Below are 121,896 nucleotides of genomic sequence, written 5' to 3'. Positions count from 1 at the left end.
ACCAAGTCATGTATACCAAATGGAGAGAGTAAAACCATTTTGAAATATTTTCTTCAAATACAATATCCGTATTGTGGATAAGAAGTATTCAGATTGAGCTCAGCATCTGTTCATACCAAATTGAGAGAATAAAATCACTTTGAAATATTTCTTCATCTTGAACTCAGCATCTGTTTAACCAATGCTCAAAGCTTCAAAAAGTTACCCATAGAAGTCAAACAACAAGGGCATCCTTTGTCAGCCTCCGCACCATCAGAACTTTTCCCCGTATGACCATACGGGACATAACCAAAGATGCATATGCTTACAAAATCAAATGCATTTTCATCATAAATAACGATTTTCTTTCCTAATAGGTGCGCTACAACAGGGGACTAAATACTACCTGCTCAACAAGTCTGGTCATATTACATTGCATTTGTATGTGATCCAATTGAATTCTTAAATGGCAATGACTACACAAAAACTTATTACAAAGAGCACTACATCAAAATATAGCATTGCTCAACAATATGCTACAGCCTGAAGGGGCAGCAGAGTGGAACATCATCTGTGGAATTGTACACCTAATTGCTGTTGACAACACTAGCGGATAGCTGATGCAAGGAACTCAGTACAATGTTTTGACCTCTCCTTCGCTAGCTCACACCCCCTTCTATGTACACACTGGCAATATAATTGTTTACAGGAATATACATGCACGAGCCTTCTTTGTTCTTGTCAATGAGAGAAGGAGCTTGCTTCAGTGCTATAAAATGAGTACTCACTCAAACTGAAGTTGGGTCTCTCATCGTCCCACTTCAGAATCTCCCTTGCATACTTAAGAGCGTCGTTAACACTGCTAAGCTCCAGACCTTTTACCGGAGCAACATACAACTTCCTATCAGTGAGGGATGAATAGAACCTCTTGAACTTAACTGCAACATAATGGAAAGCTAGTTGTCCAAGGGAGGGGCTACTGTTGATACTGTTGCTGTTGCTACTGGAACGGTGACGGCTCACCACTGGATGAAAGTCATCAAACCAGTCACACGCACTCAGAGGAACTCGTTCTACCTTTTCCTCAAACAGATCAAATTTGTTAAGAATAAGAAGGAAGTCCATCTGCTCAAAAGTTGGATGAGTAACCATGTTCTCAAAAAACTTCTTGCTCAACAACATCTTGTTCACCTGAGCGCCATCTCCATCAATAACATATTGGTCATAGTCACTCAAAGCGACACAAAAAATGACAATTCGAACATCATCAAACATATCCAACCACTTGCAATTTTCTCCAAAACCTCTTGCTTGTACTCTGATTAATTGGTACCTGAGAACCATGAAAGATAAAACTAAAGTCAGGAACCTACATCACATCTACCAAAATCTGACAGCAGAGAGAAACAGGGAGGGGCAACTAATAATCTGGGAATTAAGGGTCCTACAATGTCCAAAACAATAATGAAGAACATATAAAAAAGGCAATCCCAGTACTTCAAATCTGAGGCCTAATCTGAAGGTCTTTTAGGCTTAACCATAGAGCAGGAAAAGTTTATGCTTGAGCCTATAGTTCCAGGATGATCAGATCAAAATACCTAGCCAACTGCAGACAGAAAAAAGAAAAAAAGGGAAACTAGCAATCGCATGCAACAGGGATTAATAAATAGTGCAATTGTATTAAAAGGGTGTCCTTACTGCACAACGCTCCCACTTTGTAAAACTATCTTATTTGTTACAGCCTTGCCTTCCCTTTTTTTTTTTTTTTTTGCAAAGAGGCTGTTCTTTTCTGTGAATAATTTATTTTACTATTTGGAACTCCTATAGTAATTAAATTGTAAAATTTGAAATTAAAGTTGTAGCAATAGGCCAAGATAGTTTTAACATTTATGATCGTATTTTATACAATTTTAAGTAAAAACTAGTTTTTTTTTTTCTTGCCTACAAGCTAAAAGATAGTGCATATCTTATGTAGTATTGACCAATTTATAAGCTCAAATACTTATTTACAGTTAATAGGACACAACAAAAACGTAGGCTGTACCCCACATGCTGATGAGCCAAACAGTTTAACGTTGCAACATCACAGGATCAATCATCAGATGATACCATATATCATGGTTACTTCCTCACGCCAAATTGGGGTTCAAATTAATGTGGCATAGCAGTAAACACAGTATATTCAAGAACAACTCTCATCAAGCACAATTTCACAAGGTAATGACTGCAAAACAGAAGGCCTTGAGCGCTGGGGATGGACCCCAATGACAGAAAAAGCAGAAGGATGAGAAAGAAAGGGTACTTCAATTGCACCATTCTCTAACAAAAGCAGTTTGAAATTCTTATAACCAAACAGAAAATTTAGTAGCAAACTATGGGGGCCTGCAGCTTCGTCAATGTTTAAACCAGCATAGCCCAGAAGCCAGCGCAAGTATATTCATACTAAAGTTTGATTGATGCTGAAAAGCACTCCTAAGTACTTTCTCTAGACCATAAATCATTAATCATCTCTAGGTATCGAAAGATGAATGAAAAAATCTCAACCAATCAAAGACATTTGGCCATGCAACGTAAATTGAGGAAATCTTTCTTTTCCCTTCCTTGCATTTGTTCTTTATTTATTTATTTTGGGGCAAGGTGTTGGAGGACACTAACACAAGCATTTCTTGCTTTCTTCTTCTGGTTATTATTTATTTATTTAGTTATTTTTTGGGTGAGGAGGATAAACAGATTAGCACTTCTTCCTTGAAACTATTTGTGTGGAAACCAACAGTTCCCTGGTCATTTATTACAGCACCACTGCCTGTCTCCACATGTTTCCTCTTGTTTGGACATACCCCATTCTACTCTACTAGGTTGCAAACATCATCAGTTTTATGTATCTCATGTAAGCCCAGAAAGAAAATAATGTTTTCGTTCAAGCAAGAGCTCACCCAAGCTTGTCAGGCAAAAGAAATTATTAAAGAACACTACTCCAGAAACTCAGATAATTGAAGATGATTGATGCTTGCTATGATCTTTGCCATAATGGCACTGAAAGTATAATGCCTGGAGCCATGCCAACACGATACATAATACATATAGAATGTAACTGAAAGGCCTGCTTTAAAACAGCTAAACATGGCCAAGCAACCAAAAAAAAAAAAAAAATGCAGAGTCCTGTCTCATAATCTCTTATTAAAAGGGGAATTCAACAAGATCATCTTACCACTTCAACAGCAATTTTCGACAATAACATCATTTTACCAAATTAAAAAGATCAAGGATGGTATGACAATTCATTAGGTCAGTCTACATATGTCAATCTCAGGTGATTAGACAAGACACTTGGAGATGTACCTCCACATGACATATATGCCAAAGTCCTTGAAATGCAATTAAATAGCACCCAAAAGTGCAAGCCAATATACTTGAGACAATGAAATTAAATAAACAATAGGATCGAGTAGCTACCTGAGCAGAGAGTCATGTTGGTCAGCAGTATCAATGTCAGTGTCAATGCCCGCAGCTGGCTGGGGAAATGAAAAGTCCAAACAAGCGAGCCCATTGGATGAAGTAACACCCTCAGCATATAGGATGTCTACATCTGACGGTACATAATCTGGTCTCAACATATCAACTGCCTGAAAACCAAAGGGCACAACTGAACATTAACACTTGACTTCAAGAAATTCACTCATTGTACCCACAAGTTCCCAAGGAAAACAAAGATTGAAAAAGGTAGAAAACATAAATACCATCAATCAATATATTTGGCAAATATACAAACATTGATAAATTGGCAAGCAACTCATAGCACATTAAATTTGTCCCCTCAAAAATTGTTCAAGCAACCTGATCAACTAATCAAACTAGCAGAAAAATTTAAGGTGTGATCTTACCCGCTCTAAGAAATAACTGGCAACACTAGGAAGATGTTCTAGTTCACTTCTTCGTTTGTATGTTGCATGAATGGCAGCATCATTCCACAGCTCCTCAACTAATGGTGCATACTCCCTGGTGGAAGCTGGGAAAATGGCTTCCAAATTGCCCGATACCATAATTTTGAGAAGCCAATCAGAGAATGCTTTCAACCTTGGACAAATGGAATACATGGCTCTGCCATCATTGATATCAATATTTCCTCCTGTCAACCAGAAACAATTTTCTGATTTACAAATATGATGGGTAGACATAATATTTTACTCGATAAGAGATATGACATTATAGTTCACTTCAAATATGCACCCACTTGTGACTTTAAACTGATCTGAGCATATCTTAGTCTAATTGGGGGAACTCAAACTTGAACGTAAAAAGCTTACAGTTCAAGAAAGTTAAACAAGCAACAATTCTTACTTGTTACTGGACTAACCAATTCCTTAAAATTAAAAAAAAGTCCCATCATAGGCGAACTTTGACCACAAAAAGAAGATTTCTAGTTCTCGCATTTACTTAAATTGAAACCAATTTAACTTGTTGAATTCACATTTCAGTGAATCTTTAGTTTCTAGCCAGAAGCTAATAATGGAGAAAATATACTATTTTTATGAATTTTACATTGAATGGGACATTGTTTTATATTAACAAGCAACAAGGAAAGCCATACTAATTCTCTCAATATTGATTGATTGAAATTGCTTTGTTGTGTCAGAAGGATAGCCATACTAATTCAATAGATCTAAAGACACACAATATTGACGATCTCTCAATATTCAGTGGCCCCCTTCCCTTGAAGCAGGAATAATATCACAACTCATTTCTCAAGTTCCTCCACAAATGCCAGTAATAAAAGGAAATAATATATCTATGCATGTCGTCGGTACATGAAATCACAAAAAACAAATTGAATAAAATTAGATTCATACCTGAGGGACCAGCTTCATCAGCAGACTGATTTCTGATCATCTTATTCAAGCTTTCATCTTCAAAGCGCTCACGGCCCTCAAGAAGTACACCAAGGTAGTGATACACATTACTCTGGATCACTAATTTGATATTTTCACGTTCATCTTCTGAGAAGGGGACATCTTTATAAAGGATCTTAGCCTAACAATGAATTTTAATTAATATACATGCCTTTTTTTCAGTTTTAATAAAAATTAGGACACAGGCCATAAATTAAAGATAATGTCAACTCAACATAAAATATGTTATTGCCAGCATGGCCTCATTGAATGTAAAGACAAAAAATAAATAAATAAACGTGCTCTTTTACAAAGTACAGTCACAACCTATCCCACATATGCAATCTTCTGGAGAGGTTTTGGATTATATTATGTGGCTGTAAAAACTTAAAAGTTTACTTTGGCTAGCATTCTTATGTGAGAATTATGGTGTTAGATTACAAGTCTTAAATGGCATTGCTCAAAGCAAGCTGATAATCACCTTCTACAAGGCCTCCCTCCCTCCCTCTCTTTTTGTAGCAATAATAATAGCTAATGAAAATTCAACCTTTTTCTCTTTTCCTTTCGTAAGGCTTTTTTTTTTTTGGTGACAAGTAGCCCTTCTCTTTTCTTCCTTCTAAAAAGGTAAAACAAGCCAGTATTCCCATCAAAAATAGGCTTGGATCTCCATCGCATCTCACAACAGCATTAAAAGATGAATAAACTGCCTCCGGAGAAGAAAGAGTTTGTCTTGTAGCTGATGCAGGAGAATAAATGTTCTTGATATCACATTCAGCTCTTTTACATTTTCTGAGGAAAATATCAATAGCAATTCTAAAGTTTCTTTCTTTTTAATAAGTAAATATCAAAGAAAAAGGGCCAGGAGCAGGCAAACCTTTTACAAAGAAAAAATGGGAAAATGTACAAGCCTATCCATCTACAGGGGAACATTCATCTCTGAATAATGGATAACATACAGAAAGGAAAATCCTTTTTTCAGTAATAAAAAAGAAAAGGAAAATGAAAAGCATTCTCTTAAAAGAAAATGCAATGAACTCTCAGCATATTCATAAACTCTTTTTGTTGCTTTTTTGCCATATGCTCTGCACATCATACAAAAAGAAGTGATATTCTAAATCAACCACCAACTCCCCCATGGCAACTCCTCACATGAGGGGAAAAGATCCACAATAGAATTTCACATTACCCATGTAACTCTAATAAATCCAATAATAAGCACCAAAGTAGTCAAGCCACTAGAAAATGTAGGAGTATTGATTTACAGACTCGTCTCCTTTCTGGAACATATTACACCAGTTAACTATGAGGTAACTTCTTTTCCTTAATTTATCAATAGATCCATTTGATGTGGTCTACATATATATATAAAACTCCAGGTGGAAAATAGCCTTCCAGGGAAAGCCTGAGTGTCCTCCAACATTAAGTATATTCAAATGAACGATAAAAGTTCCTGCCCCCTGATGGAAAATATTATTCTTCCTATAATTTTTATTTTTAATTAAACAAACACCATCTAGGGCTAGATCATCAGAATCCTTCACAAGGCCAAACTACAAGTAAGCAAGCAGATTGCCATCAGAGGTCAAATATATCAGTCCAAACCTTGTACAACAATAAAGTTCAAACCAGATTTACAAGGGATGTGTCAAGCCACTTATGCCAAGCCCAAATTTATCTAGGGACGTGTCTAGCCAAAAGATTCTGCATCTTTGACATTATACTTAGCTAAAATGCTAAACCAGTTTACATAAAACATAAGAAAGCATTAGAATTTCAATTAGAGAACAACCGACATTCAATTCTAATGCACCAAAGGAATCTCTACAAGAATCTGCATCAAATCACAAAGCAGATGCAGCAAATTTAATGGTGTAAATTTTCCATTATGTATGATGAGAGATCATTACAGTTTGGTACCTCAGAGATCATAAACAGATAGAAATTCAAGTGTGAGAAACTTAATTGACCCCATTAGGAAAATTACCTGCTTAAATATAGTACTTGTACCAGATCCATTATACCCAATTAAAAGAAGTTTCTGAAGGCTTCTTTGCTCAAGATAGTCAGGCAATGATCGGCTAACCACATTACTCACTTGTTCTCCACAAGGATTTGCAGACTTAGAAGGAACTGGAAGGGATAACACAGCACAAACCAACTTTGTCCCTGCCTGAAGAGAAATTAAAGTTTAACTGAAGAATAATGATAATTTTCTCTTGCTATTTCTGGGAGAGGGAAGCACAACAGAGGAGCACATGGGCATCTAAACACACACCTTTCCCCAGATGTAACCTCTTGTATTCTTCTGTCCCTCTTCCTGGTACGAACCATCCTCATTCACCCAGAAGTGCGGGTTGCCAGCGCATTGGACTCCGGCAAGCTACAATTTTAAACATGGTTAAGTTACATATATGCATGTGAATCTGCCAACACTGAAGATAATCTCAGCACATTTACGAGCACGAACCTGTAACATCCGTAGCTCTACTTTTGTGATCTCCCGGCCATTTATAAAAACTTGAGTGGTTCCATTGCTAGCATCCACCCTGATGGGACCCCCAACATTCAGATGCGGGCTAATAATTTCAGAAGGCTTCTGTCCTTCCTGTTAAAATTAGCAGTGCCCATTAAGTTCCAAGCAATCAAAAAAATGAAGAATAATACACCAACAAGAAAAGCTTTAAGGAAAAGGATACTCATATATAGCAAATCTGAAAACAACTAGGAAAAAGAAAAGAAAAGGAAAGGAAACAGTTTCAAGGATATTGTATTCACCTTTCCCCAAAGACCAGATACTTTATCATACCAATAGCGCCCTGGTTTCAGCTTCTTTGGCGGGTTTAGGCAAGCCTGCAACAAAGAAAGCTCCTCCTGACACAAAGGCTTACAATTCACATAAATATACTCTGGAGGCAGCTGATTAACTTCACACAACTTCTCAGCCTTCATTATTTGTCGAATCTCCAAGTCATTAAGCAGTCTCTTGAGCATTCGCGAGCATTTCCCCAAGTTCCCTCTTTTTGACTCATCAATGGGACTGCCTATGCACGTAACACACTTTCTTCCTTCTGGCATAGACCCCATAGCTCTGAGCACACAGTTACTACAATACTTTGCATCACAAACAACACATACCTCCTTTTCAGTGAACCTGTTTCCTTTAAAGCACCGATAGCATGCTCCTTTCTTTGACTTAACCAAAGGTTCTCTTTTCGATCGGACAACATCAGGTTTGGAATGATTAAATTCCTGCTCAAAACCTCCCTCATCTGACTCAATATCACAGAAAGTTACAACAGGAGTCCGTCTTATGTCATAAGTGGGTTCATTATTGCAATCGGCGATCCTCCGAGAAGAAACCTGAGAAGATGGATAATCAAAGCTCAAGACTGACTCGCCTGATGCCCAATCAGGCTGGCTCAAATCATTGAAATCTAAACTATCTTTGCAACCATTGGAAACCCGCTGTGCAGTATATTGTTCCGATAAATCCCTAGATTTATCGAAACTATCTGAAAATCCTAAAGCACCAGAGCTCCCTTCCTCGTGCGAGTGCTCCTGACTAATGGAGGAAGAGCCTAGCCCAGTTAAGCAAGGAACCACGTCAGAAAACTCTCCAGAGCACTTTGGGAAGTCGAAATTACTGTGGCTGCTGAACCCAACGGACAAAGCAGTTGTCTCCTCAAACGCAACAACAGAGCTCGGAGAGACGGTGGTTTCAGACCCTAAAGCTAATTCTTTAGAGTCATCAGGATCTCCAGTTCCCAGCTCAAAGGCTATCACAGAAGTAGGAGAAACAGTGGACTCAGAAACGGAAACCGATTTCAACTCTTTCGAGAACTGACTATCAGGCGCGACAATAGGTTGGACAACCGGCAAGGACAATTTTTCGGGGACCCGGGCAACCATAGAAGCCACAGGAATGGTTTCCATGTTGATGGGAACGGCTCGGGGAAGATCGTGGGTAATGGGAGGGCCATGGTACTCAATTGCAAACGAATACTCGACTCCATTATCAGCCAAGGTCGGCCCTTCCGGCGGCATATTTTTCCGGATCCAAAACAACGCTGCTTTGTCAACTTTCCAGTCTCACGAGTAAAGACAAAATAATAGGGCGAATAAAGCAGGGCAAATCATTTTCCAAGGAGAGCTCAATCCCTAACCCTAGAAAATGGCATCAGTACACAGGAGGAATCCGAGAGGCAGAGCAGAGGGCATGAAACAGACAAATGAAGAAGTCGAAGTGAAAATGAGAAGAACAAGAGAGAGAGAGAATTGGGGGGGGGGGGTTCACGGAATTCTTACCTTAGCAGAGTGAGAAAGGAATCGGAGGGAGAGACGGAAAGTGGAGAAATCCAAAGCATGAGCAAGCAGCACGAGTAACAGGATTAGAGTGGGGTGGGTGTCTATGTGTCGTTTGGGAAAGTGAGGTGATGGCGTGGGAAAGAAAAAGACGGCAAAAGCAAGGACCCCCACCCCCCACCAGACCCAGTGCGAGTACTAGTAGCAGTGGTGGTGGCCACTGTGCGTGCGTGCGGCGGACACCGGCTCTTGGTCTTGGAGGGGCATCTTCTCTCTTATCTCTTTCTTGTGTTTATTTCATTGCTTTATTTTTTGTTATCTTTTGTGCTAGGCTTGGCTGCTTTTTTGTTGGGAACTAGGAATAGGGTTGGTGGTCACTGGCAATCTCTTCAAACAAAAACAGGACATATATAGTTTGATTCATCAGAAAATTAAAAACGTGTTTGGTGACGATGTTGATTGGGTGGCAGTCGGTCAGACAGCAGATTGCTGCACTCACTGCAGACATTTTATAGTTTAAATGTTATATTAACTGACTACTGTGACTAGGACCAAAATAATTCACATAAAAAAAAAAAAAGAAGTTATTTTGCCATTCCCACCCACTCTTCAGTCTTCAATCGCAAGCCAGCCATTCTTCTAAATTAACCACTACGTTTACTAAACTAACACTAAATTGTACATAAGTTAATATATAGCAAAATAATTTAACTTTCTAAAATATCTTGAATTCCTATTAAACTTTCCTAATATTTTTTATTTTGAAGTATTATTGCCATTATTTATTTATTTATTTTATTAAGATGCTTAAAGAAATAACTAACAAGAACAAAGGGCCAGGCCACCAACCATTTCTATAATAATGTAAAATGAGAGGTACCAAGCAAAACCACCAAACACACAGAACACAGTTTCGGACAACACTACATGGCGAAATCAGGGTTCAACACAGCCAGAGACATGACTGAAATTTCCCTTGATTGGTGGGTTCCTTTGGTTTTCCCCTCTCTCTTATCCAAAACAAAGTTAGTGATCTAGTAAGTAAATTTCATTCCCATAATATTTAATTGTTGTAAGCAAAGATAGTGTTATATATATATATGTGTGTGTGTGTGTGTGATAGGCAAAATTTATATTTTTGTCCATATATTTTTATATTTTTTTTTCATGTAGTCATTTAAATTTTTTTAATTGTTTTAATTATATTTTTAGATTTATAATTTTAAATTAATTTAACATTTATATTTTGACATTTTTTCTTATGACATCTTGAATTTTTTGTTATTTTGATTACACTTTTATACTTATATTTTTAAATTAATTTAACTTTTTTTTTGCATGTCAAAATATAGAAATTAAATTGATATAATATAAGTGTAATTGAAATAACAAAATTTTTGAGTTGCCAGATGAAAAAAATATTAAAATTTAAGGGTTAAATTGACTTGAAAACATAGATGTGTAAATGAGATAATAAAAAATTTGAGTAAAAAATATAAAAGTACATGAACAAAAATATAAATTTGGCTATATATGATATAGTGTTTATCAAGGTTAAAAATAAATAATAAGTGTTTTGATTAATATATATAATTATTATTATGTATATTTTCTAAAAAGGACATTAGTATTTAAATAAATCATTTACAATATTTAAAATAATAATATTATTATAAAATTATAAACTAAGTGCTGATCATTACGCTAGCATAAAGAGGGGGGGGGTGGTCTGGTGAAGAAACTTCCCCCTCATGCCTAACTAATGCTTTGAATGCAACGCTGAGAAGGCAGTTTTCAACATCCTTCCATCTACCTAAAATGATATCCAACAAGCAACAGACTTATAGAAAGTAAACCTGTTGATGTATGCAGCTTTGAATTTTGGATTATACCTTAGGCTCTACTCATCAAACCATCGATTGTCAAACTGGATAATTATATAGTACGTATATATATATATATATATAATAAAACAAGGCTTTGTGAGCTTTCAAATCCCATAGCCTCTGCCTGCCATACACTTGCGCTTGCCTTGCCTTCGCTTTCACTCTTAGCATTAACTCAAAAATCCTTTGCAAATTAATTAAAAAGCGTAATTTACAATCTATTCATATATATACATGAACGGAGAGAACTACGAACCAACATTGATGGCTTTCCTTTTTACTGTTATATATGTTTTTTTGATCAAAAGGTAAATATGTTACAGTAAATATGTTTTTTACTGTTATATATGTTAATTACGTGCACTCTAGCTATATATATGACTCATCTAAATCTTAGTTATTTCATTTGTCATCATATTTATATATATATGTGTGTGTGTGTGTGTGTGGACATGTACAGAGGTGTCAAAGAGGCACCCAGCGTATAGGAATAGCAGAGGTATCAAACGGGTCGTGCAATTGCATGCAGAGTTCTTAATTTATCTTCAATTCATCCTCCCATTACTTTACTGTTGTTGTTGTGGGTGCATCTCTTTCATTCTTGGTGACACTCGCCATATCTTCACTGACTTATCGAGGCTGCCACTGTACAGGATGCAAGCCCCATTGCTACCCGCTGCTGCTCCTTGATCTTCTTCAACAGCCAAACACTTAACCGGCCCACTGTGCCCTGTGAACACAGACAAGCAGATGTGGCCGCCCTCCGGCTCTCTACTCCACACGCATATTTTCGTATCAGCCGATCCACTGAACACCAAGTTACCAGCCGTAGCCAAGCATAGAACAGCAAGCTTGTGGCCCCTCAAGTGGCCGCCGTGCGAGAGAAATTTCCGACGTTCCCAGAAGTTAACAAGGCCGTCCGACGAGCCACAGTAAAGAAACCTGGCCGACGGGTCAACTGTCAAAGCCGTCACAGCGGAGTCTTGCTTCAACAAATTTTGCGAAAAGAAGTGTTTGGTTCCCTTTCCTTGCCACTCTCTTCGCCATACTTTGACGCTGCCATCCGCAGAGCCTGTAAAGACTAAGCCATCGAAGCCAGCAACAACGGCGTTAACTGCATCGTCGTGAACATAGATCGACTCCAAGCACTTGGAGTTGGGCAAACTCCAAACCTTCATGGTTTTGTCCCAGGAAGCGGAGTAGAGAAGGGTCTCGTCTTCGTTCAAGCTGAGACACGAAATGGCATCGAAATGTTTTATCCACACGGCGTTGCGGTTCCTCCTCACTTCGACGTAATTGTTGGGGTTGATGGAGCTCTTGATGAAGGCCTTCAAGGTGGGTAAAGTCCCGACCCGCTTGTGAAGGCTCGGGTTCTTCGCACAGACCTTCCAGAGTCGGATCTTCCCGTCTTGATGGCCCGTAAAGATCCTCTCGCCTGAAATAACAATGGCTTTAACCAGCCCACTGTTGGATTTGAAGCCCGAAAATTCCTTCTGGTTCTTCCATACCCGGATGTTCTTGCTATCGGATCCTGTGTAGAGCAAATCGCCAGAAGTAGCCAGTGAATAAACGTGGCCTTCTTCGCGGACAAGAGAACCCATTAGGCCTGTGTAAGAACAATCATTGGACTGCACCTGATCAGCTACATGAGAAGACCACGGAGACTTTGACATTGAAGGGCTGTCGCCCTTAAGTAGCCGATCAGGCGATGCATCGAGAATATTACAAGGGATAGGGATGATGGCTTCGGATGAATCGCCAAAAGAAAAGGAGAGTTCTTCGGCGCTATTCTGTTGCTGTGAAGTACTACTCCTGTTGGTTTCTGTAACCATTTTGCCTCTTCTCGAGTTTCTCATCCTCCTAGCTATCTAACTATATACTCGATCCCTTCCCTCGTGCTGTATATAGGTATATATATATAAACAAAAAAGAAAAGCTTGCTGCAAACTAATTAAATTAAGGAATTAGATCGATGTTGCTGTAAAAAGAAACAAGCTTTATACGATCGATATATTGAGATAAAGAAATTAAGAATAAAGAGGAAACCCAGTTCTTAAGAATAAGAAAGCCGATCGATCGAAAGTACATGGATAAATGATAATTAAACCACGTACAATTGGATTTGGAGAGGGACAAGGCATGCAGACGCCATGAGAGAGGCTGATTAAAGAATCAGTTATCTACGGGGAAAGGGAAGAGAACGAGAAAGAGATTGATAAAAGAATCAAAAAGCTTTCGCGTACAAAATAGTATATATATAATTAGCTAGCTAGAGATCTGAAGATAGTGAAAGGGAGAGGGAACAGGGTGTCCAGAGGAGGAGGAGGAGCCTAATTAGCTAGCTAGCTTTTTGGCAAATGTGGTTGGTGTATCCGGCTGGATGAGCGCTATGCGGTCAGCCGTCGGTCTACAAGGAGGCAGCAGCAAGAGGAGAGCTGTACAAATTATTATACAACTATATATATATATTGTAAATAATTTTTGGATCATGGGTCTGGGTCTGTTGTTTACAGTTATTTCATCAATTATTATTACTTTCCTTCATCTAACATTACCTCTTCGTTGTCCCTATTCAATTTAGGGTCATGTTATTTGTACAGAAGGAGAATTATAGAATCATTTACAAGGTAATGAAATATCCATTTTGTCCTTGCAATACCATCTCTCTCTCACTCTCCCTCTTATACCATACGACCCCAACGGCAAGACGAGAGGAGGCGACAACGGTGAGGTGACAGAGACAACGAGACGAGGTGACGACGAGAGCAAGTGAGGCAGCTGAGGCAAAGAACGACGGTGGGTGGACGATTGCAATAGTGATGGAAGGGGGGAAATGGAGAAAGGGATGAACATATATAGCGATAATTTGATGTTAAAATATCGTGATATATTATAATATATCACCCATATAAAGCATTCTGTAATAATATTTTTGTATAAATAACATTTTCTTTCGATTTATATCATCTAAATTTACGACTTCATTGTGATTTTAAATTCGAATTTAGTATTAAAAATTATAAATCACAAATTTAAGTTAAGGGTACAAAGAGCTAAGGACTGCCATGGTTTACAATTTTTTATTTTTTATTTTCATTTTAGTTTTTTGATTAAAATGTAAAAAATAAAAAATTATGAATTTACGTAATGGAAGCAAGTAACTAAATACCAATCTATTTTAAGATAATAAATCAATTTAGCAACTCGTCGGTCGTCACCGTAACTAACCGCCGTTTGGAAAACCCTCTCTTCTTCTACTCTCCTCTCGTTACCCCGTCAATGGAGCAATCCAGCTTACAATCACCGTCGTTTTACTAACCGCCGGCGGTCATGTTCTTCAAAGAATCGATTAAACGGAGGCTAGCGTCTCTGTTGCGTCCATGGCTGCAACAAGAACCGGAATTGGAACTCGAACTTGGGTTAATAACCGCTGTCGGACTCGCCAAGAACCTCCGCTTCGACACTCTGGTTCTCAATCGACACCTATTCGACGAGTCCAGTCGCTGGTCTTTCAACGACGTTACTGTCGAACGCTTGAGTTTTCGAGTATCCTACTGGTCTGCCCCCACCTTCGTACTCGAAATTCACGGCGTCCATGTCACTCTATCACTCGGGTACAGTGTATAGATATTTTTATATGTCAAATTGTGTTATATATACGGTAATTTTATTTAGTTACATACCGTTGGGGTTCATTTTTCATATTTTTTCTTGAAGGGAATTTGAGCAGGAGAGAGGTTTGATAGCGAAGCGGAAATCGGTTGATACGGCTCTGGAGGAAAGGAAGAAGATTCTTGCAGAACTTGATCCCGAGGTACCCGTCCTTGATTGCTGTGTTTTTTAGTGAGAAAACCCGAAGAAGCAAGTCGGTGTTTGACATATGATATATGCGCACTCATGCCTACTCAAGCTCCAAACTTCTATGAAAATTATGAGATAACCATGGTTTCGACATCAGCCAACTAGTTCATCTTGGCTGGCTTTTGGTTTGTTAATCTAGGAACCACTGGAATTGAAATTTAGGCGGAATTAAAGCGTCTCACAGCCACACACACTCTCACGGATTGATTGTAACAAAACAAAATGTAAACAACAGAATATAGAATTGAAATGAATAGGAGCAGAAATGCAAACCGATCAAGAACACCAGATTTATCCTGGTTTAGTTCACTCTTGGAGTGAACCTACATCCAGCCTTAAGACCTCCCACCGAGAGCAGTTTCTTTATTTCAGAATGATCAATACAGCCTTACCCAACAAGTACAAACTTTCCGCTTCACCTGAGATTACAAAGACTAACATAATTTACAGTATCTAGCCTTTCCTCTCAATTGCACAGAATGTACTTACGGTAAGAATCGTGTCTAAGTGTCTATCCCTTGCCCCTTATTTATAGAATAAGTGGTGGACATCTCTATAACTAACCAGGACTGATATTATTGGTTTACCCCTCAACTTAATAACAAATTACAATTGCGACCCAAAACAGCCTATCTGAAGAGGACACTTAACACTTTCTATTTCCACCGAACATTAGACTATCTACTCGAGGCAAACCTTCAACATAGTTCATTTAGGCTTTCTTTGTTTTGGTGGAAGCTGAGTTTGATTAGAAATATTAACAGAGGGAGGGAGGGAGGTGGGGAGGGAAGATTAGGAGAAATGCTACAATGTGAATTTTTTCTTTTTTACCTTTTTTCCATCAACATCAATGGTTGATTCTAACAAATCCAGAGCATACATGCGTTCTACTTGGGTTTCACCAATAGCAATTTTTTGACAAGTAATTTCTCCCATAGCAGTTTATTTCAGTAACTTAGAATTCAGCATATACTTGAATTCAAGCTGCACTCATGAATTCTTGGTTTGGAACTGTGGGTTTAACAGAACTTCTGGATTTGGAAATTGTCTTTTCTTAGAAATAATTTTGATAAAACTGGGCTGTTTTCCAAAACCCTACAATGCGGTTTTGAGCCCTGGCAGTCATGGTGATGTGTCATTAAAACCTGGAAGACTGCTGGAGTCAGAATAATCGCCTATGGCCTTTCAAAAAATAACCATAATTTTTGTTAACACAAGATTTGGAAGTATTGAGACATTCATTCTCTACCAATAATAGTATTGAGTTCACTAGCACTAATCTTGAGCATGCCATCATATGTCCATAAGTTGGAAAAGCAAATCATGGTATCTGTTTTTTGGTCTTATGATATGTTTATATCTGTAGCCTAAGTGATTGACAGATCTTATTACAGCCAGCACTAGGATTCTTGTTTTCAACTTTACTCAGGCTTTTTTTGACATGCTTGGTTTTGCTGGACCATAGAATGTGATGGTAGTCACAGACACTTTCATGGATTTCAGGGTACCGTTTTGCACGAAGTTATGCAAAAGTTATCAGACACCATTTCCTCTAGAAATCAGAAGACTTCTCTCCTTGGTGTTATACTTAATTGTTGTCAGTTGCAGATGCATGGCATTCATCTGCAAGTGCAGTTTCCCAGCTCAAATGATTCCATTGGATGTGCATATGATATAAAGGAGCTTCATGTAGAATCTCTGCGTACTGAGCATGGGAGTCTTTTGAGAGTGCTGATCTGTTCACTTTTTACTCCTTTGCAAGTGAACTATTTCAGTTTTGATATGAAGGGTTTTGAGGTTGGCTTGAGGAGAAGAGATCACATCAGCTGTCCTTTACATTCAACAGATATATTCACTCGCATCAAATTGAAAGATCTTGAGCTTGTGGACTTCAATCTTAATGTCCCAGAATTAAGGTTTTCCATTTCTCCAGCAGAGTTTTCTATTATTTTAGCAATTTATACACTCTCATCCAATCAACCCGATTCTCCTAGAAATGGTAGGCACCTATGGAGCATAGCTTCAAGCAGAATTAGTTCTCTGATTTCTGCTCCTAGATTCTCATTTCTGAAATTGGTTGGTATTGTCTGTCTGTGGCTTCAGTATGTCAATGCTTATGAGAATCTGCTTGTGTTAGTTGGATATCCTGCAGACAATGTTATGAAAAAGTCTGCTGTTAAGATATCTCAGGATGAAAGATTTTCACTGCCTTTTAGAAAGCAATGGAGGAATGTCTCTGAAATTGAGAAGCAGCTGCCTGCTGAAAGTACTGCACGGGCAAGGCGAATAGCCCGTCACAGAGCAGCACGGAGTGATCAACATGCAAAGGATCATCATGAAAAATCACGAGTCAGTATATTCTTCAAATTCCTTAGAAGGCTCCTTGTACTCCTAGAACTTATTTGGAGTGTTATACACAGAATAATAAAATCATCAATTCACTTACTTTTGCAAATATATTGCAATGACCATGGTCAAATTGATGGACGGATTGGAACTGTTTCTGAAAACTCCTGTGTGCAAAGTTGCTTCAGTTTAAGCATAGGAATGATTTCAGTTGTTACTTTCCCAGTGAATAAGGTTCAGTCTCTTGTTGGTGGGGATCCAAGCTCAGCTGTTGGGAGCATATCACAGAATTTACTTTCACTTTGCATTTCAATTGATTGGTTGTTTTTGACATCCTCAGATAACCTTTTCCAACGGTCTTTTTCCTTTTCATGTGGGAACTTGAAGATGACATGCTCATCTCCTAGTAAAGATGGCTCAAAGAAGGGCAGTAATCACCTGGGAAGACACTTGAAAAAGAAACCTAACAGTTTCAGGAACATTATATGGGTTGAGCCTGCAGAAATGTTTTATTTTCCGGAAAGTAATGCAACAGAAACAACTACTACTGAAACTAGAGGAACTTCCATGTTTTTGAGGAGACATTTTGGTGAAATAGGATTAAATTGGAAAAAGTCTTTTTCAAAATTTGAAGGGAGTGGAATAGGGCATTTGGGAAACCCGTGGGTTCTTTGTGAAATTATAAGTTCTGTAACAGATCAAAGCAGCAAAAATTTGAACTCTGGGTTTTGGAAATGCAGTTTGATGGTGGGAAAATTAAACTTTGTCTTGGATTATCAAACAATACGGTTAACTGCTCTACTTCTTAGACAGATTCAAGATGCTCTTTGTTGGACTTCCAACAGTGGAAGAGCAAAGGTTGCTTTGCCTATTCAAGTGACATATCATGAGCCCCCGTCAGCCATCAGTTGGGATAGCAGATGCAATTCATATGTTGGTGAAATGGAGAAGACAATGCTTAAAATACTCCCACAGAAACATATTCAAATTGCAGTCTTCATTGCTGGCCCTCTAATACAGATGCCATTGGGAAAGGAAGGCTTCCATAGTGAGCATACAAATGGAAGTGATATCACTAGGCAGGATGATATTCACCTTGCACTTGATATTCACAACATTGAATTTTCTGTTCTGCCAACTGATTTTGTGGCATCCAGTGAGTGGGAAGGATTGGATGATGCAAGAGAAGAATGGCTTAAGTTTAAGGAGCCACGAGTAATTAACATTCCTGAGTCAAATAAGGAAACATACACATGTCATGGAAAAACTTCACTTGGTACTTACCTAAAGTTTAATGGTTTAAAGGCTTACATTGATGACACAACAGTCAACCAGCAGGATCAAATTATTATGCTACATCCGGTAACTGTCAAGTTTTCATCTTTGAGGTAGGGATTTAGCCTTTTTGCTTTCACTTTTTGATTTAGAAGTTTTAGGGCCTCCAGATGCAGTATTTTTCCTGACTTTGCTATTTCTTGGTTGGTCTGTAAAATTACTTTCAGTTTTCTATCTCCAATTTTCTATAAAATCTCTAGTTTTCATTTTCAATAGAAAAATTGAAAAATGCATTCAAATGTTAGAAGTACAATAAACTAATTTCCAATCTAAAAAATTGGAACATATGTTCAAAAGATAGAAAGATTTGGGAAACATGTGTTAGAGAAAGAGATGAAGATGATTGGTAGACAAATCTGTTCTTAAAATCCCCAAATTTGTAAGGAAAATTTAGAAAACTTATTTTAGGGGTTTTCCAAGTTCAAAATAATTCTTGAGAACTGCGTTTTCCAAATCTTCATTTTCTATTTGCTCAATTTTTGTATTTGTATAAATTTATTAATTTTCCATTTTCTGTTGAGTAGTTTTCCACAAAACTGGGACTGTTGTTCACAACTAAACAGCCGCTGAAAGTTCCAATGAGGCTTTCAAATATTATGAAGCTTTGAAACTGTGAATTGAAGTTTAGTCCTAAGTGATATATGACAGAGATGTGGCCCCAGGATATGGATCCATTTTGTGGTGTTTGATAAAATCTCACAATCTTTTTCACGTTGGGAGATGAAGCCTACAATTTTAAGCTTGCTACTACTCAATCCTTTTTTCTCACTAACTCTTTGCATCATGTTACCTAAGCTTTTACATGTTCTTTTTTCAACTTCTTTAGCACGTAATTGATACATGATTCAAACCTTTATAATGCATTTTCTTGTTAATGTTTTATTCTTTATTCCAGAAATTCATATATCCACACACACACAGAGAAAAGTTCAAAGGCATAGCTTACGTGGGCTTCGCTTGTTATAGACATTCCATATCGTGCTAGACTAGACTCAGATTCATCATGAATTTGCAAGGTCATTATGGATTAGGTATGGTTGGCTGAACTATATGTATCGTATTGATTTCGGAAGTTAAGCTACCATATATACTATACCCTTAGTGCAAGGACTCACTGAAATGTCTTCCTAATTCTCTTTTTTCTTTTTCTTTTTTTTTTATTTTTTTGAATTTTTGATGGTAACTTAGTGTTTTAGTCAAAGTTTAGCCTGTTTAATGCTAACATAGAGTATTTTCCAACGTCCAAGTTCACATTTTCTTGCACCTATGGTTTTGGCCTTCAAGATCATCTAGGTGGAGGACTGGATGGTATCTTCAGCTCTTTTGTTGTTTGAATGAGGACTTTTTTTCCTTTTCAGTATGCTTGTTGAACCTTGTATAGGCATTGCACAATTTACAGATTGTTATGCATATTTCCTTTTATTTCTGTTTTGTACAACTTCTTGTGTATCCCTCTGATATGTGAATACTTTATATATGTGGCAGGGAGGATGTTTGTTCATTTAGCACAGAAATGATGGCATTCTCAGCAGCTTTGCATGGTGCAGCTGCAGGACTTACTGCCTTGTTATGTATGGATGAATTGTTTGTTTACGTTAAGGTGGTTGTGTTATTTTTGTTGCTGTTAGATTTCATTGTTCCAGTGTTTCTTCTAAAAAGCTTGACGAACATCTCTTTCTTCATTGTCTCTCTTCTTTTTCTTTGCTGTTTCCTTTTCACTTGCTTCTTATGAGCTGTTGTGGAGGGGGATGTTACTTCTAAAACTTCCAGGCAGGATGTTTTCACTTTAAATGTTATGAGGTGTTTATGTAATTTTTTCCTTTTTTGTTTTGTTTTTCTTTTTCCCTAAATTTTGTTTTATACGTAAGAGTGACTAATTTTCTTTACACCAGGTGCTTGTTCAGTTGTTCTCTGCCGTGTTGTGTGTTAATTCTGGTTTTGAATCATATGGTGGTGTAAGCTTTCAAGAATTGGTCGCACAAGGAAAGGTGTACGATGATTCTGAGAGCATAGCAACAAGGACAAAAAGGGTACCCTTGACCTCAACAAGGCCTCTTCTTCTTGTTAAGGGCACATTTGAACTTGGTTCAATGGATATGGTCCTCCAGAATTCCAGGAAAAAAAAAAATATGGCTAATCATGTTACAACCTTTGACAGTGTAACTAGCAAAAAGTTGGCCCTGCATGGCCTGCCTGAGTATGGAATTTTGATATACGTACAAGAATCAATTTTGGATTTCTCTTTTGAAGAATGGGAAGTGGAAGTTGTTGTGGATTTATCCACAATTCGGTCTGTTATCTTCAGAGATTCAAGTGATATTTGGGAAACTTCCAATCAATCTCAGTATAGAAGTCTGCTGCATTCTCTGAGTGGCTTGTATGAAATATTTATTTCCCATTGTGCATTTGCTTTGGGGTTAGCGTTCCTTCAAGATGACTTAAATTTAGGAAGTGAGGGTGAATGTTCTACTTCTGTTGGCAATATTTCATACAAGGTGGAGGATTCCTTTCCAGCAAGTGATACTGAACAGTCAAGCACTCAGAGTTCCTATCTTGGTCAGAAATCGGGTCTGCCTCCAAGTAGGGTTACCCTAGCCTCTAATCAATTGTTGGTTATGAACACGACAATCAGTGAGATTTATGTGGCAGGATTATTTGTAAAGAAGTTTTTGCTTGGAGATCAAAAATCAATTAAACATAAGTTCTCACTTTCTATTGGGAGAAAATTTCAGAGGATTTCTTGCCAAACTCAGGTGCTAATTTTGTAATCAGATTGATGTTTAAAATCTTCTTGTTGCTGCAGTTGTATCATTATTCATGTGATTGGTCTTTAACTTCATCTTTTTGTTACTGTAGCACTTAGGTTGGCTATAGTTCTTTAAAATCCCATTTCTAATTATTAATTTCCCAAGATCAAATATGTGATTGGAGTGAAATAAAATGCTTTTTGACAGGGTGGTTATGTATTCTTCGAAACAGCAGCAATGGCTATGTTTGTTGAATGTTTTACTTCATACTTCTCTTTCATCAGAAATCTTTTACATGTTTTAGCATCATATGAACATCACAAGGCTACAGAAACAGGCGAAGACATGGCTGTACAGGATGGTCATCGAAGCCAAGGGGAACAAAATATCCTTCAACAAATGATATGGGGGAAGTTGGAAGTTCTTAGAGTAGATCTCTCTCAATTTTCCCTTTTTATTGTGGCTGCTGATGAATCTGGTAACTATCTCTATTCTCACTATATGTTAGAAATATGCCAAGTTTGATTGAATGTCTCTACTTTTATGCAGGGGGAGTTAAAGAACTTGGATTCGAGACTGAATTTCATTTGAACCTTGAATTGGCAAATACTCATAAAAGACTATCATTCGATCTTTCACGCTTCTCTATTCTTTCACAAACACTTAATGGAATTGTGGAACAACGAATGAATGAAATTCAAATTCCTCATTTTTCTTCTCCCATATTAATCGATTCATCCTCTCATACTGTGCATGGAGATCCCACTGTGGAATTTCAACATAGAGATGGGATTCACTTAGTTTCTGACAACTTAAGTAGCTCAGGTCCTCATCCTTTGCGAAAGGAATCACCTGTGGATAAGTCAGAGTCCAGAGTCCTGCATGTAAGTCGTCAAAACTACATCTTGAAACAGTTAGTTGCATCTGTTGCAGTTGAGAAGCCTCTGCTGGGTGAGCAGGCCAGACCTCAGTTTCTAGATCAGGTTTGGATTGGTGGCTGTTCTATTACAGGCCTTGAGTTAACAATTTCTCTGCCTGAAATTGAGGTGAGCCATTTTTTTATCCTGTTTTTCCATTTCTTGGAGGTTTTTAATGCTTAAACACAATGGACGTGATGCTGACTTTTGCAATATCTGTTCTCATCAGAAGCATTTCCATTTTGGGTTTTCCTTAAATTCTTTTGAAGCAATTGAAGCATAGGTTAATGCATGTTGTCTGATGTCACAAATGCTTGCTGTACTCTATCTAGAAGAAAATGCTCTTGTTTAGCATTTTGATGTTATATCATTCACCTGGATTAACTTGATCTTTTTACATCAGATGCTTTTATCTACTGTTGAATCCTTGTCTGGGGTTTCCAGCCATGAGACTTCTCGCAATGTCAAAAAGAGACGATGGTCCAGTGACCAAGAATCTGATGGAAGTGTAAATGAGACAGTTCCTGATGGTATTTACCCAATAACTTTCTTTTGCAGTATATTCTTCCTAAATGAGGAAAATTAACCTAAGATTATGTTTGGATGAGGTCGTTTGGCCTATTCATTTGGGATTTGAAATCCCAAATCCTTTGTTTGCCAAAAAAGAGAAAATTTCGAATGAACCTAAAAGAATTGTAGACTCAAGATACATAAGCATACAAATATATATGTATTGTACATAGATGTAAAATATTTATATGTACATACATGTACATATGTATAACTGTAAGTTTGTCTACATATATAAACTTATATATATTTACATATATGTGTACATATATTTACAAATGTACGTACACAAGTATAGATAGATGTTTATATGTAAATATGTATGTGTGCATATATCTATATATAATATATGCACATATATTTACATATCTACGTATATATAAATGTACATACATATGTAGAACATAAACTGATGTAATGTATACACATAGATACATATTTGTATGCATACTATATATATGTGTATTTATTTATATCTATATAAATATATATCATATATATATACACTTACATATGTACGTACACAAGTATAGATAGATGTTTATACATAAATATCTATGTGTGCATATATCTATATATAGTACACACACATATATTTACATATACACGTGTGTATGTATATGTTCATATATTTACATATCTATGTATATATAAACGTACGTACATATGTGTAGAATGTATACTTATGTAATGTATACACATAGATCCATAAGTATACACATGTATATTGTAACACCCCCTCTCCTAAAACTAACCGAGAAGAGGTGCTACTGGGGATAATAAAATAACCTAGCTGATAAACTGAAATCTGATACCATGACTAAACATTTCAATCAACTGGAATAAAAACTCTGAATCAATACAGACTGAAAATCATAAACTCTGTCTGAGGGACAATCCCTCAACTGAAATATAAAATAGATCTAAACTGAGAAAACACTATAAAACTTAACAGACTCCCAGACATCTTTTATCTTGAGCGGCTCCACGTGCACACACTACTGAATATTGATGCTAGGCCCCACATCTGATACTCCCCTGCTAGAACTTGGAGGGGTGAAGAGTACAAGGTGAGCTACAAAAGCTTAGCAAGTAATAGCTGGAAAGAATACTGAAGCTGAATCGAAGAATATCGATACTGATAAATAGTTGACTGAACTTGTACTGGATAATCACTGTCTGATTGCATTCATAAAAATGTAATGCACATAAACTGTAAACTAAATGCAGGTATGCAACTTTGGCTCATAGGTCCACATAATCTGATAATACATACCTGTCTGAAGTGAAATCTGCATACATAAAAACTGTAAGCACATACTGTGGGCAAAGCCCCTAGCCCCCTAGTTGCCACCAGGCGAGCAACTCATAAACTGAGCTGAAACTGAAACTGATGGGATCCCCGCGGACAAGCCGCCTGGCGCGCATAATGCAATGCAATGCTCACATAAATGCTAGCACACGATATGTAATGCTCCATATAAAGTCATGCTCAATGCTCATACCAAAATGTATGCACATAATTTCACAAAATAATGCTGATCATGTTATAATAATACTGATCATGTTATAATAATACTGAACATGATATGATCTTCATCTATATATTAGAATACAAAGATTCAATGAACTATGATTTAGGGTATGGGTATGATTAACTTGTCATGTTCTGACTTATGAATTTAATGTTGGAAGGTATTGAATATATTGATTGAATTAAACTTGAATTAGGACTCACTGGAAGCTAAATTGGATTTCTGGAAAAGTCATCGGGATATCAGGGAGGATATCTGGATATGATGAAAGACATCCGGATATGAAGAAGGCTCATTCGGATATATTGACATTCAAAACAAAAGCTATTCGGATATGCTGGGAAGTATTCAGATATGAACTAGGACATCCGGATATGATTCTGGTCATCTGGATATCTCACTGATGCATTCGTATATAACTGGGGACTATTCGAATGGAAAATTTAACTTTTGAGGGAGGCATCCGGATATCAGGCGAGACATCCGGATATTATCTTGACCTTTCCGGATGTATAAACAAACCATCTGGATATCATACTCGAAGAACTTTAGATACATTCGGATATGATACAAGGTATCCGAATATTAGAACTTAGAGTAAAAGAACTTGCAATTCAAAATGGATCAGGATTAATGGAACTTGCAATCCAAAATAGATCAGGATTAATAGAGCTTGCAATCCAAATAGATAAGGATTAATAGAACTTGCAATCCAAAATGGATAAGGATTAATGGAACTTGCAATCCAAAATGGATGAGAACTAATTGAACTTGCAATCCAAAATGAATAAGGATTAATGGAACTTGCAATCCAAAATGGATAAGGATTCATGGAACTTGCAATCCAAAATAGATAAGGATTAATAGAACTTGCAATCCAAAATGGATGAAGATTAATATAACTTCCAATCCAAAATGGATGAAGATTAATAGAACTTGCAATCCAAAATAGATAAGGAGTAATAGAACTTACTCATAACTTCACTGTTATACGCATATATATATATATATATACGCCTCTGCTTACTGATATAAATCTGAAAACTACAACGAAGAACTGGAATAATCTGAAATCAAAACTGATATGAACCTGTAATGGAAGGGATTACGGGAAGAATACTTGCTTGATAGAACTCTCTGATCAAACCCTGGAGCGATCCTGAAGACTCTAGCAAGCCTCTGCTATCTCTTGGCCTTTCTATTCTTTACACGGCGTGAAGAAAAGTTAAGCTAATGGGCTCTATATATAGACATAAAGTCCTAGATCTCTTTCCTTTTATAACTTGGAATCCATCTCCCAATTGAACTTAGAGACTTTTAAAACCTTCTCCTATTGGAACTAGAAGACTCTTAATCTAAATCCATTTCATACATGGATTCTCATTCTCCTTTAAATACATAATCTCAATTAATTAATAATAATACAAAAATTATTATTAAAACTCTCAAATAATAATAAAACTCCAAAATTACCTTCATGCCCTTGCATTTAATTTTCACAAAATAAATGTCATTTAAATGCTATTTAAATACTATTCTCTCCATTAAAAATCTAAATTGCCACCTTGGCAAATTCCTTTAACTCTAATATTAAAAAGAGATAAATGCTATTCTTTTCCTTCAAAATCTCTAAATTGCCACATTAAATAATTAATTGACAAAATCTCTTAATCAATACTTCAATAATTAATTAAATAATTCCTGAATAAATACTGGGCCCTCTAATGGGTCGTTACATATATACTTATGTATATATGTACATATATATATGTATCTTATATGCATATATATACATATAAATACATACATATATGCACATAGACATATATACATATGTATATATTTGTGTATATATATATGCATATGTATGTAAATATATATACATATAGTATTTATAGGTATATATATTTGTATATGTATATATACATATGTATGTATATGTATATGTATATACATATATATGCATAGATGTACATATATGAATATTTGTATATTTAAATGTACATATATGAATATATACCTATATTTATATTTGTACATGCATATATATATGTATTTTATATACATATAGGTATATACATGTAAATAAATTTGTGCATATATCTATATATAATACATGCACATATATATTTACATATATATATATATATATAAACATATGTACATATGCGTAGAACGTATACTTAGGTAATGTATACACATAGATTCATACGTGTATACATACTATATATGTGTATATATGTATATAAATATATATCGTATATATAGATATGTGCACATATATGGGATATATATCCTGTAAGTATATACATGTATATATGATGTATATACATACATATAAATGTATATAATGTACAAATGTGTACATATACATATACATGAATATGCATACATATATGTATGCATATACATATAAATATACACGTATTTGTATATACATATACCTATATATACAGATATATATATGTATATATACATATATCGCTAGTATAAATGCATTCTGCACATTGAGTTAGTGAAGAGGCCAACCTTTTACACAATAGAAAAAATGGAATGAACCAAGGTTTCTATTAAAGTGCAAGTCTCCATCCTAATATGTATATATGTAAATATATATAGATATACAGATATATATACCTATAAATGCATATATGTATATGTATATATGGATGTATATGTGTATTTATATGTATACATGCATTTTATATTTTACATATATGTAAATGTTGTATTTTATATATATTGCGTATCTACTTCTGTATAGGTATTTTATATTGCTTGTACATATTATATATACATATATATAGTGCATATACTTATTATATATGCGTGTTTACATATATATACTTAACATATATGTATATGTAAATATACATACACATATTTATATATATAAACACGATATATATCCAATATATACAACAAATGTTATCTAACAGAATTTTCATGACTGGTCTAGGGGCTATTGTAGCAATCCAAGATGTCAATCAGCACATGTATATGGCAGTTGAAGGTTTGGATTGCAAGTACAGTTTGGTTGGTGCAGTTCATTATTCTCTTGTGAGAGAAAGGGCTCTTTTTAGGGTATGGAATTAAAAACCTCATTCCCACCATATGATAAAACTCTTGAAAAGTGGCCATTGTTATAATATTGCTGATCTCAGATTGAATTTGTGGTTAGGTGAAGTATCAGAAAAGAAAAAGATGGAAGTCCTCAGTTTTATGGTTCTCCTTAATTTCACTGTATGCTAAGAGTGATTCAGGGGAAGCATTGCGATTGAATTATGCTCCGGGATCTGGTTTTGTTGATATCTCTGCCATTGATGAGGGTGGGCATTCACTTTGGAGAATACTTCCTTGTAAGTCTTACAGCTATGATGATGATAAAGAGATGGAGTTCTACAATTTTTCAGCCAGGAATACATTTTACCTTGTGAACAAGAAGGTTGACTGCGGTGTTGCTTTTGTTGATGGGGTTCCCGAGTTTGTCAGCAGAGTTGGAAATCCTTTTAAGTGGAAAGTCTTCCATGATTTTCCTCTAGCTCCTGATGGTTTGTCTCTGGCTAGTTACTCAGAGGAGGTTTCCAGATCTAGCATGCGACAGGAGTCAGATGTGAATGAAGAGAGAGAATCTGGTAAAGCTGGAAATCTTCCTCAAATTAATGTTAAGATTGACAAAGTCATTTTGACCATTGTCCATGAGTTTCAAGATACAAAGGAAATGTTTCCCCTCCTGCAGTCATCTATCAGTACAGTTGAATTTATTGTACAAATTCTATGGTCTAAACTGAGGGTTATAAGCACATTTTGTTTTGTGCTATACTACTTTGATGCCCAATGCAACTTATGGTGAGTTTTTTGCTGTATTGAATAGTAAAAATCCACCACTAGACTTGCTATTTGAAATTTTAGCTACTTTTCAGTTTTCCCCTTGTTTCTCTAATGTTGCAGGAAAGAATTCATTCACCCAGTTGAACTATGTATGTTTTATCGCTCTCGTTTCCAGATTAAGGGCTCAGAAATTGATTTGCGTAGCGTGCCTGTCCATATTTATTCTAGAATAAAAGAGGTCAGGAGTGTTGTAACAGTTTAATTTTATTCAATTACATTGTTATTTGTTAATGTGTTTTTATCAAATCCTCATGGAAAAAATTGGCAGTTTCGGATCTCAGTAACTGATCTTTCATTGGACATATTTCTCTTTGTGATTGGGAAGTTGAATCTGGCTGGGCCGTATGCAATAAAAACTTCCACAATTTTGGTCAACTGCTGCAAGGTTCTATGCTTATTTCTATATCTGGTTTATCTTGAACACTTCCTTCTGTTTGCCTTCTCATGTTCATATACTTGTGTTCTTGTATCTTATGGCTATGGGTCTATCTGCTTGTACTTGCATCTGTACATGCATAAGTTTAACACTGTTTTCCACATTCTCTGTTTCTATTGTAGGAGTGCACAATTAAGTTGCTTCCATTTCATGATAATGCAAGCTTTCAAGTCCTAATCATCCTCCTCTTAAAGAATTTGCAAAACTTCAAACCAAAACTAGTTGGGATAGACTGAAGCTTGAACATCATAAACCATACATAATGAACCATGATTTTAACTTGTAGACAGTGGTAGATAATATGCTGTACCTGTACCTGAATCATACTATTAACCTTTTCTTTGGGTCATTCTTTGTCTGTTCTGCTCTACTTGAAGTCATAGTTTCACTAATTATATTTCCTTTACTGCAGAAAACCACTGTCTAAAGAAAATTATAATGGATATCCTAGTAAGGGATTTATTATCATTCACATTGTTAAGTATATTATTATTAGTTATGTTTTTTTTTTTCTTTCGGGCCCTGGGGGGCGGGGGAGGAGGCTTGGACAGGTTTTTCATGACTTGCAAGAAAGGCATGGTCTAATAACATTAGCTAGATAAATTCATCCTAGTGTTTCAAACATAATGCACCGTAGCAAATGTAGTTCATGTAAAATATCTTCTGAAATCATCTACTTTGATCTTATTTTTCAGATTTGCTATTCACTGCCAGGATTTTTATTTAGTTAAATGGCTTTACTTTAAAAAAAGTCAGGTGGATAAGTCTCTCAACTGAATTTTGGATGAACACTTGGAATCTAAAAGTTTCAAGGTTTCAAGTTGAGTAGGTTGAAAACCGAATATATGGAATGTAAGTTAAAGCAAAAAATACAAGTGTGGATGATGTTATGGTGCGAATGGAAAATCAAGTTATTCCCAAGACTGAACAGTTTAGATATTTCAGCTCAATTGTTCAAGAAAAGGGAAATTATTATGTTACCCCTAGAATTAAGGGAGTCTTTCCTAAAACTCCTTGCCTCCCCCAAAGTATTACAAAAAATATTGCGGAAAGTATTTCAGAAAGTGCTAGTCCTTTGGTCAGATCACACCAAAGACCCACCCAGTGAGGGGGCTGGTCCTTGGTTGACCTGATTTTCAGCATGGCTTGACAGTGAGCTGAGAACCACTCACAGTCCTTGGGCAGGTCTCTTTTGCTAACAAACACTGCATGATTGTGGCTGTAGTCCACCCCACAGCATTCAAAAGTGCAAATAAACAGTGCATAATGGTGGCATGAATGCAATTAGACAGTGCTTTGGTGGCAGTATGTTTCTGAATTTCATAGCATGCTTTTATGACCAGTGAAGCTTTCTAATCTCCAATGTGTCAATCTGTACAAGTTATTTCACGTGACTCGAGAAAAATGCAACAACTATAATATGCCTATAGCTTTGACTGAGCTGGGCTGGTCTTAGGTCAGTGTGTACCTGACCTCTTTTTCAGCACAGCTTGACAATCATTGCTGAAATTGGGTGAGTCCTGCCCACTCACTGGACTAGTCTTTGGTGTGATCTGTCAAAAAGACCAGCACTTTGTGAAATACTTTCATTGCGCAAGTACTTCTTGAAATATTTTGGGGGAGAAGGTAAGGAGTTTTAGGAACAACTTGAATCAAGGCAGGATGGTTAAAGCATAGAAGTACATCTAACATTTTTTGCGATGGTAAAATCCCTCTACCTCACAGGGAAGATGTATCAGATGGCTAATTGACAATAAGACTACCTTCCTTGTATGGGTCAAAATGTTATGCAAGTACCAACATGTGCAAAATATGATCTTGTCGAAGATGAGGATGTGAAGGTAGGTATGTGACCATACAAGAAATGAAATTATACATAATAAGGTTGGAATGGTACTAATGCAGTTTATAGTGTATAGCACTAAAGAAAACTGGATAGAAAACCCTTAACCATGATATGGAGTGTATAGTAAGGCTTGGATTGTTGTTGTTGGATAAGCTTCTCAACATTCAAAATCGACAATTTCTCACTACTCCCTAAACCTTAACCTGTTAACCCATCAATGTATATGAAGTTTTCCAACGAATGTGAATTCTTAATGCTAATTCTTCCTGGGTGGTTCTGTAAATGTGACATGAATTTGTCAGTGTGACAATTTTGTTTTTGTTTTTGTTTCTGCTCATTATTTTACTCATCTGGGGATTTTGAGCTCCTAAGGGTTCTTTTGGATGGGAAATTGTCTATAGTCTTATTATATTGGTTTTTCTCTGATGACCTTTTATGATCTCGATGCTAAATTAACGTGGCATTATCTAGGTGGAAAACCAGTCAGGCTTAAATCTGCTTTGCCATTTTTATGATAATCAAAATGCATCAATAGCTGGAAAACAGTCAAGTACCGTTCTGTTAAGGTACTCCCCTGTAACTACTTTGATGGTTACTTTTTAAAGAATGCAATTCTTGAGTTTGACCTTTCCTGTTACTGATTCCAGATTTCTCTTATTGTCCCCATATCTATGCAGTTACTGAACTCCCGCATCATGAGTATACATTAGTGCATGCTGAAGTTTTGGTTTGATTGAACATTTATTCTAGTGCCTTAGCACTATGGTTTCTGACGTTCAGCTTTGTTTTTGTGTGTGGCTTGTCTCTGCATCTTCAAAAAAAAAAAAAAAAAAAAATGTTTGTGCATGTGTTTTGACCTCTACTGATCTTGTTATTATGTGTTTAGAAGGAACTTGGCTCTTGTGAATCAACCTCCAGAAGCATCATATGTCTCAATCCAGCTTGCTGATCAAGGAGCCTATTTGACTTCTCCTATTAGTCTCTCTCTCTTAGAGGCTAGGTCACTTGCTTGGAGAACGCGTATAGTGTCAGTACAAGGTTTGTTCAACCTTTGTATCCTATGGAAATAAAGAAAATGTGTGGTTTGTATGGAATTTTATGATCGTAATGATCTTATAGGTTATAGGGATGGCCAATGGGACCATTTGCAGCAAGATGCTCCCAGCTGGGCATGACTTCTATATTCATGAATATTACCTGTGATGCCAATTTTAATATGACTCAATTTGTAGAGACCCATAGCATTAAAGATAAAAAAATGTGTAAAGTCAATGAACTAGTCAATTATGTAACGGTACTTGTGTCATTGTTTGATGGAATGACTGAACTTTGAATTCTGAAGTTCTCAATAATAGTTTGTAGTGAGCAAAACTGAGGAGCGGTTCTCTTCGTGTTTTAGTTTTCAGTTTTGAATTTATTTTCAGTTTTGTATTTTGGGTGTTGTTTTGAGATTGCTGAAAATGCGTTTTTTTTGTTTGTAGCGTTTTCCGCATTTTAAAAATTTTGAGCGTGTTTGTGATAAAAACAACCAAAACGACTTTTTATTGTTTTGAGTTCTTTTTACAAAATTTTTCCTTATTTTCGAAAATGTGTTTTTTAAAATACGAAAGTAAACACGTTTTCACTATTTTAGAAAACTGAAAATGGTATGAAAACAACAAAGAGAATAGGCCCTTAATAAACAAGAACTTTATGTTGCTTAATATCTTTGCTGACATGATAAGCCAAGCATCAATTATATGAAATGGATATTTTTGTGAACATTGTTACATAATGTCATGTTGGCTATAGACCTTGGTAAGTTCTTCCTGTTAGAACATTATTTGTACACAATCATAGAGTTTGGATAAACTCTCAAGTGATTATGCTTGGGCTTACTTTGAATGACTAGTTTGTCACATGAATTTTCTTGATTGCACTGAAGAGACATGGTCTTAGATGAGAATTGAAGAGGTATTACAATCCTAAAGAAGCACATCTGGCACAAGTTTAACCAATATGTGGACATGAAAATGCAAGAGCAGGATAATTCCATTTTAAAAGATGAAGGAGAGACACCAGGTTGTGGCTGCTAACTGGAACTTCAGTAGCAGTCAACAGGCTTATGAAGCTTAGTCTATTCCTGGAGTTTGGTAGACTTCTCTAGGAAAACTTAGGGTGGTTTAGTTGTGGAAAACGAGCCTGATTTTCTGGAAAAAATTTCCACGGAGAATAGAAAACTGAAAAATGAGTTAAAAGGAGAAAATTTTCCAAATAGAAAATAGTATCTGTTTTCCAGTTTTCCAAATTTATACTGACAGTTAGAGAACATCTTTAGGATGTCTTTTACTGTTTTCTTCATAAAAATAGTGGGAGTTTCACCCTTGTTTTCCAAATAAAAAACATGACATTTCAGGTCAACCAAAATCAATACTAATTGTATTTACATTAATAGCAATATAAATAGCAAAAACCAAAATTTACTGAAATAATATTATGATATAATAGTAACAATATCAGTAAATAGAAAAATTGATTAATGATAAATAATTTATTGTATTATAATATTGAAATTTTAAAATTGATTAGTGCTCAATAATATTATAATATTACTAGTACCAAAATATTAGTATTATAAATAGTAAAATTGACTAATAATAAATGGTGAAAATATTAATGAATCAACAGTATTGATATTATAAAATTTCTAAAATTAAAAAAATAAAAATAATTGATATCATTGGTGATTAGTAATATTGTAATATCAATAGTATTATCAATATTATACTGATTAAGGATAATGCTTTTATAATGTTATCAATCTAAATTATTTGTAATTTGAATATGATATAATATTACTAACAAATTATTATCATTAAAAGTATAATATTAATCTTGAGATGTGGAGGAACAATTTGGAGCCTAGAGGTGTTAAGTTGGGCAAATTGAAGCTTAGCAATATAAGTGAATGATGTTTTGGTGAAAGTTGAAGATCAAATGATCTTAACAAAGATCAATTCATATATCTTGGATTAATCATCCAAAAAGATGGATAGATTAATGAAGATGTTGCCCATAGAATTAAGGTAGAATGGTTAAAACAGAAAAGTGTGCCTGACGTTTTATGTGACTAGCTTTATTGTATGGCATGCAAAATGCTAGGTAATAAAGTACAAACACTGTGCAAAATATGATGGAGATGGGGATGTTACAATAGATGTGTGATCATAGAACAAAAGATAAAACTAGATTAAGGTTATTCAGCAATAAGGTTGGATGGCTTCTATTGAAGATAAGATGTGTAAGACACGATTAAAATAGTTTATTCATTAAGAAGAATGGATGGAACAAAACAAGTCTTAAGCAAAAAAGTTAAAAGAAAATTGGTGAGAGACCCTAAGGTATGATATGAGTTATTAAGGGTATTGTTAAAATTATTAGTATATATTATATTTATTATATGTGTATGTTTTATTTGTAATTAGATTAAGCCCATAGGTTTAAGACCCATTATGCTTATTATGAATAACAAGCTAAGAGAGACTAGTCTCTTAGGTTTTTTCTCTCCTAATTATTTTCTCACATGGTATCAGAGCCACTGGTGAGACAAGAAACCCTAGTTGTCGCTGTGTATCGTTTTCCAGTGACTTTCACACCCTAACCGTCACTGCCCATACCGAAACCCTACTGTCCGACCATAACCTCCCCACACTGCCACCACTCTAGGGTTTGCCGCCACTAGATCGGCTGACCGCCGAAGAATCGCCGCCACCGGACCAGCCATGTGCCTCCATGCGCCACCGCCACGTGCTGCCTTCGCCTCCACGTGCCAGTGCGTGACAATGCGTCTGTCGGTCTTCTTTCTTCGAATTCTCCAGATCTAACCGCCGACGACCCCTAAAGTTACTTCTGGTGTCAAAGTCCTCGCCATGTCTGACTTCAGTGACGTGGTTTCTGTCGGTGCTACTCTTGCTTCGGTTTCTGCCGTTGCCCCTGCTGCTTCTCAATCCTTTGTTGTCTCTAATCTTGAGTTGTACCAATATTACCACTGTTAAGTTGATAGGGTCTGTCAATTATCTCTCATGGGCAGCCTCTGTCAAAATGTGGTTCAAAGGGCAAGGTTAAGCGGATCATCTTACCACAAAGGTTGAAAGTGTGCCATAAGCTAATCGGGCGAGATGGGAATAAGTTGATGCCCAGTTATATAGCCTCCTATGGCAGTCTATTGATCCATCCATCATGTAGCTCTTTTCGCCCCTTTGAAACTTGTGTTGATATGTGGAAGGAAGCTGAAGAGTGTTATACAAATGACATCTAGCGTTTGTACACCTGTGGTCTCTAATATCAAGAATCTCAAACAAGAGTCGTCCATGGAATCTTATCTGGGGCAGGTTCAGGGCTCTCATGTAAGAATTTGATGCTCTTTTTCCTCTTTCTACGACCCGCACCGAACAGGTTGCTCAACGAGAGAAGTTTTTTATGGTTATTGCTCTCTCTGGTCTGAAACCAGAGTTTGACGCCATTAGACATCAAATCTTGACTAGCTCCATTAGCCCTACCATGAAGGACTCTTTCAAAAGGTTGTTGAATATGACAGGTGCACATAGTATGTCTTCTTCTTCTTATGTTGTTCTTCCAGTCGAATCTTTAGCTCTTGTATCTCAGGGTTCCATCGTTGGAGGAAATAGAGGACGCAATAATAATCGCTCACGTCCATAGTGTACTTTTTGTAAGAAACTAGGTCATCTTGAGGACAAATGTTGGAAGAAACATGGTCGGCCAACTGCTCCACCTGCATCATCTACCAGTGCAGCTCATGTATTTCAAAGCAATCCTAGTCTTGCTCAATCTCCACCAGGTTCACAACTGGTACCTATTTCTGCAGCTGAGTATGATGCCTTCCTGAAGTTCCAGGCCACCCAGCAGTCTCATCCTGGTAATCTCGTTGCTTGTGTTGCTCAAGGCTCATTTGTTAGTTCTTGAATTATAGATTCTGGCGCCACTGACCATATGTGTGGTAATGAATTTTTTTTCTCCTCACTTACATATTCTAATACTTTACCTACTGTTACCTTGGTTGATAGTACCAAAACTGTAGTTAAAGGGATCGGCCAAATCACATCCACCTCTTCTTTCTCATTAAATTTTGTTTTATATGTTCTTGATAGTCTTTTTAATTTGATTTCAGTTAGCCAACTCACCAAAACCCTTAACTGTTTTGTTCTATTTACTCCTACCTCTATTTGTGTTCAGGACCAGGGTACAGGGTAGACGATTGGCGTCAGGTGTGAGTTACAGGGTCACTACCATCTTGTTGTGCCTAGTTCATGGGTAGCTTGCACTAGTGCCGCTTCCCCAGATCTTCTCCATTATCGTCTCAGTCATCCCAGCCTCTCCAAACTAAGAAATTAGTTCCTAGTTTGTTGTCATTGTCCATGTTTAATTGTGAGTCTGTGTTAGTGTGGTAAACATGCTCGTCATTCTTTTTCTTGTCTGGTCAATAATAGGGCTGAGACTCCCTTTTCCCTTGCGCACTCTAATGTATGGGGGCCCAGTCCTGTCAATTCTACTCTTGGTTTTTCATATTTCGTTACTTTCATTTATGACTTTTCTCGTTGCACTTGGTTGTTTCTTATGAAGAGTCTGTCCGAGTTGTTTTCTATTTTTTAGACATTTACTGTTGAAATAAAAACACAGTTTGAAGTTTCTATACGTGCCTTACGTAGTGATAATGCCCCTGAGTATTTTTCTTCTCCATTTACTACCTTTATGACTGCTAATGGCATCCTGCATCAATCCTTTTGTCTTTACACACCTCAACAAAATGGTATTGCTGAGCGTAAGAATCACCATCTTATTGAGACTGCACGGACGCTCCTTTTACATGCCAATCTTCCCACCAAATTTTGGGGCGATGCTATTCTAACTACATGTTATCTAATCAATCGCATTCCATCTTTAGCGTTATAAGAGAAAATTCCTCATTACCTTTTGTTTCCTACACAGCCACTTTATTCTATTCCTCTTCGTGTTTTTGGATGTATCTGTTTTGTGCATTCTTTTTCACCTGGACAGGATAAGCTTGCTGCAAAATCTCTCCAGTGTATCTTCCTCGGCTATTCCCGGTTGCAAAAAGGTTATAAGTGTTAACTCTCTTGAGTTGAATCGTTATTTTTTGTCTATTGATGTCACATTCTTTGAACATTAGTTTTTTTTTTTTTTTTCGGTTGCTCAGCCTGATTCACAGCGTCTTCACCAGGTTTTGCCTGCTTCTTTTTCTTTTCTTCCGCTGTCCTCCTCGAGTCCGTCTGTCTCCTCTGTGGCGCCTACCTTACTGCTTTCCAGTCCACCTACCACGACTCCTCCACTTCTTACATATCACCGTTGTCCTCATCCTATTACCGGCGCCAGCATTCCTCTAGCCCAGGACTCTCCTGATTCACTCTCTTTGTCTGTGGTCCCTCCTACCTCGGATCTTGAACCTGACAATATCCTTATTGCTCTTCGCAAAGGTACACAGGTCTGCTCGTAATCCCCATCTTATTTATAACTTTTTATGCTATGATCGTTTGTCTCCTTTTTATAATGCCTTTGTTTCGAGTCTTTCCTCTATTTCTATTCCTAAAACCACAGGTGAAGCTCTGTCCCATCATGGTTGGCGCCAGGCTATGTTAGATGAGATTGATGTCTTACATTCAAATGGTACTTGGGATTTGTTGTCTTTACCACCAGGAACGACTCTCGTTGGTTGCTGTTGGGTATTCACTCCCAAAGTGGGTCCTGATAGCCAGGTGGAATGTCTTAAGGCCTGCTTGGTTGCTAGAGGCTTTACACAGATCTATGGGTTGGATTATAATGATACTTTCTCTCTTGTTATGAAAATGGCCTCTGTTCACCTCTTTCTCTCTCTGGCTGCTACGCGTTATTGGCCACTCTATTAGCTTGATATTAAAAATGCCTTTCTTCATGTTGATTTGCAAGAAGAGGTATATATGGAGCAACCACCTGGTTTTGTTGCTCAGGAGGAGTCCAATATAGTCTGCAAACTCAAGAAGTCTCTCTTTGGTCTGAAACAATTTCCATGGGCATGGTTTGGCAGGTTCAACATTGTGGTTCAAGCCTTTGGTCTCACTCGAAATGAGGCTGATCATTCGGTTTTCTATTGCCATTCTTCTTCCTTATGTATCTACCTTGTTGTTTATGTAGATGACATTGTTATCACAGGGAGTAATTAGGTTGAAATACAGAAGTTGAAGGAACATCTACATCAGCACTTTTAGACCAAAGACCTAGGCCGACTTCGATATTTCTTGGGTATTGAAGTTGTTCAATCAGGAGATGGTATCTTAATTTCTCAGAGGAAGTATGCACTTGACATCTTGAATAAATTGGTATGGTGAATTTCAAACCAATTGACACCCCAATGGATCCGAATGTCGACTCTTGTCGGGACAGGGGGAGCTTTATTCAGATCCTAGAAGGTATAGGAGATTGGTAGGCAAGTTGAACTATCTCACAGTCACTCGTCCTGACATTGCTTTTGCTGTGAGCGTAGTTAGCCAATTCCTCAGTTCTCCATGTGATTCTCATTGGGTTGTTATCCGGATTCTGAAATATATCAAAAGAGTGCTAGGTAAATGGCTATTCTATGAGGATAAGGGACACACAAATATTTGTTGTTATGCAGATGCAGATTGAGCAGGATCTCCTTCTGATCGTCGGTCAACTTCTGGGTATTGTGTTTTTATGGGAGGAAATCTGGTTTCTTGAAAAAGTAAGAAACATAATGTAGTAGCTAGATCTAGTGCAGAGGTAGAGTATCGGGCTATGGCTAATGCAACTTGTGAGCTCATCTAGCTTAAACAACTCCTACAAGAACTCAAGTTCTGTGAAGTGTCTCCTATGAAGTTTATTTGTGATAATCAGGTTGCCTTACACATTGCTTCTAATCCAGTGTTCCATGAACGGACTAAGCATATTGAAATCGACTATCACTTTGTTATAGAAAAACTAGTTGAAGGTGTTATTATTACAGGGTTTGTTAACTCTAATGATCAACTTATAGATGTCTTCACCAAGTCTCTAAAGGGTGCTTGAGTGGAATATATTTGTAACAAGTTTGGTGCATATGATATCTATGTTCCAGCTTGAGGGGGAGTGTTAGAATTATTAGCATATATTATAATTATTATATGTGTGTGTTTTATTTGTAATTAGATTAAGCCCATAGGTTTAAGGTTCATTATGCTTATTATAAATAACAAGCTAAGAGAGGCTAGTTTCTTAGGTTTTTTCTCTCCTAATTATTTTCTCACAGGTATTATAGAAGATTTATGTCCATTGATAAAAATGGTTGGCAAATTAGAATTCATGTAACTGACTTCATTTATTGGGATTAAGGCTTGATATGTTGTTGCTATTATTTTTAAGTACAGTATTAACAATATCATAAATATTCTATCAATAGTACTACTTTTATAACGATATAATTATTAATATCTTAATATTACAATTAGATTATTAATGACAATGTATTACATCATAGAACAATTGAAAACATGTTTTATGTAACCATTTGGAAAACGTTTTATTCCCAGTTTTCAAGATAAGAAAATGCTTTTCCATATTCAACAATTGAGTGTGTTTTCCTATTTTTTTGTTGAGATGGGAAATTGGAGATGAAGTAGAAAATTGAAGTTAGAAAACTGAAAATGCTTTCTGTAGCTTAAAATGATTCATGAAAATAAAGATAGAGATTATGTGTGTACTTGGTCTAGCTCTTGCCTTAACTCAGATTGAGGATTTTGCTGCTAAGCTAGTATGTTGTTCCTATTCTCAATCTTTGTATCAGTAACTGTGAAATGTGATATAATCTGAATTCTGTTATAGATTAAAATCTGAACTCTACCTGGGTTTAACCTTTTCAGTTTTATACTTAAAACAGATCCCAGAACTTACCCTGGCCCATTTCTTGTGGTTGACATCTCGAGAGAAAGTGAGGTATCCTCTCAAAATGCTTACCTTTTCAATTATAATATGATAACAAATTAAAAGAAACTTCATAATTCTATTTAGCTTGCTTCTTTTAATACTTTGTAGGATGGTTTGTCAATGGTAGTTTCTCCTTTATTGAGGATTCACAATGAAACTAAGTTCTCTATGGAACTTCGTTTTCAACGGCCTCAACAAAATGTAGCAGAGTCTGCAACAGTGGTGCTCAAGTCGGGGGATGCAGTTGATGATTCTGTGGCAGCTTTTGATGCTATAAATTTGACTGGTGGATTAAAGAAAGCATTGATGTCATTAAGTGTTGGTATGGTTTGCTACATATTGTTATATACTGTTGGGAAAATTTGGTTGGATGCCCCCTTGCAATGCACATTTTAAAGTATATTTCATGTTTCTTTTATTTCCATTATAAAAGGAGGGAGTCATGCTTTCAACCTGCTTGAAAGCAGGATAACTTCTTCTGATATCACAACTTTGCCCTTTCTTTAATGTTCTCCAGTCCCTCCAATTTTTTCCTTGCGTTGTTTTTCTCTTTTTCTCCTTTAGGTCCCACTTTGCTTGCATACACAAGAAAAAATAGACACATGGGCCATTATTAATTATCTCCTACCAGTGTAATCTGCAAACCCGTCCATCGACTCTCTTCTATTTCCAAGCAACATGATAACAATTGCAAATTGTTTGTTTGCAATTTTTCTACTGTGATTGCTAGAGATTATTGTGAGAGGATTTAGATATACGGGTAATGATTAAAGGGCGCCCCTTGTGCACAGGCTCCCATCCTAAGGGTAATGATGTCTAAACAAAATATTTATAAAAGAATTTTCATGCAAAATCACGCTGCTTACCAAAATGGTTTATGATTGAAAAAATTGAAACCATGCCATCATTATGGCAATATTTTTCTCTGCAAAATTCTATAAAAATATCATTTTTTAGGCATAATGGTGTTCATAGCGTCAAGTTTTTGGTGTTATATGTGAGAAGGTTAGGGCTTTTGAGAAATATTGAATTGTTCACTCATAAGTTGGGAATGACTAGAGTTGTTTGGAGATTGAATTTTGTCAATTCTTTTGAGAATTTTCTTGCTTCAAAATTTGATATTCTAGATAATTATAATAGTAGTATGGCAACTTGTGTTTTGCAAATCTAACTATTTCTGATGAAATATTTGGAAGTTCATTGCAGTGTTGTGGTTATGGATAAAGCTTTCTAATTGTTGCGGGTTTGAGTCATAACTGTAATTTCATTTTGGTGCATTTGTGGTGCTAATATTAACTTTAGTTTGTCCTACTTTCACCTAGTGTTATTTATAATTTTTCTGTTTAGCTATTATATATAATTTTAATTTATACAAGAGTTATATTATTGTTTTGAAAATGAATACTACAGCAACAACTCACGCCATAATCCTGCTAGGTGGGGCTGTCTACATGAATTCTTGACCTCTAACCATCTCCATCAGTATGCATATCCTCTGTAAGCCTGTTATATCCTATGTCATGTTAAGGGTTTTCCACCATGTTTCTTTGGTTTTTTTCTCCCTCTTTTGTTTGAACTTCCTCCATTTCATCTACTTGTTTAACAAATGTGTCTATTGGTTTTCTTCTCACATTTACAAATTATCTTAATTGTGAATCCTATATTTTATCTTCAATAGGTGCCTACTTGAACCATACTATGTATGATCTGATTTCCTATTTTTTCTTTTCCTGTATCGTTGCATATCCACCATAACATTCTCATCTTGGTTATGCTCATATTTTGCACATGTTTCGGACTTATTACCGAACATTTTGAGCTAGATATGTTGGGAACGGAAAAGTTGGTTTTTTAGGTACCAATTAATATGTGGTCAGCAAAGGAAATTGTGCAAAAATTATTTCAGAAGGCTAGTTAAGAGTTCATTATTTTGTCTCTTAGTTTGTCCATTAGTATCTAGTGTCTTCTATTTCCAAGAGCAGACTAGTCTCTTATTTTGAGCATGTGTAGTTATTATCTGGAATTACCAAGGCAAGCTAGAGTAATTAGGCCCATTTCCAGAACTATCTAAAGGGCTGTATAAATAGATGTCTCTAATGGAAAATTTTAAGTTCCATAGATCAGTAAAATATTTCTCCAGAACTTACCTGTCCACATCTTTTGGGTTTCTTTCTCTTTGTGATTGTTAATCTTCACTTGGATGGTTTTCGATCTCGTGTGAGTGCCCTTAGTGTGCACTAGTTTACAAGATAACAAAGATGGTCTTATAGCCGTTAGATAAAACTTCCTTTTTAGCTTCAAGGGAATCTTATGATTGCATAATATGTTGGATGCACTTTCTATTTTAACCATTTTCCTTCGATTTGTTGAGTAACACGGTTCATAATCTTTCATTTTGAACAATTAACCCAAAATATCAAAACTGATATTTTGATTCGTTTTGTAGATAATTTGATCTCTGAGTTATATAGTAATCATTCTCACTTCTTTTTTCACATACTTAGTTTTTGACTGACTTACTTTAAAACCTTTGGATTCTTATAAGGTGTTCTCCCCATAGTTCAAGTTTATTTTTCACACCTTTTTTCTCATCCACCAGGACAGTATCACCTGCAAACAATATGCACCAAGGTAATTCTTAGATATGTTTTGTGAGTTCATCCATGACAAGAGCAAAGAGAAAAGGGTTCAATTCTGATCCTTGTATGTCAGATGAAATTAAGGAGATGTCTAATTCTTGATTTCAAGTGAATGCCTTATGGTATTGGACAAAGTAAAAAAAATGTAAGCAGATTATGGATGAATGGTTTAAGTTTTTAATTTAAGCCTTTAAATAGTTTGTGATTGCACCAACTGATATCATGGGGGAAACAAAAATAAAAACAATGGGTTTTTCTATTCAGGTAAGCTTTTAAGTGCTAATGCACCAGCTTTCATATGTTTTAGGGATTGAGCTTTCCTGATATCTCATAGAAAGGATGACATTTTTCTACTACTTTTATCCTTTTCCTTTTCATTTTTGACTAATTAATCATGCAGTCTTTGCTCTAGGAGGCACACCAATGAGTACAAACTAAATTTTAACTTATCTTAGGGTGTGGTAACCTGAAACTCGTGATTGGAAATGAATTTGCAGGTAATTTTTTGTTCTCTTTTAGGCCTGAAATTACAGAGGCCTTGGCAGACTGTAATAAATCACTTTCAGTGGACTGGTCAGATGATCTTAAAGGTGGAAAGGCTGTTCGTATCTCTGGGGTGTTTGACAAATTAAGTTACAGAGTTCGGAAGGCTTTTTTGGTTGAACCAGTGAGAGATTCCTTCAGTACCACACATTGTTCCATCAAATATGAAGATGGGACAGTTGCTTATTTACATTTCCTAATTCAGGGCATAGTAAGAGATATACCAGTAATACATCCAGATATCTCTGGGTATGCCTCTGGAAATAGGGATTCACCAGTTGCATTGCTGGAGAAGAAGGAAATATTTATTCTTCCTACTGTAAGGGTCTTCAATTTGTTGCAGACAGATATTCATGTTCTTTTAACTGATCAGGGTAATAGCAAAACTGTTTGCATTGATTATTGATGCGTACAATTGTTTCACTTCTAACAATCATCTTCTTGTAGATCCATGTGCTCCTACTGGTTCTGGAAACATTGGAAACCAGGCTACTGTTCCATGTGGGTTAACAGTTGATTTATATGCTAACCCAGCCACTATATACTTCGTTGTTACTTTAGTGGAATTTAATTCAAGCTGCAAGCCAGTGAATAGTGGAGACTGGGTTAAGAAATTACAAAAGGAAAAGAATGATGTTCATTATTTGGATATTAACTTGGACTTTGAGGGTGGAAAGTATTTTGCTTTGTTGAGATTGTCCCGTGGCTATAAGGGCATGTTGGAGGTAATTACTTGCTACTGATCTGATCATTCTTACCATGTACCCATAAGCCATTTACAAGTTTGTCAAGAAGTCAAGAAGTCAAGAAGTCTACACTCTTTAACTCCAAAGACTTCAGCTTTAGTATTCTGGTTGCTTATATCAGTTTAAAAGGCTAAATTATGTATTATTTGCAGGTGGCTGTCCTCACTTCATACACACTTAAAAATGACACAGATATTCCTTTGTTGTGCTTTGCACCCAATCAGAAGCCTCTTTCTAGGTAGTCACTTGATCTTTAACAGTAGATTGGTCCATCTAGCTTGATATTGTTTCTTGATTCTTGCCATATTAACTTATAGTATATGCAGGGATGAGACAGAGAAACATGGTTTTGTGATTACTCCAGATCTTGGATCTTTTTTACCTCCAAAGTCCACCAGATCATGGTTCATGAAGTAATGTTATTACATTAACCTTGACAGTTCCAAATTCCTCCATAATATGCTAATAAATGCTTGATAATGCAGCATCTCTCTAGCAATAGCAATGGTTAATTCATCTACATTTTGTTGCCAGATACAACAATGTGCGCCTGAAGTTATTGGAAGAGAAAGCATCTGAGGTGCAGTTGGACTTGGATGCTTTATCAGGCTTTACAGAGATAAACCTGGAACTAGAGGAAAGAGCTGGGTTGAAACGCATTGCGAAATTGGGAGTGTCTATAGGACCATTTATGAGTAAAGTAAAAGTCTCATCTCAAATAATATCTATGGTCCCTCGATATGTTGTATCCAATGAATCACAGGAAGCTATTATGATCCGTCAATGCTATTTTGAGGTTTTACTCATTTCTTATCCTTTTGATGATGCAGATTTTTTGGATTTGTCATAATAGTCTTAATTGTGTTCTTATTATGTTTCTTTGGAAAGGATGGCATGGAAGAGATGCTTACCATCAGAAGAAAAGAGAAAATAGCATTGAAATTGTGGAGTGGATCAACAAAGAGACAAATTAGTGTCTTTGAGAAACTTGCAGTCAAGCACCGCAATTCTCAGGATGATTTATCAGCATTCATCCAGTTTTGTCCAAATGTGGCTGGTTTGAGCTGGTCAGGTCCAGTATGTGTGGCTTCCCTGGGGCGTTTTTTCCTGAAATTTAGAAGATTATCACCTATTTCTGTACATCAATCTGATCAAGTAACTGCAGATGGAAATAGTTCACCAGAATTTGCTGCTATTCATGTGGTGGAAGAGAGTTCTAGTCTTGTTTTACGTTTCCACAAACCGCCCAACGTCAATCTGCCATACAGGATTGAGAATAACTTGCATGCATCTATCACCTATTATCAGAAGGTTGCAGTTGCTGCCCCTGCCCTTCTTATTTAGAGGAACATAATTGATGCAAAAATTGAATGTCAAATGTATTGTATATCTATACAAGAACTCATGCATAATTCTTTTTTAACTGGTGGATTCCAGGATTCTTCAGAGCCAGAGATTCTAGGTGCTGGAAGTAGTGTTGATTATGTCTGGGATGACTTGACTCTTCCTCGTAGGCTGGTTGTCCAAATCAACGGTAGTTATTTCCCCTTTTAACTCTTTCCTTGTTAGGATAGTTTTAAGTTCCCTGGGTATGTCTGACAGCTATTTTGTTTTTATTTTTATGCCGATTAATCAATATTGAGTGATGAAGCTTAATGCTGTTCAATTCTCAATGATCCATGTTTGGTGGATCTGCTATGGATAGTTTCTTGTACAGATAATTAGTTTTCTGTCCATTAAGCATGTTTTAATTGACCTAGTTCTAGTTTTCTTGCTCATTTAGAATGCTTGAGCATGTAAGGTACAGTATAGATTACATACTGATTGTAACCCTTAAATTTTGCACGAATATGAAAGAGAGAAGGAAGATCATGAACATCAAAATTGATCTTAAAGCCTGATTGGTCATGCTTATCTAGTACTTTTGAGAATTTGAGTGCACTGCACTTGTAATCACTACCGTGAAATTTGCTTCAATCTGAAAATTCAATTAATATAGAGGGTCTCATTTTCAAGTCAAAGAGACTTATTATTTAATTTTTATAGTGATAAAAGCTCAGTTTGGCCCCTTAACTTTTTGCAATTTGTCACTTTAATCTGAATTTTTTGGGCTCAAGTACACCCTTATACTTTATGAAGTGATCCGCTTTGACCCTGTGGAGAGTAAAAATGACAATATAAAAATATAAAACTAACTCTCTATCTAACAACTCAAGCTTTAGATCAGACAATGGTTAACAATTCAACATGATATTAGAGTAGGCCAAGATCCTGAGTTTAAACCTCACTTTTGACCCAATATTTGAATTGTTGTATATGTTTTGACCAATTATGCAATGAAGCTTGACTACACATGAGGGGGTGTATTGAGAATAAAAATGACAATATAAAAGATAAAGTACAAGGGTGTATTTGAGCTAAAAAAAGGTATAGGCGCTAAAGTTAAAATTGCAAGAAGTTTGAGGGCTGAATTGAGCTTTTATCCATTTTGAGAGTTCAAAAGTTAGTTAATACAGTCATCTTGTAATCATCATTATCACTAGCCCATTTATAAGTGGGATCAATTACATGGATTCATCTCTTCAGTCGTCTCTTTCTATACATATTCATATGGTGCACATCCACCAACATGAAATTCTCATCTTATATACTCATATTTTTCCCATATTAGTACTTAATTGGTCAGCATTCTGTGTTGTATGAAAAATCTGGTCTTATAGTTGTGTTTGATAAAACATATAAGATCTTCCTTTTGAATCATTTATCTAGTATTTTTGAACTAATAATGGAAATATCTTGATTTTCAAGCCTTGCTACATTTCATATGTTCGATTTTGACCTGCATAATCTGAAGTATTTGGATTCTAAGATGCCCTTTGTCATGACCCTAGGAGCAATAGAGGGGCAATATTGTAATAGGGTTACAACAATTTGTTAGGAGATATTTTGTAATCTGTTAAGAGCACATGGGTGGTGTTATGAATTTAGTTAACAGCTAGCTATGCCTATAAAAGAGCTACTTATAAGAGGAGGGATGTTATGTGAAATGAGATTGAAATCCTTTTCTTCCAATTCTCTCTATCCCTCTCTCGGTTCTCTTTGATTTATGCCTCCTTTTCTACTAATTTCTCTCCCTCCTTTCTATTCTCTCGTTCCAATTTCCCCCCTAATTCCAATCTCAACCCTAGGTAACCCTAGGAATGTGACACTCCTCTGTAGTTCAAGTTTAGTATTCATATATTCTTTTATATCATCCATCTGTAAATAATCAATTCACCTCTTTTAGCTGTGCTTAGCGAGTTCATCCATCATTAAAGCAAAGTAACGGTTCCATGTAGATCCTTGATATAATCAAATTTTAATTACAAAAGTCTCTATCTCTTTTATGAGTCCTAGCACATCCTCTTGTTTTATGATACATATCTTTAATAACCTATATATAAGCAATCTCCTTGGAAAACCCTATAAGTGACTTCTTTGGAGATTTTGTCACAGGCTTTCTCCAAGTGCGTAAACACTGTAAATAAATTCTCTGTTGATAGACCTTTTCATTTGACATCTCAATTAGTAGATAGCTTCCATTATTGACCTATTAGGCATGAAACCAAATTGGTCCAAAGACCTTAGTTTCTTTTATCAACTTTTTCTTCATCTCCTTCTCTCAAAGTTTTATAATACATCTCATCAGCTTGATCCCCATATAATTTTCACATTTTTTAACATCTTTTTTGTTCTTGTAAATGGGTACTAGAGTGATCTTTCTTCATTTGTCAGGTATCCTCTTTGACATAACGATCACGTCGAATGATTTTGTTAACCATAAACTACATTTTTTCCCCATGAATTTCTATTCTTCTGTTGGAATAATATCCAGCCATCCACTTTACCAATATTCCTCTATTTTATGGTTTGCTTCACTTCATTCACTAATACACCTAACATACAATTCTTATCTTCTTCAACATTACTAAGATGTCCCAACATAACATTTGCCTCTTCACATTCATTGAATATTTTTAAGAAATACTCATTCTATTTCTTCTTGATTGTTCCTGTTTTTACTGTGATCTAGTTTTAGTCTTTCATGCACTCCATTCTGGCTCAAATTCCTTTTCTTCTCCCTCTTTCTTTAACCAGCACACACATGCTCATGAGTCATGTGTCCATTCATATATTTCACATCTTTTGTGTTGAGTCATAGATATTAACTGCCTTCTTTGCTTCTTTTTCAGCTCAAATATACAATTTTAGATTTTTCTCATGGCGACATATATGCAAAAGTCTTATAGCAAGCTCTCTTGATCTTGAATTTTTCTTATACCTTCTCACTGCATCACCACAAGGAATTGGAGTTTAGTGCCTAATTAATACAGTTGTAAATATTTTATAGTGCTTAAGTGTCAAATCTGCTGCTATTGTGTAAAAAAGCGAAAAAAAAAAATATTAATTTAATAAAAAATTCAAAAATTTGTGGCAAAGAAGGAGAGGAAGACCAGAGAAAACTTAGTGGGAATCCCTTATATATGGCTATGGATAGAGCTAATTGGAGGTACAGAATTCATGTTGCTAATCCCACCTAGTGACTTTTAAGGCTTGAGATGGTTGTAGCATTTTCTTCATTCAAAGAGCTGTGCCTTATCTTTTTGTGTTGAGTCATCAATTATATGAAAAATGCTTCATAAGGTTACTTTTGTGCATGTTTTGTTGGATTATTAGTATGGCAAACTTATGACTATTTGCTATGGTTAAAAGGGATTTTTGAACTATATCCTTCATTTGCTTTAGATTTATCCTTGTCATGTTCTGGACTGTTTCGTGTGCTTCAGTGCTAACAGTTAGCTTGTGTAAAAATTTATAGGTAATTTAAAACTATATTTTATGACCACATATCTTAATTTCCTCTTGTAGGTATGAATCTTTTACGTGAAATTAACTTGGATAAAGTCCGGCCATGGAAAGCATTTTATAGAGTCAGCCAACACAGACTATTTGGGGTTCATTTGCATTCTGATAAAGAGCCTGCAGATCATAACAGAACTAGTTTTGGTGAATCAATTGGCACACATATTGTAAGCGTGGGATATGAGATATATGCAGCTGGCCCCACTCGGGTGTTGCAGTTAAGTGAGTTTCGTGAGAGTCACAGACGAGATACACTAATCCACTCAAGTAAAAAGATACAACTGAGAATCTCCTCTCTTGCACTCAACTTGCTTGAACATGTGAAGCAGGTCAGTTCAATTAATCTATGTTTGCACAATTGTTAATACTTGTGAGTGTAGTAGTAATATAGACATAAACTCCTCCATAGTTGTAACTACTTAAACTTTTAAATGAGATAGTGGTCAACAATTTAGCTGTGTTTCCATGTTTTATGGGTTGGTTTCACAATGTCAATAATGTGATAGAGCACAACCATATCAATTTTCTTCATTCACCGCCATCTCATGAAACTTTTCCATATGAAGATGTGTGTTGGAACTTTTATCTCATCATCTCATGGAACTTATCCATGCCTTGACCTTGCTACTTCAATACCCAGAAAATACTGCAAACTTTCTAAGTCTTTTATATCAAATTCCTGCACAAGGTCTTGCTTTAACTTTTTCTCTTTCTCATCATTTCTGGTCAACTCAATGTCATCAACATAAACTATCAATGCAACTAGCTTACCTTGAAGAAGGTGTTTAATAAATAGTGTATGATCTGCTTGATTTTGTTTATAACCAAATCAATGCATAGACTTCGAGAAGCGGTCAAACCATACCCTTGGTGATTTTTTGAGCCCATATAATACTTTACTCAATTTACACACTTTTCCTTTAGAAGTATGAATATCCTGACATGGTTGAACTTCCATGTAGACTTCTTCCTCCTGATCTCCATAAGATGTGCATTTTGACATCTAATGGGTTAAGTGACCATCCATACTTTGCAACCAATGACAAATAAAATTCTAACTGAGTTCATTTCAGCAACTGGTGCAAATATTTAATCGAGGTCAGTCCCTTGAGCATGAGTGTATCCTTTTGCTACTAGTCTAACCTTATATCTGTTCACTTCTCCATCAGGCTTATGTTTAACAGTAAACATCCATCAACTTCCCATTATCTTTTCTTCTTCAGGTAACTCAACCAAGTCTTGTGCCTTATTTTTGTGAAGGGCCTTTATCTCTTCAAGCATTGCTTCCTTCCACTTTGAATCTCAGAGTACCTCTTGTAAGGTTAGGGATGGGCACACGGTTTTAACACTTTGAATCTCGGTTCGGTTATAATTTTTAGTATAACTGTAACAGTAATTGTAGTTCTAAGTCCATAACCATAACCACACTTGTAATTGACAGATTAACCATATCCGTGCTTTTTATCTATAACCGTTTTAATAAATTATATAAACAACAACATATCTAGCCTTTATCCCACTATGTGAGACGTTTTAATAAATTACATAATTAAATAAAATTTTAATAAAAATCAAATTTTTTTATTAAAGTAAATAATGGGCAGCCAAACACAAAAATACACAAGATTGTCAGTCAAAACTGAAAATACACACTTGAATTAGACTTAAAGTAATGATTACACAATTAAATTAGAATTGGCCTCAAGAATCCAGCAATTGAAATAATAGATAGATGTTATGTTATGCATTTTATGGAAATGATTTTACTCTTCTTTTTGGATTTTGTTATAATATATTTTAAGGTTACATTTTTATTTATTGAACATTGTAAACAAATTACAACTTAAGGATATTTTATAAAGGAATATATATTTAAATTAATAATTTATAAACTAATACTATATTATATATGAATACCAATATCATATATGTGCAATGGTTGGTTATAGTTAAGGACCGGTTATGCTTTTGGTTACTGTTGCTTTTAATAACTATAACCGTAATCGAAGCTAGTGGTTTTTCTATTTTTTTAATCATAACTGTGTCCATGTTCATTTTACTCAGTTTTTTAACTGTGTCTGTGGGACATGGTTATGGATTTTTTTGGGATTAATCTAACCTCACCCATCCCTTTATAAGGTTGTAGGAATAGACATGGAAGATAACTTGGAGATAGAAGAACAAGAAGAGGGAGTTTAGTTTTGATAAGTTAAATATAGGATGCAAAGTACATTGGCTCACCTCTTTAGTGCAATAGGAATGTGTGGATCATTTCTGGTTCAAAAGGATTAGGGGCACTCTCTCAAGGTTGGATTGGTCATTTCCTGAATCACAGATGAATAGTTGGCTAGGAGCTTGCATAATGGCTTTATTTTCTCACATTTGGAATATACCCTCAACTGTGGAAGGATCACTTTTGGTGACCTTATTTTTCCTTTTGCATTTTAGATGAATAAAAGAAGGGAATCAATAAAAGAGTTAGAGACAAACCCAAGAAGACTTTGGGAGAGATATTAAAGTTTGATATGAAGTGTATGGGCCTAAATGAAGATATGACAAAAGACAGAAATACATGAAAGTCTAGAATTCATGTAGCCGACCCCACATAGTGGGATAAAGGCTGGATATGTTGTTGTGAAAGAAGGGTACCAATAAGAAGGGGCTTTTGCATCAAACCGAAAACATGGGAAATGAGAACAGTTACCTTAATGCTATAAATTTGACATTACACTCTGAAATAGTCCACAATGATGCTCATGCCATAAAGATCACACGACAAAAAATGGAGTGATAACACAAGTATGTTTCAAAATCCTTTCAAGGCAACCAATGCTACATGCCCAAAACATCTACAGAATAGTGGCCGGCATAACTCCCAGTACCACAAGAATAGAGAAGATAAGGGTCCAAATCTCCTGAGTCTCTGCATAATGCAAAAGCAGATGGTCAACCAATTTTACACCCTTTTTGAACAAGGATCACCAATTAATCACCACCTGTTACCTCTTTAGGCTAGGCTAGGCTATCAGTGGTTATTGGTGACCCAAAGCCAAGTGTCCGAGAAAAGAAGTCTACCCTTGGTGCTCTCAAATTCTATACGTTTTCAAGGAAAGCCTGTCTCCCTTTATCACATGATCTTCCAGGAAGAGTGACATGAAAAGGCTCTCTTTGTAGACAGCTGTAGACCCACCTAACTCCCCTGTCCAATATTTTAAGAAGCTAAAGATAGCAGTCAATTGGCTTCCAGATCCTGGGCATTACATCTAAGAAGGGGGACCAAATGACACCTTCACAGGAAACAGGCAGCAGTCTTCCACCATAGCCTTTTATATAGGTAATTTTGGCGCTTTTTTTTTTTTTTTTGTTTGCTTTGTCTTTTATACTCTAATCACATAGATTATGGCCCTTTTTAACTTCTTGAATAGAGTTGCATTTGACTCCTTGTTTCAAAAAAGGAAAAATAACAATCATAATTAAAAAAGGGGACAAAAAGGAATTGACAGGTAAGTAGGATAGCTAGCGGCCTTGTTTTATATTGTATTCTAATAACAGGAAAGTTACAATATCATAGTTGCATTGCTTAGCGTGAGAGGTTGCTTCAATTAACATGTTTCTGTAATTTTATAATTGGCCGAAGGAGATGGATATGAGTAAAGCATCAATTTACTCACCAATTGCAGTTGTGAGACTTGGAAACATCAATTTGGATTCTATGCTTACTCATAAGCACAAGTACAACAAGATCACTGTGCAGGTAAGTATTTTAAGTAACTGGTGAACTTTAAATGATTGTGGACCTCGTATATTTGTGCCTGCAGTTTGATTGCATAAAAGAATCTAAAAATTCCAGAGATAGGTCTATTTCCTTAGATTTTAATCATATAATATCTGTGTGAAATGCAGTCACTCAGTGTAGATCAGAAGTGGGAAGGAGCTCCTTTTGCAGCAATGCTTCGGAGACATCAATCATACCATGGTAACTCAAATGATGATATGATCCATATAGTTTTCGTCCTACTTTCATCCAGTTCCAAGGTGAAACAAGTACAGTACTCATCAGTTCTTGTAAGGGTAAGAGAAGTATAACAGTGGGTTTTTGCCATATTTTCTGTGGAGTAGTTGTATCTTTTCATGTTTGGTTCCGAACAGCATGGTAACTGTTGGGGTAAGTTACTGATAAATATCAACCATATCCACAGCCAATTGACTTGAATCTTGATGAGGAAACACTAATGCGACTTGTTCCATTTTGGAGAACATCCCTCAGTGATTCGAGTACTCAGAGTCAACAATATTACTTTGATCATTTTGAGATCCACCCAGTAAAGGTTGATACTTAATGTCTATAACTTTAGTTTGTTAATGATTTTCTTTCGTCGTGGCAATTAGCTTATATGTATGTGTACATTTATGAAGATCATAGCAAGCTTTCTTCCAGGGGATTCATATTCAAGCTATAGCTCAGCACAGGAAATGTTGAGATCTTTGCTACATAGTGTGGTAAAGGTATTTCTACTTTATTAAAACTACACAGCTCTATGCCCTTATGCATGGAATTTGTGTTATATTTTTAATTCATTCTTCCATCTCTTATTTTATTTTTTTTCCCTTTTCCCCCAACTTTTTGGGGCCTGTATCATTTTTCTTCTTCAGATCCCTGCTATTAAGCGTATGACTGTGGAGCTCAATGGGGTCTTGGTTACTCATGCTTTGATTACCATAAGGGAATTGTTTATTAAATGTGGACAACATTATTCATGGTGAGCATCTCACTCAATTGTTGTTGTTTCTTTCCCTATTTTTTACCAAGTTTAAGCTTTATGCATGTTTCATTATTTTTCTTTTTAACTTATAAGAGGTGGTATGGTTCTCTAGGTATGCCATGAGGGCAATCTATATGGCAAAGGGAAGCCCTTTGCTTCCACCAGCTTTTGCTTCTATTTTTGACGACTTAGCATCTTCCTCTCTCGATGTCTTTTTTGATCCTTCTAGTGGCCTGATCAGTATTCCAGGTTTAACAATAGGTACTCTCTCTCTCTCTCACACACACACACACATGCACTTGTATTTGGATTTTTCATGAAAGAACTAATGAGCATCTTCCATCCTATCCCCTGGGACTTCACCTCTCCTCTTCTCTGTGTTGTGTTATTCTCCGTATTGTTTTGTTCATTTGCCTTCGTAATGATGGTCAATGGGCCTCTTAAGATAGCTTGAAAGGAGGCCTGAAAATTTAATGACTGATCCAGTTATAGCCTTTTTGCTAATGCTGGGCCCTATTACAAAGGGTGTTTCATGCATAAGGGGCAACACAGATATCATGGTGAGCTATTTAGTTGAATTACTTATGGAAAAATGGTATTTGGAGGTGAATGGCTGGCTTTACTGAGGCCATGAACTGTAGAAATCCCCCCACCAACACTAGTCCATCTGTATTTGATACCACATTTTGTGTTCTATCACATTTTTAAAATGTGGGATGCACCTAGTTATAATGCATAAAGTATAATTAGATTTGGAAAGCATATAAAATCAATTCTTTTTTTTTTGATAAATAAAATCAATTCATTAGAAGCCAGAATTTGGAATTATATCAGAGCACCTTCCATATATATATATATATATATTTGCATGTTTTTTGTTCTCGGTAATTTTCAGATTGCAACTTTTTAAGGTGATCTAGGTAAAAGTAGCTGTATATGAAATCTCATAAAATACATAATTTCTTGGCAAGACAATGCTATATCATCTCCTAAATAAAATAAGCTATAGATACTATTGGATATTAGATTACTAGAAGACAGGTATGCTGGTCTTATTTGTATCTCTAGCGATCTAGGTATTCATTTAATATGTTAAGCCCCACCTGCTCACTGCCAATCCCTTATTTGCAAACTGCCAACCTTCAAATTCTAATCATTGGTGATGTTTCAACTGTCAAGGACAGGTACATTCAAACTCATCAGCAAATGTATTGATGGTAGAGGATTTTCTGGGACAAAACGTTACCTTGGAGATCTTGGACAAACTGTAAGTCTTATACCATTTTAATTCTGTTTGTGCTATTACAATTGCCTAATTTTCATTGCCTGTTGTTTTGCAGATTAAAACAGCTGGTTCGAATATACTCTTTGCTGCAGTCACTGAAATATCAGACTCAGTGCTAAAGGGTGCAGAAGCAAGTGGTTTTAATGGAATGGTGAGATTTCTCATTCAATGGATACTTTCTCTGCATGGATGTACCCTGTTTCTTTTGAGATCCATCATCCTCTGGAGATACCTAAACTTCAAGTTGTTAAAACTATACTTTTTTTTTTTTTTTATTGTTTTGCTTTTCATCAGCTACTTGTCTTATTAATGAATATGTGCGGAAAATTTTCATTACAAAAATTTTCATGTTGACAATTTCAAAATTTTGGTTGTCCTTGGTTTTTTCAGGTGAATGGTTTTCACCAAGGAATATTGAAGTTGGCTATGGAACCGTCAGTACTGAGTGCTGCTTTCATGGAAGGTGGCCCAAATCGAAAAATTGTACTTGATCAAAGTCCTGGGATTGATGAGGTATGTCTATATATGTGCTTGTTTCTATGATACTTTGTTTCCTTTTTCTTACATATTCCAGGGATGTTCTATCTCATTTGCTACTCTTACTTATCTATGCTTCTTCTGGAAAATGTAAACTACTGCAAAATTTACTTTGTAATGTAGTTGATCCCCCTCTGCTGAAATTGATAATAAGGACATTTTGGAAGTCTCTTAGGGTACATTTTAAAGTGCAATAATATGTTAATAGAATTGATTAGGGAGCATTTTGTGGGATGGATTACGAAACTGTAGTCAAAAGGCTGTCGCATTAGCTGGTACTAAAGTTGATTGTTTGTATCATTATGTTGTTTTCATTTGCCAACCATATAAATAAATAAATGTGTATATATACATATATTTGTTGTTTCAGTGTAATCAATGGTAAGCGGTGGTAGCAATGGTAAGATTGCTCTTTGTGACTGGAAGGTCATAGGTCCAAGTTGTGAAAATAGCCTCTTTGCAAAGAATCGATAAGAGTGTATATAAAAATGGCTCTCTGCTGACCCTTGCAAAGAGGGGGGGCTTCGTGCACCGGACACCCTTTTTTGTTTCAATATTATCCTGACATTTTCTCTGTAGCAGGTTGTGAAATATAAAATCCTTAGATATTTATTCTACATATGTTAAAATGCAGTTATATATTGAAGGGTACCTGCAAGCTATGCTAGATGCGATATATAAACAAGAATATCTGAGAGTCAGAGTTATTGACAATCAGGTATTTTCCTTTTCATTTGCCTCTTATTTTGGTAGTCATTCTATTATCACGCTACTTTCTTATGAGAAAACAGAGCACTAGTTAAATAAACACCAATTATAGAAGATGTTGCAAGTTTGATATCACAGTAAAGACCTTATTGCCTGGCATTCACTGTCAATGTCACACAACATTTGATTCCTAAATATGTGAATTTGTTTCATAAAAATGTCACATGACACTACTTGTGTTTAGCTTTGGTGCAATGATGACAGAATAGGATTTAACTCTGAAATTCAAACAAATATTTGTATCATGGCTGATGTGAAGTTCAACTCCGTTTAGAATCTTACTGTGGTCATCGTCAATTCAACAAAAAGACTTTTAAGAACACTTACTTCTTGCTAGAGCCATGCTAAATTCATTGTTCAATGTAAAATCTTTCATGCATTACCATTCTTTAACAGGTGTTTCTCAAAAACCTACCCCCAAATAGTTCCCTTATAGAGGAGATCATGGACCGTGTGAAGGGCTTCCTTATTAGCAAGGCATTGTTGAAGGGAGATTCTTCCGTAGCTTCTCAACCTCTATACCATCGTCGTGGAGATAGTGTATGTGTTTGTTTTGTTTAATTTACATTTCTTTATTTTGAAAGGATCTGCCTTTCAAGTGAGGTCCTCTTTTCTTTTTGTTCTCGTGCATGTCAATTTGCTGCCAACTTACTATTTTGTTTTCGTGGGCGGCTGTAAAATGCTCCCAACTAACACTTCATTAGTTCAACAGTACTATATACATTTATATATGTATTTGATATGCTGAATATATACTGCAGGAGTGGAAAATAAGGCCAACAGTACTGACATTGTGCGAACACCTCTTCGTGAGTTTTGCAATTCGTCAGTTGAGAAGGCAAGCTAGTAAGTTCATAGACAGGATGAAAGGGAAGAAGAAATCTGTGGGTGATGATCAGAAAGCCATTATCCCTGCTACTGCCATCCAAGGACAGAAGATGAAGCTTTCGTGGAAATGGGGAATTGGCAAGTTTGTGCTATCTGGGGTGCTTGCCTATGTTGATGGACGCTTATGTCGCAGTATTCCTCATCCTGTAGCAAGAAGGATAGTTAGTGGGTTTTTGTTAAGTTTTGTCGACCAAAATAACAATGAATAAACTTAAATGTTTTGCATTTTCTAGTCACTGGAGCAATGAAGATGGAAGGCTTGTAGAGCCGAAATTGTGCCGTAGTTCAATGGGCTCATACGTTAGGGGGTAGGCTGCCTCTTTTTGTATCGTGGAATCAAACCATGTAATTATTCTGATGAGGACGACCCGAGAAGGCTCTTTCTACTTCTAGCTAGTTTGGGTGGTTCAGTGGTGAATTGACTGTTAAATAAGCCTTGAAGCACGAAAGTTGATGATAAAAAGTAAAATCAAAGTAATCAGTTAATCTGTGTTCTTGTTTCATCTCCAGAATACGAATATACTGGAATTTGGTTCTCATTTCTAGAATTGCATATAATTTCTTCCAAACAAAATCACTTGATTTGGTCTAGAGGGTTCGTTGGAGGGGGAGGGTCCCAAAAAGACACCCACAAGTTCAAGTTAGTCGGTTAGTAGTGTAGCTGTAGCACGCTCCCCGTTTTTCCCACCCCCCAAAACCAAAACAATGGGAAGGCCAGCTGCCCACTGTTTTCTCCCATATCTTCTCTCGTCCTCATCCGATGACAATAAATAAAATGAAGGTACATTTTTATTTCTATATTTAGTTTATCAAGAATTATTAAAAAAAAATTCAAAATTAGCTAAGATCAAGAATAGAAAATTTTCTTAGAAAATGGACTGAACCTGATGATAATAGTACAATACAGTTACATCTTCTATTTCTAATTTCAGCCGACCTCACCTCATCCCATTTCAAGTTCAAGATACATGCATGCTTAATTGGCCGGCACCGGCACGGATTCAGGTCACAGCTAGTACTGAATCCAACAACACCACTCAAGAACCAAATAGCATTAGAACCCGATCGAAGGACTCAAATGCAACTGATAAATCCGCACAATTAATTATTATTTTCTAGTAGCAGACAAATTAAAATTACGGATGATGCTATTTCTATATCAAAAATTGTAGACGGATGATATTATTTCTACATCAAGAATTATATCTTAGGTTGCACATACACGCAAATACTTAAAATATCTCTTGTGTCTTCGTGTCTCGTCTCACCTCACCCCACCATCTTATTATTTTGAGTCAAAAATATTTTAGTCATGTTTCATCGGCTCAAAGAGTATTTTTATTATTTTGACTGTTTAGTACTTCAAGATGCAGCGAGTATAAATAGCATTTTCCTAAAACCACTTACACGACCCACTGCCAGCCCACCGAAAACTCTAAAACAATTAACGAAAACAACCCTCTCTCTCGCTGATACTCAACTCCCGAAGGGACTAAGATTGTTAAATACGATTCCCCATTTCCATTACAAGGAAGAAAGAGAAGAAATGGCTAATTTTGTGATATCTGCTGCTAAGAGACTATCGTCCCAGGCCGAGGAAGTGATTAACTACCGTCTCTCACAATCATCATCAGACTCTGGAGACGAGAGAAACTCATCGGTTACAACCTGCCTCTACTTGAAACCATCATCGGAGGCTAAATCGGCCTCTCAACATCATCAACATCATCATCAGCCTCTAGATAAGGACGTGGTTCTCCGGCGAATTCGCATGCACAAGCGCTCCAGCAAGATCAGAAGCACTTTCCAAGCCCTCCTCAGCAGCAGCAGCAGCAGCCAGCAGCACCAGTGGATGGAAGAACAGCTGGACGATGCTTTCTCTGCTCCTTAATAAATTTACTTTCCAAGCGCTCCAGTCTTTGCTTCCCAGTTCCCACCGGCTGGCTAGACACTAGAGGACCGAGTTTGTTGGATCCATGCTATATATGTGTGTGTGTGTGTGTGTGTGTGTGATGGATGCCGAATCTCTTTTTTCTCAGCTAGATTGCAACTCTTCTTGATGGCTAAAACATCTTGCCATGTTAGAATTTGTGTATATATATGCTCGGTATATATCTAATAAATACTAAAAAAGCTTAATTTCCAGATGTTTCATGGTGGTGGAACTAAAAAACGTTAATTTAGCATGACTAGTATGTTCTTTTTGAAGTGGGTTTCATGTGCTCCTTTGTATCCAATTCTCCAAGGTTTTCTTTCAAGTTCACTTGATTAAATTTTAAAATAATGGTTCTAATTCAGTGGCCCCCCCAATCTTACAAAACAAATATGGTGAGCTTTCATCAAACACTGCCGGTTTGGACAAGGGGTAGATGATCACCTGTCAATCCTTCGGTGGTTACTCCAAAATGCTGTTGTTTTGGAGTAACAAAAAGCGGATGGTTAAACGCAATCCCGTGTCGTTTTATGGCTCGTTGATTCTCTAGTACTCTCTTGTCGCTTAATTTGTTGCTTTTTTTGTCGTTGATCTCCCTTTCCAAATTAAATCCTCACCGTTGCTTTTAGGGTTTTCATTCTCCTTAATTTACGATAACTCTTTATACAGTTCTTTTTATCTTTGTTTTTTAGAGTTTTGCCTCTAATTTATAATTTATTGTAGTTATGGAGTATTTTTGTTAGAGAGCTTTTATTTGTACAATGAGTGAATAAATAAAATATGTATACTAAAGCTGTAATCACTTTTTCAATAATACATTGAGTTCTCCTCATTGGAGCTCGACATGGATGCAGCTCTCATTAACGGGTGAATCACGATAAATCGCTTTGTGTTTATTTTTACATTTTTATTGCTTATTTTTGTTTATACATAAGTAATCATCTATCAATTATTCTATTTATTTGAGGCTTTATTTTTTGGGTTCTAAATATTAGACGTGGTCGAGACTTGTCCGAACCCAATAATTAATTTGTATATGGCATAAATTTATATTTTTTTCCCAACAATTACCCCTCTTAAATAGAGAGAATGTTGGCCAGTTACAAGTAACAAAAATTAGAAATTAATAAGGTGTTATTTAATATTTTAAAAGATTAAAGGCCAAGAAAAGAAAATGGAGTATATTTTTAATTTAATTTAATTCAATTCTTAAAGTTTGAAAAAAAAAAAAAAAGAATGTACAGAAACAAGATCTAAAAGGATGAGAGTTGGGGCATACCACTGAGCTAGAAAAAGAATAATGAAATTATAAAGCAAAACAAATCCATGTAAATTATAAGAACATTCTAAAACCAGAAGCACCATAGCGTAGACAAGTAAGGTAAGGGAAAGATTCAGTTTTGAAGGAGGAGAGCATGAGCTTGTAATAAGTTAGTCTTTGATGGGCATGAATCAGAGTGGCAATACGTAGGCAGAGGGCTAATTGGGAAGAAGAGTCCCAAACGCCTTTGAAGACCATCGGCCATGTAAACGCCAGCCACCTGGTAACATCCAAGTTCCAACCCACAACTAAACTAAATAGGGAATAGGATCAAAGGTGCCAAAGAATCTGCTTGGAATACGTGCAAGAAACAAAATTAAAAAAGTGTTGATGTGATTCAATCACTCTCAATCAAACAAGTCAGTCCCTCGCTAATTTAAAGGTTTGATTTGACAAAATAAACAATTGTGAAAAATTTAGCCGATCCTTCGGACGGCGTGGTCCTGTTCTCACTTCACCAGCAGTAGACTGTAGTTGCAGGGCAGGCCAAACGCAAGTAGTCCATCCATCCGCCTGTAAGCGCAAGCATAAGAAGGCTTAAGAAGCGGGCTTCGGCACCCAACCAGAAATAACAGTTTAAATTCGCGCCGGTTCAGTTGTCCCATCCCATTCCATTCAGGGATACCGCTGAAAGGAAACAAGGATCCCGAACGACGTCGTCTGGTCTCCCCGTACGAATATTATCGAAGAATCGTGTCTTCACGTCATACACTACCCTCCACGGCACAGCCCAGCGCAACACAACGCACTCTGTCTCTGTGTGTCTTTAACTCCCTCGGGATTGAAGTTTGGGGTTTGGAGAATCAGATCACATCCCATCTCATCAGATCTGAGCGAGAAATATGAGGAGGACTAGCACCTCGCAGCACCTGGCCATGAAGACTGATTCAAACACTGCCCAGTTGATCGATTCCGACATCAACGAGCTCAAGATCGCCGCCAAGCGTCTTGTCTCCGACGTCGCCAAGCTCGGCGGCCTAGGCTTCGGCACTTCCTTCCTCAAATGGATTGCCTCCTTTGCTGCTATGTACGTTTTTTACTTTATTCTACCACTTCTCCGTAATCATGCCCTCATAACCCCCCCGCCTCCCTCTTCTTCTGATCAAAGATATTCTTGATCTTTGACTCCGTTTGGGAATTTCCAATCTTAACTTTGGCTGGGGTTTTTGATGGTTGGCTGCTTTTGTATGTCCTAATATTAAACACTGTGAAAAGTGCTGGTACCAATTTATGTTGATCGTTGTTGAAGGAGGAGAACATATTTAGTATTTTTTATTCCTACCCTTCTAGTGGATAATTTTACCTTTTTTTTATTTAAAAATTTACTCTTTTCTATCCTGTCTGTCACTGTCATGATTTGTATGTAATAGTTTGACGGAATTGTACCACCTTGCAGAACTCATTCCATCAACTATACCTGTTGTTCTCTTTTTTGTTTTTTTTTTTTCCCACTTGATCTACAAATAATTGTGGATTAGTTGGCTTGTCAATAGTGGATGAATGTAAATGAAGTTGATTTAGATAAATTTAAAGGCAATCATAGAGTCAATTTGGGTTCTATGGCCAACTGTATATTATGATTTTAGTGGCAGAAGCAGGGTCACAACTGGCAAACAGTAGGGTTGGACTTTGCAATCAATGCCCAATCCAGAGAGTCAGTTTGAGTTTGGTTGTTTATTTGGGGCTTTTACCACTTAAACAAAGTATCTTGGTTTTAGTCAATCAAGTTGCCACCACCAACTGGAGGAGTCTACCAGGGAATGCCTCCTATAGACAGGAGAAAGGACTATTGTGCTTTATCCAGTAGGATTTTCATTTACAGGATTGAGGACAATCCTTGATATTAGTGGTAAGGTTGCTCTTTTGTGACCTATAAGTCATGGGCTTGTGTGTAGAAACAGCCTCTTGGCAAAGTGAGGGTAAGATTGCTTATAAAAATTACCCTTCCCCAACCTTAGCAAAACAAGAAGCCTCATACACGGGGATGCCCCTTGCAGTTACAAGGTCATCAATTACTGTTGTGAAGGCATACCATTGGTGCTTGTCTGGCAAAATTGGGAACTCACTTGGAGCCTAAACTCCAGAGTCAACCAATTCCCTGAAGGATTTTGGTTATATTACAGAAGACCTGTAGGGAAGTGTGTGGCCATTTTCTGTTTAACATTGCAACTTGATTATATACCTGAATAAGGATGCAACGGAATACTTGCGCCGAAGATCCAATTGCCTGCCTTCGTTCCAAATATCATAACTGTTGTGAAAGGCATCCCTTTGTGCTGTCTGGTAAAAATGGGACCTGAGGCTAAACTCCAGAATTGACCAATTCCCTGGAGGATTTTGGTTATGTAATAGAAGACCTAAAGGCAGAGTGTGGCCTTTTTCTAGTTTAAGATTTCAGCTTCGTTATATACCTAAATAAGGAAGGAATACTTGTGACCGGAGATCCAATTGCCCTGCCTTTGTGTAGAAGATATGCCTTCTTCCAAATTTTTAGGTGGAAACATTACATTTTTCCTGCATCTATTACATATGTTTCTGTGGTAAGGAAAATTAGTTTCTGTAGCTGTATCATACTACTGTCCTCTGTACTTCCATGGTGTCTACTCTTGTCAATTCTATAGATTATCATTGCTACTAAAATTTAAGATTTCTGATGATTTCTTTAAAATTTTGTATGCTTGTGGTTGAGTTTCATTTGTATCGAGTACAAGCAATCTATGAACTAACTTTGGAATTTGATTTTTTTGGTTCTTTGCTTTTTCCACTTGTATTTAGACTCTGGCACAGTTATTCCTGTGTGTAAAATGCTGCACCCTGTGATATCCTTTGCTTTCCACTATCAACTCTATTTTATATATAGATTGTTCTGTTTCAAATATAACATTAAAATGGCCAAACATTTAAACGTGTTTCTTGTAACAGTTTGACAGAAGCAGATTGCACAAGCGTAGATCAATCTGTGCCTTAAAAGTTGTACTTACAGCATATCATTCACTTGATTTTTCATTTTACCTCAGATACATGTCACTCCAATAATAATAGTAATAATAAGTAAATAAATCATAAGGATAAATGAAAGAAAACAAAACAATAAGATTAACATATATACATGATTTTTTTACGAAAAATCCTTTTTATTCTCCAATAAGTTACTGAAGCCTGAGTACATGCAAGACTCACTATTTGGCTATATCCATTAATGTTGTAACTTTTATGGTTTGTAGATGTTACTTTTATTGGATCATAATTCCCCCCCCCCCTCCACCGTACTGTTATCCTTATTTTCTTTAAATCACCGTATCTCATGTTAGTATCTATGTGCTTCCATATCTGTGTTTGTATCAGTATTCATAACCTTGCTGTGTAGCTTATGACCAACTTCTGGAATCTGGAGAGGCTTATATATGAACCCATTCCTTATGTGTTTCCTGCAGTTACTTGTTGATATTGGATCGAACAAACTGGAAAACAAACATTTTGACTTCCCTTCTAGTCCCTTACATTTTCCTCAGTCTTCCTTCGGTCTTGTTCAGCTTCTTAAGGTGAACGTTTTTCACTTTGTGGTACTTTATTCTGTTTTCCTTCTTAATTGAAATTTGTGTTTTTGATGAGCTCTCTTGGTTCCACAGAGGAGATTTTGGGAAATGGGTTGCTTTCATTGCAGTTATATTGAAGCTATTTTTTCCTCGTCATTTCCCAGGTAATAATCTGGTTGTAAAGTGTGAAGCATGGCTTGTGTTGCAGAATATGATTTCATCCTTCCTATAGATATGGTCTGATTCTGTGTCATCTTAACAGCAGACTTTGTCTACTCACATAACCTTATAATCTATGCCTTAACCAAATGTTCCACTTTTGATTCTGAGCTTGCTGGTTTTATATTTGGATGTTGGCACAAATTTCATATCTTTGAACTGAATGTATTTAGTTGTAGGGGCTAGCATCAGGATTCAGGACTTGGGTGATTATCACTCTAAACCCGTATATAATTGTGACAGCTTGAGATGCTGTGCTTAATCTATTTGCCTTTGTATTATGCAGTATAATTTAGAAATGTAGGAACTGTTCAGTTGTGGAAAATAGCCCCCATTTTCCTAAAAATTACTCCACAAAGATGGATAATTAGAAAACTTGTACAAATTTAAAAATCTTCCAAATAAAAAATGGAGATTTGGAAAATGCAGTTTTTCAAAATTGAACTAAACTTGAAAAACTCCTAAAATGAGTTTTTTAAGTTCTCCTTGCTAATTTGGAGAATTAGAAAATGCGGTTTTCCACAAAATTTTGCCCAAATCATCTCCATCTCTTTCTCCTAACACAAGTTACACAAAAGAATGACATCTCTCTCTCTCTCTCTCTCTCTCTCTCTCACATATGTTCCAATGTTTAGATTGGAAATTAGTTATTTGCACTTCTAACATTTGAATGAATTTTTTAAATTTTTTATGGAAAATGAAAACTAAAAATTTTATAGAACTTGGAGATAGAAAACTGAAAATCATTTTCCACAACTTAACAGACCTCTAAGTCTCCCAGCAGAATATGCTTGCAGTTCCTATTTTATTTGTTATATCCTTGAGAAGGTATGTCAATCAACCTTGTGACTGATTGCCTTATTATTAACCGCTGCATTATTGACTGGTGAACATTTTTGCTAAAGGTTCCCGCTGCCTTGTAGTGACTTATGATTGAATACATTGGTTTAGCTAGTGTATTATTTAATTATAATAACTTGTTTAGAATAAATAGATTTATGAAACTGCTTGGTGGCTACAGTAATTTGAAGAACATTTAGCACCGTTTTCTGCAAACAAACTGGTTATCTGATCCTTTTTTTTAAATGTTATGTTCATTAACAAATTTTGGATTGGTTATTTGGGGAAAATTTATAATGGCTTATGGTGGTATGTCACAGCATACTATTCTTTAATTTGATGAGAATTGTTTCTCTTCCATCCGAACTATGTTCTCTTGCTTTGTTTCTCTTCCATCTGTCTTGAATATGTTACACACTGGCCTTTTGAATCAAAAGAATTTATGCATTCATGAAATTCCTGGTGCTGATAGTAATGGAAGGTGCTTAATTGGCATGTTCGACATGAATTAAAAGTTTAATTAGTCCTCATCTAGAACTTGTTATGTCGCCTTCATCGCCTGTGTTGGTCATGTCATGTGCAGATTGGCTGGAGATGCCGGGGTCGTTGATTCTTCTGCTCGTGGTTGCTCCCAGCTTCTTTGCGTACACCATAAGGGACAGCTGGGTTGGAGTTGTGATATGTCTAATTATTGGCTGTTATCTGCTGCAAGAGCACATCAGAGCATCTGGTGGATTTAGAAATTCGTTCACACAGGCTCATGGAGTATCAAACACAGTTGGCATCGTCCTTCTGTTAGTGTACCCAGTATGGGCACTGGTCCTCCGTTTCGTCTAGAATTTAACTGCCTACAGCTGCTGTGAAGTGTCTTTTGTTCCGAACTTGGGAGTTAGTAATAATAGTGGTGTGTGTGTGTGGCGGACAAATTCATTTGCAGAAACAAGTCTGTTCTATCTCTCATAAACTGTTCGTGATTCTTCTGTGTGCATTATTATGTAACTATTTCAGCAACCCCATTGAACCAGATTTGATCATTTTAGAAGCATCATACGGTTTGTCTAATGGAAAGTAGCAGCTGTGTCTGTGTGTGTTGGTGTGTATATTTACCCTTGATAACAATTAGTTTCAAGTTTAAATATTAAATACTTATACTTACTGTGTTAAGTAGCTGGCGGTTTAAAAAATTATAAATATTTTTGATATACAAAAATGGACCCTTTGTACCGGCCTAAGGCCTCCCGGGGCCTAGAAAAATCGATTGACGGTGCTGAATTGAACTGCCTTTTGAAGCATCCAACGACTTTTTTTTTTTTCTTTTTTTTTCTTTTTTCCTAGGTAAAAGTAGATCCAACCAACAACTTTTGATTGGAAGGTCTAGCTAGGTTGGGCATTCTAGTTCTAGATTTATCTAGGGAAGGAGGCCATGGAAATAAATATTTTGAAGGATATTATTTTAGCCACAACTATAAAAATGTAATGAAATTAAGCAAGAATAAAAAGTGAACTAAGAGAATGAAGAAGAACAAAGAGGAACAATTTCTTGTGAAAAATTTTATTATCACTTTCATGGTTTGAGTTACAAAAAAAAAAAAAGCCTTAATGATATGGTAAATACTAAAATAAGTAAAAATAAATTTTAAGCACTATTGTCTAACAAGTCATGAAATATGAAAAGGTGGGGAGTTGTAGGCATACATTTTATTACTTTCATGACACTTTTCCTTGGATGTCTATTTTACAATGAATATATTACGTTAAAATTCTATTAGAAAAACAAAAAATCTTAGTGAAGAAAAAAGAGTATATTATTTTTTATTTTAAAAACTTTGCTAAAAAAATAAATAAAAAATCCAACGGAATAAAACTTTAATCAAAGAAAAAAGTACAATGTGTATTTACTCTAGCTATTGGTAACATCTTTCAAGATCTCTAAGCTTACTTATTTCAATATCATGTACCAACTTCTCAACCATAGGTAATATCTTGGTAAAAAGTCTATCAAAATTAGTAAAAGAATTTGTAAGAAGAATAAAATGTTAATTTAGTTCTTATTTCATTTTATTTTGGTCAAGTTAAGCCTTTTTAATTTAAATTTGCTCATAAAATTTTTAAATAATTTAATATAGGAATGAATTTAAGAAAAAAATTTCAAAAACAAAGTGAGCTATTTAAAAAAAGTTAAGAAATGAATATAAACTAAAAAAAAAAAAAAAATCAAGGTTAGAAGAAAAGGGCAAGGGAAGAAGCCTTGGCGTTGGTGGGTGATATCGTAATTTCCGCGAATTAAGCGGAAGGCAGGCAAGGACCTTACCCTAACCCTAAAGCAGTTTCTCGCAGCTATAAATACAACCCAAAGTGGTACATAGCGTAGCGCAGGTTGTGAGGCCGCAATGGGTTTCAGGTCGTTGCCCTGCTCCATCCCACGACCTTCCTTTCATGTGTTTGTTTGCCATTGTTTTGATGGGCCGATCGGTCTTGCCCGAAAGCTTCAATATTTGATTTGATTTTTTTTTTTTTTTAGTTTTTCTGTTTTCTACGAAGGGGATTAATGCTTTTCTCGGTGATGAACAATTATACGATGACGAGTCCGATCTAATTCCATTCAATTGAAATCGTGACGACAAATCGAGGCATTTGTCTGAGAGAATTCCCCCCTTCTTCCAGTTTTGCTTAGATTCGGCTATTTCTTTGTTATTTTTCTTGAGGAATGCATGCTGATGATGCATGACGAAATAAAGATTTTATTTTTACTAGTAATGGAATGAGAGATGGAGCAGCGAATGCGGGGCGGCATTATGATGATGAGAACGTTGTGTTCTGAAGAATATGTTGATTGAATAAATAACCTCCTACTCATTCTGAATGCGCTTTGCCCCGCTCTCCTCTCCTGTTTTTGTTGAGAATTTAAAAGAAAAAGAGATTGTGGTCCAAGTTCGTCAGTTTTCTTTTGACTGAGTTTTCCTCGGACCTTTTGCTCCGAAGGATAATGGGTTTTCAAATTTCTTGCTTGCTCGAAGATTTTAAGAAAAGAAGAGAAAGGGGATCTGATTAGATCCGATCTCTTATTTCGCAGAAAATCTTTAAAATTTTCAGTCTTTTTTTTTTTTTTTTTCAGCAGAATAGCCCACCCATAAGAGATTAAAGTAACTTTGCCACTTCTCCCTTATTGTTTCTTCTGTAAACCCTACTATTCCCTTCCTTAAAAGGTAGGTAGGCCAACCCGCCTCCCCTTCTCCAAATCCCCTGAGTTGAATGCCTAGATTACCTTGTGAACATGCGTACAATATTACCATTTAACAGTAATTGGATATATGATGCTCTGTATGTACCGAGTGTCAAAGACCATGATTTCCATCATCTTTGTGCTCATTGTGGTGTTGTACCGTACTGAAATCTTGACCTGTTCCTCCTGTTTTCGTATTTTTAACAAGAATATTACAATTTAAATAAATATTTATGAAAGTAGCCGAAAGAGGCACTAGCCTAGCCTGTCTAGGGCGCAGGGGCGTCACAGAACCAACAGTTTACGGTTCGGAATTACTGGCTGAACAAAATTTTATAGGTTCATAGATGGGTGGTTTAATATCTATGAATAAGTTGTTGAATTTTTTTAGCACTTCAACCATCCTTTTTACGAATCTTATTTTTTTTCCCATTATTTGCAAGAAACAGTAAGGATAAAAAAACAAGGACTGTCTTTGGCACAGGAAACACATATTTGGATCAATCTTTTACTTTACTACGAGGGAAGGGAGACACTTATTTTCAATTATATTATTTGATGAAATATACACAGGATTGTTATAGAAATTGGATTTTTGGATATAATTTGCAAATAAAATAGTGTGATGTATATTCTAAATATACATGAATTGGGAATATAAAAATTAATATATAGCAATTATCTAGGAATTTCTATATAAAAACTTTATAAAATATCAATTTTATATATATAAAAATTCTTTGTTACAAATTTTACAAAGAAAAATATTTTGGCCGGAGCATCTCCTTTTCTGTAAATCATTGATGTACAATGAGTGTCACAACACAGCAAATCACAAGGCTCTGTTTAAAGTCTCAAATTTGAGACTAGCGTCACACCTACAACATCATAATCTCACATGCGTTACGTGTTAGCTCAGGGCACTTAGAATTTAATTATCCATTTGTGTAATCATAATTTCAAGTGATGGATGACCTATAATTGAATTAATTCAACATGATGATGTAATAGTATCAAAATATATACTATACTTTGTCCATTGGTCCAGGGCTCCTAGCCCAAAATTTTTGTAGTGTAGGTAGATTTGCAACTTGGGGCTATGGCTTCCCCAATCCCCACCATTATCCCAGTCTGAGTTAGGATCTATATCCCAAACAGCATGTCTGCCACATGGCAAAACATGAAGACCATGGCAGTACCTGCGAAGAACCAATGAAAGAAGACCTCATCCTATCCCCTTATCTTAGTCCAATTCACAAGAAATACTCTGTCCACACACTCTATTTCCTACCACCATACTATAGTGCTGGCGAGAGGTTTGAATTTTCATAGAGGAAGAGAAGGAAACAGAGCAAGCAACAATGGCAGCCTCATTACAAGCAGCGGCCACCCTCATGGTGGGAGGCGTTCAGGGCCGGAGCAGCCTGCAGCTGAGGTCTTCTCAGGGCGTGTGCAAGGCCTTTGGCGTCGAACAAGGCGCTGCCAGATTGAGCTGCTCTCTCCAGAGTGATCTCAAGGACTTGGCTCACAGATTTGCTGATGCCGCCAAGCTTGCTGGCTTTGCTCTTGCCACTTCTGCACTCGTCGTCTCGGTATTGCACCCCTACTCGATTGTTTCCTGCCCCGCTTCATGTTTATTACTGTCCTGTTGGACATCAGCATGACTATATTGTATATTCTTCAATTATTAACTTAATCTTGATCATTCAAACTTAGCCATGAAACTACGACTATAATGGCAGTTTGTGCCGTAAATTAGTGGATAATTGAGCGAAAGAGCTATAGATCATCACTCTGCACCATGGGTTTTTACAACTCTGTCACCATTGATTACTGGGTTGATTTATGTCCGGATTTTGGTCTATGTTGTTTTCCATAAGCACCAAGGCAAGATTAAAGCCTCAAACCTTTTCAAATGGATGACATGGGATCATCTGATCCTCAAGTCATATATTTCTATCCTGCTGAACTGATCATGATATACCTGTAAATGAGCTAAAACTAAGAATAACCAAGGGTTACTTTGCTGGTGAAAATAGACACGCTTCTTATGATGTTGTGCTGTGAGGCTCTGGCAATTGGAAACCAGACCGAAAGGTATTCAATGGACCTCACTATTGATGGTTTAATGCAGTGTGCTTGTACACTTGCAGTCTTCAGTGATGGAGCTGTGGTTCAGAAAGCTACTACAATGTTAGCTGTGCTAATTGTTGAAAACCCTTTAATGTCATGATATGTTACGTTTTAAATTTCAAAATTATGATGTTCAATTGAGAAATATGCTGGTAGTATGCTGATTTAGCTTTGCTGCCCTGTAATGTTGCTTCATTGCTTCATTGTTTTCAGTTTTTTGCTAAATCGTTGTCTCTTCATATTCATTTTTTGGGGGAAAATTTAGGGTGCAAGTGCTGAGGGAGTCCCAAAAAGGCTTACCTATGACGAAATCCAGAGCAAGACATACCTAGAAGTAAAAGGAACTGGAACTGCCAATCAGTGCCCAACCATTGAAGGTGGTCTGGACAGCTTTGCCTTCAAGCCTGGCAAATACAACATGAAGAAGCTCTGCTTGGAACCCACGTCATTCACTGTCAAGGCCGAGGGTGTGGGCAAGAACGCCCCACCAGAGTTCCAAAAGACCAAGCTCATGACCCGCTTGACTTACACCCTCGATGAGATTGAGGGACCCTTCGAATTGTCTCCCAATGGGACGGTGAAGTTTGAGGAGAAAGATGGAATTGACTATGCTGCCGTCACTGTTCAGCTCCCTGGTGGTGAGCGTGTGCCCTTCCTCTTCACCATCAAACAGCTGGTGGCATCCGGCAAGCCAGAGAGCTTTGGTGGAGAATTTCTGGTGCCATCATACAGAGGGTCATCTTTCTTGGACCCGAAGGGAAGGGGTGGGTCTACCGGCTATGACAATGCGGTTGCACTTCCAGCCGGAGGCAGAGGGGACGAAGAAGAACTTACGAAGGAGAACATAAAGAACACTGCATCGTCTACCGGGAAAATCACCCTGAGTGTTACCAAGAGCAAGCCTGAAAGTGGGGAGGTGATCGGAGTGTTTGAGAGCATTCAGCCTTCTGACACTGATTTGGGGGCTAAGACTCCAAAGGATGTAAAGATCCAAGGCATATGGTATGCTCAACTTGACTCATAGAGCTTTGAAGGGAAAATATTCATGTAATTATCCTTGGATTGGATTTTGTGACAAGTTATTCAAGTCTTCCTAAACTGAAATCATGGGCCTCTTGGAAAATTGTTTGAGCTTACTGTTGTGTTGGTATATTATCATGGCTCTTCTTAATTGCAATAATGTTACTAGATTTCAAGTCTGTTTCTAGCTGGCTGAAGTTAGCTAACCAATGACGTATAAAAATCTGTGTCATTTGACACGTGACTGGGGTTCACAATTCTAGTTAAGTCAGATTAGTAGTCTCTGTGGTGATACAATTAAATTATGTTATGAGATATTCACCAACATATTTTATCCCTATATAAAATATTTTATTTAAATTAGTCAATCAAGAGAAAACCTTATATCAAGAGGAAAGTTGAATCTAATTAAAGGACAAGTTTTATTAAGGAAACAAGTTTAACTTAATCACATCTCTTAAACTTGGGGGCTTTTTGGATCTCATAAACTTGGGGATTTTTGGGTAGCTGATTTTTTCGTTTTGACAAGGACTTACACTAAGAAACAAAATAATATATAACTGCGAAGAGAGAAAGGTAACTTGTAAAAGGGATTGACGATTGAATTATATACATGACATTGTGAAGCTAGCTGGAAGTGGGAATCAAATTATATGAAAAGGAGTGGCTCAGCGTCTTTTGGGTTATAATAAAGAAGTTTACATGGAAAAGGTACGCAAAATTAAGGTGGTCATTAAACTCAAGCACTTTGGTCTGTCTTCTTGACTATTCTGCGGGGGACTAGTTGTAGTTGTACACAAGACAAGATGAGAATGATGATTGGGTAACAGTTGCATCCACAAAATTATTAGCAGACTGCAACAGTTAACTAGGAACAAAAAAAACATAGTAGGCTGCAAATGCAACAGCGCCAGCATGCAGCACGACTTTTGAAATAACAAATGAAATTAATGGGCCTACTTATTTTAGGAGGGTTAGTTGGCATTGGTTATCTAATAAAATTAACTTTCTTACCCTTAAACTCACCTCACCCGAATAATTACTTGAGCCCCCTGTAGTTCTGGGCTGTAATCGGCAAAGAAGGTTGGTTGCGTGGAATTTGCTATTGGCAGTTTGGCCTGCGAATTGAATTCGACAGGCTACAGGCACTACCACTGGCTGTGGTTGACGCTGACCCGATGGCTGCCGCCGGAGCTCAAAGCAAAGCAAAAGACGACATACTGATACCATCCAACGCCAACCACAAACCACCTTAATATTAATTAATTAAAATTAATAAGAGAGGGAGTGGACAGAGTAAAAGACAGGTCCAAAGTCTTCCTTCCTTCCTTCATTTCTTCTATCTCTTGTACCAACCATTTCTGATTTCTTCGTTCTTTTCTTTCCATTGGATTTGGCACCCATCCACCATCACTTCTGGATCCACCAAACGGAGTCTTTCCCTTACGATTCCGTTCCATTCCCCAACCCAATCCCCCTTAAAATAAAAGCTCAATTCTGCTTCCCTTTATTTTCTTGCTTCTCTGATGAGAATCGTTTCAGACCGCTGAATGGCGGCTATGACACATAGATGGATGAATTGCCAGGGGCTTTGGGAACCAGCGCTAGCTTGGCTCTGCGTTTGGGACAGTTCATCTTCTCGATCGCTTCTCTTATCTTCATGTGTTTGGATGTTCACTTCTACGCTTATACTGCTTTCTGGTAATCCTCCTCCCCCACTTTCCCCTTGTTTTCATCCTCTCTCTCTCTCTCTCTCTCTCTCTCTCCCCCCCCCCCCCCCCCTTCCTTTTTTAATCAATTTTTTTCTTTTGCCTTATGAAATGATCACTCAATTTCTGATATATTGCAGCATATTTGGCGATCACTCTGTTTCAATATATAGATATATATATGTATATATATGCATATGATGATTATAATCTATGACTGATTGTTTGTACGTTGGATGTCTACTTGTGATGATTATGAGATGAAGACGGTGATATAGATTCCAAGATTGGTTGAGAACAGTTAGAAAAAAAGGATGATTTTTTGTTGTTGAAGCCCGGGTCATGTTTTTTTTTTCGATAGAGTACAGAGCGTGGAGAAAACACAGCTTACAGAAAGGTTAAAAGCAATATTTTTGAAGTGCACCTTGAAGAATTTATATTGATTATTGAAAATGAATCAACTAAAGAAAAGGATTAAGATTCAGACATTAGAATTTGCTAAATTGGTCTTATTGGATTTCCATTCTTTTTGGTTGTTTGCGAGTGTTAATGCAAATTGAAGAAAAATCAATATTGGGCATACCTTCCTCTTTCACATCAATTGCAATTTTTATTTGGGCTTGTGGAGATCAACTTATCAGGTACGTTATTCAAAAGGTTGACAGAAATAAGAAGATTGTGTAAATATGAGTATTTGATTTTTATTCTTATCACATACTAGAATAAAAAATTGTTTACAGAAAGTACTACAAACATATATGGCTTGTATGCAAGATATTTGCTGACTGCTTTCACGGGGTAAGTCTAGAGGCTCTTGTGAGTTGTGAGCTTGTAGATTTATTCATCTTTACGAGTAAGAAGGCAAGGAATTACTGTTTTCATTGTGCGTAGGTACCTTGCAACAAATTGCTTCTACCAAAAGCAGCTTAATTCGAAAAGTAGTACAAGCATATATGGCCCATGTGCAAGGTATTTATGAGTCCTTTCAAAGTTAAGGCTGGAGGCTCTTGTAAGTTGTGACCTTGAGGATTGACTCAAACTTTCAGAGTTTGCTTCCACCAACATAAGTTGTAATTGCCTCTTACAAGTTATGAATCCCCCCCTTTTTTTTTTTTTGTGCCAAATACAAAGTATGTCAAATGGATATTGGCTGCTAAAATACAAAAGGAACTACTCACCATTTAGTTTTAAGTTTATTGCTTGCAACAAGTTGATGATATGGGAGACCCTTCATGGCATGGAGGACATATTGTGATTGCAGAAATGCACAACCAAAGGCAGAGGTTGGCATTCATTGTTTTTTTTTTTTTGGGGGGGGGGGGGGGGTGCGAGGGAAGAGCTCGTGTATAAATAGAAGGGAGTTCTGGGCTATTAGATTTGGGTCCTATTTTCACAAAGTTATCACATTTACTTTATGTTTGGTACCAAATATGGGAGGGCCATCCTTACAACAAAAAGTATAAATAAATTCTATATGCAAGGTGAGAGGCCCTGCTCCTGCGCATGATATATCTTGAATTGGATAAATTGATTAGGGTTTATAATGTTTCATAATCCAAAGATATCATCTAGTGCATTGGTAAACGTGTAATGTGAGTAGTTTCACTTGTGAAATCACTACAAGCTAGGCTAGGTCAAGTTAGCTGAATGACTTTTAAGACAATCAAACATCTTTTAAAACCTGCTGCAGGTAGAATGTATGTGGAAAGTTATGTGGGTACAATTTGTTGGATTAAGCTACTTGTTTCAAGCTGACAGTTTTGGGACGGAGTAAGCCTGACAACTGGAAATGCTGAATTTGATTTGGATATATTTTGGTTTACCATACTAGCGTAATATTCTAATTGGAGTGTGTATTCTATATTGTCATTGAAATTTTAGAATAATTTGATGACTGATGTCAAGGCCGGATGGCTAGATAAGTGAAGACTGAATACAAACTGTGTGAGAGAGTGAAACATGACTAATAGGAGCTCCAAAATTGCGTTGATTCACCCTTTTTTGTTCAGATCTAGAGGCTGCAGTTGTAATATGTTGGTATAGGTCCTCTTTTGGGTTTGTGGTGGCGAGGGATAATAAAAAGCACTGGTGGACAGTTTTTTTCTTTCTTTTTGGCTAACCCCACCTAGGGGAAATAAGGTTTGGAGTGTTGTTATCGTTGTTAGCTCACAAATTTAGTGGGGTCCCCTGGAGGGTAGAGTGACCTGATTGGTTTAAGTATGAAGAGCGCAGTTATTTGGACTTGGAGATACAGGTTATGTTTATTGTTTCATATCCTTGTTACTTCTCTTAGTGCCTTTCTTTTTTCTGGATGGACATTAAATTGTGAGGCTTCATTTTATCCGACAGCCGGTCCTTCAAGTCTTGCATGTTAACTAGACAACCTGGCATCTCTAGTTCCAGGTAACCCTGTTTAGCTGCATCGGCATAAACTGTACTTGAGTGTGGCATATTACTAGATTGCAATAATAATTTCTTCTGTTCTGGTTGCCTTTTCTCCATATTACTGGATATCCAGAGTACTTTGTGTCCCTCTGGATATCTTCTTCTTCTTTTTTTTTTTTTTTTTTTTTAAGATTTTTTGAGTGTCTTCTTCAAGGAGGAACTTGTGGTAATCTATATGCATGCTGCTTCTGCTTGTGGTAATATATAAAGGCAAAAGTCTCTTTTCATTTGATTCTTTTTGTTGGTTTTGACGTAGAGAAAAAACAGAACACAATGGCTGGAAAAGCTGATTTCATTTGATTCAAAACCATACTTATAGAGATTACAGCCAAGACATTCAGACACACTACCAACTCTACCAACTCCTATCTGCAGATATGCAACTTAAATTAAGCTCATTCACTCCTTTTTACAAAAAAAATAAGCTTAAATCAAGCTTCACAACTTGTCAAAAGTATCTAGATACATCTAGTTAAATCAAAAAGATTTTTCCAACAGTGACAGCAAGCTTGTCACAGCACCATCACTCCTCCTTGGCAAGTTTGCTGCTAACTCCAAGCATCAATCTTAGCTGTTCAAATCTGGTCCTTGGTAGTGCCTTGGTCAGTATATCAGCCATTTGAACTTCAGAGCTGCAATGCATTAGATCAACTTCTTTCTCATTCTCTGCTTCTCTTATGAAATGATATTTGATTTTTATATGCTTGGTTTTTCCATGAAAGACTGGATTCTTGGCAATTGCAACTGCTGACTTGTTATCACAATAAATCTCAGTAGAGTTCTTCTGTTCTTGCTTCAAGTCAACCAATAACTTTCTTAACCAAATAGCTTGATTTACTGCTGCTGCAGCTGCAATATACTCAGCTTCGGCTGTGGATTGCGCCACAGTATCTTGCTTCCTCGAGCTCCAACTGAACACACCCGAACCAATTAGGAATATGAAACCAGATGTGCTCTTCATATCTTCATTTGAGCCTGCCCAGTCACTATCAGTGTAGCCAACCAGTTTTAATTCTGAAGCTTTTCTGAACCAAACTCCATGATCTTCAGTTGCTTTCACATACCTCAACAGCCTTTTTGCAGCTCTTAAATGCACCTCACTTGGTGTCGACATGAATCTGGATAATAAGCTTGCTGCAAACATAATATCTGGCCTTGTTGCCGTTAAATACAACAAACAACCTATCATACTCCTATAGATTCCCTCGTCAACTTTTTCAGCTCCATCTTCTTTAAGTAATTTTTCATTTACTGCCAAAGGAGTGCTAATAGGTTTACAATTCAACATTCCAAACTTCTTAAGAACTTCTCTAGCATATTTCCTTTGGCAAATGAAAATTCCTTGTTGGCTTTGATGAATTTCCATGCCAAGGAAATAAGTCATAACTCCTAAGTCAGTCATCTCAAACATCTCACACATTTGCTTCTTGAATTTTTGTACTAAAGGGATGCAACTCCCTATCACCAAGAGATCATCAACATATAAGGAAACTATCAAAGTTTCTTTATCTTCCTGTTTCACATATAAAGTTGCTTCACTATTGCTCTTGTTGAACCCCAACTTCAAGAGGTAATCATTGATTCTGCTATACCAAGCCCTTGGGGCCTGCTTTAAGCCATATAAAGCTTTCTTGAGTAGATATACTTTATCTTCTTGCCTTTTAACAACAAATCCTTCTGGTTGTTCAACAAAGATCTCCTCCTCCAAATAACCATTTAGAAAAGCAGATTTTACATCTAATTGGAATATTTTCCAGTTTCTTTGAGCAACTAGAGCAAGCAAAAGTCTAATAGTATCATACCTTGCCACTGGTGCAAAAGTATATGAGAAATCCACTCCAAATTGTTGAGAGTAGCCCTTCACCACCAATCTAGCTTTAAGCTTGTTAATAGAGCCATCTGAATTCAGTTTGGTTCTATACACCCATTTAACTCCAATAACTTTCTTGTGTTTTGGCCTCTCCACCAACTGCCATGTTTGATTTTTCTCAATCATCTTCAATTCTTCTTCCATAGCCTTCTTCCATTCACTTGAATTAATTGCTTCATGAAAGCTATTGGGTTCAATTGCTGCAACATTGCATCTCACATAAATGTCAGCAAGTGATCTGTCTCCTCTCACTGAAAACTCTTCATCAGAACTTAATTCCTCTTGAATTATAGTTGCATCTTGTTCGTTGGGAGAACTCCCTTCAAAAAGAATCTTCTGTGAAGTTTCAGCAACATTTTTGTCCCAATTCCAGGCTCCAAACTCATCGAATTTCACATTTCTGCTGGTGATAACCTTCCTTGTTTGGACATCGTAAATTCTATAACCCTTGGCATTGCTGCTATATCCCAAGAAGACACCAGGAATTGCCTTTTGATCTAACTTGTCCCTCTTTACCTCTGGAACAAGAGAATAACATAGACAACCAAAAATTTTGAGATGCTCCACATTTGGTTTAACTCCATTCCAGACTTCAAATGGAGTTTTTCCTTTAAGTGCCTTAGTTGGAAGCTTGTTCAAGAGGTACACAGAGGTGTTGACTGCCTCTGCCCAAAATTCCTTGGGAAGTTTTTTTTCAAACAACAAGCATCTTGCCATCTCCATAATAGTTCTGTTCTTTCTCTCACTCACACCATTTTGTTGAGGAGAGTAGCTAACTGTAAGTTGATGATGAATGCCGGCTTCCTCGCAAAATTGATTGAATTTGTTGGAGGTGTATTCAGTCCCATTATCTGATCTCAACACTTTAATCTTGCTGCCACTTTGATTCTCCACTAATGCTTTGAATCTCACAAACACAACAGCAACTTTTGACTTTTCCTTTAGAAAGAAAACCCAGCACATCCTTGAAAAGTCATCTATGAAAAGAATGAAGTACCTGCTGCCACTCAGAGAAGGTGTCCTCATAGGACCACAAACATCAGTATGAATCAATTGCAATTTTTCAGTTGCTCTCCAGGCTTTATTAATTGAAAAGGGCAGCTTGCTTTGCTTGCCTAACTGACACACCTCACACACACCAACACATTCATGAATTGCAGGCATATTTATAGCTAAACCTTCTTGATGCATGTGTTTAAGTGAAGCATAATTGAAATGACCAAATCTTTTATGCCATAGGACAGATTCATCAACAACACCAGTGAAAGCATGCATTTTTGTCGTTTTCCAATCTAATGGAAAACTTTTATCTTTCATTTTTACTGTGATAAGTTCACAGCCAGCAGGATCAATGATAGTGCATGATTTATCTTTGAATAACAAAGTATAATTTTTTTCCAGCAGTTGACCCACACTAAGCAAACTCTGATATATTTCGGGTACAAAAAGAACATCAGGAATGAATTTAGTACCTGATTTTGTCTCCATTGCTACTGTTCCTTTGCCTTTAACATCCACCAACTCACCATTGCCAATTTTAACAGAGGACACGTAAGACCTATCCAACTCCTTGAATGCTGCTGAATTTGAACTCATATGATGCGTGCATCCACTGTCTACCAACCAAACATTTGTATCAAATTTGTTGTTATAACAGGCAACAAAAAGTTGCTCTTGTTGTTGTTGTTGTTGGCTTTCAGCTACTTGAGCTTGTTGGCTCTGTTGTTGCTGCTGCTGAGTTTTGTTCTTACAAACTTTTTCCATGTGACCAAATTGTTTGCAAGATCTACACTGAATTCCTGGTCTGTACCAGCAATATCTCTCAGCATGACTAGTTCCCTTGCAATGTGAGCATGGAGGATATTTTCTTCTTCCTTTTCCTTTGCTTCCGTCTGATTCTTTCTTCTCTTTCTCTTTTCTATCATTGGCTTGCTTCCATCCCCCTTTATTGGACTGCATTCCTCCTTTATGAGCAGCCCTAAATGCACCTTCAGAAGCCTCTTCTTGCCTTAGAGCTCTTCTTTGTTCAACTCCTTGAAGAGCATTAGCTAACTCTGAGAGAGTTAGTTTTGAAAGGTCTTTGGAATCCTCCAATGAAGAGATTTTTGATTCAAATCTCTCAGGAAGAGTGACAAGAACCTTCTCCACTATCCTTGTTTCAGGAAACTCATCTCCAAGCAGCCTAATCTGATTCACTACCTTCACTACTCTATTCATGTATTCCTTTACAGATTCAGAATCCTTCATTTTGAGAGTTTCAAACTCTCTTCTCAAGTTTAGCAGCTGCATCTGCCTATTCTTGTCAGTTCCTTGGAACTCCTCTTTCAATTTCTCCCAGGCTTCTTTAGCTGTTTCACAAGTCATAATTCTTGTGAAAATGATCTCTGAGACTGCTTGATGAATGCATGACAGAGCCTTAAATTTCTTAGCCACTTGCTCACTATGATGCTTCACTTGAGCTATGGTTGGATTGTCTGGCAATGGTGGTGGATCCCTACCTGTCTCGACCACTTCCCACAAGTCATATGCCTTTAAATAGGCTGCCATTTTAACACTCCAGATTTGGTAGTTCTCTCCTGCAAATTGTGGTGGTAGTGAAATGGAAAGACTGTTGGCTGCCATGGTTTCACTTCTGGAATTTTTTGCAAAGAGGTTGTGTGTTTCGGTTTTCTGAAGGGGGGAGGACCTTACTAGTTTTTTCTCTCTTTCTCTCACAGCCCTTCTAAGATCAGAGGGCTCTGATACCAAATGTTGGTTTTGACGTAGAGAAAAAACAGAACACAATGGCTGGAAAAGCTGATTTCATTTGATTCAAAACCATACTTATAGAGATTACAGCCAAGACATTCAGACACATTACCAACTCTACCAACTCCTATCTGCAGATATGCAGCTTAAATTAAGCTCATTCACTCCTTTTACAAAAAAAATAAACTTAAATCAAGCTTCACAACTTGTCAAAAGTATCTAGATACATCTAGTTAAATCAAAAAGATTTTTCCAACAGTGACAGCAAGCTTGTCACAGCACCATCACTTTTACTAAAACTGTTGCATGCTATGAGAGGAGTTGTTTATTTTACCAAGTTCATCTTTGTAATTAATTTGTCACGTATATTCTTACTGCAGCTTCTCGGTAACCATTATGAGTTTGATGATCCCATGGAGCTTGACCTTGGCCGTGGTGGATGTGTATTTTGTCCTTTGTAAGCGTCCATCTCGTCAGCCAGGCATAAAGTCAGTAATTGTTATAGGAGATTGGGTACATACGGGCGGCTTCCATCAAGTTTTGATTATTTCTCTGTTTATCAATCTATTAATTAATCACCATGCGTACGTGATTAGTGTTAATTATATTGTCTTCTTCAGAGCCCATTAATATTGAAGCAAAAAGCATTTTTCTTTATTTTTTTTAACAGGTTCTCTCGTTTCTGTCGCTGGCTGCAGCTTGCTCAACGGCCAGTGTCACCGATGTCCTCATCACTTCCCGCACTCTCTGCATGGCAAAGTTGTGTAATAGATATCAACTATCAGCGGCCATGACATTCTTGTCTTGGTTTCTATCATTAGCCTCCTCTCTCTTCAATCTATGGCTTCTCCCTTCCCCATAATCATTTGTTTAATTACGGCTGGCTATGTAGTCAGCCATGTACAGAAATTTAATCAATCGCATGTGTCGTATTGAACAAAAGAGTTGTTCTTCATCTGCTGATTGATTGTGGTTGCAATTTAGAGCGGTTATGCTAATTAATTGGATATCGTCTCATACTGACGTTATTCTGATTTTTTTTCTTTTTAATTTTTTGTTACAAGGATCATTTATTTATTTGAGTAACATTTTTGTGAGAATTATTTTTAAAAATAAGAAATTTTGGCATTTGGCTATGTTATGGCCTAGAACAAGAATCAATCAACTATTACGAAATTGGATCGATAACAAATCACAATCAAATTAATCAATCATTTACAAATACATAATTTATGTGAAAAACCTAAATTGGAAAAAATTACAAGCAGAAAAAATAAAATATCATTAACCAAATATTGGTAATATAAAAGTGATATAGCTGCAATTAATTCAAGAACATTAGGCACCTATTTATATACCTAAAATCATTTGTAAATGTACATATGAAATTATATTCTGATCAGAAGATGATGCATGGGGATATTCTTCCAAATGAGATAAATCTCACATAAAATCGAATTTGACAACATCACAATCATAGTCAAATTCGAAGTCATAATCACAGTCAAATTAGGAGTCATAATCTTAGTCAAATTTGAGTTCCGGGTCACAATTGTAACAAGCTCCACCTTGACATGAAATTCTAATATGGAATTATCTAAAATTATTTCTTCTAACAAAATCACGGAGAATTAATCTCATGATAAATACTAACCAAAACTACACCACAAGAAATATCTCTCAAATCCACACAAAGTTTACTCTGATGGATATCTTTAGCTGCACTTAAAATATAGCTAGAGATTAGCCTCAACATATCTTTGTTGATCTTAATAACTCCACATTTATCAATATAAATCCTCATTGATAACTCCACCTTCATCTAAATTCATTCGTTTAAAATTACATGCATCTTAACCTACAATAATGAGAATCAAGATATTCTGATCCAATAATGGAATATCATACTTCAAGGTAGCCAATACAAAGATCAAATAACCCCAAATAATGTCAAACAATCCATAAATAAAATCTCAATTGAAAACGAACTAAAATACTGGATCTAAGTCAAATCTGGACATAAAAACATAAATGGATTTGTTAATTTGGATGACTAAATCTAAAATGGATCGAATCCTAGCGAGTTGGGTCAACCGAGATCTGGGCTAGATCTGGGTGTGTTATAACCTTGAAGCTTGAAGTTTCCTGTAATGGGGGAAACCCAATTGTTGATGGTGGCTGTATTGATGGATGGCAAATAGTAAGGAAAGTTCGAAAGGCGATAAACGACGGCAGGCAAGGATGCTAACGAACGACGATGGAGAAGAAGAAGAAGACTGGCTAAGATCGATGATAGAGGCGACCAATGGTGGCGGTGATGATCGAACAGTGGATAGAGGCAGGGATGATCGCGATAAAGAAACTGGAATGATGGCCGATGATGGTGGCTAAAACAGAAGTCGTGATGGTAAAGGTTGAGGAGAGCTCGTCGATTGGCGGCATCGATTGCTGAACGATGGCGATGGCAGGGCGAGTGGCAGCGACAATGGTGATGGCGACAGTTGGGTAACCTGTGTTCTAAAAGATGATGCAGATCCAATGGCTGTGATCTGCCAAACGTTTATAGTTTGATCCAATGGCTCTGATACCAGTTTGTTATGAAATTTGATCGACAACAAATCACAATCAAACCAATCAATCACACACGAACACATAATTTAATGTGAAAAACCCAAATAAAAAAAAATCACGGGCATAAAGAACAAAATATCACTAACTAAATATTGGTAATACAAAAGTGATATAGCTGCAACTAATTCCAAAGTATTGAACACCTATTTATAGACTTAAAATCATCTGTAGATGTACACAAGAAACCATATCCCGATCAGAAGTTAATGCATGAGAATATTCTTCTAGATGAGACAAATCTCACATAAAATCAAATTTGACAATATCATGATCACAATCAAATTCGATTTTATGTGAGATTTATCTCATATGGAGGAATATTCTTATGCATCATCTTCTGACCAGGTTATGGTTTCTTGTGTACATTTACAGATGATTTTAGATCTATAAATAGGTGTCCAATGTTCTTGAATTAGTTACAGCTATATCACTTTTGTATTACCAATATTTGGTTAGTGATATTTTGTTCTTTCTACCTATGATTTTTTTTTTATTTGGGTTTTCCATATAAATTCTGTGTCTGTGTGTAGTTGATTGGTTTGATTGTGGTTTGTTATCGATCCAATTTCATAACAAAGTGGTATAGCTTGCAACTAATCAACCAATCAAACCAAACCACACACGAACACAATCAAACTACAACGAACCACAATCAAATCAATCAACCATACACAAACACAAAATTTAATGTGAAAAACCCAAATCGGAGAAAATCACGGGCATAAAGAACAAAATATCACTAACTAAATATTGGTAATACAAAAGTGATATAGATGCAACTAATTCCAGAGTATTAGACATCTATTTATAGACCTAAAATCATTTATGGATGAAACCAATAAATCACATCTTGATCAGAAGATGATGCATGGGGATATTTCTCTAGATGAGATAAATATCACATAAAATCGAATTTGACAACATTATGATCACAGTCAAATTCGAAATCATAATCACGGTCAAATTATGAGTTCCAATTTCAATCAAATTTGAATTTCAGATCACAATTGTAACAAGCTCCACCTTGAATTTCTGTGATTTTGTTGGAAGAAAACATTTTAAATAATTCCATATTTAAATTTCGTGAAATCACAGAGAATTAATCTCCTGATAAATACCGTAACACCCCGCTCCAACCAAGGGGCGTTATAAATGCGGAATAAACCATCATGAATTTCGGGGATATATTTTTTTCACAAACACAGCGTCTGTACGTGAATAGTACACCAGGTAAGTTCTCAGGAAAGAGAGGTGGGTCACAAACGGACACACTTAAGTACCAAGTCTTTCCTTAGCCAGAACTTTCCTAGACATGCACATCCATTACAAAACACTTAAATCCGTAATTTCCCCGACAATTCCGATTACCTTCTCAGCATATCAAACTTAAAAACATCAAGCTAAGACAGGCAATATCATCATAAACAAATGCAGAAGGTAGATCGAAACCTGATATGATACATAACCGAAACCATTTTATACATAACATCAAAACTGTATCATCGTCTAACATAACATCATCAAAAGGAAATACATATAATCCAAAACATATACTATGATCCACCTACAGGTTGCCGTCAGTCCTCAACAATCCCTTTTACTTTGGAATAGTTGCTACCACCTAGAACGTTAGAATATTCCAGGGGCCAAAGTCCAACATAAGATGATGAATCATCTAAGTGAGAGTTCAAAACGTTTTCATGTATGTGTGCAAGATATGAAACAACATAATATCATGACAAAACCTGACCCAAGAGAAACCCACCAAGTACTTAACCCTAACCGGGGAAAATGAAATCTCTCTAAAGGCATCACAACTACTTTGACACATTGGCAAAACACAGTCCTAGCTTAAGAGAGAGCAACGTCAATGCATGAACCCGGGAATCACCCCGTCATCATTACGTTCCCACTCAAAAGCTTACGGAGCACATGTCAACACAGGTCCCGGCCAAATGATGATCAACACCAATCCTGGGAATCCACGTCCACATCAAAAACAATACTACCGCACAAAGGCCTTATGGGGTCCTACATACTCGCAGCCCCGCCATACTACCGGTCCGGGGTGGTGTTCACTCTCAGCCCCACCATTTGTCGATTCAAGAGGGTGGTGTCCTACTCTCAGCCCAAGTCGACAAACTGGGTATTTTCCCTTGGCACGCTTCCCTAGTGCTATCACTCAAGTACCGTATCACAGTTTGACATCCCAATCCCAACCCACAAAAAAAATGACATGCCAATGCCACATACCATGACTCAATGCATCATATGAAACAACATTTTATGTACATAATTTATCACCAAATTCAATGCACATGCTTAAAACATTTCGGGACAAATCCCTACGAAAGCAACCATCATAGGTTAAAACCATTCACATGTAGCAAAACATTTGCATGGATCAAATCAATGTTTAAGAGAACAACTTTGAATAAACAATTTTTGAGGTCAGAACAGCTCACCTTTGACAAAATCCAAAGTGCCTTGAAAAGCGCGCAATGCCTCGATTTGCGTGCCCGACCTCATTTTTCGTGTCAACCTCAAAAGTTGCACCAACACTTAACCCAATGCCTCAAAGTACCCTAAACATCATTTAAATATCATAAATCTGATTTTTCTCCTAATTTCTTTATTTTCTCCCATTTTTCTCTCTAAAAATTCCAAATAAATAGCTATCAAACTATTTTCTCCAATCTTTCTTCACAAAAAATCATAATAAGCTATAAACATCAAAAGAAAAATACTGGACTTACCTGGATGGTGCGTTTTCACTCAAAATGAGACACTTTAATGCTAAAACCGAGGCAACAGAAGCTCCAAATTCAAAACTAATTGCACACATTTCAAGATCACGAAATTCTAAGAATTTAGGAATTTTTCTCACGATTTTCCATGCAGGGACGCGTTCTTACGCTCCGAAGGAAGCTGGTCCACGCGCTTACGCGTGAAAGTCGCAAGTGGGCTTCACGCTCTGGCCTTCTTCTCCGGCGCCGGTACACCGGAGATTCCGAACTCCGATGCTATCGTGCTCTCCTCCTTCAATCGATCAGTATGCCACTAAGAATGGCTTGAAAGGATGCCCGGAAGGGGTCCAACTGGCCAGCCAAAGTCTCGGCCTACTCGTCCACCTAGGGCTCCGGCGACCCTTGAAATCTCACTCGATTCTACCCCTTTGCTCACCAAAATTTCTAGATTTGCTCTACTACCTCTAGGGATCAAAAGCCCCTTAATCAAAGCTCTCGATTTAACCTCTAACCCACCCGATTTGAAGCTTTAATTTCTGAAAATGTTCGGCCATTTCATGCGCTATTTATAGGCATCTTCGACTCTCTAAATGCCCGAGATCGGATAGCCCATGGCCTTTAGAGCATAGCCATGCCCCAGATCGACCTAAAATGAGTCTCATCTGACCACCATTATCACTTGCAGGTGTCGGCTAAGCGACCAAACTTTCTGGTCGGCTTTTGCTCGAAATTCGACCAAGCCAGAGGCTGTTTATCAGCCCAAACTTGATCCCCAAGCTCCCTCGACCAACCCTCGTGCATCCCCCGTGCCTAAAACGGCCGGTCGACGACCGTCCGTGCGCTGGTCGGCTTCCATGGCTGTCATTTTTGCTTATTTGCACTTTGGCCCCTTTGAATTTGGTGTTCTCACTTTGGCCATTTTCCACTTAGCCCCTCAACTTTTGATAACTTTTATTGAGTCCCTCAAGTTCCAATATTTTGATTTCTCCCTTGAAACTTTAAGAAAAATTCCATTTTGACCCTTCGGGCAACTTTGAAAAATTACACTTAGGCTCGAATTTCTGTTTTGGCCCCAAATCCACCTGTTTCTTCCAAAACTCACTGAAGGGTTGCTTTACTCGATGAATCGAAGCTTCCCTTGACTTCCGTTTTCATATCGGGAGTCTCCTACGACTATTCGATTTTACAGCCTAGTCCATAGTTGTATTTTTTGCTATACCGAAAAACTATTTCCGATTCAAAATCTTTCGATGCCATAAATCATATCTCGAAGTACTCGGCAAGGGCATATCATTTTCTTTAGGCATCTCGGCTCCAGGGTACTCCCGGCAGTCCATTTGGTCAATTTATCTAGCTATTCTAATACCTATTTTCCTCAAAATTTGATTTTTCTAATAAAATACTATTTATCAAATAACCCAATGTTCTCGAGTATTACAAATACCAACCAAAACTACACCATGGAAAATACTTTACACAAAGTTTATTGTAGTGAATATCTTCAGTCGTACTTAAAGCATAGCCAAAGATCAACCTCAACATATTTTTTTTGATCTTAATAACTCCACATTTATCAATATAAATCCCCATTGATAACTCCATTTTCATCTAAATCCATCCATCCAAAATTGAACGCATCTTAACCTACAATAGTGAGAATCAAGATATTCCGAACCAATAATGGAAAATCATACTTCAAAGTAGCCAATACGAAGATCAAATAATGTTAAATGATCAATAAACAAAATCCCAATAGAAAACAAACCAGAATATCGGATCTAGGCAACAAATCTAGGCGAAAACATATATGAATTTGGGTTGGCAGATTGGTTGGTCGAATATGGCCTAATGGGTAAACCCTGGGCTGACCAAATCTGAAACAGGTTAGGATATGATAGGTCGAATCTAACCAGATCTGGATAAGGACCTGGGTATGGTGAAACAATGGTCTTTTGCAATGGAGAAACCCAATCGATAATGGAAGTTGTGTTGACGGATGACAAGCAGCAAGGAAGGTCGATGATCGACGGTAGAGAAGCAAGGTAACGAAGACTGACTAACAATTAATGGTGGAATAGAGAGTAGATCGACAACAAGAAGCTCGGCAATGACTGACAATGTTCCAATCGACGAAGGGGCGAACGGAGGAGGAGGCGGACATGCGACCACGGTGGGGGATGAACATGCTGGGTAACTTAAAATCAATTAATGCAAATAATGATGATGATGATGATGATGCAGATCCAACAACTGAGATCTGTCAAATGTTGATAGTTTGATCCAACGGCTCTGATACTAGTTTGTTACGAAATTGGATTGACAACAAACCACAATCAAACCAATCAACCACACATGAACACAGAATTTACTTGGAAAACCCAAATTAGGAAAAATCACAGACATAAAGAACAAAATATCACTAACCAAATATTGATAATATAAAAGTGATATAGTTGCAACTAATTCAAGAACATTGGGTACTTATTTATAAACCTAAAATCATCTATGGATGAACACATGAAATCATATTTTGATCAGAAGATGATGCATGAGAATATTCTTCTAGATGAGATAAATCTCATATAAAATCAAATTTGACAATATCTTGATCACAACTAAATTCGATTTTATGTGAGATTTATCTCATCTGGAGGAATATTCTCATGTATAATCTTTTGATCAGGATATGGTTTCTTGTGTACATCTACAGATGATTTTAGATTTATAAATAGGTGCCTAATGTTCTTGAATTAGTTGCAGCTATATCACTTTTATATTACCAATATTTGGTTAGTGATATTTTGTTCTTTCTATCTGTGATTATTTTCGATTTGGGTTTTTCACGTAAATTCTGTGTTTGTGTGTGGTTGATTGGTTTGATTGTGGTTTGTTGTCGATCCAATTTCATAACAACTGGTCGACGATAGCACCCTCATCAGTATTTGATGGGGTAAACGTTCTATGTGATCTATTATTAATGTGATAGGATAGTCCCTAGCTAGGACAAATTAAAAGTCAAGAAATGTATTTTCAGATGTGTCATCTAGTCACATTAATGAGGTCTGACACATAGTTTGTGAGTTTATCGCTCCATGACTCTCACTCAGTCAGGACATTGGGTGATGGAAGGATTATAGCACACGGTAATCATTAACTGTAATAATAGGTTCGCTTAAAATGAGACTTCACTACCACCTATATTGTCTTGAACCATTGTTAGGCATTATTCAGGAACTCTTGAAATGTTGTCGGGATTTGAAGAAGTTTCAGTGATGGGTTAAGGGGTTGATCGATATCGAAAAGAGTTTTAATATTATCTGATTACTAGTGAGTAGTGAACCTAGAAAGTCACACACCATATAGTATTGCATTTGGTATCAATATCGTGTGCCCAAAATATCTTTGGAAGTGATTGGTCAAAAGTTAACCCTTAATCCCTCCTGCCAATAATGCATAGTGCAAAATATAAGTGCATGGTAAAGTTTTATAGTGAAATTGCATAGTACTCTTGAATGATTGTAGAATTATTAAGAGGATGGGGGGAATTGTTTAATAACAGAGGCAGGGCCTTTACCTTTCCCCTCTTCTCTCTCTCTTATGCATGCAACTTCTTTTTCCTTTGTTTCTTCTGAAAATATTCTACTACTAGAAATATTTTACATTTAATTGTTATGCATAAAATTTTGAGACACGGGCACCGGTGATACGTAGATCCTCTATGTCTAACACGGGAAAAGGTGATTGGAACAGTACCTTATTACATATTAGGTGTGGACAAACTAGGATCACCACAACATGAGGTAGGTACGGTCTCAATACAAAAATTATTTATATACCCCAACCTTACATTAAACAGCAGGTATCAATTTATTTATGTATTCAATTATTGAATGTGTGTGTTGCTTAAATACTCAAGCTATCTATGATGTGCATATTATATTCTGTTGTGTGTATTTAACACGGTAAAAATTTTAGTTTTGCCCGTACTGCTGTACAAGTGATTCCCTATAACTTGTTTATAAATTGAGTTTCAAAGGTAGGCTCAAGTTTGGTTCGTTTACCTTAATGAACAAACTCGAACAAGCTTTTATCGAGCCGAACACCGAGTAAAGCCTAAACGACTTGGCTCATTTGCAACCCTATAACCAACCATGCGCTCACATGGTTTAATGGCATGGCCGAAAGGTTTATCTTGTCTTTCAAGCAATTGAGTAGAGAATTTATCAATGCCTTCATAATCAACAATCAAAGGAAAAAAGACATCACTTACTTGCTCATCATCTAATAGAGCAATAAGGAAACTCTCTGGCAATATGTAAACACGTTTAGAAATGATACTTTGGAAATACAAGACTTGCAAATGGGTGTGGCAATTGCCATAATGCTCAGGAACAAAGTTGGTACCGCTATAAGAATCTCTCGCTTTGGATCAACCTATGTCTTTGGCAAATTTGTTTGTCAAAGACAACCAATACATTCTACAAGTTGAGGTAATGTGAGTAGTTGGGGGAAATGAAGAAAAAGAAAAGAAACAGATGTTGATGAAGCAGAAAGCAAAAGGGAAAAGAAGTTTGAAAAATTTGATGGCCTTCTAAAAGTTAGATTTGAAAGATATACCTAGCTCACAGGATCGAGGTTAACCATTATGGTGGTTATTGAAGGATTAAGCCTTATCAAATTCCCTAAGAAGACTAATAGACATTTGGGGAGAGAAAATGATGCTTTCTGTGAATTCCAAAGTGTTCACATCCATTCCATTGAAAAATGTCTTGAATTAATGAATCAAATAGAGACTTTGATCAGAGAAGGGAAATTGTGAAGATTTACGGACACTGAGGTCTTGAAAAGGGAACAAATAGATCACCCTAAGGACAATAAGTATAATCCAAGGCAAAAAGAAAGCCTCAAAAGGCTAAAATAAGCAACTGAAAGATAAAAGATTCTGGTGACAAGAGAAGTTCCTACTAATCTAGTAAAGGCAAAACAAATAAGGGTCCAAGAAGCACAATTCACCACTCAAATGTCTAGACCCTCAATAAACCAATATTCTTTAGCAAAGGCCCATAAAGGAATTTGTGGGGGGGCCTATGTAATGATCCGCCCTCTCAAGGCGTGTCATTATGTTGGGATTTTTTTTTCTTTCATCACAAAATAGCTTCCTCAATATAAAATCCCCATATACATACAACATTCCATAAAAGATATCGTAATTTCATACAAATATGATTGTGCACTACTGTTGTCAACAACCATTAAATTACAATATTTGATAGGTGAAATAACATATAAAACTACTTTAAACATAGGGAATGTCATGAATTGAAACTAAACTAGGCTTCGACCACTCCTTTCCTCTTCTTACTGCTCGATTCACCTGGAACGTGAAATATTTCAGGGACAAAAGTCCAAATTAGAAGATGAATCTTCTAAGTGAGGGATAAAATAAATTTCATGAATGAATGATGCAAAGACATGAATAATCCAATACCCTAGTGTAGCTTTCAACAACATTCTAGCCTCGATAAAGAATCCTAGGCAGTCACCTCGACAATCACCCTTGGGGAAGATTCATCCACAGCATGGGAGACTTCTGCGGTATCCGACAAACACCCTTGGGGAAATACGGCTACACTACCAGGTCAACAACCCACTCCATCACAAGTATCGATATGTTAATAATATCATACCAAATGAAATGCCACAACTATTGATGTCATCAAACATGTACAGATATGACAAGATGCACATAAATTGCATATAATTAATTTGGCAACCCTTGTGAAAATCATGCTCAATTTAGGCAAAACATATCATGTATAAATTTTTGGGAAAAACTACTCACATTGAACACACCAAGTTTTAGAGGAACTGCTCACATTGATTTAGCCTCTTAGACTTTTCGGTATGTATGCCCTGATCTCAAAATGCGTGCCCGGATAATTTCATGACCAAATTTTTAGGAAAATTAAAAACATAATTTCCTAATTTTTTCAAAATTTTCTAGAATCTTTACACATTTTTTCCCTTTTTCCTCTTTTTCTTATTTTTCCCCTTACTTTCTTACCTCATGCGTGACCCATGCGCCCGCATCCACGCGCTTGGCGGGTGCTCCCACGCGCTCGAATGCTGGTCATATTTTTAGATTTCTTCTTTGCCACCGATAATTGGTTTTAGCTTGGTTTCTTTGGTTTTCCTCCTCCCCCTTGGCCTACTCAACCTTCCGAACACAATGGTACAACCCTTGGCTCGAAACAATCGACTGAACACCATTGTTTTGGCTATTTAAGGCTCGACTTTGGCAAATCAGCCTCAAATTGACATGAAAACTCTCCAAAACTTCCAAAAATTATCTCTCACTCCTTTAGAACAAAAGCCCTTGATCGAAAACCTTCAATTTTTCCAAAACACTTGGATTTCACGGATTAATTTTGAAGAAACCCTCGACCTTAACCTCAACTATTGATCGCCATTTCCAGCCGTTCCTTTGGCTGATTAACTTGCCCCACGGCCTTGAGCTTATTCTTAAGGTTATGATGGCCTTATCACTTCCTCTGATCGGCCATGTGACCCAATGACAAGCAACCATGTGCGATTTTTACCACCATGGCAGGTTTCACACTCAATCCTTGCTGACCTACCCTTCATCTTTCCATTTCTTTCACTTTGGCCCCTTGCCCTCAAGTCCTCAAGTTCCCAAGAATTATACTTGGTCCCCATGACTAAGAAAAATCATACTTTTACCCTCAATAACTTTGAAAAATTACACTTCTGCCCTAATAAAAAGTACACTTAAGCCCATAAAAAATTATAGTTAAGAAATTCTCGGGTATTACTCCCTTGATGCTTTAGGGAAGTATGACAAGCTAAACTTGTGATAATTTAGAGTTATGTTTTCCAAAATATGATGTATTTTCATATTTAAAGAACCTTCACCTCGTTATAGTATTTTATTCATGTATTTTGTTTTCCAAGACAATGAATTTAGAAAAAGGATGAAAGGAATGGTTAACAAGAAATCCACAAATCATAAGCAAAAATGCACGAGAACGATCTAGGGTTCACCAAGAAGAATAAATAATGATGAATGAAACCTAGTGTCAGAAGCATAAAGAGCCTGAGAATGATTTAAGGTCCATCATTCACAAAAAAAAACCTAGCATCAAAAATGCAAAATATGCAAGAATAACCTAGGGTCCATCATCCACAAAAACCTAGCATCAAAGGCACAAAAGGAACGAGAATGATCTAAAGTCCATCATCCACAATAACCTAGCATCAGAAGTGCAAGAAACATGAGAATGATCTAGAATCAGAGAAAAAAGTGTGAGAATATCCAGAATCAAAAACACAAAAAGGGTGAATGATCTAGGATAAACCTAGAATCAAAAGTGTAAAATACATGAGAATGATCTAGAATTAGAAACACAAGAAGTGTGAAAATGATCTAGGACAAACCTAAAATTAGAAGCATAAAAATGGGTGAAAATGATCTATAATTAGAAAGTTAGAAAACGTGAGAATGATATAGGACAAACCTAGAATCAAAAACACAAAAAGTGTGAGAATGATCCAAAATTACAAACACAAAAAGTATGAAATGATCTAGAAGAAACCGAAAATCAAAAGCACAAACTACATAAGAATGATCTAAGATGCATTATCTAAGATGTCGAATGATATTAAGACATACAATGAGTTATGTAAAATAGTTCTTTGAAAGGAAAGTATGGGGCTCATTGTGATGCATGAAGTACCAAGAACTACAGGACCCGACATGAAAAACCTCAGCCAATGGATAAACCTTGATATAGTTTAACACAACTCAAGATTTCTTTGGTCTCAATTAAAAGCTTGAAGAATTGCAGGACCCTGTATGAAAAGCCTCGTAGCCTGTGGTTCAACCTTGATCTAGTTTAATAGGGCTTAGGATCACTTTGGTCTTAATTAGATGACAAGACTATGAAGAACTACTAAGACATGTAGGGTCATAAAAACTCGAGTTTCCATTGAACCAATGGGCTATAGGAATCTAGGACTCATTGTGAATGCACGTAGCTATATATTATTTAGCAACTCAAAATTTTTTCAATTGATAGAACAAGTTCTCTCTCAAAGGGTTGGGGAGCAAGTATAATACCCCTTTCCCAAGAGAAAGCGAAGATAAAACAAACATAAGCAATATAAAACGACACATGGTAAGAAAGAAGTAATGATATGAAAAAGAAAGTCATTATTGCATTCAAAACAAAACAAAGAAACGTAAAAAAAGCAAAAAAGCCTTAAAGTCTACTACTTAGTCAGTCTAGAAGGAATCTCCACCTAGGGAATGGAAGATTGACCAGGAGCTTCAAACAGGATGATCACCGAGCAAGAATTAACATTATTAGCATTTTCGAATGGCTCAATAGTTTGAAAGGTGCCTAAGGTCAAGTAGCTGACTTGGATTCTTTGCCATGATTAGAGCATCAATATAACCATGAACACTAAAATGCTTGATTTGGGGTAAGGACAAATCTTGACTTGAATGATTGCAATTTCTTGATATTCAGGCATAAAGGAGACTTGGTGCTCAATGTAATAACATTCGATCCAACTGCTTGTGAGAAAGAGTTTCAACCTTTGCCTATCAAAAGCAAGCAATAAGATAGGCCAAACACTCAATCTAGACGATAAAAGGAACTGAGAAAAGAAAATAAGGGGCTTTGTAGAATGTGTGTTGTAGGATTTTATTACCATCATATATACCTCTCTCTTTGTCCTAACACCACCACATGTGCCTAACCCTTAAATCACCAACCTTGAAAGAGAGGTCTGCCTAAGTTTATTAGCTCCTAATAAGAGTTAAAAGGTAAGAAAACTCTAGCATTGGTCTAGAGTGGGCACCACTTCTTTCTGGAGGCACAAAATCCAAAAATCGAGGAAACCTTTAGAAGACGAAAAATGAGGGATGTGGTAATCCAGGCCATGTGATGAAAAACCTTCAAAGGCCCACATTCATCACATGAGAGATAAAGATTTAATAAGGTAAATTCCATGCTAAGGCTAGAAAATTAATACAAGCAAGAGACAAAAGGCTTTCCGCTAGAGATTTTCTTGTAAAAGGTGAAGTTGGCAAAACTACTACTCTTCCCATGAAAAACCCAGAGGAAAGAGTGGAAAGCAATTGATATGCATACCAATAGTGGCCAAACACAAAGCCCAAATGTTAGAATAAAACATAAAGGCCCAAAACAAACAAGAAAATTACAAAGGGATACGGAGACCTTCTTGAGTGAAAGGTCTTTGGGAGACCCTATGGGAGACCAAAAGTAGACTCAATGGGAGACTTGGGAGACATTGTGGAAGAGTCTCTTAAAGGGCATTCCCAAAATGGAAAAATGTAAGCCAACCTTCAAAATCTTCTCCTAAAAATCTACGAAAGGAAAGGATTATTTACAACAATCATAATCCTAATATATCAAGGATCGCTATCACTTCCCAGCAGTTTTATCTATAAATAGAGGAGGATTGTAATGCCCCACTTTTCCGGGGCATTAAATAACTTAGGATTTTAGGAATATTTTTTTTCCGACATAATACATCTAATTCAATATACATAAATCAATTCCCAGCAATCCCATTTTACCTTCTCAGCATATTAAACTTAAAATCAGTAAGCTAAGACAAATAACATCATCATAAATGCGAAAACTAGATCGAAACCTCAAACGATACATAACCGAAACTACTTCATTTATAACATAAAGATTACACCATCGTTTAACATGACATCATTTAAATAAAATACATCATAATTACAAGTCATGTTATGAACCAGCTACAAATCGCTGTCACTCCTTGGTAATTCCTTTCCCTTTGGCACCCCTGCTTTCACCTGGAACGTTTTAATATTTCAGGGACAAAGTTCAAATAAGATGCTGAATCATCTAAATGAGAGTTCAAAACATTATCATGAATGTATGCAAGACATGAAACAAAACTGACAAATCCTTGATATGCCCCCGCCCAAGAGAATTCCACACAATACTTAACCCTAATCGGGAAAAATGCAATCTCTCTAAAGGTAACACAACCACATCGACACAATGGCATAACTCAATCCTACCTTAAAGAGCAACATTAACGCCTCTCCCTGACATAACGAAAAACCATTATCGCCATTTCTGACACATAATTGTTAACATCAATTTAGGAACCCAGCCGGGGAATCACCCCACAATCGTGTCAGGGATTACATTTTCACGTGAAAGCATATTGGATCACGTTAACACAAAACCTAGCCATAAGATGATCAACACTATTCTTGGGAATCCATGTCTGCCTCAGAAACAATGCTACTGCTCAAAAGAACCTGGAGTGGTGTCCACTCTCAGCCTTGCCACTTGTCGACCTCCAAGGTGATGTCCACTCTCAACCCTTATCACAAGTGGGCATTTTTCCTTGGCACGCTTCCTCAGTGTTATCACTCAAGTGCCACGTCATAAGTTGACATCCCAATCCCACATATACAACCAGTTACTCTAGTGCAACTTCCTTGGCAAACTTGCCTGGCACAAAACCCCAGGTAGTCATCCCGACAAGCATAACCGACACGGGATATCCCTATACGTTATTCCGACAAACACCCTTGGGGAATTACGACTACATTATTCGAGCAACGTCCCAGGTTGACATCCCACATGGACAACACAAAAACATGACAATTCCACACGCCATCATTCGATGCATCATATAAAATAACATTTCATGCACATAATTTAATACACAAAATTCGATGCACATGCAATAAACATTTTAGGACGAATCTCCCACATGAAACCAACAATCACAGGTCAAATCATTCACATGCAACAAAACCCTTTGCATGTAATCAAATCAAGTTTAGGTAGAATCAAAACTAAGTATTTAGGGTAAAACCACTCACCTCGAACGAAAACTCAGTACACCTCAAAAAGCGTGCACAATCTCGATTTTGGTGTCAAGCCTAAAAAATCATACAATCACTCAATCTCAAGCTTCAAAACACCTTAGACATCATATTTATTCAAAGAAACATAAACATCCATTTTTTCCATTTTTTTCATAATTTTTTACTTATTTTCTTCCTTTTTTTCTTTAAAAATTCCAAAATTAATATCTTCTCAATTTTTTCAACACCATAAATTTAAAAATAATTCTAGAAAAATATTATTATTTTTTTTTTTGGAAAATACCCATTGCCCATGCTTGTGCTTCACGTGCCAGTCGTCTTCTCCGGTACACAGGCGATGCTGGTTTTTGCTCCTAGCTTGCTCTACTCCCCCAGTCGATCACAATTGTAACACCTTGTTTTTCCCAAGCATGCGTTAACTCAAGATTTCGAAAATATTTTTTTTTTCAACATACACTCAACTTGAATCATTCTTAACAATCTCCTTCTACCTTCTCAACATATCAAAATTAAAATGAATAAGGTAAGACAAATAATCATCACAAATGCAGAAGTAAGATCGAAATCTCAAATGATACATAATCGAAATTCCTTTATTCATAATATAGAAATTGTACCATTGTTTAACATGACATTTTCAAAACAAAATACATAGAGATTAATCCCTTAACAACACAAATAAACACCTCAAACATAATCAAAATATATATATGATAAAGGTCTCCAATGTAATCAACGATTACATCTCGATCACCTCGTTTCCCTTAGCATCGTTGCTTTCACTTAAAACGTTTGAATATTTCAGGGACATAGTCCAAAATTAGATGTTGAATCATCTAAGTGAGGGTTCAAAAACATTTTCATGAAAATATGCAAAACCATGAATAAAATCGACATATCCTAACATGTCCCAGCCCAAGAGAACCTCACACGGCACTTAACCCTAACCGAAAAAAATGCAATCTCTCTAAATATAACACAACCACATCGACACATTGGCATAACACAATCCTGCTTAGGAAGGATAATCTCAACACATGAACCCAGGTATCACCCCACTATCATGTCAGGCTTTACGCTCCCAATCAAAAGCATTCCTGATCTCAACACAACACAACCCTTCCCACAAGAGGATCTCATCGGCGCTATCCCCAGAATCAACATCTACCTCAGCAATAATGCTATTGCTCAAAGGAACTTAAGGTGGTGTCTACTCTTAGCATCGCCACTTATGGACTCACCGGGGTGGTGTCCACTCTCAGCCCCCACCACAAGTGGGCATTACTCCTTGGCACGCATCCTTAGTGCTATCCTTCAAGGGCTACATCCTAGGTTGACATCCCACCTCCCACATGGAACAACACATAAACATGTCAATACCACAATACACAATATGCATTATATAAAATCAACATTTTAATGCATCTATTTTAACACACAAAATTCAATGCATAAGTATGAAACATTTTGGGGCGAACCTCCCACATGAAACCAACCACTCACAGATTAAACCATTTGTATGAAATCAAATCAAGTATAGGGTAGAACCACCCAAAATAAACCAAGTTAAAGTAGAAACTATCACAATAAAACCAAACTTTGGTTAGAAACTCTCACAATAAAACCAAGTTTTAGGTAGAAACACTCACCTTGAAGGTTTATCTTTGGAAGTTACGGTTTCACAACAAAGGACCAAGGTTTCTAGCCATTTTTTTTATTGTTTGGCACGGACTCTGGCGATGCTTTAGAAACTCCAGCGAGGTCTGTTCTCCTTCGCTTTTGATTTGATTCCTTCTCTTCTTCTTGCAGATTTCTCTCCTCTTTCTCTAACACAAATCCCTCTCCTCAATCTCTCAAGTGGATCTCAAATGAAATGGTTTTGAAAACAACCCCATGGCCCTATTTATAGGCTTGGACTTCAAAGTGATCCAAAGCTAGAATGGAATAACTTTTCAAATCCACAACCATACCTCTCACGTTTTTCCATTCCTAACACCTCAACTCACCATACCTTTATTCCATCATTACTTCTACTAACTTATTTTTCTCTATTCCTAATATCTCATCTCATTACTCCTCACCATACCTCTTACTTTTTCCCATTCCTAATATCTCACCTCATTTCTTCTCACCATACTTTTCACTTTTCCCCATTCCTCATACCTTACCTCATTACTCCTCACCATACATTTAATTAATTTATGCCATCGTTACTTTATTAACTCAATTTTTTCCATACCTAACACCTCACCTCATTACTCCTCATAATTAACCAAGGCCATACCCTCACAATTAACCTCAGTTAACTTCATAATCCCATTTGAGACTTTGCACAATCCTCAATATCGAATTAATAATCATCGAGATACTTAAAATCCAAGATTGATAACTCCAAGTTACTCGATAGATATATTTTTGTCCCAGTGTCCTTACAAGACCTTTATAAGTTACTCGATAGGTACGTTTTTTTCCCAGTGTCCTCACAAGACCTTTGTTTCATCCTAATAGCACTTCAGGGTTATTTCTTACATAAAATCGAAGCCTTTTTAGGGTTCCATAAACTTTTCGGAAGTCCCTTACAACCATTCGATTTTTCAAGTTGTATCTTAGCTGTACCAAAAACTATCGTTGGTCAAATTTCTCTCTATGACATAAATCTTATCTCAGGATGCTCATTGACCACATAACCATTTCCTTAGATATCTAAGCTGCAGGGTACTCCCTACAGTTGATTCGGTCACCTATTCAGGGTATTCTGATATCATTTTTCATGAAATTTCATATTTCCACCAAAACACTCATTTACAAAATTTTCGGGTATTATAACAATGGTACCCACTTTGGCTTGAAATGAGCACCAGAGGTGGCCCAATCGACCATTTAAACTTTCGGCCGATGTTCTTGCCTCGTTTTTCAACCAACGTTTAAAACCCACTAAAACCTACACCAAATCGCACCAAACTTTCCAAAAATACTTCCCAAGACCCAAAGAATAGAAAGACTCTATCCTTGATGCTTGATTCAAGCTAAAACACGAGCAATTTCTTTCAATTTTCTTTTAAAACCCTTGACCTTCAACCCCTATTTATAATCGAAATCAATCCCTGAAATGTCTTTAGCTATCACATCCGAGGTCTTTAATGGCTATACCTCTCTTAGATCTACCGAAGAACCTTCATCGAAGCTCAAAAAAATGACTTATAGAGCCTCGATTTTCCAACCAAGACACGGCCAAAAAATCCGTCCAATCGGCTGTCGACATGGCCGATCCTTAGCTAATGGTAGGTCCGAATGATGCTAGCCCTAGCCCTGAGCCATCTGTGGCCTCCCTCAAAGCCCCCACCGGCCTCAATCGGTGATGAGAGAGGCATCTATTGTCCATGACAGTGTTCACACTGTCAAATTTTGCAAAATTACACTTTCACCCTATGCCAATTATAAAATTACATTTGGGCCCTCTTCATTAAGCCCTTGAATTTTCCAAAAATTCCATTATGGTCCACAAGTTCTAATCTTTTCATTTCATCCCCGAGAATTCAGAAATAACATCATTTCGACATCTCTCGGTCGATTTTAAGAAATTATACTTAACCTTGAATGAATGATTTGGCCGCTAATCCTTTTGTTTCAACCTGAAACCACTAAAGGGTTATTTCTCATGCAAAATATGACTCATTTAAGGATGCTGTTGACTTTTCGAAAGTCCCTTACAACAATTCAATTTTTCAATTTGGACCGTAGTTGTATCGAAAACTGTCTCGGTTTTGATTTCTTTTAATACCATAAATCTTATCTCAAAACTTCGTCAATACCATATTATTATTTTTAGGCATCTAGGTTTCAGGACACTCCTTATAGTTGATTCAGTTACTCAAAACTATAAAAATCATACTATAGTCCCAAACTTTTCAAAAAATTTCACTTATACATCAATTAAAATTATACTTAAAACCTTACAATATTCTTGGGTGTTACAAGGATCCCTCCTCTTAGGTAAATCACTTTTTACCAATTTAAAAGCTCTGCACTTCTTTTGCTATCTCTAAGCACCTAATTAAGCATTAGAGTATTTTTACAGAGAGTGTCTTGCGCCCTTTGATAGTTTTATTTTTACAGAACAATAAATTCTTTTTTTATGTTTAAGTGGCAACACTTTTAAAGTTTGTTGCATTCATCAAATTCGATGGATAAAAACTAAAGATTAATGTTCAAATAATAATACAAAAAGCAATACTAGATGAAAAAGGTAAAATCATTTTATTTTTTGACTTCACTTTCTAAAAGAACTACGGAAAGCATTAGAAGTTTCAGCCACTCGTTGTAATATTCCATAGGGCGGACAGAGTGCAATGTTTAATTCCCAAAAAAGAGTCTTAAGAGATTTATTGTTTCATACCTTGTTTTTGTGATGTATAAATTTACTTGTCTTTAATTTTGATTCTTATTTTAGTAAAAATCGAGGAAGAGAAGAAAGTAGAGATAGTCAAAGAAATGCTAATGAGAGACTTCTTGGTGGTTGCTGGTAATCTTTTTTTTTTTTTATCAAATGGTAAATATGTATAAATGATCAAAGAATTGTACAAATACACTGGGATATATACATAGACACAAACAAAAGGCTCAAACTAATGGCCCACAAAAAAAATGCCTCATAGTGGGCTAAAACATGAGGATACAAAGAGAAAATAACTCTGTATACTTGTGTTTTAACCCTATGAACAATGAAACCCACCGACGGATAATATTGGCCTTCAAGAATACACCAATTTCTTGCTGTTCAAATGTGGTAAACAGCTCAAGAAAATGCAATAATCTTGGATTTATTAATCCAAGACAACCCTTGCACTTCTTTCTTAAGCCATTTGACACCGCTGGCAAGAGTCGACATTGATGGATACTAATCCAAGATTTAATAGACCCCCAAATCTCATAACTGACTGGACAAGCAAAGAAAATATGATGAATCGATTCCTCACATGTTCCACAGAGACCACAATTTCTGTTGGGAACCATGAATTGTAATTTATCCCTAATGAGAAGCTTACCTTTTACAACGAGCCATAGAACAAATGCATGCTTAGGGATGATGGCAGGATTCCATATATACGACAGATGCCCAAATTCTATTAACACCTTTCAGCCGAAAAAAATCGTATGCTTTAATGATGCTAATCGCACCCCCTTGCTCCCAAGAAGAAAGCAGATTAATAGCAGCATCTATTGGCCCTTCTGATTGATAAATATGGTCTCTAAGAGCCATAATCCTTTTAAGTAATGAAGAGTCTCCTTTCCTCGAGACCATTCCCAAATGGATAGGTCTTTAAGGTACACATAGTTGACCCACTTAGCCCAAAGAGAATCCTTCTTTTTGTGGAAGTTCCAAATATCCTTAATCAGGAGGGTCGAATTCCAGCTGGATAGATCCTTCAGCCCAAGATCCCCTTCCGCTTTAATCAAGCAAATATCCTTTCAAGACACATGAGGATGATTAGAATTCCATAAGAAAATTCTGCAGATCCTAATAATCTTATCAATAATTGTCGTAGGGATAGGATACACTGCTAGCCAGAAACATTCCACCCCTTGAAGGATAGATCTGATTAACTCTGTTCTTCCTGGTAATCTTTTGAAACTATGGTAAGTGTGCGTACCAGCAAATGAGACTTTTGCTATCCTTGTGTTTCTAAACAGTTTTTATGAATGTAAACAAAAGGTAGTCTGACAGGGTAACTTGTATACCTTTTGATGAAACTTGATTAGAGTTTTGATCATATATACTTGGAATCAGTGAACTTATCTGGGTTTTCATTTTATGAATGAAAATTTGGTCTGTTTTATATTGTATTTATATGTTGAAGTCTTTGATTTTTGGTGTGTTAGTTGTTTTAGATTTACTGTTGAGATGCTATTTGTTGGTGTGTGTGTGTTAGATTGATTAAATTATATATAAAATAACACCAAAGACATCAAACTAGGGTAGATAGAATTCTACAAAAAGGAACCAATTTTTTTTAGGGTAATTAGAAAGGCCAAATTATATTATATTTTATATAATATGGCAGTTTGTAGAACGGATCATCGTCAGGCACCAAAGTCTCTAATCGACAAAGGAGTCCTTTCTGGCAGATTCCCGCCAGCATGGATGGCGGAGCCCTAGCGTGAGCGACACATCGCCGCCGTCCGTGGTCCCGAACCTGTTGACCAGTAGTGTCCGTCCAATATTGTCAGCGTTTCCTCCTGAGGTAGTGCCGGTGGTCCCATAATCGGTGCCCACCATGATGCCGCAGCGAGACCTTCTGCTTGATTCAGCAATAAAAATACTGTAACTCCATTATGATTATTGGTCGTCAGAAAGCATAGAGTAGCACTTGGGGGTGGTGGCATGGCCACGGTGGCGCTGCCCTGCAACTCCAACTCCAACTCCAACTCCAAGCTTGCTTATAAACTGCGACGGGTGAAGGGTCACTCTTAAGCGCATTAAATTCGGATCTTTGGGCTGTTGTTATGGTGGTAGTTGTTGTGGTAGCAGCAGTTAGAGGTACTACTACTACTGCTGGCGGGGTAATAGGAGGTGAGGTAGCATTAGCAGACGACGTCGCATCATGCGTTGGTATTTGTGCGACCAGCCCACTGCTGCTGCAGCTGCTCAGGTTCTCTTCGCCGTCGTCTTTGGTCTCCCGCTGGTACATCTCTTCCACCATCGGTTTCCACAGCCTAACTCTCGCATTAATGAACCAGTTCGAGACCTGAAACCCACAAACAAACAAACAATCGTTTGTAACCCCAAATTTTAGAAAACTGATGAGATACGGAGGAGATTTGTGGTCCTCCAGAAGCATCCGGCATTATTTAAATCATTAGACACAAATGACAAAATTTAATTACGTACTGCGTCCACAAATGAGGGGCTCCCTTTGGTTTGGTTGCGGTATACTTCCGGCGGGCTATATAGCCTATACATATAGTATAGTCTATTGGTTTGGTGTTGTAGAAATTTGATCTTTCATCAATCGTTTTCTGTAATAAGACATTTATATATGCAGGCTCCAGCTGGCTTTCGCAAGTGATGAATTCTTTATTATTTTTTGATAATGAAATTTAGCTAAACACATTTTGATAATTAATGATAACTATATATATGTACGATATGTTAATGACAGAACAATAACAACAAAAATGACAATGCATGATGCTGAAAGAAAGAAAGTGCGCAAGAAATTAAAGAGAAGAAAACAAAGGAAAGAAGAGGAAAAAACACATCTAATGAAGCAATATATACATAGCCAATAATGATGATATATATATTAACTAGATTAACAGAGACTGCTCAGTTGTTGGATCGGGGAAGGAGGCAGGGGCGGATCCAGGAATTTGGAGCGTAGGGGCTGGAAATTAAAAAAATTAATATAATAAATTTATATAATAATGTTTAGTTGGGGGCAAAGCAATGTTTAGTTAGCTGCCTGATTTTTATATATATATATATGTATATAAATTAATGTTTAGTTGTAAGAAATGGGGGCTTGGCTGCTGGGTTTATATATATATATATATATATTTTGTAAAATTACTGTTTAGTTGGGGTGGCATGGGTTGCCCGTGCTAGCCCCCCTACATCCGTCCCTAGGAGAAGGGTTTTGGAGGAGGTGAGGGATGATCAAACTAGTAATTTATCTCTCCCGTACTCTTATTATTCGCAGAGCAAAAATCAATCTTTTCAAAAGGATTGCCTGTATGGTTTTCCCATTATAACATTTTGCTTTGTCACTGTTGCTTTCTTTTTTTGATTATGCGCTATCACTCGCGTCCTCGTTGAACTCGCCCCAGGGTCATCACTAGGGAGGTAAATCAGGGATGTGCCTGGGTGACCAAGGTTTGAAGCTGTGTTCACTGGCACTTACCCAGGACCACTCCAAAAAGAATGCAGATTTGCCTCTCCCAAAAATCGATCCCACACTGACAGCCTTCAGCATGACTTTATAGCTTCCTCTTTTGCCACCCAACTGTGCCCCTGAACTAGTGTTGCTTTCTTTAACTAACAGTTGGGTGGAATATAGAGGAATTGGGAGGGGGGGAGCGGGGGCGGGGCTCTCTCTCTAAAGCTGTTCATGTCATACTACTATTGCTACACACAAAACAAAATGACAAAAATGCCCTCGTTTAGAATGCAAAATTGCTTGACTGCCTTCTTTTTCTCTTCTTCATTGTCCTGTCTCTAGAAATCGCATTCCTCTTATTGTCAATCGCTGCTACATTTATCATGGTGAAGAGAGAGAATGTGATCACGACAAACAAGACGGTAAGGCAAAAGTGACGATAGACGATTGTTGGAAGCAGCCATAAAAAGGAAAGAAAAAGGAGAGAAGAGAAGAGAACAGGCAGCCAATCACTTTTACAATTGGTGTAAAGGTATTTTCATCATTTTGACGATGTCTCTTAATGATCCTTTCTAACCCTTTCTGACAAAGTAACATTTACCATTATTTGGCTGCAAAGGTGAATTTTCTCACCTTAAGGTCCCCCTACACACTGTCTCACGCTCGTTAGAGGGATAAATCATGATACACAGCGGCTCCTTAGACAGGAGACACAGTGCATGGTGCCCATAAGAAGCCACCCTCATAGGAGGGTGAAACTCCCATACCGCGACTGCCATAACTCGAACCTACATCCTTGATTGTAATCTACTACTCTAGTACCAACCATGCTACGCCCGTAGGGGCAACATTTTCCATTATTGTATGCATGTGTAAGTGTACATAAGAGTGATGTAAGAGATGGACCTGGTTTCTCGATAGACCAGTTTGCTATGACAAAAAATGCTTGTTTGATGGAGTGCGATTTTGTTCACCCTTCTTTAACGGGGGTAACTTTACCCCCCGTTAGTTTGGGGGGGGGGGGGTAAAAAGGTCATTTTGGGGGGTCTTCACCCACCCGTTCCCCTATCTCCCTTCTCTCTCCCCTTCCCTTGCTCTCACCGCCTTTCGCTACATCGTCGCTGCATCGCCTCGCCTCATCGCCTTCCGCCCAGTCTTTGCAACGCCTTGCTGCGCCTCTGCACTTCCTCGTTGCTACATCACGCCACTGCCTCGCAGTCGACGAGGTGAGGCGGTCAACCTGCGAGAATAGGTAGGGGCAGCGACCACACGAGACTGGCTAGAGAAGAAGAGAAAATGGGGGAGAGAGGAGATGAGAGGGGGAGACTTGGAGAAGAAGAGGGAAGCAGAGAGGAGAGAGAAGAAGAGTAGAGAGAAATAAAAAGGAGAAAGAAGAAGAAGAAGGAAGCAAAAATGAGAGGAGAGGAAAGGGGCATTAGTTTTTCATCGGGAGTTATTTTAACCCCTGGGGGTGAACAAAATCGCACTCTGTCTATGTGCTTGGATACCTGAGAAAGAGACCAGAAAATGACTTCAATGTCCTTACCCAAATCATGTAAATAGAAAGCGAGCTTTTTGAAGGGATTCAACCTTTCCCTACCCTATCTGCCTGCAATACATGCATGCGCGTGAAAAATACAATCTAGGGCAGCCCCCAGTTTTTTCAACAGCACCTCATCACCGGAGTGCGATTTTGTTCACCCCCCTTAACGGGGATGAACGTCACCCTCACAGTTTATGTGAGGGTGAAAAAAATAACGGAACGGCATAAATATGTTGATGCCGTTCCGTTATTTTTTTCGAACGGCATAAATATGTTGATGTCGTTCCGTTATTTTTTTCACCCAGTTTCTGTGAGGGTGAGGTTCACCCCCGTTAAAGGGGGTGAACAAAATTACACTCCTCATCACCGCACCGCCTTTCTATGTGTCGTATATATATATATATATATATAAATTGTCCTGAGAGAACTATCTTGCTATATATTAGCTAGCCTGTTATGCATTGGATCCGAAGAAAAAGTAGAGAAGATAACAAACCTTCTTTTTTTTTTTTTTTTCTTATTTAACTGAGCAGAAGGCAACATCAAGGCTCTACTGAAATGGTCTTCCTTTAATTAGAGAAAAAAGAGAATTAAATAACAGGTTTTTTTGTATTCTAAACTGTAATAACTAAATACATTTTATTTTTAAATAAAATTATGTCTTCACAATTAATAAAAGTGTCTAAATGCTAAAAATAAAATACATCAAATGCATTCTAACGTTTGCCTAAGGCCATTTATTAACAAAATCATGATAGAAAAATTCTTTTTCTTTTTTTGGAGAGAGAAACTAGCTATATAATCATGTCAAAATGATCATAATTAATAAGCCTGCTACTTAATTATCATTTGGACATGATTACGGTTAGAATGTAGTAATGAACTTTCATGCTGCATATTGCAATATATATATAAAGATGGATTTAATAGATTTGCAAGTGTCACAGCTATAGAGAGAACTAGATATAGCACATACATATCGGAATTAACGTACGTACGGGTGAAGGAAATGCTCAAAAAGCCAAGCTCTCAAAATGTTGACAGAGCATTCGGGCAAGCCTCTTTGGGGCCTCCATGCTTCTTGCTCCATCTGGTGGAATGCCCTCCTTTGCTGCCTGAGGCTTTGCTCAAGCAGTCTCAGCCTCGGAGTTTCCCTTTTGGTAGTCAATCCTCCTCCTGACCCTGTGCCGCCCCTTGCCGCCGAGTCCTTCTCTCCCAACACGTCGCAAGACTGCTTCAATTGTGCCTCCACTTTCAGACACCGAAAGTGTCGCGACATGGCCTTCTGCGCTAGTGCTGTATATGGCACTGCTGCTCCCAACCCCATCCCCACATCGTATGAGTTCACTACCATTTGCATTTCTTCACAGTAATGGTTGTACCTTCTCTCCACCTAATTAATATTTATTCATAATTAATTAAGGTACATATATATACAAATTAATAATATATACATTACAGACGATCAATCAGATGTTATATAACACATCAAAACAAGATCCAGTATCCACCCAAATCCTCCATCAAGCGAACCGATGATATATTGGAGCCATATATATATATTTATATATTGCAAAAAGCTATTTAATTCTTTCAAGATTTCTGCGTAAAGAATTGTTTAATTTGATAACAATAGGTCCCAATAAAATATTTCCTAACAAAAGTCGCCGGAATTTTAATTAAGTTGTTCCTGGTATTCAAGTGAGTGAGAGAGAGAGAGAGAGAGAGACAGGGCGAGAGATTTACGTGCCTCATCAAGCATGGACAGCAGCTTGACTTTTCTTCTCTGATGCTCAATCCTAACTGAGGCTGACAAAGGAGGGGCATCCTTTATTGGGGGAGACGAAGAATCACCATCAGCTCCACCGCCGGCAGCACTGCCGGGATTAGGATTGTAGTTGGTGTGATGCTTTCCGAACTTGCTCTTCTTGACCTGTTGGCCCATCCCAACGCTACAAAATTCGTCCAACAACTCCCAAGCAGCATTCACATATATACTTGGAGTTTCTCAATACATTGACCATCGCCAATGAAGAATTAGACTCAAACCCAACATGAACCTGTTGGTCCTGGTCAGCACCCATATAATTCTTGTGAGGTTGTTGAGGAGCAGAAGTAGACCCTCCTTGATTGAATAACAATATCCCACAGTCTGCGATCCTCAATTCCCCGGCTTTTGCAGCGTCCAAGTCCTCCAAAGACGATAGTGATAACGAGAGGCCTTGGCCTTCAGTGGCAGTGGCACGAGGGTTAGACCATGTGAATTGGAAAGGTCCTCCGCCAAAAGCCTCTCCTGCTGGAGTAGTAATTGGGTTCTGGAACCCTTGCAGAGTACAAGTGCGGGATGATGGGTTTGGATGAGATGGAGATGGTGAATTAGGCGACCTTGGTCGTGGGTTCGTGAGAAAAATCTGTATGGCAGCTGCTGCGGACGATTCTTCATTATTAATGCTTGAAATCTGACGGAGATGATCTGTAGCACTGTCACGCCTACTCACAACGTTTTGATTGTTTGCATTCCACTGGCGGTTCACCCCAGCTTCCACCGCCGGCGCCGGCGGCCGTGTGTTTTGATAATTCGGTGCTATCTGATTCTCTAACAACTCGTTAGGTATCACAGCCCCTGACGGAAAACTGAACATCTCCGACAGCATCCTGGGTGTCCCGTACACGGGAAGACCACCGGATTCTTCTTCAATGGCCAAGAATTGTGCAGGAGGTGGCTCCACATTCAGTTTATCCCTCATGATCTGCTGCTCTTCTTGTTGTGCTCTCTCAAACCTACTATTCGAGAAACTGATGCTCTTGCTATTCCCATATCAACGTCTTCATCTTCCTCAGATCTTCCTTAATATACCCACTTCCTTCTCCATCACTGCTTAATTTTGTGGCGGCTATATCGGTCCCGAATACGTGCAAAACAAAGAATACCGGCCCGTTTCTGACTTTCAGTTTATTGATACATATGCAGCAAACACAGCTTTATTCATGTAGACGAATACCTCTCGGCTGGGAGAGCTGCAGGTTGAAAAGGGATGCAAAACTCTCAGACATCGATTTCTCTGCTGCTTGCTGTGGTATGGAAGCCTCCTGACCAATTCTCTCTCTCTTCTTAATTTCCCTGTGGTTTTCTGCAGGAAGATGAACAAACAAGAAAACAATAAAGAGTTAGTATTTAAGGTCTTTCTAGGCTTAGCCTCCTCTCAGGCATCACATCACAGAACAAGAGAGAGGCACCCGAGTGAGTGAGCGAGCGAGTGAGTGAGAGAGAGAGAGAGAGAGCCAGCGATAGAGGTGCTAAAAAAGAGGAGGACGCTATTCTTATAGAAGTGTTTTACAAAATCTCTTTATAGACGCGATAAATCATCATATTTTGATATTAAAATATCGTGATTGTTCACCCCCTTCTCTCTCTCTCCCTCTTTCCCCGCCTGCCTCGCCTCCTGTCGCAGCGACAACCTCATCGTTTCACCGCATTTCACCTCCTCTCGCCGCTGCTCCTTGTCTTCTCGCCTTTGCTCCTTACCGCCTCGCCTCCTCACTGCTGTAACCTCTAGCAATCGAAGACCACCCAAACCAACCAAGGTGCAGCGGGTTGCGACGATCGACAAGCGGCGAGGGTGAGGCGTAGAGGTGAGGCAAGAGAGAAACAGAGGAGAGGCGAGGTGAGAGAGAGACAGATGAGAAGGGAGAGGTAATTTCTTCATTTCATTATCTTGTAAAGCGTTTTGTACACATTCTTCTGTACAAATAGCTTTATCCTAAAAAAGATTGACAAATCACAAAAAATGATCGAACAAAATCGCACCATATCGCATCCTGCAATTTTTTGAGGGGATGATCCAACACGATTTAAAAATTCTTCAAATGGTGTGGTTTGTGGTTTGAGAATTTTTTCGTTCCATTTGAACTGAATGGTTCAAATATAATATAATAATAAAAAAATTATAAAATAATTTATTTTAAAATAATAAATTATCTATATAATCTATTTATAATAATAATTTATTTTAAAACTTATGAAACAATTTATATATTCATAATGTTTATATATAAATAATCTGTTTTATAGAAAAGATTGTTTAAATATAATTTTTTATTTATTTTAGTTTATGGGCTAAATGGTTGATGAAATAATTTATGAAATTGTGGAAATCGTATCACGAAAATGGATGGATTAATATTTTGAATATTTTCGACAAACCGTAGAAATCGCATTGTATTTTTCGATATGGTTTGATGCAGTTTCTGCTTGCCAAAACAGATCATATAATTTAGTTTAATAAAAATATCACACAAACGATTTCACATACTAAAAATATTAAAAATTGGTCAAACCGAACCGTATACACCTCTAACGAGTGAGGAAGAGGTCTATATTCTTTCTAGGCGTTTCTTGTTTTTGCATATTCTTTCTTAACGCTTGTACAATAGATTCTCAATTAATTTTTCTCCAAAACTCAGCCAAAAACAATTTATCCAAATTGACAAACTAATTTTGTAGGAATCTTTTTTTTAAATAATTTGTTTAAATTATCATGACTTTGATTACTTTATTAAAACGAAAGTAGGAATGTCAACTTGACTTATTTAAGAAAATATAAAAAATAAATTTGATCAAGTAAGATACACTAATTTTTAATATCAACTCTAAAATTTTCAACCTTCAACTTTGATAGAGCTTTTTTAAAGGTATATGCAACTTGCTCGTTTGCGCCAATGCCCTTCAACTCTATTTCTTAATTATCTCCACATTTTCTCCTTAACAAAGTGATGATAGACTTTAATATGCTCTGCCATCGCATGAAACACTAGATTTAAAGTAAGATTGATGGCATTTTCATTGTCACATAATCTACATCGCATAGTCAGTTTTATAGAAAATTTCACCCACCAAATACTTCAGCCAAATGCACTCCTATATATGTAGCTATAGTTGCTGCCACATACTTTGCATCTATGCTTGACAAAGGAACCATTAATTGCTTCTTGCTGCACTATGAAATGACTACTGAACTAGTGTCGAAGCAATATTCTGAAGTTGAATGATGATCATTGACATTCCCAACCGAATCTGTATACATGAACTAGTGTCGAAGCAATATTCTGAAGTTGAATGATGATCATTGACATTCCCAACCGAATCTGCATTTGTGTATACGCTCAACAGAAATTCTCCAATTTTCCTGTACACAAGACCATGATCAAGAAAACCCTTGACATAGTGTAGGACTCTTTTGTTTTAAACGAGGGACTTTACGATCCCTCGTTTAAAACTAAGATATGACACTAACAAAGTACGTAATTATGTCAAGTCTTGTTACACTTAAGTAGATCAATCTTCCAACAAGTTGCCAAAACTTCCTTGCATCTTTCAGAAGCTTTTCTTCCTCTTTCTTCAACTTCAAGTATGGCTCTATGGGTGTAGCCATCAATTTTGACTTCTTTGTGCCAAAATGCTCTTAAAGACTCTTAGTGACGTAATGTGTAGCATGTGTGAAAAAAAATACGTCAAAATAAAATTCTTGAAAGAACAAACTATCGAAACTTGACTTTCAAGAAGATGCAAAAATAAAATTATTTTACTAAGAAAACTCAAATAGATTGCTAAAATTTGTATTAAAAAAATTGATTACAAACTCTAAATTCTAGGCATATTTATAGTGTTTTGCTAATTCATTTAATACTTGTAAATAAAATTCAACTAGAATAAAATCATCTAACTAGAATCTTAATAGAAATAAAACTCTAATCAAACATGAAATAAAAAACTAAATCAAGTAGAATCCTAAAACATATGAAGTATTAAAATAATGTTTGCTACTGTTCCAGCGCTACTGTTCTGGTTTGGTAGGGTCGGTCTTGGGCCGAGTCTTGATTGGTGACCGCATCATTCACCTCCATTTGAGAAGAATTCGTCAACGAATTATGATCTGGGTATGACAACTCAACATTCAACAAAATACAAAGAAAGAATAGCAATATTAAAGGTTTTGAAATTAAATACCCATATGATTAGAAAAATCCACAACATAAGCATTATCATTTATCTTATTTATAATCTTGTAAGAACCATACTTATTTGGCTTAAGCTTGTTTCGCTTTCTTGTTGGAATCTGTTCCTTCTTCAATAATATCATGACTTCATTTCTAACCTCAAATACCTTATGCTTCCTATGCATGTCAGTTGTTGCCTTGTACTTCTTCTTCGCTTTGTGCAACTTTTGCTGACATCTTCCTGAACTACTTGAACTTACTCAGCTAAGTCACTAGCTACAACACTGAAACCTGTACCTTCGACAACTTTACCAAATCCAATGCATGATTAGGAACTTTCATGTATACGATGGAAAATGGTGATCTTTCTATTGAGCTATGTAGACACTACAAAAAATTTGATTTTTAGCGGCGGTTTTTTAGCGGCGGTTTCTAAAACCGCCGCAAAAAATGAAATTTTGCGGCGGTTTGCAAACCGCCGCAAAATACTATTTTAGCGGCGGTTTTTTTTTACATTTTGCGGCGGTTTTCAAAAAACCGCCGCTAAATTTAGAAAATAATTAAATAATTAAAAAATAAAATTTAATTTAGCGGCGGTTTCTGAAAAACCGCCGCTAAATTCAAAAATTATTAAATAATTTAAAATTAAAATTAAATTAATATTTGCGGCGGTTTTCAAAACCGCCGCAAAATTCATTAAAAAATTTAATTTAGCGGCGGTTTCTGAAAAATCGCCGCTAAATTCAAAAATTATTAAATAATTTAAAATTAAAATTAAATTAATATTTGCGGCGGTTTTCAAAACCGCCGCAAAATTCATTAAAAAAAATTAATTTTGCGACGGTTTCTGAAAAATCGCCGCTAAATTCAAAAATTATTAAATAATTTAAAATTAAAATTAAATTAATATTTGCGGCGATTTTCAAAACCGCCGCAAAATTCATTAAAAAAATTAATTTAGCGGCGGTTTCTGAAAAACCGCCGCTAAATTTAAAAATAATTAAATAATTTATAATTAAAATTAAATTAATATTTGCGACGATTTTTCAAAACCGTCGCAAAATTCATTAAAATATTTAATTTAGTTTTCAAAAAAGAAATTTCCCCCCAAAACTTGCATTAATAATTTACAATTAATACTTATTGTATTAATAATTTATATTTTATAATTTGCATTAATAATTTAAAATTTTCAATTGCTTTGAAATAATAAGTAGTAATAAAATTTTTCCCCAAAATTTGCATTAATGATTTACATTTAATACTTATTGCATTAATAATTTACATTTTGTAATTTGCATCTTTATATATATAAAAGAATGATAGTTTTCGAAAAAGAAATTTCCCCCCAAAACTTGCATTAATGATTTACAAATAATACTTATTGTATTAATAATTTGTATTTTGTAATTTGCATTAATAATTTAAAATTTTCAATTGTTTTGAAATAATAAATAGTAATAAAATTTTCTCCCAAATTAATGATTTGCATTTAGTACTTATTGCATTGATAATTTACATTTTGTAATTTGCATCTTTATATATATAAAAGTAGGATAGTCTTCAAAAAAGAAATTTTCCCCCAAAATTTGCATTAATGATTTACATTTAATACTTATTGCATTAATAATTTACATTTTATAATTTACATCTTTATATATATAAAAGAATGATAGATTTCAAAAAAGAAATTTCCCCCCAAAACTTGCATTAATGATTTACAAATAATACTTATTGCATTAATAATTTGTATTTTGTAATTTGCATTAAGAATTTAAAATTTTCAATTGTTTTGAAATAATAAATAGTAATAAAATTTTCTCCCAAATTAATGATTTGCATTTAGTACTTATTGCATTAATAATTTACATTTTGTAATTTGCATCTTTATATATATAAAAGTAGGATAGTCTTCAAAAAAAAAATTTCCCCCCAAAATTTGCATTAATGATTTACATTTAATACTTATTGCATTAATAATTTACATTTTATAATTTGCATCTTTATATATATAAAAGAAGGATAGTTTTCAAAAAAGAAATTTCCCCCCAAAACTTGCATTAATGATTTACAAATAATACTTATTGCATTAATAATTTGTATTTTGTAATTTGCATTAATAATTTAAAATTTTCAATTGTTTTGAAATAATAAATAGTAATAAAATTTTCTCCCAAATTAATGATTTGCATTTAGTACTTATTGCATTAATAATTTACATTTTGTAATTTGCATCTTTATATATATAAAAGTAGGATAGTCTTCAAAAAAGAAATTTCCCCCCAAAATTTGCATTAATGATTTACATTTAATATTTATTGCATTAATAATTTACATTTTGTAATTTGCATCTTTATATATATAAAAGAATGATAGTTTTCAAAAAAGAAATTTCCCCCCAAAACTTGCATTAATGATTTACAAGTAATACTTATTGCATTAATAATTTGTATTTTGTAATTTGCATTAATAATTTAAAATTTTCAATTGTTTTGAAATAATAAATAGTAATAAAATTTTCCCCCAAATTAATGATTTGCGTTTAGTACTTATTGCATTAATAATTTACATTTTGTAATTTGCATCTTTACATATATAAAAATAGGATAGTCTTCAAAAAAGAAATTTTCCTCCAAAACTTGCATTAATGATTTAAAATTAATACTGATTGAATTAATAATTTGCATTTTGTAATTTGCATTAATAATTTAAATCTTTCAATTGCTTTGAAATGATAACTAGTAATAAAATTTTTCCCCAAAACTTGCATTTAATACTTATTACATTAATAATTTATATTTTGTAATTTGCATTAATAATTTAAATCTTTCAATTGTTTCGAAATAATATATACTAATTATGTAAAATTAATAATAAATTTTAAATATACAAGTTTTTCAATGCTAATTGTTTTCTATTAAATTTGCATGAATTTTATGAGAAATATTAATAGACAACTTAAACTATTAATTAAGTCATAGAAAAGTATCTATTTATTTAATATATTATTTTTATATCTTTATTCTATGTATATTTATATAATAATAAAATATGATAGTGAAATAAAGTATTTTGCCAAATGTCAATTAGTAGGGTTGTCAAGTATTAGAGTTTTTCAATACTAATTAATATTTAAGGTATCACATTTTTAAGACTATGGAAGAAATCAAAATTCATTTTTTTTAAATTTTGTTATTATTGAAAAAACTTATTCTTACTCATATTTAAGAGTTTTAATTTATATTTATAATTATAATATAATAAATAGAAAATAACGAACGTCTTTAAGTGAAAATATTATAGATTTTATAATATTTATTTATAAATAAATATAATATAATAAAAAAATTTTATAAGTATATTGAATTAAAAGTGTTCTCCATTAGCATATTGAATAGTGAATAATTAAGTAAACTTAAATTTTTTCAATATGATTAAAGATTAAAAAAATTATAATTATCAATTTAGTTAAAATTATTTAAAATAATAAATTTATTTTTTTATTTTTAAATTAAACTCTCCCACATATCACGCGGGTTCACCACTAGTTAAAAATTTAATTTAAAAAAATAAAAATAAAAATAAATTTAACAAAATTTTAATAATTTTAAAATATATATAATTTTTTTTATTTTTAATAAATTAATTTAATTCAATTAATTTATTTTTAATTTATTCCTTTATTCTTTTAAAAAATGATAAATTAATTAATATTTTTCTTTCTATATTAAAAAATATAAAATATAATTCTGAAAAATAGTGGTATATAATTTATATATGTAATTATATAACAAGGGAAGTTGGTAGATCAGGCGGTTTCAAGCATGCAATGGCATATGGGAGGTTGTGGGTTTGAAACTGGGGAAGGGGGGAGGCTGGAAATTTAATTTCCAGCCTCGCCACGTGGCGCGCGAATATGCGGCCACGTGGCTGGGCGGGTGGGCAACCATGTGGGCGCGGGCGGGTGAGAGAGTAAAATTTTTAATTTTATTTTAATTTTAGCGGCGGTTTTAAAAATCGCCGCTAGAATTAAAAATTTTTAATTTTTTTTAATTTTAGCGGCGGTTTCTAAAACCCCCGCTAAAATTTTAAATTTTAATTTTTTTTTAATTTTTTATTTTTTTTAAATTTTAATTTTTTTAATTTTTGCGGCGGTTGAAAAACCGCCGCTAAAATAAAAAATTTTAATTTTTTTTAATTTTAGCAGCGATTTTTAAAACCGCCGCTAAAATTAAAAAAACCGCCGCTAAATCACTGATTTTGCGGCGGTTTTAAAACCGCCGCAAAATCAGTGATTTAGCGGCGGTTATTCCAGCGGTTGGTCAAAACCGCCGCTAAATGCTCCACGACGGCTGGTTCAGCGGCGGTTTTGAAAACCGCCGCTAAATCACTTAGCGGCGGTTAAAAACCGCCGCTAAATGCAAAAAAAACCGCCGCTAAATGCCAGTTTTTTTGTAGTGAGAGCGTTGTTGTAGCAAATTCCGCTTAAGCTATAACTAGGTCCCATTGTCTTGGCTTGGTTTTGCAAACACTACGAATCAGCTTTCCCAAGGTACGATTCACCACCTTTGTCTGTCCATCAGTCTGGGGATGCGTTGTGCTGCTGAAAAATTCAAATATGAATCGAACATCCTCCACAAGGTAATCCAAAAGTTACTAAAGAACGTTGTATCACGAACTGAAGTAATAGTTCTAGGGACTCCATGTAGTTTAACAACCTCCTTGAAAACAGTTTGGCTGTAACTATTGCATCTGTCGTCTTCTTGCATGGAAGAAAGTGCATCATCTTGGAAAACTTGTCGACCACTACAAAAATAGAATCCATACCTCGTTGGGTTCACGGTAGACCTAACAAGTCCATAGACAAATCTTCCCAAATAACATTAGAAACAGGCAATGGCATGTAAAGATCGGTGTTAGAAGATTGCCCCTTAGCTGTTTGACATACATAACACCTAGCCATAATAATAGAAACATCTCTCCTCACTCTTAGCCAATAATACATTCCCATAACAGCTTCAATAGTCTTGTCCTTGCCAAGATGCCTTGCTAAGCCACCATTATGCAAATCCCGAATAATTTTCTCACGAAGGGATGTGCAAGGGATGCGCAACTGATTTCCCTTCATAAGAAACCCATCATACACATAGTAATCTCCTGATGGTTGTTGAGACATGCATTGTTCCCAGACGTGTTTGAAATCATCGTCTATCGCATATAATTTTTTCAAGCACTCAAACCCAACAATCTCAACACTAAGGGTCTTGATCAAATCCACACGCCTATTCAAAGCGTCCGCCACTCAATTATGCTGTCTTGACTTGTGCACAATTTTATATGAAAATTTATCAATAAAAGAGACCATCTAGCATGTAACTCCCCGCTTTTTCTGGCGCGTTATAAATTCAGACAATTCTACGATAATAAATATTTTCTTTCAAACTAATGCTAAACCACATCATTTCTCATATCTATCCCAAAATTTTTAAATATTTTTCTCAAAAGAGAATCATTATACACATCAAATGCGGAAGCAAGGATTGAACCTTATATCTTAACATTAATCGAAATTTAGATCTTACATCATCATTCCTCAACATAACTTAATACAAATCATAAGTTCTCAACTAACATTAACCCTAAATAAGGTTATACATCATCATTCTTTCAAAACATCCAAAATTCAAAGTAGTAGAACTTAAATACACGAGCTACATCACATACATTCTATTCATCACTCAATTCAATATGCATTTTGCTAAATTCCATTTCATGCCTTACTTATTCTCGTATCTGCTACAATCTCCATTTAGAATGTTTGAATATTCTAGGGACAAAGCCCAAATTAGATTATGAATTATCTAAGTAAGGGCACGAAATATATTTCGTGCATAAATGCAATGTCTTACTTTATCGTAGGGGTTAACTACACCATTTCATGCTACTCACCATTTTTACTGCCACCTCTTTCGAAGCCGAGGTGTATGGGGGCACCCTTGGTAAAGCAGCGGTGCCAGTTCGTGCTCCCTATGGCTACCATGTGCGTGATCAATGATATCAACGTGTACATATGCATTTCATAGCATGTCATGTATGCAGTCTACGTGATGGATACATATCAGAGCATGTCAATATGATGAAAGCATCCCTGAGGATTGGGGTTTGAAACATAAATCACCTCCAACCAACCATTTTCCATAAAACTAAATCCAGTTGGGAAGTATCACTTACTTTCTCAAGCTTATCGAGCTATCTCGATATTTGTGCCTTACCTCAAAATACGTGCATCATCTCGATTTGCGTGCCAATCTCAAAATTTGCACAAGTCACTTCAACTTTAAGTCTCAAAGCATCCTAATCCCTATATTTGATTAAATAAGTATTAAAACCTATTTTCCATAATTTCTTACATTTTCTTTATTTTTATTTCTATTTCTCCTATTTTTCCTCAATAAATCCAAACTAATATTCTTCAAATATTTTGCTATGAAAATTCATAAAATAATATTCCTGAATTTTTGAAATTTTCTAGAGAATTTTACTCACCTTAATTTAGCCCCTCAGGCTTCCTCGGTATGCGTGTCATATCCTCGAAACGCGTACCCAGACTATTTTCTCGCCCAAAATCTCTGAAATATTAATAAATCTCCAAATCTTATTTTTCTAGAATTTCTAGGATTTTTCGACATTTTTCTCCATTTTCTTTTCCTTCTTTTCCTTTCTTCTTTTTCTTTTTTTCTTTCTTCTTCTACTATTCATCATCTCCCTCCCGCGGCTCCTGCCCGTGCACCACCTGCAATCGGCTCATCCACCATGCCCAGCCGCCGCCGCCTGCTACTCTGCCCACGTCGACTGCTAACAGCTCATCTGGCCGCGCCACCATCTGCCGCCGCGAGCTGTAGTAGCAGCCTCCTATACGCGACTTGCGCGCAACTGTGGCTACCATGGCCGTTGATGCTGTGCGGCCAATCTCTGGCGGCCTTCATGGCCATTACCGGTCTTTCCAACACTGCCCAACTCCACCTGGCTTTTTGCTGCCATCTTCCCCGCAAACGGTCGCCATTGCATAGCAGCTTAAAGCTGCCTGCTGCCATCGCTATAGCCGAAATCGGCCCAAGCTCTCATGAGCTCTCCCTCTTTCTCTCTTCTCCCTTACGGCTCTCGGCCAAGCTCTCTCATTTTCTCTTATTCAATCTCTCTCCTTATCCTCTCGCAACTCTCTATTGCTTGCTCTGCTCAAATCTCTCAAGCTCTCCTCTATTTATAGACAAACTTCCACTGCTTGGCCATCCCTCATTGCGTGAAACCCACTCCAAATACAACCATACTGATTTACAGGGCTTGGCTATAAAGATGCAGAGGGCATGGGATTTGCGTGCAAAGCCTTCCAAAATTTGCAGAGGCGCTTTCGAGTTGCAGAGGCGTGGCCATTGCTTGCCTGCCTAGATATATATATATATATAAACTATATATTACACTTTAAACTAAGAAAAATTACACATTAAACCCCAAATTTCATCCCCATTACACTTGTGCAATTCCTTAATTGCAACTATGTCCTTAAACCTCAAATTAATTTGCATTACAATACCGAAATGCCAAAATTAATGACTTCAAAGTTACTTGATAATGAGGATTTCTCCCCAGTGTCCTCACCGAGCTGTGGTTTCATCCCGAAACCACTGAAGGGTTGCTCATTAAGAAAAATCGGAGCCTCTTCAGGCTTCCGTTGACTTCCCAGAAGTCCCCTACGATGATTCGATTTTATAGCCTAAATAGCAGCTGTATTTTAGTTATACAAAAAATCATTCCCGATCTGATTTCTTTCGATACGATAAATCCTATCTTAGAATGTTTATCAACCCCGTATCATTTTTCTTAAACAATTTCACTCCGAAGCATTCCCTGCAGTCGATTTGGCGACTTAATTCATCATTAAACTGATCTTTTGGTATTCCAAACTTATCGAAATTACATGGCAGTCTCATATAAACATGGGGTATTACATAGCATGCATATCACTCCTCAGTTGCCTTTGGCTGCTCAAGTACTTAAAAGCTTGGTGATCCGAGTAAAGAACAAATTCTTTGAAAATCAAGTACTGTTCCCATGTCTTAAAAGCCCTCACCACTGCATAAAACTCCTTATCATAAGTAGACCACTTTCTTCTGGCTTCACACAACTTCTTACTGAAAAATGCAATTGGTCTCTTCTCTTGGGACAACACAACACCTATACCCATTCCACTTGCATCACACTTAACCTCAAACAATTTGTCAAAGCTTAGCAAAGCCAAGACAAGAACGGTACATAATTTCTCTTTTATCAAGGCGAAACTTTACTCTTGTTCTTCACCCCAATGGAATTTTTCTTTCTTTAAACACTCAGTAATTGGAGCCACAATACTACTAAAGGGTTTGATAAACCGCTTATAGAAAGTTGCTAACCTATGGAAACTCTGCATATCAGTGACATTTTTAGGAGTTGACCACTCTCTAATAGCTCGCACTTTTTCCTCATCTACCTTTATGCCCTCTTTGCTTATAACAAAACCCAAAAACAATAAGCTCTCACTCATAAAAGTACACTTCTTTAAATTGGCATAAAGTTTGTTTTTCCTCAACACACTCCATACTTCTCGAATATGCCCCACATGCTCATCAATAGACTTACTATATATCAAAGTATCATCAAAATACACCATAACAAATTTACCAATGAAAGGACGTAGTACCTGATTCATTAGTCTCATGAAAGTGCTTAGTGCATTGGTTAGTCCAAAGGGCATGACTAACCACTCAAATAACCCATCTCTCGTCTTGAAGGCTGTCTTCATCCACTCATCTCCAGGTCGAATTCTAATTTGATGATAATCACTTCTGAGATCAATTTTGGTAAAGACCACAACCCCATCAAGTTGATCAAGCATGTCGCTGAGCCTAGAAATTGGAAACTTATACCAAATAGTAATCTTGTTGATGGCTCTGCTATCAACACACATCCTTCAACTCCTATCTTTCTTTGGTGTTAATAATGCTGGTACTGCACATGGACTCATGCTAGTCGGAATGTGCCATTTTGTCAACAATTCTTCTACTTGTTCACGCAAAATCTCATTCTCCCTTTGACTCATCCTGTAATGTGGTAGGTTAGGCAAGCTAGCACTAGGAGAAAGTCAATGTGGTGTTGAATATCCTTCATAGGAGGTAGCTTATTAGGCAACTCCTTAGGAACCATATCATGAAACTCCTCTAACAATCCTTAGGGGTGTCAACGGTTTGGATTGGTTTGGTTCCATAAGAATCTAGTAACCGAACCATTTTTAACGGTTCCAAAAAAATAAGAACCGTAATTGAATCATTACATATATAAAACCAAACCATGACCAATTCGTCACACCGGATCGGTTTCGGTTCTATCCAATTAACATTTGGCTTCTAAACATTTTCCCAAAATATGAAATTACAAACAAATTTGTTAATTAAAATAAACCCATAACTTCATTAATACTTCAAGTCTTAAAGTAAAAGTAGAATAAAATAATTCATAGACTAATTCATCAAATGAGATTACATCGACCATTTAATATAGCAATAGAGCATAAAATTCTAGAAATAAAAGAGTTCATGAATCTCGCTAGTTTCCTAGAAAGTGATATTATTTATGCATATGTAAATATATATATGTATACCCAAAAAAAATTATAATATATATATAAGTATAATATCGGTTTCGATTCGGTTCGAACCATGGTTTAAAAAAAAAAATCAATGATCAAAACAAATATATTAGTTCTTAATTTTTTAGAACCAGAACCTAACTTTTGAACCATAGAACCAATCCAAAATGCACGGTTCGGTTCGGTTTGGTTTGGTCCGGTTCACCGGTTTTCGAATATTTTTTGACACCCTTAACAATCCTTGCACCCCCACTGAAATTTGTTTCACCTTCAATGGCTTACTCATACTTTCCCCTTGACAACCAACAAGTGAACCTCTAGAGTATCCCTACACTCTTTCACAAACTCAGTGTGCTTATATGTAATGGTAAGAAAATTCTGCCCCTCCACTTTAGAAGCTTTGGTTTGGTTATTTTCCATTATGGGTAACAAAGTATAACACACACCCTCTTTTTCAAGTTGATATGTGTTCTTCTTACCCAAGTGCTTAGCATCTACATCAAATTTTCAAGGCCTCCCAAACAAAATATGGCAAGCATCCATATCAACAATATCACAATAAACTTCGTCAAAGTATTTACCAATAGAGAAAGACACCCTATAACGTTCATCCACATGTATGCCAACTTCTTTAATCAATCCAATCATGTAAGGGCTTGGATGTTTTTCAAGAGTTAACTGCATCTTCACCACCACGTCTCTTCCTATGATGTTCTCCTGACTTCCACTATCAATAATCAACTCAAAGATATTTCCTTTCACCGTACACCTTGTGCAAAAAAGCTCATTTCGTTGAGTAGTATCTTTATTCTTTTGAGATAGCATTAACTTCCTCACTACACATGTATACTCTTCATGTCCATGCTCTTCTTCGTCATCCTCCCCATCAAGCCCGCAATATACTTTCTCTTCAACAA

The 121,896-nt window shown here is 36.5% G+C and overlaps 7 protein-coding genes, 2 non-coding genes and 1 pseudogene across 24 annotated transcripts; 6 read left to right on the top strand and 4 right to left on the bottom strand.

Annotated features, from left to right (window-relative positions):
• Positions 1–379: 379 nt before the first annotated feature.
• Positions 380–9,539, bottom strand: LOC127810013 (extra-large guanine nucleotide-binding protein 1). Of its 2 annotated transcripts, XM_052349230.1 has the most exons (9): positions 9,171–9,539; positions 7,641–9,029; positions 7,333–7,470; positions 7,141–7,245; positions 6,850–7,035; positions 4,827–5,007; positions 3,861–4,105; positions 3,433–3,602; positions 380–1,312 (listed from the first exon to the last, which is right to left on the bottom strand). In XM_052349230.1, exons 2-9 carry the CDS (start codon positions 8,907–8,909, stop codon positions 721–723), a joined length of 2,886 nt encoding a protein of 961 aa, XP_052205190.1. In that variant the 5' UTR covers positions 8,910–9,029; positions 9,171–9,539; the 3' UTR covers positions 380–720. The 2 variants fall into 2 exon arrangements, with proteins under 2 accessions (XP_052205190.1, XP_052205189.1); XM_052349229.1 differs by lacking the exon at positions 9,171–9,539 and having other exon boundaries at positions 7,641–9,153.
• A 1,768-nt stretch (positions 9,540–11,307) lies between these two features.
• Positions 11,308–13,616, bottom strand: LOC127809146 (protein JINGUBANG-like). The gene has a single exon (XM_052347856.1). The coding sequence runs from the start codon at positions 12,907–12,909 to the stop codon at positions 11,620–11,622; it is 1,290 nt and encodes a 429-aa protein (XP_052203816.1). The 5' UTR covers positions 12,910–13,616; the 3' UTR covers positions 11,308–11,619.
• A 646-nt stretch (positions 13,617–14,262) lies between these two features.
• Positions 14,263–57,064, top strand: LOC127809144 (uncharacterized). 12 transcript variants are annotated; one of them, XM_052347850.1, is made up of 36 exons: positions 14,263–14,667; positions 14,771–14,867; positions 16,418–18,648; positions 20,081–20,195; positions 20,500–21,348; positions 21,550–21,820; positions 21,892–22,388; positions 22,663–22,789; positions 27,324–27,448; positions 27,546–28,213; positions 28,316–28,433; positions 28,524–28,640; positions 31,009–31,103; positions 31,424–31,575; positions 39,461–39,516; positions 39,616–39,829; positions 42,644–43,063; positions 43,137–43,414; positions 43,588–43,673; positions 43,762–43,848; positions 43,970–44,231; positions 44,324–44,746; positions 44,873–44,969; positions 48,344–48,666; positions 51,975–52,091; positions 52,241–52,408; positions 52,537–52,665; positions 52,754–52,843; positions 52,991–53,097; positions 53,213–53,361; positions 54,285–54,367; positions 54,441–54,536; positions 54,776–54,898; positions 55,557–55,640; positions 56,087–56,230; positions 56,452–57,064. In XM_052347850.1, the coding sequence occupies exons 1-36, from the start codon at positions 14,384–14,386 to the stop codon at positions 56,785–56,787; spliced, it is 9,618 nt and encodes a 3,205-aa protein (XP_052203810.1). In that variant the 5' UTR covers positions 14,263–14,383; the 3' UTR covers positions 56,788–57,064. The 12 variants fall into 12 exon arrangements, 8 of the variants coding, with proteins under 8 accessions (XP_052203810.1, XP_052203809.1, XP_052203808.1 ...); XM_052347849.1 differs by having other exon boundaries at positions 20,488–21,348; positions 31,427–31,575; XM_052347848.1 differs by having other exon boundaries at positions 20,488–21,348.
• A 3,188-nt stretch (positions 57,065–60,252) lies between these two features.
• LOC127810688 (cold-regulated 413 plasma membrane protein 2-like) lies at positions 60,253–65,489 on the top strand. Its single transcript, XM_052350285.1, has 4 exons — positions 60,253–60,859; positions 63,267–63,374; positions 63,462–63,532; positions 65,011–65,489. The coding sequence occupies exons 1-4, from the start codon at positions 60,675–60,677 to the stop codon at positions 65,262–65,264; spliced, it is 618 nt and encodes a 205-aa protein (XP_052206245.1). The 5' UTR covers positions 60,253–60,674; the 3' UTR covers positions 65,265–65,489.
• A 1,493-nt stretch (positions 65,490–66,982) lies between these two features.
• On the top strand, positions 66,983–67,074 carry LOC127810717 (small nucleolar RNA SNOR75). The gene has a single exon (XR_008025529.1). It is a non-coding gene; the product is annotated as a small nucleolar RNA SNOR75 (small nucleolar RNA).
• A 143-nt stretch (positions 67,075–67,217) lies between these two features.
• Positions 67,218–67,289, top strand: LOC127810759 (small nucleolar RNA Z105). Its single transcript, XR_008025566.1, has one exon. It is a non-coding gene; the product is annotated as a small nucleolar RNA Z105 (small nucleolar RNA).
• A 1,621-nt stretch (positions 67,290–68,910) lies between these two features.
• On the top strand, positions 68,911–70,979 carry LOC127810421 (oxygen-evolving enhancer protein 1, chloroplastic). Its single transcript, XM_052349911.1, has 2 exons — positions 68,911–69,242; positions 70,049–70,979. Exons 1-2 carry the CDS (start codon positions 69,012–69,014, stop codon positions 70,805–70,807), a joined length of 990 nt encoding a protein of 329 aa, XP_052205871.1. The 5' UTR covers positions 68,911–69,011; the 3' UTR covers positions 70,808–70,979.
• Positions 70,980–71,936: 957 nt separating this feature from the next.
• LOC127809777 (CASP-like protein 5C3) lies at positions 71,937–80,609 on the top strand. Of its 4 annotated transcripts, none has more exons than XM_052348846.1 (4): positions 71,937–72,504; positions 73,404–73,481; positions 79,956–80,063; positions 80,246–80,394. In XM_052348846.1, exons 1-4 carry the CDS (start codon positions 72,374–72,376, stop codon positions 80,367–80,369), a joined length of 441 nt encoding a protein of 146 aa, XP_052204806.1. In that variant the 5' UTR covers positions 71,937–72,373; the 3' UTR covers positions 80,370–80,394. The 4 variants fall into 4 exon arrangements, with proteins under 4 accessions (XP_052204806.1, XP_052204807.1, XP_052204804.1 ...); XM_052348847.1 differs by having other exon boundaries at positions 71,939–72,504; positions 79,956–80,032; XM_052348844.1 differs by having other exon boundaries at positions 71,994–72,504; positions 79,956–80,088; positions 80,246–80,609.
• Positions 80,610–106,227: 25,618 nt separating this feature from the next.
• On the bottom strand, positions 106,228–106,687 carry LOC127810282 (BEL1-like homeodomain protein 2). The gene has a single exon (XM_052349664.1). It carries the CDS (start codon positions 106,661–106,663, stop codon positions 106,289–106,291), a length of 375 nt encoding a protein of 124 aa, XP_052205624.1. The 5' UTR covers positions 106,664–106,687; the 3' UTR covers positions 106,228–106,288.
• Positions 106,688–106,978: 291 nt separating this feature from the next.
• On the bottom strand, positions 106,979–108,575 carry LOC127809962 (BEL1-like homeodomain protein 2; annotated as a pseudogene).
• Between the last annotated feature and the right edge of the window lie 13,321 nt (positions 108,576–121,896).

This window comes from Diospyros lotus, chromosome 9 (genome assembly GCF_014633365.1).
Source record: "Diospyros lotus cultivar Yz01 chromosome 9, ASM1463336v1, whole genome shotgun sequence".
In the NCBI taxonomy this organism is placed as follows: domain Eukaryota; kingdom Viridiplantae; phylum Streptophyta; class Magnoliopsida; order Ericales; family Ebenaceae; genus Diospyros; species Diospyros lotus.
This window is presented reverse-complemented; position numbering and strand designations above follow the sequence as displayed.

Coding starts and splice junctions, on each gene's coding strand:
- LOC127810421 (XM_052349911.1), top strand. CDS start 69,012: ATGGCAGCCTCATTACAAGCAGCGGCCACCCTCATGGTGGGAGGCGTT. Junction 69,243..70,048: donor CTTCTGCACTCGTCGTCTCG/GTATTGCACCCC, acceptor GGGAAAATTTAG/GGTGCAAGTGCTGAGGGAGT.
- LOC127809146 (XM_052347856.1), bottom strand. CDS start 12,909: ATGAGAAACTCGAGAAGAGGCAAAATGGTTACAGAAACCAACAGGAGT.
- LOC127809144 (XM_052347848.1), top strand. CDS start 14,384: ATGTTCTTCAAAGAATCGATTAAACGGAGGCTAGCGTCTCTGTTGCGT. Junction 21,349..21,549: donor GGATTTCTTGCCAAACTCAG/GTGCTAATTTTG, acceptor GCTTTTTGACAG/GGTGGTTATGTATTCTTCGA. Junction 52,844..52,990: donor TGCTACATAGTGTGGTAAAG/GTATTTCTACTT, acceptor TTTCTTCTTCAG/ATCCCTGCTATTAAGCGTAT.
- LOC127810013 (XM_052349230.1), bottom strand. CDS start 8,909: ATGCCGCCGGAAGGGCCGACCTTGGCTGATAATGGAGTCGAGTATTCG. Junction 3,603..3,860: donor CCAGTTATTTCTTAGAGCGG/GTAAGATCACAC, acceptor TTTGGTTTTCAG/GCAGTTGATATGTTGAGACC. Junction 1,313..3,432: donor CAACATGACTCTCTGCTCAG/GTAGCTACTCGA, acceptor CATGGTTCTCAG/GTACCAATTAATCAGAGTAC.
- LOC127809777 (XM_052348844.1), top strand. CDS start 72,374: ATGGATGAATTGCCAGGGGCTTTGGGAACCAGCGCTAGCTTGGCTCTG. Junction 73,482..79,955: donor ATATATGGCCCATGTGCAAG/GTATTTATGAGT, acceptor TTCTTACTGCAG/CTTCTCGGTAACCATTATGA. Junction 80,089..80,245: donor TAATTGTTATAGGAGATTGG/GTACATACGGGC, acceptor TTTTTTTAACAG/GTTCTCTCGTTTCTGTCGCT.
- LOC127810688 (XM_052350285.1), top strand. CDS start 60,675: ATGAGGAGGACTAGCACCTCGCAGCACCTGGCCATGAAGACTGATTCA. Junction 63,375..63,461: donor GTCTTGTTCAGCTTCTTAAG/GTGAACGTTTTT, acceptor TTGGTTCCACAG/AGGAGATTTTGGGAAATGGG. Junction 63,533..65,010: donor TTTTCCTCGTCATTTCCCAG/GTAATAATCTGG, acceptor TGTCATGTGCAG/ATTGGCTGGAGATGCCGGGG.
- LOC127810282 (XM_052349664.1), bottom strand. CDS start 106,663: ATGCAAATGGTAGTGAACTCATACGATGTGGGGATGGGGTTGGGAGCA.